The following is a 144,179-nucleotide window of genomic DNA, read 5'->3' on the forward strand; positions in this document are numbered from 1 at the left end:
GTTTTTGGCTGATACCTCCTGGATGTTGTTCAGGTGCTGTACTTACAGTATTATAGACCTTATTGTAGAGAGAGAAAACTCCACTGGAAGCAGCCATGCAACAGGCTCCGTAGGTTCATGCATGACTCCTCATTTTGTACAGGTTGAGGGAAAAGAAGAATTTCCTATAAATCAATCCACAGATTTCAAAAAGGCGATTCTTGTACATCATAGATAATGATATGTTGGCACACTGTTCACTGAAGTAGGAGCCTTTAAAGTAGTGTGCTATTTTTTTTGTTTATTGAATCGAGAATTGGTTTTGATCCGAGAGTTGATGAATGCTGAATAAAATCGTGACGCCAAGAATCAAAATCAAATTTCCATTTCCACAAAGATTTCCATCGCTTATTTTGTATGACTGCTCATTTGCACAAGATGTCCCAATGTTCACAAAGAAGCCACATCAGCTTGCAGGTTTAAAATCTTTAAAAAGTTTTAAGCAAATTTTCCATGGAAATGCTGAACTTTTGAGGTGATCTGCTTTGAATGAGTAAAGATACAGACGCTACAGAAGAAAATGCAAATAATTAAGACTGTGTAAAACCTTTTGTAAGAGTCACTTCCAAATGCGTTTTGCTCTATCTGAAATAAACGAAAGAGAAATGGACGTCACGGCACACTCAAGGCACAGAAGCAGACGTATCTGTTCATCTTTGCTGTAGATGCAGGAGAGCAGGCCTTATAATCCATACCTCCAGTCTGCACTCTCCTCTCCTCAGACAAAAAAAGTGCCTCAGGGGACGACCATCTCAAAAGGGCAGTGACCAAACAAGACGTTCCACAGTATGTATCTCTCTACTGATGTTACTATAGCAACCCAGTCTTCTGCAGAGTGTGTGCATCTGCATCTTTATGTCCTTGTAGTTGTGTGAGGGGTGTAAACATGCTATGTGCCCTTCTGTCTATGGAGGCCTACATGGGTTTGTACAGTGTTTGCACCGACTGCATGTGTGTGTGTGTGTGCGTGTGTGCATGTGTGTGTGTGTGTGTGTGCGCATGTGTGTGGGGTTATAGCTGTCCTGAATCCTGGTGCTACTATTGAAGGTGCTGTTTGAATGAACATCTCACAGCCGTCACAGCAGAAGTTACTGCTCACTGCTACTCTGTCAGTGAGAATGGGACCGGTGAGGGGTGTGTGTGTGTGTGTGTGTGTGTGTGTGTGTGTGTGTGTGTGTGTGTGTGTGTGTGTGTGTGACTGTGACTGTGACATTCCTACTGCAGGTGAATCCTGTAACGCTCGGAAGAAAAAGGGAGAATATGAGAAATGGGAGCACACTGCTGAGATGGGCTTGCAGAACCATGGAACCTATTGACTTCTCAATAGTTTATATGTAGATTTGAATATAGTGTAAAATATAAAGTGTGAACATGTATTCCAAGAAAAAAACTCAGAGATTATAAAGTCATACTTTTTTGAGGAAAAACACAGATATTCTCTGAGATTAAAAGTACTAAAAAAACTCTGAGAAATTTGCCAGATTATAAAGTAATACATTACAATACGAGTAAAATCGTGGTGATGAAAAATAGTGCTGTTTGTTAAGGAACCACATCGCTTCACTTTGCAAGAACGGAATCAACCTCATCACACCGCAGACGGCAACGATAAAACACTGTGGTAATGTGAGCCGCCGAGTGAGAAATGTGTCATATTGTTGTGAACTCTCCATCCATCCCTCCATTATTATCCACTCATCCGGGGTCAGGTCGCTGGAGCAGCATGTTCCAGAGGTGCCTCTTCACTATACTCTCACTTCACTATAATCAGAGGGTCAACACAAGCAGTTATGTTATGAGCTCTTTTTGTGATGTTTTCCTTTCACACTGACAGTCGGACGTGGTCCCTTAAAATCATCCATCAGCTTGTAGCTATGGTAACGCAGTGTGCTCGGAATAATGTCTCCTCAGCGGCTGCGTTAGCCTGTGCTGAAATACACGTCTTTGTGTAGTCAACGACAGAAGTTGTTCGTCTCTACTTTCTTGGAACTTGTACAATATTAGTATTTATTTATGTTCATCAAACAACACGGAAAGAACATGAAAGTAAACGTTATGTATCTTTAAAGACCTTCCATTCTTACCATAATAACACTACTTTAAGAGCGACAAAATTCAGACAGCTGGCGCTTCCAGGAGGTTTATTTATTTTTTCTCATAAATGTATGATTTTATGATCTCGTAAATTTGTTTTTTCTCTCTAGTAACTATAAACTTAAATCTCAGAAAACTGCCACTTTTTTACCCTCATAAATCTACGACTTTAATCTTGAAAAGTTTCTTCTCGGAGTATTACACCCTCCCCGCTCTGTAATTCTTTTTAGTTTTACCTACAATGACCCGAATACGCCTTTGTAGAAATGTACTAATTAGAGAACAGAATTTAAAGATGCTCGAGATCGTGTACAACCGTTTTAACCTTTTAACACCAATAAGGCCCTCCTTGCTTTTTTTTTGCACAAAAGCATTCAGAAGCAGGTTATCGTCAAAACAGTTTGCCTTTTTAGCTTCAGACAAATCTCTAACAGGACCACGGTGCTAAATAATTAGCATCAACTGACGGAGTCTTCCACCCGATTGTTCAATCAGACTAAAAAGAGCTACTGCAAACTCGAGAAACTAGCCTTTTTCAAAATCAAAATCTGTGCAGAATGATGCAGAACGGCGTTTCAAACACACTATGGCCTTTTGATTGGAAGAATATTAAGAGACATGTTTAGAGCAACTACTTTCTTTGACTTAAAAACATCACATTCTGTCTCCACTTGTTCTATATTTCCTGGACAATCTATGACAAGGTGAATATATTAAATCACAATTATTACTACTACGTCAGACCACAAGAATCACTGAAGATGAATCCTTGTCACTAAAAAGATGTATCTAATTTCAAGGCGACTGGTCATGTCAAATACGCTCATGCAGTGCAGCTCCACTAGTTCAAATATTTGAAAACGTGACTGGTGGCGAAGGAAACAGAGACAGACAGAGGTTGTTGGATGAAGAGGAGTGAGTTGACATTTGTGTATATATGAAAATTATCTCTGCTGTAATTGCTTTCTCGCTTGTGCATGTAGAACATGCGTCTTCGTGCTGGACTTGGTTTATAAAGTCATCCATCACTGTCCTTGTGTCATCACACAGTTTGAAGCACATATTACATTTCAAAATGAGCATTTGGTGAAGATAGATGCACGTTGTGTTCGATAGATACAATTTCCTCATTCATGTGTCAAGATGGATACTCTATGTGTGTGTGTGTGTGTGTGTCCTCAGTCTATTTACTGTGAATATGATGGAGCATTTAGCATCCAAAAAGCCAGATACTTCCCCTCAGGAGTTGGTGAGGGCCTAAAACAGAGTTACTATGGTGCTTAACTGGGTCAGGTGGACAGAGTTAGCCATAGGGGAGAGATGGGGACTTGGATTCGGGACTTGCACTGAACACACAGTGTCTTGAGACTTGACTTGGACTTGGACAAAAAATGACTTGTGAGCACCTCTGGTTTGAGAGGCTGGAGGATGTGTTACAGTAGAGTAGAAGTTGTGTAACTGTGTAAAAAAAAAACTCAGTGTAATTACACAGTAGGTTTATTACTGTATGACTAATAATGTTTCCAATATTTTCCTGAAACCCTGAGTAACATTCTATAACCATTTTTGGGGACAAAATACTTGTTATTAAGAAAGTTTTAATTGTGTTTTTTGTATTTATTTTTTGACTCTTTTTTGACTCTGATTAAAGTGATCATATATCAAAAACTAATACATGTATGTATACTGTATGATAATATATACAGGAGTGATGATGCAGTATATGCTTTAAATTCCTTAGATATAGCTGTGCTGTGTTCTAAGCAGAATGGACGGCATGATAGAACATTCATTACAACCATAAGAGACTTGACTTGGACTCCAGCTCAAAGACTTGAGACCTGACTTGGACTTGTGACCAAAGACTTGAGACTGGAATTGAACTTGTGACCAAAGACTTGAGACTAGCCTTGTGACCCAAGACTTGAAACTTGACTTGAACTGGTAACTAAAGACTAGAGACTTGACTTAGACTTGTGACATAAGACTTGGGACCAAAGACTTGAAACTTGACTTAGACTTCTGACCAATGACTTGAGACTTTACTTGGACTTATGACCAAATACTGTAGACTTGACTTGGACTCCAGCTCAAAGACTTGAGACTTGACTTGGACTCCAGCTCAAAGACTTGAGACCTGACTTGGACTTGTGACCAAAGATTTTTGACTTGAACTTGTGACCAAAGACTTGAGACTTGAATTGAACTTGTGACCAAAGACTTGAGACTTGAATTGGACTTGTGACCAAAGACTTGAGACTAGACTTGTGACCCAAGACTTGAAACTTGACTTGAACTGTTAACCAAAGACTAGAGACTTGACTTAGACTTGTGACCAAAGACTTGAGACCTGACTTGGATTTTAATGTGTGTTTGTGAATTGACTTGACCTTCCTGTGGTACTCAAACCTTTATTCTAAGAAAGATGTTTGCCTGTATGCCATCACAATTCATGTATGTCTGCACCAAAATTTGCTGCAGCTACACCGCAATGGTTAAAAAAAAAGCATTTGAACATTTTCACATCCGTCTCTCGTGGCTCATCTCCACAGGAAATCAACAGAGTGCAGCTAGACCGTTGCCTTGCTCAGTGTGTTGTGTCTGTGTGTGGGTTCATGTAGGGCCATGCCCTCTGCAGCCTGTTCATGTCTCTGCAGCAGAGCGATGACTCAGCCATCGCTGTGGAACAAGGTTTCTATACAGTCATCATCTTTAGAGCATTAAAAGCTTATTGACTCTGTCTAGACTCAGATGAAAACAGACGGGATCAAGGGCCCATCTGAGGATTAGATGAACATTTTGTCACATAAGATCTTTCGAAAACCCACTGTATTGCTTTTTTGTGTTTTCCCTTTTTTGTATTTCTGTCCCTAATTAAACTTTCCCGTCTGTGCAATAACATAACGGCAGCGCTGTTGGGTGATAACCTGTGTCTTATTGTCATGCATGTTGTGTGATAAGGTCCCTGTGGCAGTTTCTCAGCCCCATAAATAGAAGCAGCTCTTGGCAGGTACAGTAAAGCGGGCAGGAGGCTGCTGAATGCAGACTGAGGCGAGGCAGAGAGAATTCTGACAGAGCACCAAGGACTTTGGATTTGAAGGAAGCTGTGAGAGAAAGAAGATTTGGACGGATGCTCAATCATTGAGGACGATATATATAGTAGTTTTCATTTTGGGATATAATTACTAAAACTGTTTTTGTTTTTTTCTCAGATTGCTTCTTTTGTGGATTTAATGCCAAGATGTGTGAATCATTTTAAAGAACCAGTGCAAAAAACGACTTTACTGATTTACTTTTCCTCTAAGTTTTGAGATCAGTCATTGGCTGAGCTGAACGCAAGCAAACACAAAGTGAAGCCTCCTTCTAAATTGAGTTACCATTTTACCCGTATTTCCAGAAAATCTTCGATGGGTTTCCATCCACTACTGTTATGTACATTAGGAGCTGGATGCATTGAGAGAAACAGTGCGGTGATCTAAAGTCACTGGAATACATCCTCATGCAAATCCCTCCAAAGAATTCTCAAGATATTTCAGTCCGGACCAAAGTGAAGGACCGACTGACGGACCAACATTGCCATCTCTGAAATTATTTTGTCTCTATGCCCCGTTTCCTCTAAAATGGCTAAAACTCTGAACTGTCACATCCAAGTTATTAAAACATGACCAACACTACATGAAATTATCAAATGGTTTTGTTTCATTAATGTAAATTGTTGACCACTGTGTGTCAGTAGTGACACACCCCAGATTCAGCTGGTAAATCTGAAGAAATCTGAAATTTTCTGTCAGAAAAGACACTGCATTAGACTCATTCTATATACATATTTATCAACCACAACTTTATTTTCAAGCGTTTATCCCTTCCTCCCCTCATTCCACCGCCCGCTGTTGTTAAAGTTCCATCACACAAGGAGCCCCGGCAACAACAACAGCATCAACACAGCCAAATTCCTTCTGTTCATAACCTGTCTTTGACTCCGAGTTTTGAAAGCATCAGTTGCAGAAAGCCGAAGACATCAAACACTGAACAAATTCTATTATTTCCACGACAAAAATTCCAATCGCCTCCCCTGAATTTACATTACCTCGACAACTAAACATCCCCTCGTCTCATTTTCCCTCTCTTCCTCCTTTGTTTGTAAGTGTATCAACTTTAATTCTCTTTGGTATGGTGACTTTTGGCAGAAAATTAAACTTCATTTTTTCCTCTCTCTTCCTCTTTGTCTCTCTCCCTGCCCCTCTCTTTTTCCATCCTCTTGCTGGTATCGAAATGCGAGCAGCGTGAAATTAAAGCCAATGCATTTCTGACTCTCAAATAAATGTGCCCCCCTGATGAGGTTGGACTTGGTCCAAGGCTCTGCGAAGAAAAACTATTTCTACACTTATTTTCCTTCACGGTGGAATTAAGCACTGCTTATTATTGTTCTGCATACATGACTCTTTCTTCTGGGAATTTCGCCTGCCATGCTGAAGACAGCTGGCTGCATTTTTCTGTTCTGTCAGTGTTTTGGAGGATGCTTGTTTTGCCGTGTACTTTTAAAGGCCTTGCTGTGGCCTAAAAACGGGCATTCATGGGTCAGGTGACAAGGAAGCACGAGTGTGAAAGCTGGCATCGAGGAGGCAAAGCAGAGGCATCAGGAGACACTGGAGAGCGGCCTCAACTCCAAGGACATCCGGTAGGCCATCCAGACCATCTGAGCATGTGTGAGCCCTCGTTGCCAGATGAGCTCAACACCTTCAATGCTCGCTTTAATCTCCTCAACAAAGAGTCAGCTGTCAACTGTGAACGGCTCCAGAGGACCGGCCATTGTCAGTACCCAGATGTGAGAGGAACCCTGCTGAGAGTGAATGCGAGTAAAGCTGTCACGGCCCGATAACATCCCCGGCCACGTTCTAAGATGAGGTAGGAACACTGTCTCAGGAGAGTGTTCCTACAGCAGTTATCATCTCTGTGTGTAGTCTGAATGACATGACCTTTCACCCATGCTTTGAGAAAGTGGTTCGCCAGCACATCTTAAAAACAACATCCCCAACCAGCCCGGACCCTCGCCAGCGGATCCACAGAGGATGCCATCTAATCACAGCCCTCCTCTGCAGTCTTCACACATCAGAATGCTGCATGTTGATTCAGCTCAGCATTCAACGCAATCACCCCAAAGACACTGCTTGGCCCGGTTACCATTCTTGGCTTGGGTACCACACCTAACCGGATACCCCAGTCAGTCACATCCTCCACTCTGAACGCCAGAGCCGTTGGTACCCATCATTGGTGACGAGAGGCACCTGCGCAGAGATCAAGCGATCCTAACAGACAACAGCCACCCCAGCGACAGCTTTTTCACCCTGCTGCTGTCTGGCAAGAGATACAGAAGTATCAGCTGCCAAACCAGACTTCAGAGAAGCTTCTTTCCTTAGGCTTTAAGCGACATCCTCTGCACACCACCATAAATAAATGACTCCTCTCATAAACCTCAACTTTACACGTTGCAATGCATCTGTGAATTTTACTTGGAACTATTCTTACTACTACTTATTGCCAATTGTTTAGATTTGTTCTGTGTGCGGAGCTTTGAGGGGGCTACAGCTGCAATCCTTGATTATAATGATAATAAAGCTGAACCTTTATCCATGAGTCCTGGTATTATTAAATAAGCTCAGCAGATAAAGTGGTGATAGAAAGAAAGCAGAAGAAAGGTAAGAGAGTGAGTTGTCTTACATGGAAACAGGACCCATTCTGCAGGAATCCTCCTTAGTCATCAAGAAATGTAGTAAAAAATCAGTGATCAGGTACGATAGGTTCTCTCTGTGTGTAGACATTGACAGGAACTAGCTTCCTTCCAGCTTAGACATGACTGTTTTCTACAAAGTCGCACAAATTTAAAATCCTCCTCTCAGCCACACAGGTGTCTTCAGTTGTCCTGATTAGGCAGCAACACAGTGAGGGAAGATGTCAATCAAACACAATCTGCACATGTCCTGAGGAGAGGTCCAAAAACACCTGTGTGGTGGTCCACGGTTTCCTTTTTGTCTGCTTACCAAGCACCACCACGGCATTCTCGACAATCACAAAGCTAAAGGCAAACACCAAACACAAATTTAATTTAATTATACCAAAAGAAAATCCCAATTACCTCTCCTGAGTTTACATAATCTCAATATAAACCAAGATGATGTAATGCACAGATGTATATTGTCTAGTTGAAGCTAATTTGCAGCCTCTTTTTTTTTTTGGTTGGGCTTTTAAATTCAGGTTACAACAACTAAACAAACAAATGGATCAAATAGATTTGGTACAAAATCAACAGAGCAGATAAAACAGACTGTGTGCATGTGCAAAAGTTGCTCTGTGTCTTATGGGATGGAAAGCTGTTTTGAAAAGAGAGGTTACCGACATGGAGCTTTTTTTTTTTTTTTTTACTTTAACCTTTAATTATTCAGGAAAGCTTGACTGAGAGAGAAGCTCTCGTTTGCAGGACCAGACAATACGCCATTCATGCTACACCTCTCTCACGTACATAGACTTTGAATTGGCCCAGCTACACGTCCACTTCCTGCGCCAGCTCAGGAAGTACAACCTGCCTCAGGAGCTGCTGATCCTGTTCTACTCCACCATCATCCAGTCTGTTCTCTGCTCCTCTATCACTGTGTGGTTTGGATCGGCCACCAAACAGGACAGAATCAGACTGCAACGGATTGTCAGGTCTGCAGAGAGAATCATTGGTTCCAGCCTGCCCTCCATCCTGGACTTGTACACCTCCAGAGTCAGGAAACAGGCAGGAAAGATCACCGCAGACCCGTCACACACAAGCTCCTCCCCTCCGGTAGGCGCTACAGAGTACTGTACGCCAAAACCACCAGACACAGGAACAGCTTCTTTCCACTCTGATGAACAATTAATCAGTCATACTGCACTACTACCTCTGTTTGCACTATTACCTTAATTCCATTGACACTGTTGTTGCATTGTTGTATAGGGTTATGTTCATATATACAGTATATATACACTTTTTGAATATATATTTATATTGTACATAGTCGTTGAATGTTTATGCTTACATCTTTCCTGTTTATTGTAAATTCTGTGTACGTAGAAAGCAACGAAAAGTCAAATTCCTTGTATGCGTAAGAGTACATGGCCAATAAAGTTGATTCTGATTCTGAAGTATGTAAGAAGAAATGAGGTTTGTGATTTTACCATTTTAATGTGTCAGAAAGCACTTTTCATATTGCCAACTGCATGACTAAACAAATAGCATTAGGCAATAGCAACAGGCTTTAGCTATTGACCAGCTTTGATAGTCTCACAGCACCTTCCAAAGCAGCAGCTCAATGATGTTATACAGTATCGTGGTTCACAGGTGGCCAAAAGGGAGCTGAAAGAATTACTCTGTCTCATAAAATATTGATTATTAAAATGTAGAATTCTAGCATCTTAAGATTTTGAAAAGTAAAGAAGGAGAGAGTTTAGATTTATAGCCTGTACTTAAATTCATTACTCTATTCCTTATAGCCCCCAGAGGTATCCTTATTGTTCAATTGGCAAATAACTGTCTTTGAACTTTTATCCTTCTCCAGTCATTCAGAAAGATTGCCCATGGATCATCATACTCGGGAGCTGAGAGCCAGGGCCATATTTAAAAACCGGAGTTTATTTCCCCTTTAATCTTTGATGATTATAACTCACGCAGCAGCGCTCCAGCACTCCGGTGGTGATTATTCATTCACCGGCCCATTTCTCTCTTGGCTGAGGTTCCTCCCAGTCCAGTCATATTAATCAAGCGCCACTTTAATTGACTGATTAAGTCATGTTTCCAGAAGCCAAAATGGCTGACTGACTCGTTAAACCGTGACACATACTCTGGTTGCAAAATGGCTGACTGCAATCCAATTTCCCTGACTTTTATGGGCACTATCTTTTATGGGGACTATTTTTTTCCTCTCTTTCTTTCTTCAAATGCTTTTGAGCCCAGGAGACAGCTAGACACTCCTCTGTAGGACCTCACATTCACACGTTTGCAAATCATGCTCCCTTTGAAATAAATAATAGTCCACATTTTCATAAAAACATTGCTGTTTTGCCTACAGATTGACATTATGAAAAAAAAAACACTCTTAACCTGCAGTCTTTTCATAAAAGCTTTGCCTTTTTAAAATGGGTATGGTAAAAACAATTATGTTTTACATATTTTTGCAATCCCCAAAGGGTGTTTTCAAATTTCAAATTTGTTTGCTGTTGAATTGTTTTGACCTAAGTTCAGTTCCTTTTCACAAAGAAAAAAATTTAAGTAAACCAAAATGCATCACTCAAAGCGATGAGCGAATGTTCACTCAGCTCATTGGGGCATGAAAGTAAACACAGGAAGAACGAAGGTCTCATTTGCCCAAATGCAGCGGTGGGCCGTCAGGGCCAGCAAAGCCTTCTCTGCTGGCCTAAACAGAATCACAAAGTTATAGCTACTATATAATTCAATTTTTTTCATAAATACACAACATGTATTATAATTTATAAAAATATTTTTTCCATTAGCTTATTTTCTCATTGCACAGCCACTGTCGTCCTCTGTTGCTCTGCTTGCAGCCTGCAGCGCTGCTTCCAGCACAGCTTGTTTTAAGTAGAGCTCTTATCCAATCAGATTTCACCTCTACGCTGTCTCTAGGTAAGAAGAGAGGCCCGAGGCCTTCAGACTCACAAGTGAATCCCTTTGCAGATTAAAGTAAACGGGGACGATATTGTTGCTTGTCATAGTGTTCAACCAATCAGATCTTTAGTTTGACATGTTGGGCGTATTCTTTGACGTGCCAGAGTATTCTAGCTGGCCTACGAGTACGTCAGCATTAACGTGCAGCTGGCTCAGCATTAATGTGCGCCATGATTGGTCAGTGGGCTAGCGTGACTGTTTTGAAGCTGAAGCAGCTAGCAGAAATTAGTATTAGTACTAACAGCTCAAGTTGAAAGATATGTAAGAAGTTATGACATTTTCAGCATTTTGCTTGGTGTAGATTTTTTTTTTTTTCTTCCTAGCTTTGTTTTTTTTTAACACTCAATGGCTGAAGGAGGAGAAACGAATTTCTCAAGAAGGACATTTCAGGAAAAGCTGGACATTGTATCTAAGGGTCAGTCAACCCCCACAGCTAGCAGCCCTGACCCAGCATGGAAAAGGATTTGTACAAAGTATTTCTGGCTAAGAATGCGTTTTATTTGCAACTTCTTGGTGTTTGGAGCTGTTTGGAGCTACGCTAAGCTAACCAAGGCAGCTACACCACACCATAGCACAACAGGACACTCACAAGTTATGGTGCTTTTGAAAACCTTTGCTGAGACCCGAGTGTCTCTACAACTCAACGAACACGTTCGGAGGAGGACCTCTGGCTGGAACTGAACTGAACCGATGTTCTGTACAACCACGGTATTAAACTCTTTGTTAACAAAGAAAGGAGGATGGACTTTGTCTTTAAGTGAACAGCAGCTTTGGTAAGTGAACTGCTTTGTTTCCGTCTGCTTTGCTTTGCATCGTACCGTATTTGTCTAACTTATTATTTTATTTAATGACCCAGTGTGTAAGAATTAGTGGCATCTCGTGGTGCATTGCAGATTGCAACCACCTAAATACCCCTCTGCTTCCCCCTCCCTTTTCAAGCGTGTTGGAGAACTACGGTGGCCTACAGGTAAAGGAAAGTTATCTTTAGGATTTTAGTACAACTAGGAGCCAATCTTATCAATACTCTGCTTTTCTCCATGACCAAATAATTGCTTTTAAAAACATAATTAGAATTTAAAAAACAAATACATTCGGAACAGCATTAGAATTTATATTTAAAATAAATCTAAATATTGTTTCTAAAGCAGCAACAGTTATGTTTACAACAACAAAGTCACTATAATAAGTCATTAATATCTCACTGGAAACAAATATAAAATATACAATATTTATCTTTAACAATGTTCTGCTGTTGGTGCAAAGTTAAAAGCTCCAAGTTCAAGTCTGTTTGGAATTGGCCAGAAGCAGGTGCATGGTGTCTTATGTTACGGCGTAAGTGGTCATTCTGCTGTCCATGCGTGACAAGAAGGAGGCTGGAAATGATCCTATCAAGAAAAAGGGGGCCGTGGACCTAGTAGACTCTCCACATAAAATGTTCATCCATCAGATTTACTCTTATTAATGTACTAATGAACAAACTGATTGTGAATTACTGACATGTGAGGCATCCAGCAACAGTAAATCTATGATTCATTTAAAAGGCCAGAACTATAAAACTCAAAATGACCTGGCTTCTATGGCAAAATTAGCGGTAGAATGAGGATGAATTTGTCATATGGGTCCCAGGCTGAAAAATAAGGCCTGCATTAGAGAGAAAATGTGATATCGGTTGGCTGCCAAGTGTCTGTGCAAGAACCTGCTGGGGCCAATTCATTTATATTAGGATGCCCTATTGGCAGCAATAGCAAGACTTTGTCTGAGGGAAAATGCAGTGACCTGGGACATCTATCTGCACACATTCTTACTCATGCACTCATGAATATACACACTTACACACAGGAGACAGGAAAAGGCCAAAATTACGATACGGCCCTGAAGTGATTAAGTTGTTTTTTTTGCTTTGTCTTCTGAAATGTTGTTGTCTGCAACCGAGTCCTCAGAAAAAATGTTGGCATTGCAAGTTTCTGCGAAAAACACAGGACACGGTGAATGTTGACGTTTTTTAACCAAAAATAGGTTGCCATATCAGCCGCATGTCACGCTTGCAGAAACACACAATGCCACGTGGGTAGTTGTGAAACAATCGGTTAGGTTTTGGCAACAGAGCTACTTGTTCAAGGTCGTAATGTAAATGACTCAACATATACGTTTGGTTTCACGTGGGACATTGTAGACTTTTACACTCTTTATACTCGTTAGTAAAAATTTAGTTTTCAATTATGAAAATCATCGGCTTTTCAACAACATTGTGTGTGTGTGTGTGTGTGTGTGTGTGTGTGTGTGTGTGTGTGTGTGTGTGCATATTATATCTTTTACTTTTCAAAAATGTGCCAATTTCTTTTTGTTAGCATTAGCTAGCTAGTTGCTCGCAAATAAGCTTGCTGGCTAAATTTCAAGAGCAGCGCTCATGTTGGCAGGCTCAGTCTGTTACAGGTGAACACTGTCAGTTTAAGAGTGATTCATGCTTTTCACAACACTGTTTACGTGCCGTGTTGTTTTCTCTCTGCTCTCTCTCTCTCTCTCTCTCTCTCTCTCTCTCTCTATCCCACCCTCAGTCTCCATTCAGGTGCCGCCCTTCTCCCGGCCCAGCGGCTGGGCTCAATCGCCGATTAGTGCCACGGTGGTCGAGAGGCTGGAAGATCCAGACAGTCAAGCCCCGGTGGTCCGAGTATCAGCGTACGAGCTGTGTGTGTTGGTATGGTGCCTCCGCTCAAGCCGTGTGTACCGTGGTTGTTAGCCTGACCCATTAGTGTTCCTACTACTGTGGTGTTGTGTTAAACTATTATTATGTGTCTCTCATGCACACATGAACATACACACTTACACGCAAGATGTAGGCCATAACAGGCCAGGTGACATCTCGCCGCCAAACACACACGCACACATTCATTCACAGGACAACAAATGGAACTACACACACAAACTCACGCGGCCTCGTTGCATCTCACTGAAATACTGAACCCCACACCGACCGACGGTGAACGAGTCAGTCGACCAGTCGACCAGCCAACTACAGCAAACAAATAGCACCCGGCTGACCGATGCACCTCCGGCAATTGTGGGCTACATCAGAGAGCAGCATTAGCCAGTGCTGCTAATGAGCTATTACAGCAGTGACCTTTGGGACAAACTCATTACCAGGTGAAAATAGACGGCGGACCCGAGCTAGATTCATTATCATAATTATCGGCGCCACCTTTATTGCAGCTTGCTGGGGTTGCTGGTCGACGTGCATGCTTGTGTGTGTGTGTGTGTGTGTGTGTGTGTGTGTGTGTGTGTGTGTGTGTGTGTGTGTGTGAGTGAGTGTGTGTGTGAATGAAAGTGAAAGACAGAGAACATTACAAGCAGTTATAGACCATTTCAGCACTGTGTAAAATGATCTCCTCGTCTATGCGATAGCTCGGAACCTTTTGTCTAGAAATCGCTTATATTTTACCGGCTGTAATGAGGCGGTGTGTACTTTCAAATAACATTTGGACTCCATCCATTTTGCCCACGTAGAATATGGAATTCATCTTTTTTGTGTGTGTGTGTGTGTGTGTGTGTGTGTGTGTGTGTGGGGGGGGGTGTTCATTTGAACCATTACAGGCTGAAGCTCCAGCTCTAAATCTGGTGAATAGGCTCATTACAAACCCTGTCTCAGTTTGCTCACACAAGTTTGAGGATGGACGGCCACTTCAGGGTTTTCCAGCTGTTCCATCTGTTCGCCGGAATCCATCAAACGCCTATCTATCAATCTGCTCCCCCACCGCTCCCTCTCTTGTTCGACTTGCTGCGGGAAGTTCACAAACTCGAGCATCCCGGGCTTCTGCTTCTCAGCGAGGCGGAGGTAGGAGTAGATTAGCAGCACTGTGCGCAGTGTAATGTAATACTGACTTTCCACAGCAGTGATGCGACTTGACGGATTACTTACCCGGAAGCAACGACTGCTGTTCTGCTCAGTGCAAAGCTGTTGGTTTGTTTTACCTGCCACATCGAGATCCGTTTCAGATCAAGACACCGAAAAGTGTCGACTTTTAATCCATTTCTAACATTGCAGACTCGTTTTAGGAGAATAAATGATAAGCGACAGCTTTGGTTTTGGACAGCTAGCTCCAGCACAATCAGTGAAAAGGTTTGCTAGCTAACTTAGATACCGACAGGAGAGGTTTCACACAAGGAACGACAAAACGGAGGAGGGACGACAATATGGGAACTGCGGTAAATTAAAGCAGGGGAGAGAAACAGTGAGAAAAAAGGAAGCAAGAAGGGTTAAAGAGAAGGAGGAAGGGATGAAAAGAGGGAGGGAAGTAAAATGATGAAAAGGAAGGAGGGATATGCGGAAGAGGAAAAAGTAATCAAGATAAAGGAGGGTAGAGGTAATGAAGAGCAGCTGGATGGGAGGGATGGAAATCAGTGAAGTCAAAAAGAAGGCAGAGAGGAGGGGGGAGTACGGAGGGAAGGGAAGACAGATAAGGACTGAAGACAAGGGAGGGGAGGAAGGAGGGACGAAAAGAGGAGGTGATTGGCACAGAGGAGGAAGGAAGGGAGAAATGACAGAGGAAGGGAGGGATGGATGAAGAGCAGGATGGTTGAAAGAGCGAGTGGATGAAGAGAGGGAGGCCGTGACGGGGAGCCATTAATAATTTATGATAGCCTCAGCTTTTCAAAGCAGCCCAGCGGTCCCGCTCGCTGCTTTCCCCTGACGTTTAATTTGTCTGAAAATCAGCAAGCGTGGAGTCTGATTATCGTCTCCGTCTGCCAACGCCTCGGCTTCAATCTCCCTGACACCGAGGTGAGATCACAAGCTGTGTGTTAGCACGTCAGCCTGGAATCCTTTAGGTCAAAAACGGTCCTCGCCTAGAAGCTCCATCCCCACAGACACACAAAGTGTCCCTGTGTAAAGAATCTCTGAACCTCTCAGAGCTACCCGAGATTAAATGCCCAAATACAGAGCTGAGGTCGTCTATATCGTTCCATTTATAAGCCCATTATATTGACTGGGGAAAGTGCAGGGCGTGCAGTAAAGTGCCCTTGTCCGAGCTCACTCAGTATAGTTTTAGAGGCTATCTGACGGAATGACTTGGACTGCCACAGTAAAGTGGCTCCTCTCTCGGTGCGTCACTGGCGCCAAAATGGCTGTTCATGGTTTGAACGCCAGGCAAGACACAGCAGTTAGTGTGGAAAAGTGTCATAATAAAAATGAAGCATGCCTCATATTAGAAACGCTTCAGCACATATTTTAAGCTGGTCCAAGTAAAAGGAAAACTTTCCCCGCTGCCTTAACAAACTGAGTTAACTTAACATAAGACAAATCATTAAACCAAGTGATTTAACAAACTTGACTTGAGACAAGTCCTTAAATGACGGGAGGCCGCTGTTTGATTCCTGTTTTCTACGGACAACGGTGCAAAAATATTATTGTAAAAATGTTCTAATAAAAATTCAGCTTCCCTCATATTAGAAAATGCTTTTGCACTTTAAAAAAACATTTTAAGCTGGTTCAAACTGTAAAAAGAATAAGTTAAGTTATTAAAGGAACAACACGTTTCCATGTATGTTTGATTTAGACTACGAAACAGAGGGGTCTCTGGAGAGTTTCAACTCACAGTGCATGCTGGGATTTCTCTTAATATTCTGGTCACGTTTCATCGAGTTTACAGAGACTTCAAATCAGAAGTATTTGTGTTTATAAATTCAGAAATAGGTCTCACAACAACAACTATAAATTAATCAAATTTGAGTTGATTCTCTCCATTTCTAACCTTCACAGCCGTAACTTGTCTATTTTAGCATAGTTTTTTTTCCGTCAAGCTCATTTGACAAATTACAGAAGATCGGTTTCTTGGCGTCTACAATGCACAAAGCGAGTGGTGTGCAGAGAAAATTGTGCAGAGAAAAACAATGGGCAAAAAGGATCATGCACACTTAGTTTCGCCACTGCATGAGAAGAAAAGCTGAACTTTTATTATTTTTTATATTGAGCCTGAATACAATCATACGTCATATAATCCAGATTATGATCTCAGGAGCCAGGCAGTGCCAAACAAAAAGTGACGAAAAGAACCACAGAAAGAAACATTCAAGTATACAAACAGAATTATTTTTATTGGTTTCAACAGTTCAACAGTGAGCGAGGAAACAGATGCACAAGTGGAAACGCCAATGCTGCCACCTAGTGGTGTAATTGAGTTGCTGCAATGCAGCAATGTAAAGGGGGAATCCATGTCAAAATCATTTGACAAAATATGTGAAACAATATAATGGAAACGCTGCCTGTACAATGTCTTCAGACAGTAAATAAATACTGAAGACACTAGAGAGGCATTGTAAATACAAAAAAAACACATACAATACTTTTTGCATGTCAGTGCAAATAAATCAATTCCTTGTTGTTGGTGCATTTTGGGAGGATGGACTCAAGCAGCCGTGACGGAGACTTTGTGGAAGCTCCTGGAAACGACTCGGTTGCCGTGTGACAAAGTGGCCATGAGCAGTTTAGTGCCGGCCGAAGAGGCCATGATGGTCACCGTCTTCTCTATCTTCTGGCCTGGCTGCAGGAGAACCAGTCTGGGAGGGAGTGAGTGAGTGAGTGAGTGAGTGAGTGAGTGAGTGAGAGAGAGAAAAGAAAATCTTTCTTAATCTTTCCACATTTCAGCTCTCACAAAGACCCACATGGAGAACAGCCACTAAACAGTCTGGAGATCCTTTTTTTTTTTTTGGAGTCGGTAATAATATTGGAACAATAATTAAAAGGAGCAATTGGCGAGATATTTGATGCTCCACAGCACAAACAATCATAATATATCTGTGTGTGTGTGTGTGTGTGTGTGTGTGTGTGTGTGTGTGTGTGTGTGTGTGTGTGTGTGTGTGTGTGTGTGGGCGATGAGTGTTAATTAATACTATCAATTATTCAACGAATCCCTTGCTGGGTGCAGAGATCTTTCTGGCACCCAGAACTAACGTTCTGCCCTTTCTCAAGCCAAAAAAAAAAAAAAAAAGCAAATGCCAAAGCCGATTTATTGTTCCAGTATTTAGCACGGTGATGTATTACCTCTTACAGTAACTAGATGCTTCTGCTGAATCTTTTCTCTAATTAGCGAGCTTATTCCTCTCCGGGGTGAAACGTTTGTCCGTGGCGATAAAAAGCCACCGTGACTCCAGGGGACCGACGTAAAAGATGGGTTTTGAACTTTTAAAACTGCCGTAGATAAAGTTTGTCTAGTTAAAGCAATTAAAGAGGCAAAGGAAGGAAACAGGGGAATAAGTCACACCACAAAGGGACAAAAGTTGCATCAAATGAAATGAAAAATGCTTAATGCTACAATTGTTTTAATAGAAGAGTGCTTTCCATTCTTTGACTATGAGGTGATTCTTGTCTGATACGGAGTTGTTGTTGTTTTGTTACATTTAAATAAACTTCAAGGCCATTTAGCACTGAACAGAATTATTCGTTCAACACTGCTATCAGATCGGTACTCAGTATCGGCCCAGGTATCGCTATCGATATCTCATGTGGCATATATCTATATCCCGTAAAGATCCCCTGTTCCCCCTAAAAAAAGACCAAAATGGGTCTATGTGGGTCCCTCAGGGTTAATGACAGAAGAAACCGAGATCTTCACCAAACTCAAACCAGCCAGTGTGCTTCAATACGAGTCCAGAAAAGTTAAACATGCAGCCCAATCTGAGGACGCGTGTGCAGAGAGTCCAGTGGAATGTATTTGCTCTTAAATAAACAGGAACGTTACAAACATGTCAGAGCATGTCACAGAAGAGAGGATCAATGCATGAACATATTCGTAAAATCAACCGCCTAGGGTGACGGTGTCTGACAGGACTGCGCGAACGACCGCATTTGGTTGCAACAATGCTACGGTGTGGCAGCGGAAACATAGCCGACAGCATTCCCAGGCGGCACAGACAAAGGAAAGATGTGCACAACATCACTGGAATGTGACCGTTCCACAATTTGTTTTATGTATTGTTTTGTCCCACAGAGCCATCCTGGCGACAGTATCACTTGAGGAAGATGATTTATTGTTTTATTGTTGAGGGTCCAACTTTAAGCAGACCTACCTGGCTTCCTGTTTGCCCTGTAACAGGCCCGATCCAACCACAGTCAGCACGGCTCCATCCAGAGTTTTGGTGAAAGTGTTGATGAAGGACACCTGGGCTGTGTGCTGCTCCTTCATCTGGATGCTGTCCCCGCCTTTAATCTGTGGAGAGGCCACAGTTACAGACAACTAAATCCTGGTCACATGACAAAGAGCTCTGGCGCTCAACACTTATACTCTTTGGTCCACATTGTGCCGAGTGGAGGTCATTAGAATACAAATGAAAACGTATGCAAGACGGTTTTAAATCAGCGCAGACTGTATTTCGTTGTCCTCATGTGAAGTTCTTGTTTTTTTTGTTTCCACAGGATGAGAAAGCATTCAGCGGAGAGAGGACACTATTGTTTTGGACGACAGGAACCTAGTGGGGCCGGTGCTCTGCTAAAAAAAACCAATCAGACTGCAGAGAGGTTTTTCACGGTTTACATTCCATGCAGATGTGCGCACGATATGAATGGATTACCATGGCTCAATGTAGAGGCTAGATTCAAATGTTGTCGTCTGATTTTCATGCAAAATGGCATTTGTCATTTTGTGATTTTTTTTCCCAAATTGTATGATGAGAGCTGTCATCTATGGAGCTTCTTCTGCCTGGAATGTGCTCCACATCAACATCAGACTGATCAAAAGCAGATTTTCTTTCAAAAAGTCACCGAAACAAAAACAGGATTAGAAAGATTTCAATTTTTTTTTTCAAGGAAGACTTGAGAAATACATTGTGGAAGCTAATGGGGATCCCAATTAAGAATAAGAATATATTTATCCTCCATGCCTTTTATCCTTACACCAGTGCCAATGCAGTGCAACGGGGTGCCCAGTGCACTGATGAGAGCTTAAAGCTCTGCTAACTGGGGAAATGACTCGACTTTAATGGAGACCAGTGGTGTTTTGAACACCACAAACACTGATCCTAATATATTTCTATGATATATATTTGGAATAACAAAGCATTGATAGGCCACCAAATAAAAACCCATGTATTTGACTTGGCAGAAGACTTTTGATCGGGGATTCTAATGTCTTTGACCACATTTCACGCAAGAAAAACCTTGTTTCAATAACATCTGTGAGTGTTCGAGTAAATTGACTTTCATTTTAAGCCGCACAACCTAAGTATGAATCTGTCATGAGATGCTGATTGCCAATTACTCGTTATGGAAGTACAAATCAATAATACTGACCACAAGTCAGCTGAGTTTGATCCAGATGTGTTATTAGCTCGGCAACACGTGACCATTTTTGCTCATCATCCATCTAAAGTAGAATTTAAATATTGTGCTCCTAAGGAAAATATCTGAGGCCGCTTGTCAGCGCCATCGTAGGTACAAATGAATTTTTTAAAATTACGGAGACAGAGAAGGAGGGTAATAATCCAAGAAAAAACTAAAAAGTCGTCAATTTCTGAGAAAAAAAAAAAAATTCTCTGAGATTGAAGTTGTGAATTTATTGAATTGAATATTCTGAGATTACAATGTCATAAATTTGAGTCACAAATTGATTAAATACTGACATATATTTCAAATTCTGTGCATCTTATATGATGTCATATAAACATCATGATACGATTTAGAGAGTGTGAAAAGCAAACCGATAAGCAAAGAGGTGATTGATGCCCAAATGCTTCTCCGACATGAATTTCTGCCTTTGCTCTGTCGTTTGAATAACTTCACCTTATCGAGCACGGCTGACAGGAGACGGAAGATACCGATACAGAGGACAGAAAAGACAACAGCGCATCATTTATTTGGGAGGCTGGATGCTGCCGTACCTCTATGGTTATCTGCGGCAAGCTTATGTTGAACTCCTGCGTGGCCAGGAACCGTTCTTCCGTCCTCACGTCGTTGATCACCACCGCCACGTTCACAATGTCGTCGCCTGCCAGGACCGACTCGTACTCGGAGGGAGGGATGGTGTGGTGGAGCCTCAGAACTGCAGAAAACCTTAAATTGTAAATGGAATCATATCAAACGCGGTGCCAGAGGCCGCACGCGCCGCCTCACCTTCGCCCGGCCGTATGCGCACTTCTTTCCGTGTTGTCCAGAAGCTCTGCTCCGGGTTGCTGTTGAAGTCCTTTATCTGAGCGTTGAGGTGCTCCCTCAGGAGCCTTGGGCTGCTCGACTGGTTTGTGACCGTCACACACATGGAGATGCTCTCACCCACTGACGGCACCCCAACTATGCTTAGGGACACCTCCAAACCGGGTGACATTCCTCCTGGAGACGTAGAGCCTTGTGTTGTTCGTTTAGAGCCTGCGAAGAAGGGAAGCATAAACTAAACATAAACTAAGCATGTTAAGGCTTATTAGCAAATACATATTTAGTAGCTCGGCAAGGGCTCCATAATCTCCATGGCCCATTTAGCACATTGACTATTGTCAATACTATAAAAAAAAAACGGGAGTGTAACAACGTATTTTGCACGCTTGAGGAAGTTTTGTTGAATTTTGCCATTTCCACACAACTTTTCTAATGTAATGCACAAGCGGTGAAAATCTGTGAATGGAAACAGGGCTTATGTCGGTGGCAAACACCTACAGCAAATGCGCCCTGTGGCCTTTGTAACAGTACGAGTAGAGTGAAAGCTTACCCTCTCTTTTCTATGGACTGGACTGATATGCTGCTGTGTGAACGAGAGGGATTTTGTCATTAAACAAAAAGCAACAGTATCAAAGCTCGCTGCTTATTAGCATAAAAAAACGTTTGTTCTCCACAGGGTGGAGGGCGAAGACGCTTCTATCACAACTACTGACCACTCACTCTTCATGTGCAGCACAGCGCCTGCTGGTTGCTTTCCTGAAAGAAAAACTTTATCACACATGTGGAGAACAAAGACTGAGAACGGCCTCCTTCCACTGTCTCTACGAGACGTCATGCTGACTCGTTATACGAATACACACCATGCTGCTTCTGCTTCTTGCTCTTATAAGTCCCGGTCAGATTCACTGGCGCGTCTGAGCCGATGCTCTTGGTGTATATCAGCTGTCCCACCCCCTCCGTGTCCAGCTCCCTGCCCACCTCCTTCCCCCCTTGCAGGATCAGCTTTACCACGTTGGCGTCGACAGAGGCATAGATGAAGGACGCGTCGTAAGGGGCGCCGAGGCAGCACCGCCGGATGGCGACCACCGGGCAAGGGCCACACCGGTATACCCCTGCGGAGAAGGTGTGTTGCGTTTATTGTTACATACTAATTAGTTACCATTCGATTTATTCATGTGACGCTCAGTTCTGATCAGGTACGTCTGACAAGGTAAAAAACTATCCAGATGACAGCCTCTGAACCCCCCCCCCCCCGCAGCGACCCACCTGCACTCTTCCCCTGGGGGGTCGGGTCCACCACCTGCCAGCCGTCAAACTCCGCACCGAGGTCCGGCCTCCTCATCCAGCACTCCACCCACACATGGAAGTTCCTGCGAAGAGGACACACAGGTATGGATGCACAAACATTTACACACACACACACACACACACACACACACACACACACACACACACACACACACACACACACACACACACACACACACACACACGAATGCACAGGGGGATAACATGATCACAGGCAAACACACTAAGGGGACTTTTTAACAGGTGAAAGATCAATGTGTATGTTTGTGGTTTGAGAGCGAGAGACACCAACCAAATGCTGTCCTTTGACAGGTCGAGCTTTTCCCCGGCGCTCGAGTAATATTCTTGAATTTTCGGGTTGCCATGGGCTGCGTTGAAAACTGTCACCACCCTGGAGGGAATCCCCAACACTCTCATCACTGCAACGAAAAGAGTTCAGTCTTCAGCACTAGATGGACCAGGATTTAGAAAATCAGCCTGTTTGGCAAAAGTATGATGATGATATTGTAAAAGATCTATTAACACACACCAACAGACGTGAGTGTGAAAATATGTTTGTTCCTACGGAATCTAAGTGAACCGTCCGTCCCTTTAATGAAAGAAAATATGCGATTTATTAACATTCACGCACTGTATAAATTCAGCTGGCAAGACATGTATCAAACAAAAGACATAATCAGGCAAATAATGCATAACAAGAATCGTTCTGCCGCAATGACACGTCAGTGTGGGCAGTCCACTTGGACAAAGACCCTCAGGATCCCGAAGATATACTGGAAAAGCCCTCCCCCCCCCAAGACCAGCGGGGGGATTTTGGGGCAATTGCTGTCATCATATTTTGCTTCTAATTTAATGGTCAGAGTGAGAACCGCCAACGAGGCGCTGCAGCGGGCCAGCTGCTCAGCGAAATTTTCCCATTTAATCACAGGAGGACACAACCACTTCACAGAACAACAGCAGGTAATTGCGGTTTAAATGATTACAGATGGGGGGGGGGGGGGTTAAAGACGACCCACAGACGTGCTCCACAAGGGATTCAAATCGCTGACCAGCTCAAGTAATGGAAAATCAGTCCATCTCCATCCCCCAACCTTTGCCTTTTGGAACTAATTAACACTGAACTGATTTCTGAACGAGAAAATATTGAATGGGATGAAACCGGTAAATAACAGACCAATGCGAGAATCTATTGTTTAAAACACGTTTAGGCGGCTTTAGCTTATCCCTCAAACCTTTGACAGCATTCTGGGCCAATTCAACGGCAATGAGGTGTGGGGCAACTGCTCCGCATTGGAGACAGCTCAGCAACACTTGAATGTCACCCGTGAGTTTTGCATGGATACACCTTTGTGTCCTAATTATTCAAAGTACCTGTGCAGAGGACAGATGCAAAGACCCAGCACTGTCCATAGCGCACGGGCCTCCTGTTGGACGAGACCCAGCGGTGCAGGATGTCGGCGCTGCCGCTCCACTCTGTGGGCTTGACCCCATCGTTGTAGCCGTCCTGCCACTTCCCCTCCAAAATCCCCAGGCCATCGTTACGGTTCACCTTGGACCGGGGGGGGGGGACACATCACTGAGCGTTCTCTCAGAGCGTTTACATATTTATCGCACATACAGCGAGTGTTGTCCCTCACCATAGCGCATATCACTCTGCTGAGGTAGACGGGGTCTGACCGGTGAATGTAGTCTTTGTTTCCGTCCCTGACGTGCTGTGGGCTGACCTGCAGGAGCGTCAGACACGCCTCCAGGACCCCAGGCTCATACTACACACATGGAAACAGAAACATAGCCGTGCTGTCAGCTTACCTACAACAAAAAAAAAAAAAATGCTGCGATTATGCATGATCCATTCGCGACATTTCAAGCGTTGCATACCTGACCAAAGGACCAGGGCCTATTGATGTTTAGATGGGGGGTGCCCATGTACACCACCCCATAATCGCTCTTGATATACTCTTGTATTTGGACATCCAGTGGAATGTAAACTGGATCATCTGAAAGGCAATAGCAGGGGCGTGCATTAACTTTTTATAACAAGGCAATAACAGCGGTAATAACAGGGAGGAGCATTCATCAGGCTGCATCCCTCCGGTTCTGAAAAGTGAAGCCAATGCAAACGTGTCTTAACTCTGGTTGTATGGAAGTCTATGAGAAAATCTCTTGATTTATTACCTTAGTAAACCTTGTTAACATGAGTTTATGATCTCAATTTCTAGTTTCAAGTCTTCTTCAATACAGCATGATGCTCATTCAGTAAATCACGGTTCCATTTAGGCTAAAACAGACTATAAAGCAGGGTGTGCTTTAGGGCGGGGCTACCTTGTGATTGACAGGTCGTTACTGCTTCCAGAGCCGTACGCAGCATCTCTACATCACTCCTCCACAGTCCAAATATGGTCACTTCCATATACGTCCACTTCTTATATACAGCCTATGGCATTAACACATGGACCCACCTTTCAGCCAAGGGTTGCAGAGCAGCACAAATGCTCCAACCCTATAGCTCCTCCTGCTCTGTCTGGCCTTTATGTGCACCACAAGGCGATACAGAGCCACTGAGGATCGAACGGGGGAGCAGATGTGGATCCCGGCCGACTGAGGATGCACGTCGCCTGGGTAGATTTTGGCTGACCAGCTGTGGGGGTCGTATCGCTCTTCAGAGAACTGGACTGGGATCCTCTCTGACTGACTACCTGCGTGGGGAAAAGACAACACTTGCGGTTTACTTAAACGCACGCTCTCATGTACCTTGCCTCTCAGCGTGCTACTCTAGCAAAATACTAAGTCTTGAGTAGGTAACCTCAGCTCATCCATCCAGGATCCGCGTTGGTTCGATTGTTTGCTTATTGGATTGAATCCAAAGTGGCAGAAACGAGAAAACCAGTCCTGTTTTCGGTTGGTCCTCCCGGCTGCTCTGAGAGCGGGCAGCTGCTCGGAGATGGACCTTCAGTTAGTCGGCTGTACTAACTGGAATTCAGTCAGCGCAAACCCTAGTGCTGGGAGTCAGATTCAGGACCAGTTACACAGGTAAGACACACCTATGTTATGTTTGCTTACATAAGGCAGGATTTGCCACTATGTTGCTGGTCACGGCAGACCAAGTGAGGCTGTAGCAGCAACACCCCTGACTGTATTGGATTGAGCAAGGGTGCTTTCCAACGCTTATGAATGGAACTTTTCTTTTGTAGAAGAAGAACTGTGTTACCTAGCGAAACCTCCAGGACCAGGCTCTCCCTGTGAGAGTTCCACGTCTGGCTGCTAAACATCAGAGTCACTTTGAAAGGTTTCCCTCGCCGCACCACCAGGTGCTTTTTGCTGAGCCCCTCTGTCTCATGGGAATTGTGGTTCTCGTCAGACTCGAAGTTGACAAACTTCAGTTGGCACTGGCTATTGGCAGTGCCTGTGGGGAAAAAAGAGACTTTTTACAAATACCCAATTAATCTTCAGAGGAAAAACACTTTTATATTTTATATTTTCGGATATAGTTTTTTCACATTGTTCAAAAACTGCACTGCCTCTCTGTCACATACCTTTGCTAGACCATCCTCACCATCTGTCACAAATGATTTACACTCACACTTTACAGCCTGTCTTTGTGAATGTATTAGCACCTCAGTGACTAAAATACTTGTGAAGTCAACCACTTGTTTCAACAAAGTAGTAAAAACAGATTCTTCGGTAGAATATCCTGTCAGAAAGATGTCCATTTGACTTACTAAATAATGCTTGCATGCGATTAATTTGAGCCTTGCCAAGTCAGAAATCTTAAATGATACATTTATGTATCTTGTAAAAAAAATTGCATCAATACATCAAACGAAACTTCATTCAATTTTAAGGAAACTCAAAAGCGTTCAACACGCCTTTCTCTTAAAGTAAAGCATGATTTGCAGAGTGAACTCACCCCGAATATGTTTAGTCTGTTGAGTGCAATCCATGGTCTGACAGCAGGAGTTGTCAGCGACTGAAGGTATGACAAGAAGGCTCCACCTTCCCACTGATAAGCATCTCACGGTCCCTTTTTTTTTTTTTTCCCTTGTGGAAATCTACCATAGTATGACAATTTAAAAAAAAGAGTAATCTTTAACCGTGAGAACTTTCAAAACAACCTGTGGGGCCACAGTTGGCATGCGGAGCTTAGTTGGCCCACACCCATTTATCAGGAAACACGCCATTCACACCTTTCTCTGGAAAGATGTGGCCAGTGACACCTAGGATCCACATACACTCGGATGAACACGGATCTTAACCTGATGTTGGCGATCCATCCAAAATGTGTTCGTTGTCCAACCGTGCCCACTTCAAATGTGATGTTCTGGGTAAATCTGTAACGTTTAAACAGGCAGAAGCCAAAGCCCGACAGTATATTGGTTTCCGTTCATGGCCAGAGTGCCAACTTAAAAGATGACTATGCAAACGTAAGACGTAAACCTGTAAGTTTAACATTAGGCAGTAATGGTAAAATATTGGTTTCTGTGCCAAGAGGTTGAGTTAGAGATCTATTCACAACATATGCTCAAGCCACATTGTAGCGTATTTTTTAAAAATTAACTGTGAGCCCTTTTAAAATGATCTGTGGGGCAACAGTTGGCATGCAGAGCTTAGTTGGGCCACACCCATTTATCAGGAAACACACCATTCACACCTTTCTCTGGAAAGATGTGGCCAGTGACACCTAAGATCCACCTACACTATGATGAACACTCTCACTCTCACTCTCACCTTGAGGCTTTCCACATTCTTAACATTGTTGTCTTATCTTCTGCACACATAGTCCAAAGCTGCGGGTCAAACCCCTGCAACAATCTTTTTAACAATTATGAATACACTATTGTGAACTGGAGAGCACCAGCATGTGAAGGGTGGACTCTGGGACTTTGGGAAATATGTAAATGTTTGAAATTTCATGCAGACAGCTGAAAACAGGTATCGTATTGATTAACCAATTAAAATGTAACATATCGTTTAAGGTTTTTAAAAGGTGACTGGAAGTACAACATTCACCTCACTGAACAGAACGAGATTTGAATTACTTAGGAATTAGTTGCCAAAGCTAGCTCTATGATATAACCCCAAAAAATATACAGTGGCTGTAACAGAAACTTCTGCACCATGTAAATCAATCCAAAAACGGCCTTGTATTGACTACAGCCTCTGCGTGAGGTCAACTGTTTGCTCCATGATGCCCACTGACTGGCTCTCTCTGCGCTGTGTTTGGTGAAGGGCTCCCTCTAGCTGCAGAGGTGAGAAGGTATTTACGTGTACGTGATGAATAATGATGGATGAGTCATTGACATCTAAATGTGCTTTTTTTCTGGTTACTTCTGGCAGTGAATACCTCAGCCTGAGCCCTCATTTATTTTTCCAATAATGATAACTATGAAATAACATGTAGGAAATTTACACAAATACATAACTTGTTTGCGTAATGAAACAGTATTGAGACTAACTGCAGGAATGAGGAGCAGCAAAGACGACGTGTTCAATGTGACTGACGTCAGTAAGCTCACTATGAACACACTCCAGCGTTTCTTCCTACAGCCTGGTGCTTCCTTTACAGACTATTAAATTAAATTGAGCCGTAAAAAAAACATTTTGTGTTCACATTGCTTACAGGTGTGGCACACCGCTGTGTGAATGTCTGTCACGGTGTTTAATTACAATCAACGTTCTGAAGTTGTGACAAATGAACATGAATGATTAAATGGGATATTATGTTTTTTGGGGTTAGATTCTCTTTTGTGCAGCGGAAAGACAAGATGTGGCGCAAATAAGTCAAATCAAAATAGTTTTTTAATTTTTGTCAAAGAAAATATGATACAAAAGGGCATATCAGGGCCCATTAATAATTCACAAGTACAAATCCGTGTTGCTGTTTTTTTACCCACTATGTAGCGTCACAATTGTAAAAAAAAAAATTCAAAAAAAACAAAAACAAAACTGAATGATTGTTAAATTGCTGGATAAGATAGTTTCCCTTAAAAGCACTTTGAACAGCGACTGAAACAGGGTTGGAGTCGACTCACTTTCCTTCTGTTCAACCACAGAAAGTCGACAGCGTTCGTCAGCTGATTGCAAACCTTTTTACATCCAGCAGTGACTTCAACGCATGACAGTTATGTCAGTTATGGATACATGTAACCCCCTTAATCACGAACCAGGAAGTATAAAGAGTGTCATCGTCTGCATAGAGAGGAGGTCGGATCCTAAAACAATCAGACTTTCACCCCGGAGGCCGCTGTTCCTGTCCCGTGTGAAACCAAAAGTCAACATTGATTTGTTTGTCACTTCTTATTTGTTACCTAAACCGGACCAAGTTGTTTCCTGTGAAGCTTAGTTGATTTTGTAAAACAAAAGGAAACATTGCCGAACATTCGTAGAACGCCAAAAGAGAAGAAGAACTTTTCGTAAGTTATCGTACGTCGCAATATTGTTAATGTTGTGTAGCTTTGATCAAATAACATTTTATAAGGAGCCCTGACTTATTTCTGAAAATTATACATGCTTTCATTCCCAGTTTGTTGTTTTGAAGTGAAAGTGATTTGATTTCAACCCTGGTGCAAATCTTAACTTTTTTTTTTTTTTTTTTAAACAAAAAGACACAAAACACCTGAAAACATTGCATTCTTTCAACACGTCCACGCACACACAAACAAAATCCTGATTTCAGTTTTCATTAATAATTATAGTTTTACCTCGACAAGGCGATGCATTTGTCCCGCAGAGAACAGAAACACGACACGAACCGCCGACACGAACCGCCGTCGATCGGTTCAGCTGCCGATAGAAGTTAAAACGCAGAGAAAGACCAAACGTACGACACATTCCGAGGGTTACAAGAGACGGATTCCGTCTTAGAGGCCCGGGACACCTGTCGGCTGAACATTTCCTCAGAAGCGGGTATTCTGCGCTGGGTTTGACGGTTTCCACTGACAATAGAGGAAGTAAAAGATGACTGGAGCTAGAAGGTGTTCCCCACATGCACAACCTCAGATCAGCCATGCTGCCTGCAACACGGAGATCTCCACCGTCGAAACCGACGTGACAGAAGGAATGAAGAATTATGAAGTTATGGACAGTTCGGTGAAAACGGCAAACTGTAGTCCTGAAGTATGCATCACTAGCCAACGTGAAGGTTGCGCATGCACAACGGGTAAGAATGGATTCTCTAAGAAGGAACAAAAAACATTGCAAAATATAAAAAAGGTGCTACTGATGAGACGTTCATTTACAAACAAAACACTTCTAAAGGACACATTTATCAATTCATGATTCCCCAAATAAACATATGGGTGTGAAGTCGCTCCCTGCCAGACAATAAATGTAAAATTCTGTACCATTTTTTCTATCAACCCCCTCTGACACTCTTTTTTTTTTTTTTTTTTTAAATAAATATGAAATTCAACAAAAACAATTACATGCACCCACACGCATATCAAACCTCAATACTTCAGGAATGCAAAAAAAACAACCAAACAAACAAACATTTTAACTTACATAACTTAGAACGAGCAATAAAGTTTGACGCAGACATTTCTAGCTATGACGACGCGTGACGCCGAGCAGTTCCTCCACCTCTCGAGTGCATGACGTGAAAACGCTTCTCGTTTCAGATGAAAAAAAAAATTCGATGCACGTGGAAGTACCGTCCGTCGAGACGTAGCCTCATCATCGTAGACAAACAAGCAGGAATCGACCCTTCTGTGGGCTGAGATACGATGTGTCCCAGCTACAGGTGGTTGATTTAAGGCATGAACAGTAACTCTCTGAACTGGTCTGAAGTGCATATGCTGAACAAATAACTCCTCTCCAGAGTCCATCACCTCCACCTCAGCCCCTCGCCGCTGCTCTACGCCGACTAGACGGAGTAAAAGCAAAGGCGCAGCTGTGCTTTGATTCACAAGGAGCGATGAACAAACCAGACGGAATAAATTTTTTTTCCTTTTCTTTTTTTCTTCTTTTTTTTTTAGAAAAACATGCATTGAAGATTGTACGGTGTGCGAGGATCCATCGAGGTCCTTTAACTGTGCGCCAGGGCTCGGGGACACCACATGCCGATAACAGCCGGGTGGTTTTACGGGAGCATTAGTCTGCAGGCATCCGGTGAACTTCTCTCACTTTGACCCTAAAATAACAACAACAAACACAACAACAAAAAACGCACTTTCTTCAAGAATTTTCTAAACCTGCACAAAACCTACATCATCAACCTACACAACAAAATGCATCTAAAGCGGTTTCTCTCTCTCTCTCTCTCTCTCTCTCTCACACACACACCTTGGTTTAAGACTCCGCTCCTCTCTGAACACCTGAGACTATGGCTAAACGCCGAGCTAACTAACAGAGAACAACACATCCCGCGTTGGTCCTTAATCACTAGTATAACTGCAGCAGACTATCATCACACCAACAAAACCTATCTGGACCTTTTCCTTCAAACCACATCACTAGTCTCACCGTGGAGTCTCTAAAAAAATGGCTTTCGAGGCACCACTCGGGGAAACGAGACTTCTTCTCCAGACGACCGGAGGAAATGCGTCTTTTGAAGAAAGAAAAAAAATAAAAAACATGAATATTGAAAAAGTCACGGTAAACCCTTCAGGTTACCATTTATTTGAAGCTCCACCGCCTCAGTCCACGGAACTCCGATAAATATATACAGCCCCGTAAAAACATCCGTCAGTGGGGGTTTTTGGAGGGAAATTCAAAAATGAACCTTCAGCTATTCGTCACATGAATCCACTCCAGGAGCCTGTGGAACAGAAGCAACGCCGGTCATCAGGTTGGGGAAGTGACACCTTCAGTGACCTTCAGAGACGTCGCAGAAACCAGTCTGTCAGGATTCCAGTGTTTGAGATAAAACTAATTATCAATGGAGAAACGTTTGTGCTTGTAATGGCCTCTTACAATTGTGGGGTAGAAAACAAAAACGTATTGATGTGAAACTGCACCTCAGCTACAAGACGCTTTGGGAACAGCCCGCACTGAAACTTCCCGTCTCAAAAACGCTGGTTTCACCAAACCAGCTTCGGCGGCGGGACGCAAACTTCTCCCCTTCAGACCGAGATGAGAAAAACCAGCCGCGTGAATCGGATGTTCACCGATCTGTGTGAAGGAAACCAGCCCTACGAGTCCACACTCCACACACAGACACCTGCACAATCCACCTGGATTAAAGATCATCAAGAACGACGACAAAAAACATAAGACAACGCACATACAAGTTATCAAAATAACATTCATATAAATAATTTAAATAGCTATACTAAAGCTAAAGTCTTTGCCTAGAGTTTAAATGGCCAAAGATAAGGGATGATAATGTGCTGTACAATTTGGAGAACAGATTTTGGAATTAAGGTGGTATTTTGAGGATGACACGCAAAATCATTTTCCCCCCACAATTAAAACATTAAGTTTGGATTTTCGACAGATATTTGCCCTTAAAATGTCGATGTCCAGCCCTCTTCTGGAAGCCCCGGGGAACTGAGGACGAGTCCTACGCGCTCCTCCTGCAGCTAATCGTCCCCCAAAACCTGCGACAGGTCGCCAAAGTCACAGTCGAACAGTTCACTGATGCCTTCGTGGTCCTCCAGTCCAAAGTGGTAGTCGTGACTGTGGGGGGGGGACAGGTTGATGAAACCGTCCAGCGGGAGAGGAATGCCATCCGCATTCAGGAAGTCCGAGGAGGAGAGGGGCGAGAGGTCGAAATCGGGCATGTCTCCCAAACCGGAGAACGGGTCGCCTCCCAGGAGCGATTCTGTTGCAGAAAGTGAAATATTAATAATACTGGAATCACAGTAACGTTTGTTTGATCAATAACTAATCAACCACACACAGAACGAGCATCGAGCATTTTATGTTTGTACGCAACGCAATTCGACAAGTCCCAGCAGGAGAAGCTCAGGTGGAGTTGATAATGTAAACAACGGCCGCATGCCATTCAAGGTGCAGCAGTTCCCAGGTACGCATTCCTGAGAAACTTAAATTAAAAGCAACCATTGTTCACGGCCTGTGGCTTTCCTGCTCCGTGGCTTCAACACGCCCTTCGTTACGTCACGCCTGCCTTTTTGTGACGTGAATCACTTGTGAAGTGCTGAGGTGACCGGGAAACCTGTTGCTGAAAGTGACTTTGAAAATCAAAACAACTAAACCCATGAAAAAAAAAAAAAAAAAAAAAAAGTTGCGCACAACGCTGAAAATAACGTAGCGTAGGAATCAGCGCTGGGGTTAGCGTGCTAGGCTAACTAGCTTCCCCTTCTTAATACACACTCCACAGCGCGATGCTTCATCCCAAATGTTCAACCACCAACTTGTACATGACCAACACCGTGTGCTAATGTTTACAATGTTTTTGTTGGCCTGCACCTGAACCCATCTGGGGTTGAGTGGACTATGGAATGTAAACATTATTAAAGTATTCATATAGGTACATACATGAAATTTGACCTCTGCATTTAGCCCAGCCTATGCGTTTTAGGACCCTGGGAACAATTTGAGGTTAAGGATGTCGATCAAGGACCTCGATCAAGGCTACTCCTACATGCAGACAGTAGGAGCCGGGAATCGAACCGCCAACCTTGTGGTAGATTCTCGACTCTCAACACTTTCCTGTTTTCAGGGTGTTAAGCAGCAGAGTGACTTGAGCGGTTTCTATTGATACTTTTCCACCAACGGACCTGAATTCAAGCCCTCCATGAAAACGACACTTTTTTTTTTTACAGCTACCGCTCAAGACTTTCAGTAAATTCAATAAATGAACATTCATTTACTGAGAAGCGTGAACACTCACCTGCGTCGCCACCTAACCCCAGCGATGAGGGGTCCTGCTGGGAGGCTGCCGTCACCGTGGACGACGTGGACGCTGGCGACAACGACCCCTCGTCTGGCAACGCTGTAGAGGCTCTGGCTTGCGACTGGTCTGTGGGTTGTGTGGGAGGCGGGACCAGGGATGGGTCGGCATCGGGCTTGGAGGGACTGCTTCCTGTCACGGGGCTGCAGACGCCGGAGCTGTCCTCTGGACAGAGGAAGACGTCGATCGGACCACGTGTGCTCTTCAGCGACACCTGGTAACCCTGAGAGACGAAGAGAAGGCGTTGGTTTTTTTGTTGGTTTTTTTTGCATTCGTAGAAATCCTGAGGCCCTTTAAAAACATGCCTCAAAACATTCCAAGGCCCGTTACCTTGCTGGGTTCTGAAACTTGCATCTGAGTCTCTGGTGGAGCTCTGATCACCATGACCAGCTGGTCCGGGGAATCGAAGGACTTCTTTAAGTCCTGGCAGCGGACGTAGCCCAGCGTGATGAACACAACGGTGAAGGAATACAATACAGCAGCATGGGGGGAGGGGGGGTCATTCCAAGACTGCAACGCAAAAACACTTCGCTTGCTAAATTTAAATAGTCACTTAAAGTGGTCGAAAGGATATTTCTTGTTCTGCGGGTCCTCTGTGAGCAGTCGGAGCTGCAGGTTGCATTTGGATATGAGCTCGTCCAGCTGCTCCTCAGCGTCTGTGAGGTCACACACCTCTCGCTGCAACTCCTTATGGCGGGAAACCAACGCCGCGTCAACTCGATTACCACTGCAGAGGAAGACAGCAGGTAGATATTAAGAGAGGGGGGGGAAAGAAGACGTTTATGGACTCCACTTTTTTTTTTTTTTTTTACATGCTTGTATTTGCGCTTGTAGTGTTTCAGTGTTTATGTTTCAAACACCAGTTCGATGTAGTCGTGTTCTCTATTCACACTCACAGCCATTGGATGTTGTTCTTGGACTTCTTGGAGATGAGCTGAATTCCCTCCAGCACATTGGTGATGTCATAAATGCGTCTCTTCTGGACGTCCAAGACCTGCGAGGCCCAGTTCAGGTCCACCACGCCGTCAGCCGACTGGGACAACAGGTTCAGAAAGCGCTTGGTGGTCAGGTTCAAGGAGGTGTCGTAGCGGGACTTCTCCGTCGTGGTTCGGGGAACTGGAAAGAAAGGGAGCAGACGGCGGTTAAAAAAAATAAAAAAAATCTGCTTTCAACCACAACATACTTTTTTTTAAAGCCTTTACAGTTTTCTATTTCACACTAAACGTCCAAGGAATTAACTCCATTATAGGATGTTAATACAGTTATTATTCTTCTAACATTATACCTTGTTTTTATCCCATTTCAGGAAGACATACGAGACATGAATTTATAGTGAAAATACAATGACTACAACAAGTGTTTAGTCAATTAAGAACTACAAACATGTGACCCTTTAACACTCCACATAGATGTTCTGCTTTGTTTGTCTTGCATGTAGTGAAGCGTGACCCCCATGAGCCACCATATGTTTTGAACCACAACGACTGATTTTTAAATAACCGCCGTGTTCTTCCTGTACGAATCTTTTGTCACTGGAACGGACCAGTAGTTCTGAGCATTTCTGATACTAGTCAGCCTGGTGAAGACAAAGACGGGCCGGCTTTGTTTTTTAGGACAATGACGACAGTAGCAAAGGTCAGAGTTTCTATGGATTGAATGGATGTAGTGCTCACGTGCAGCTGACGTATTGCTTCTGAAAAAATCAGTGGATCAAGCTGAAAGTGTGTGTGTGTGTGTGTGTGTGTGTGTGTGTGTGTGTACCTCTGGGAGGAGCAGGCGTGGAGGGTGGTGCTTGTCCTATGGTCGGTCGAGTTGTGCTGACGTACTGATGGTCACTGTCCAGGTCCAACTTCCTCTTTACCTGAAGAGATACGAATGGGTGTAATGATGATGCAATTGCTAGTATTAAGAACAGGGAAGTGAAAGCAGAATGTCTTGGAGCAACGGGTGGATGGACTTCTACAGCTTTGTCATGTGTGCAGAAGCACGTTCAACATCATATATTGAAGCACATCTCCTCGTCCCCGCCCCCCCCCCCTCTCTCTCTCTCCTTACCGGAGGTCTCCCCAGAGCTGGTCGTCTCTTGTCCTGGACCCCCACGTCGGCTGGGCCCTGCGGCGTGGCGAACAGCAGGATCTCCCCCGTGCTGGTGGGGACGGCGGCCGGGTGGAGTCCCTCATCGCCGGGGCTGGTGATGATCACTATCTGGTGGTTCTCGCTCAGGTCGATGCTCCCAGAGTTCAGCAGAGTCTCAAAGTCAGCCAACAGATCCTCCGATGTCTGCCCTGTTATCAGAGTCTCTGACATTGCGGTGGGTCACCGGGGGTAACCCCCTTCACTGGACTTCAGGGGCGAGCTGAGGCGCTGCAGTTTAAGTATCAACACCCACTTGGATTTGCTGAAGTCCGTGAATTTAAGGAACAATGATGAAACCTTTTGAAAGTTTGCTCGCAGGCGTTTACAGGCAGCTTGGACATTTCTTTAAAAAGTGACCCTTTCCCTATTGTCCATCTTATTGCTTATAAAATAAAATAAAAAATAAAAATGCATTATAAAACAACAATATCACTTAAATGTAAATGATGAACCTATTGGAAGCTAACTGCTGAAAAAACAATATTGGGCTGGTGGTGAAACGGCAGCACAGGATGTTCTGCCAAACAGGAAATTTGGCAAATAAAAGACTATTGCTAAACACCAAAACATCCCAGCTCGGAGCCTCGGGGCTCAGCCGCTGGTACGTTAGCAAAGAAAGAGTCGCGAACTCGGCCGTGGCTGCAGTAAACGCTGCGGGTTAGCGAGCTAGCAAGCTAATCTTTTGTTTTCATCTCCCCTGTCAGTAACGTGACAGTACAGCCGCGAGGCCTGGCCACACTGCCCTTAACACAGCGACCAGCCCTGCTAACACGGCTAGCTCGTGTCCTCACAACAAAGGCCGACACAAGTTAACAAACAAGCCGCCAAACTAGCTGTTTAAGTCAATACAACATTATAACGTATCGTTACGCCTCAGACGGGGGTCTGTTAAATGGCTATTACAACTTTATAGCAGCATTCCAGGAGTGAGCTATCGAAATAAAATATCTGCGAAGCAAAACACATCAACAGAAGTCCAAACGCATTTTTGGGAGTACACGTGATGAAGCGACAGTTAGCTCAGCGGAGTATAACGCGATATCGTTACATGTGAAAATATAGGGCGGATTAGCATGCTAGCTGAGTTATTAGCCGAAATTCTTTATCCCCCTCGTTTTGTTGGGGCACGCAGGAAGCAGTCTGACAAAACTGGAAATGTAAGGAATAAACCGGTGAAATAAAAGCGTTTCTTTAAAACAGCAGCCGCCGGTCCGTCGGTTGCTCACACCGGGCACGGTCCATTTATAAAAGCGCCGTTCCGACCCCGTTAACGGCTGTTATTGTTGTTATTGTCCCAGCTGATCTACATCGAAACAAGACTGGGACAGTTTTCGCGCGAAATCTTTTTTGCCGCGAAACCGGCACGTGCTTCAATGCGACGGTTACCATTGGTCTAAAAGCAGCACTTTCCGTGGGGCGGGACAGACGCTCTCTGATTGGTGGAAACTGTTGTCCGTCATTTTATCGAGCGGAGATTCATCGATACGAAGGTGCGTTCAAGTCCCACGAAAAAAAACGTACTACCGTGACGTTAGTTTTGTTATCTTAACGCAGCATTACTAACACTCCATATCGCGTAAAATGTTTCCCAATAACACTATTGCGCGTGACATTACTCAAAACTCAAGTGTGTCACGCCCTATTTTAGTGATACGTGAGAAAATGTTATTTGGAGTGACGCAAAAACCTGAAACCGTGATGTCTTGATGGCCTCAGACAAACAAACAAGCTCTACCTGCTGCCGGTACATATGTCCTAAACCCCCGTCTGTCCTTTGGGAACATTTATTAGGAAAACGTTTGCCTCCAAATACTTCGTCTTTGAGTGTTTCCTGTGATCGAGGGGAGCGCACCTCAACAGGCAGCCCCTGCTAGTCGAGCGTCTATCGCGCAGAAAGAGGAGCTGCAAGATGGCGCAAGCAATATTTGAAGTGCTTGAAGGTAGGCATAATTTGTTAATAACCACGTAATTACAGCTAGAATGAAACGTGAGTGCGTTTTAAACAACGCCAATACAACAGGAGCGTTTCGATGTGAATGCAAGTGACTTTAAAACGATATGAATGCGTCTAGTTTAGTTACAACAATGCAAACATCCCAGAGGGGGAGTGACTGACTGTAAACAAACACACCGATTTATTGTTGCTCAGACAACTTCCGACAGTGAGTCGTTTTAATTATACTGCACCCACGCGATACAATGACGTGTTCCCCTCTTCTTAATCAGACTGCATTTGACATTTTTGCAGGAGGCCTTTTTGATGACACTGTATTGTTGCTATAGTAGGCCTTCTATCAGGGCTAATACTGTGACTGTGTTAGTCGATAATGATTTTATAGCGACCCATATTAGTTTGCTGAAGTATTTATTATTATTATTAGATCTGTGTTTCCTTAAAGACATCATAAGGTCAATAAGGAAACACAACATAAAGATGCTCCTCTTGATTTAAAGCATGCACTATTCTTTCATGTTATATCAGAACCAGACTGTTGAAACATGTACATTAACAAGACACAAGTCTTCCCTTCCATCTTCATATTTTCACAGCATTACGTATCTAGAATACAATGGAGCTTTTTTTGTGCAGCATGGGACCTTTTACGTGATTCTCCACCCTCCTCTTCCTCCTCAGGCATGGACAACCAGACAGTGTTGGCGGTCCAGTCTCTGCTGGACGGCCAAGGTGGAGTTCCTGACCCGAACAATCAGAACGTCTCCGGGACGTCCGCTATACAGTCGATGGGTATGTACAGCAGATACAGCAAATGACAGCTGAGTTCAAACCAAACAGACAACTATAGAATGAAGAATACAAAAAAATAAAAGGATTATTTTTTTTTATACACTTATATTTGGATTCATTTATTTACTCGGCTAGTCACATGCGGCAATTAATACTTGTTCACTTACAGCGCTTACCTTTATCTCCCTGATGTTATGGCATTGCAACTTAAGGGTTTGTGTCACATATAAAAAATGTTGCTACTAATGTATAGAACAATCCCTTCATAATTGAGCTTGGTTGTGGCGGAAGAGTTTGGTTCTCCCGTGTGACCATGGGAGCTGTGCTGCAGTTGGGGGGGTATCAGATCCTGGTACGGGTCTCACAAGGCAAACTGGTCCCGGATGAGCGGCAATATTAGAGAGTGATCCTGGCTGTGTTGTTTCTACGCTGCCTCGCTTTGATGATGCAGTAGTCATTGAGGCTTTTTTTTTTTTTTCCTGATCCAGATGATGACATGCTGGAGATTATCGCCTCAGCATTCCTCAAACGTTCTTGTATTTGTCCTCCGTACAGACGACGAGGACGTGTTCCTGTGTGGGAAGTGTAAGAAACAGTTCAATTCTCTGCCGGCCTTCATGACGCACAAGAGGGAGCAGTGCCAGTCCAGCGTCCCCTCCCTGTCCACAGTGTCCTTGGCCTCCACCAACGCCTACACACCGGTCCCCTCGATCAGCTCTGGACCACAGACCCCGGCCAACAGACAGGTGAGGAGGGTAGTGAGGGTGTTTTAATGTGGGTGATTGATAAAAGTGAGTTTGAGCAACGTCAACTTAATGGGGAATCAGTATAGGTAAAGTCATATGTTGTTAGTTTAACTGTAAACGTTCAGTAACCTGACATAGATGAATGCGTATGTGGAGACAAAGGAGGAAGGCATCTTAGAAATATGTTTGAATTTACATAAAGCAGTGAGAGCAGGACTGTTAGAAGAAAAAAGAAGAATTACTCGACACATTGCTAAAACCATACAGTAACATTAATTGTGCTACGACAAATATTTATCATTCCCCACTCAGATGACAGTATTTAGCAAATTGGTAAGAACCATACATTTCTACACCAACATGCGTGCTTTCTCACTTGTGTGTGTTCCTATTACTCTCCTGTTTGCGTAACACTCCCCCACTTACACATCAGGTATCCACCTACATCACAGTGCCCCCCTCCCCTCTGACACACACTCTGGTCCAGGGCAACGTGCTGGTCAGCGACGATGTCCTCATGTCGGCTATCTCAGCCTTCACCTCCATCGACCAGCCTATGGCCGCCATGCAGACGCCTGTGCAGGTAATACGGCGCAACGTGACACGTTCCATTTGAAGCCACTAAAATGACCAAACGTGTGAGGCGATGCAGAGCAAGTTCCCGACAGCTGAAAATGTCCATTTTGTACAATATACATAGAATATGTACGTATATCTTTTGCTGCACTATTATCTAATCTATGTGCTTCCCTTGCTGTATTGCAGAGTAACCTGAGCATGCATGCAGCTGGTGTATCATACCTGCAGCATCACCACCACCACCATCACCATCATCATCACCATCACCAGCAACAGCAACAGCAACAGCAACAGCAACAACAACAACAGCAGCAACAGCAACAGCAGCAACAGCAACAGCAACAGCAACAGCAGCAGCAGCAGCATTCCTCCCTCCCCCTGCCCCCCGGGCAAACACCGGCCCACCCCCTGCCAGCTGGACAGCCCGCCCAGCAGCCGCTCTCCTCGCAGGTCCCAGCGAGTCACAGCAACTCAGTGGTCCAGGTCTACAGCGCACTGCCCCATATGGGTGGGGGCGGTGGCTCAGAGATCCACACCCTCGGCCTGCAGCCTTTCCATCCTGTACAAGTGAGTAGAAAACTTTTTGCGCCACTTAATTCCAGACTTTCTGGTTCGAAGACGAAGCGCTGAGCCCGTTGCGTCTCCCTCAGGTGCCAAGTCAGTGCGTGGAGAGCCAGCCGTACACGACCCCTCCCGTCTACAGCCCCGGGAAGCAGGGCGCCAAAACAAAGACCTGCAGCATCACCACCAACCTGACGGAGCTGGGCGACTTCGAAAAGGTCATCATCCCCAAACGGTCCAGGAGCAGCAAAAAAAGCTCGGATGGAGCCACAGGTGTGTGAGGGGAAGTCGCAAGTTTGACTTTTCTGAAAGGAAGTTTTGGACCGAATATTATTTACAAAAACAAAAAAAAATGTCATGAAGAAAAATGATTTGAAACATTTAGATTAGATCTAATACATTATAAATACTACTACTGCTACTGCAGTCACAGCTTCCACACATTCATGCATATTACTATTGTTAAATGAGTTAAAAAAAAAAAAAAAAAAGTATTAATTGATTAACGAAACTGTTCATGACTACCTAATGACCATGAATATGAAATGTACAAAGATGATCGTAAGATAAATATTAATTCACTCAATTTCACTCCTTTAGCAGAGCAGCTGAAAGGAAAAGTTCCAAAGCTGAAGTGTAATTTCTGCGACAAAATCTTCTCGAAAAACTTCGATCTCCAGCAGCACATTAGAAGGTGAGTTACTACCCATCTGAAAAATAGACCTCCACCCAGAAAGAAAGGTTCTCCGTTCCCTCCTAGTAACCTGTTCTCTCTTTCTACAGTCACACAGGAGAGAAACCGTTTCAGTGCATCGTCTGTGGCCGAGCTTTTGCCCAAAAGTCCAACGTGAAGAAACACATGCAGACACACAAGGTTCTGATTAGTTTGTGATAATACCTCTTTAGTGTGTAACCCCCCCCCCAGACAAACTCATCCTCACAAGTCATCACAATTTGGTAAATACCATATGCATGACATTCTGGTTAAACGTAAACTTACAAATTCTTACCAACAAATACCAACCCTCCTAAGAATTTAGGCAACGCTCGCCCAAAAATGTACCAATTGACCGTTCGCTAAGCCCCGCCCCCATTATTTACCTGTCACGCTTTCTGTTCTAGCCACGGCACAAATGCAGTTTACAACAATGACGGATTCACCTTGCATAATTCATAGCCATGTTTTAAACAATATGTCCTTAACAGAGGTGGACAAATGCAGGCTGCTCGTTTCTAGCCGATTTTATCAAGTCTAGGTAGTTTGCTAATCAAGCTAACGTTAGCTCCAAGAGTTGATTAAAAACACAGCCAAGCACACAAGCTGACTGATTAAAAAGAGAACCGTGTTCTATATTCACTTGATGGCTACATACATAATATCGTGATAAAACAAAAGTGGGGCTAAAGCCGTTTAAGCCTCTCTTAGAAAGTAACGCTTTGCTACTTCTGTATCGCAAGCTAGTTAGCCTAAAATGCTAACGTTTACGGCGTATGTTAGAGGCCACAAACACAATGTTTAATCCATTCCTTACACTTTTTCTGTTATATCTTCGGCTTTGAAAGCTCTCTGTATACTCCATGTACACCTGGAGAAATCTAAAGGTTGACAGACCTGTCGTTGCTGAGCTATGATTGGACAATGACTGTCTGGGGGGGAAGGGTTTAGCATAAAACAGTTAATTACCATGATGGTAAAACGTATCGTAATTGATTACTATTTTCATGAGATGTGAATGAGCATAGTGCCAACAACACAGTAAGAACAACAACTCTTTATCTTAAAGGTGTGGCCTATGGGTGTGGCCAGCACGGTGTCCAGATTACCAATCACAGTAAAGGTGGTACCAGTGTCGTCCAATGAGGAGGAGGCGGGCGGGGAGCAGCAGCTGCTGCTGCAGCAGCAGCAAGGTGAACCAGAGGAGGAGGAGGAGTCACAGCAGCAGAACTGTCAAACACACACAGAGGAAGAGGTAGTTCAAACAGGTAACATCTCTCTATGTTGATGAACACATACTGATTATTAGGTTCACCGTGTTAAAACTATACATTAGCCTGCAGTAAATGCTGCCTTTGTGTCCTACGTGATTGCTGGATCTAATTATAAAAGTAATGACGGCTACCGATCAGATTTACAGCTGCAGCCCTTACAGCGAGATACTATGCCTGATTACAGAAGCTCCGGTGGAATTGGAGGAGAGTGCGGCTGAGGCTCCGGCTGATCCGGAGTGCGGCCGAGGGGAGGCCACGCAGAACGGCCATCCTCAGGGACAGATGCAGGTGCAGTCCAACCAGGACCAGCAGTGCCAAGCTCAGACCAAACAAATAGTTGTAATAGACAGCTCCTACCAGTGCCAGTTCTGCGCCAGCAAGTTTAAGACCTACTTCCAGCTCAAGTCTCACCTGACTCAGCACAAAGGGGAGCAGGTGAGTCCATATGTTCGCTTCCTTCTTTGTCTTCTTTTACTTCTTACACGGCAAGATTTAATAACCACGCTCACTCACCCCGCAGGTTTACAAGTGTGTGTTGAAGTCCTGCTCCCAGACCTTCCATAAGTTGGATCAGTTCCTGGAGCACATCAGGACGCACCAGGAGCAGCTGACCTACCGCTGCCACCTCTGCAGCAAGGTGTTCCCCTCGCTGTTCGAGCTGGGAGTCCACCAGTACTCCCACTGCTTCTGCCCGCAGCAGAGCACACGCAAGGAAACCAGCATCTACAGGTCGGCGCCATCGCTCTCAGTATAGTGAAGTATAGCAGAATAGAAGGACGAACGCTGGCGTCTCAAAGTTATTTATATTTTTGTATTGGTTTATTTGATAAGGGACAGTGCACATTAATAAAAACATTTCTGTAAATGCGCCAGAGTTAGCCAAGAGGCCCAAGAGGCAGATGTTACAAAATAAACCTAAAAACAGAATATAAGATTAAATTTAAAAGGTTATAAGTTAAGTTGGTTGGTACATCATTCTTATCCCTAACAACCCCCCCCCCCCCCCCCCCCCCTTTTTTTTATTCTTGCATTTCACCTCAGGTGTGTCAAGTGTCAAAGCCGATATTCTACCCAGGAGGCACTGGAGCAGCATCTATTGACTGCCTCGCACAACTTTCCCTGCCCCCACTGTCAAAAGGTACGATGTCTCCCATGCTTGATATCTTCTGGACTTTTTTTTACCTTTTCATGTCACATTCTAAGACCCCGGCGCCGCGTCTGATCCGTTCTGTTGCTGGCCGTCAGGTTTTCCCGTGCGAGAGGTACTTCAGACGCCACCTCCCCACTCACGGCATCGGAGGGAGGTTCAAGTGTCAGATCTGCAAGAAAGCCTTCAAGACGGAGCACTACCTCAAACTGCACACACGCATTCACTCAGGTCTGAAAGACTTTCAGAGAGCATTCTTTGTCCCTCTGACACGTGTTTGTATGAAGACCGTAAGCCAAGCCGTGGGTCCATTGTGTTGTGTTCTGTAGCCGAGGGCTGATGTGTTGATAGTCTTGCTGTCTCCTTGCTGTATGTTCTCTATTGATGACAGAAGGAATAAACTATTGTTAAAATAAGGAAGTGCTCAATAAAACCTGAATAATGCGTAAAGAGTAAACTACCGATTAACTGACGTGTCTCTGGCTAAAATGTTAGCATCTGAACGCGTTGGAAGGCTGTGCAAATGCGAGACGTTTGCCAGAGGAAGCACTTCCGTTACATTCGCCCCCCGATTGTAAATCGCTTCATTCAGAAGTCATTCATGAAAGTAAAGGGGAGAGTTTGATGCTGATCCCGTTTTCCAGGTGAAAAGCCATACAAATGCTCCCTCTGTGAGGCGACGTTCAACAGGAAGGACAAAGTGAAGCGACACATGCTCATCCATGAACCCTTCAAGAAATACAAGTGTCCGTTTAGGTGAGGCTCTCCGATGGAAACGAGACCTATCAGCTTATTTAACTTCCCTCGTTCCTCCTTAATGCTTTTCATCATTCAAGCCTTTTCAACTTTTACGTCTACCCTTCTTCTCCTTTTCCTCCTCATTTGTGCTTTTCTGTCCTTTTTGTTCTTTTGATTCTTTTCTATTAGACTGTCTTACAAGTTATTTCATTTAATGCAATGTGTCTGTTTGTTTGTCATCAGGACACATGTGGGCTGCACCAAAGAATTCAACAGGCCAGACAAACTCAAGGCCCACATCCTGTCACATTCTGGTGAGTGAATATCACCAGTAATCACTCTCATCTGAACACAGATGACGGGACATTGCTTGTGATATTGTTGTGAAGTTGTAGAAATAATAAAACCTCCTTTCCCACTTGATGTGTACAAAAATGAGTGATCAGATTGAATACATTACATATTGGTGGTCTCCCAGATGTGGAAATATTGCTGTTGGATGATCGACTTTTTTGTAGTCATACCTGAGACGACTAGAAATCATGTCTGCAGGACCAATAGATTACATAAAGAGATAGAAATATCATCTTTAGGTGTAGAAGTTAGAAGCTGCATACAGTACATGTTTGCATAAGACATGAATGAAACGAGGTAAACCCTTTATTAGTATCAAAATGACATTATTTAATTGATTCTCATGAACTCCTCTTCCCTCCAGGTATCAAACCCTACAAGTGTCTTTTTTGTCAGAAGGCGTTCAGCCGCAGGGCTCACATGCTGGAGCATCAGCAGTCCCACACAGACAACTACCGCTTCAGATGCTCCACCTGCAACAAGGGCTTCACCAGACAGAGCTACTACAGAGATCACAAATGTCCTGCAGCAGGAAACGGGGCGGGAAGTGAAGGCGGGACCAGAGAGGCGGAGGAAGACGACGAGGCGGAGGGAGCGGCAGAGGAGAAGGACGGAGAGGACGACGGGAGAAGAAGCGGCTTCTTGAGAATAGAAAATATGCCGGGCGGTGATGACGAGGAGAATGACCACAGCTCAAAGGGCAGCCAAGAGCAGCTGGAAACACACGAGCAGCAGGAGGAGGAGGAGGAGGAGGAGGATGAAGATGAAGAGGGGAGGAGGGCTGACGAGGGTTGTCAGGCTGCAATGACTATCACCAGCATTGAAGGACAGGAGGAGGAAGAGGAGGAGGATGAGGAGGAGGACGATGATGATGAGGAGGAGGAGGATGAGGAGGATGACGGGATGGAACATGGTGTTATGGTACTGGATCAGATTCAGAGCAATGACCAAAACTGTTTGCAGCAGCAATGTTTGTAGTTTTAAGCTCGATCTCAGTTGGGACGTTTCCCGGACATGGACCAGACTAACTAAGATATCCATCATTTGTTTTGTTTTAAGTCTGGGAAATGATTATTTGTTTTATATTAAAACGTTAAATTACACACACTGCTTTTACTGTAAAGTAAGTCGGCCTACAGTTTGTTACCTGGTGTCTATATTGCCAAAAATAACCAGTGGACCATTTCCATGTACCGTGTAATTATTACGCAAGATGAGCCACAGTGTTTATTTCAAATGTCATAATGTCAAAAGTAACGGAAACATTTTCTCTCATTCTATGTAGCAAAGAGTAAATTATTTTAAGGTTACCCGTGTCTCAAAGTTTATTTGTGTCCATATAAAGGTTCTGGCATTGTGAGTGAAAGTCCTTCCTCCGATATCTTGAACCGATACGATGATCAGACACTCAGTTTGTTACTGAACCAACTTTCCCTCAGCTTTCCTTGTTTACATGTGATTTCTTAAACTTCCAAGGATTCTACCATCCATCATGTAGGTGATGTCACTGGACCAATTCCAGCTGCTGGAATAACCCAGGTTTTGTAAATAATAATGAAAACATGATGAAATAACCAAATGCTGGACGTGCAAACAGCCTAAATGTGTTCTATTATTATGTGTATGTTAGTGGTTTGATATTGTACACATGCATTATAGGTCTAATTCCTATTAGGGTTAGACAAACTTTGTTCATCCAACAAAGAAAAAAGTCAGTCCTCCTTTTGACAGAAGTGAAGTTCTAGTCAACGTAGGGATTTCATGTGAGTACAGTGTAGAGCAATAACTGGGTTATTGCTATTTAAAGGTAATATATATTATATTTATGCCAAAGAATGTATTATATCAAAATACAGTTGAAGACCTAACCTACGAGTGTGAACGTGTATAGAATAGACTAAATAGTCTGAAGAATAATATTACATTGAAAATGTACGGCTTGGTCAAACACAATACTCCTGGCTGGGCTCCGGACACCGGTGCTCAGGCGGACCGGACTTTCAGAGTCGGGGCTCCGGGGAACAGGATGCTGGCCTGGCGGCAGGAACAGGAGGTCGCTGTGGCTCGGAAGCGGCAGCTCGACACCGGAGGACAGGCAGCTCGACGGTGTGATGTCCCGTGGATCGAGAGCCAGAAGCAGAAGACGGTACTCGGGTTAAAGCTGGTTCGGGATTCAAGACGGAACCTCCAGTTCCAGCCGCCTCCGAGTCGCAGCGACCTCGAGTTCCCGCCGCCGGGCTAGCATCCTGTTCCCCGGAGGCCCGACTCCGAGTCCGGTCCGCCTGAGCACCTGTGTCCGGAGCAAGTTCGGCAGTTCAGCCGTACAGTACTTAAACAAATATACTTAGTTACATTCCACCACTGATCGTAATATTTACTCTTACCACTCGCAGCTTATCAAAACCATACAATTTAGTTTTTAACTACACACACTGACAGATCCTTGTATTCATTCAAGGCACAAACACATTTTTGATTTAATTTATTAAGGTGACAATTTCTATATTACACATCTTTCATGTACATCAGCAATTAAACAGGAAAAAGAAAATATATTGTTACCATAAACCTCTTAAACCTTTCTTTTACAAAAGAAAAATTTGTTATTGACACCATTTACAAGTTGTTTTCATATACAGGAGAGTGACAGTGGTTTAGTTGCACATGGAGGATTCTGGGGAAACAACATAAAAGCGGTGAAATATGATATTCACACGTTTGCTTAACTTCTATATCCCTGGGATTTTAATTTGTGATCGACCCAGAACAAGATTAAAACAATACTCTGCAAAAATGTAAATAGGCAACTTCACCTATCATCTTTTAATCACGATACATTCGTCATATTACACTGATTTTGTCTCAGTAGTTGTTATCCCAGCTGAAGTCACAACTAGCCATCGAAAAAAAAGGCCGCGTGTCATCAGCTCAAGTCTTTTAGCTTTTCCACGCCGGTGCAGTTTCTTCAATAGAACTTATCAAACTCCTCGTGGTCTTACTTCTCCACAGCAGGGCCAATAAGGACCGACCAGGACCAGAGTCCAGAGTATCAATGTGACCATAAAGCCCACATGGTCAATAATCTCTTGTGAGCATCAAGTTGGTAAAAAGGATACCCGATGCCTGAAGGAGGAAATAAGGCAACCTGAGGGCTAATGACAAACATCTCACCACACGTGTGGAAAACAAAGAGCCTAGAGTTAGGAACAACCAGGACTGGACACCCCACAAGCCGAAGAAGAGAGAGTGGAGGGATATCTTTTTTTTTAAAGTGCTGTGCTTTGTCAGGTCAACAACTCCTGCATGTTCCTCAGTAACCACACCTGTCTTTTCAGTGTGTGTAATTATGCAATTTAAAAGGATACTTCAAAATGAGCAACCATCCACCTGGTGTTTTATTTTTACAAGGATGACTCATATTCAAATTATTCATATCTTGAACACATCTTCGAAATTAAAAGCATAGCCATGTGTATAATGTCACCGTGTTTCAGACATCATAAACCGCTGGCTCTAGAGAGGGCCTTACGTGTTTTTTTTTTAACGGTACCTGAAGGCCACCGTAGTTTTCCGACACGCTTGATAAGGGAGGGGTATTCACAGTTGGTTGTAATCTGCTACCTCACCACTAGATGCTGCTAAATCCTAAACACTGCTCCTTTAAGTGTACACAATAAAAAATGGGGGGAGTTTAACACCTGCATCTTTTTTTTCCCCCAGTAATTTCTAAAAATGTTATTTATTTCTCTTAATGTATTTTGTTGTTGACAGGGGCAACAAGAGTTACAATGAGGTTATCACTAACACCTTCCTTCAAATGCTACATGTGTATGAGGAGCTACTTGCACTATATCTTCTGAAAAGTATGCATTCAAAATGTCATTAAAGATATTACCCAAACACAACTATTGCTTTTGGTTTGACTTGCATTTTGGTGTTTTTCACTTGTTTTTTTTGAAGGTTTCTTTTTTAAGTCAAGTACTCAATACACTGAAGTCCTCTTAAAATACGTACTTCAACCCCATTGGATTTCCTCAGGATCCTGTTTTTCACAAGACCCCCCCCCCCCCCATGAAAGTGTGTTTGAAGCTTATACAAAGAGGAATAACTTTATTCTCCCATTCCCCATCACAGTTTACAAACTCTGTCCCTATAAAACTAGGGTCAGTTTAAGTTCTGTTGAAGTCCTCCACATTTCCCACCACTAGAATGAATGGAGGCTACAATACTTTGAAAATTATTGAGTGATTCACACATCAAATACAACAGAACCAGGAACAGAAAAGGGGCTTCTCTCGTTACGTATATATCAGGCATTTCGACCCAAATCTCTTTGCAGAACCAAGATTGTCTGTTATTTAAGCATTAATTTGGGGAGCACGCTGTAAATATCATTACGGCGTAGCTGTCGTTTACTATTCTCACATACCGTCCACTAAAGATCCACTTTAGCCATGAGTAGAGAAGCTTGAGGATAGGATGGAGAATGACAATGATGATGCTTAAAAACAAGTGGATGAAAAAAAAAAAAAAAAATCTTAGAGCAACAAAATTTGCTTTTTTTAGTAAAAAAAAAAATCAACCCCGTTTTTTGGAAAAAGCGCACCCTCTCAATCATGCCTTACATTTACCAGTTGCTTTAATGCAGAGAAACTTAAAAAGAAGAAATCAGGTCGTCAAAGACACTTTGACGAGACACTCCTGTTAGAACCCGTGACCCTTCCAGTTGAACACTGGTGGTCTTTATTCCTTCGCACTCCTTCACCCGCTATTGGAACCTCTCCTGGTTTCCCCTCACTCCTGTCCGAAGCCTTCCGTCTCCTCGATGGCAAACATCAGCTTCTCCTTCATTTGCTCGTAGCTCTTGTAGGGGGGCAAGTCCAGTCTGTTGAAGCTAGGAGGGTTGAAACGCATTGGTTCAGCCTGGTATTGGACTCATTCTCCTCTGGCGGTGTTTGTGTATATTGGTGTATGTTCTGGTATAGTTTGCGTGAACTCACCACGTGTGACTTCTGGGGAGCCAGTTTTCTTTCCCCACCTTCTCGATACAGAACTTCTGGGGACCGTTGCTTCCTGTAAAGTGGAGCGCAGGTCAGTCGGAGCGAGAGTAATCGCGGACAACTCAACGCTACCGTCGCGAGACAGTGACAAGGAACTGGGACAAAAACCAATCTGTTCACACGGATGCATAGCTTTACAATCTCAGTGAGAAACTAATAGAACAAGGTAGAAACACTAGAAGTACTGAATAAACAGAAGACAGCAACAAAAGACACAAATGAAGAATAGGTTCAGAAAAAGACATAACCATCCGCACTCTGGTCTCGATGCATATTTCATGGGTATAAATTGATGTAATTATTACCCATAAGGTCGGCGAAGCCTCCTACAGGCAGGCGACAGGTACCGGTGACAAACTGCAGCAGCCTCATCCTCTTCTCATTGTCCATCTCCTTTATGAACTGCAGAACAAAGTGGCGTCATTCAACAGGGTCATCAATAAAAGGACTATGAAATATTTTTCTTTGTTTTTGTTTTTTGCAAAAAACAACAAAAAGGTGACTTTTATTTGTGCTGCAAAACACAGTTCACACATTTAAATCTTAGTTGGGTTTCTTCTTGGACTTGTTGGGTACAGATTCACAAACAAGTATCCCCACAAACGACTGATTGACTTTTAATTGCAATGATTTGAAAACATCCTACCACCCAAAAAATTAAACCGTCAATGTGCAATTACATAAGCTGATAATAATGAGTCATTATCATAAAATAATAAGGCTAACAACACAGACCTATCAGGTCATTAAACGTATATTTCTCATTTCCTTTATGTCTCTGGACGTTAAAGTAAAAGGTTTAAAAGGCGACGGCTTCAGATGCACACCGACCTGCCAGAACCACAAGATCTGTTTGCTGCTTCGAGCGTAGTGTCTGTAGATGGTGTTTCTTTGCCAGTCTGCAAGGTCGATCTCCTGCATACCACACAGCATCACCTGCAACGGGACACAAGTTATTAACATCAAAAGATTAAGTTAATTTTTTATACATTTTAATCAGCTCTCAATCAGATCTTTCTACAACGCAAATTCAATTTACAGCACCGTATGTGCAGAGCTCTCTTTCCCATAACACATCATGTGTCCCATAAATGACCATCCATACCTCGAGCTCTTTAGCATCAAAGTACTGCAGGTACTGCTGAGGGAGGACCTCGTTGAAGCCTTCAAAGAAAGCCTGCGTCTGCTCCTCCACTCCTCTGGACATCCTCCACTCTGCTACCAGCCTGCAGGGGGCGACAGAGGCAAACAGTCACACGTTACACTCCACCTCGTCAAACGATACAGAAGCACTACGTGCTGCATTATAGCCTGAGGATTCACAGAGTGAAACCAACCCGACATGTAATCTACTGCGTGAGTTATTGTGTGGACCAATCAAAATGACAGAATCATATCAACAATGCACCTGATGTACTCCTCCTTGTTCTCCTCGGTGACCAGGAGGTCTCCTCCTCCCGTTTTCAGCTCATGGGTGGAGATTTCTCCCAGGATTTCTTTGTCAACGGAGAAGAACATCTCCAGACCACACTCCTCGATGTCGTTGTCCCTGAAGAGCAGCACCGACAATTACAGCAGCACTGTAACGCACGTCATCGCTTCGTACAACGTCCCACACTACAAACTGGGTGTTTGACAGCGATAACTTCATTTTTGTGTTGAAGTTGAAGCCCTCACTGAAACTATCTGTATTTACTATGCCAGTCTTGCTATTGCTCGTTTTCTGTTTGAAAAGTATGCTGTGAAGTTGAGTCTCTGTTTAAAAAAAAAGATATATAAGTAGTTTTAAATTTCCTCACCGTGGGACTAATAAGGGATTATCTCATGGGGGGGGGGCACTGCAGCTACTAAACATACTGTTTTTCATTGAACTATGGGCTTTATTTCAGGCGTGTTTCCATCCTCTTCATCTGAAATTCATCAGCAGTGACTTTTCTACAAATAGACTTGGTTGTAGAGTCTGAATCACATGGTAGACTTGACTCAAACACACTCAAAAGGCTCAAAACTTGACCTGGATAAACCACGGTGAGACATCAAGAAATGAGAGCATCCACAAACACAACACATACATACATTTAGGGAAGATTAAAAACTATATGTCAGATACCTAAGTTAACTTTTAAGTCAAGCATGAAACACAAAACCATTTTGGAACCTGAGATACGCAACAACGTGAACACACGTACTATCTAATACCGGCAGTTATTTCACGATTAACCGCAGAATAAGGTCTATCTGGTTGAACTTGCCGCAAAAACACTGCTGTCCACGTGGCTCTCTGTACTCACTTGATCCACATGAGGGAGTTGTAGAACTCCGGGTCTATTGACTCCAGGTCTTTGAGGGCCAGCGGCTTGTTCAGCATGCGCTTGTAAAATGGCAGTGAGAAACCAGTGTCGATGAACTTGCCGTGGAAAAGAGCCTGAGGGGACGGAAACACACACACACACACACACACACACACACACACACACACACACACACACACACACACACACACACACACACACACACACACACACACACACACACACACACACACACACACACACACCGCTTACTTGTTGTACTCTGTATAGCCCATACCTACTCTTAAGATGATCTTTCTTGCCATACCATGTGACATAAATAAACACATTTAAAAAAAAAAAAAAAGAAGACAAACCATGGCGATGAAGCGTCCTATGAACTTGAAATACTTGAGGTGGTCAGGGTTGATGTAGGAGGCGGGGTTGATCTGGAGACAGTAGTTATCTTTCCCGGCGTATTCAAACAGGCAGTACATGGGGTTCAAAACTTCATGGGACAACAGGAAGAACCACTCCCTGAAAGAGAGGACAGCACAGAGGTGAGGAAAAGTACCACATAGCTAACAGCTGATAGGGAGAGTTCCCTTCAGTGCAGACTTACAGAAACAGTAGGAACACAATTCAGAGAAAGCGTGTTACAACATTTCAGAAATAACCCTCTCAGAGAAGTAAGGAGACTTTTGCTGTAGAGGATTTGTTTGTTTTTTTTAAAACTTGCCTGGCAACGCCTCCGTAGTCGAGGCCTTCTTCTCCTGGGAAGATGATCCATAGCCTCCTTCGCAGATCTTGAGCGTTGAAGCTCATGATCTAAAATACAGACAACGTATCGATCATTGGCCGGATAAGAGTTTGGCTTCATCGCCGAAGTAATCATCTGTGTAATAGAAGCACACTCCGCTGCGCTTCTATTACACAGATTTATCATTTCCACTATAAAAGTGTAACGAACAAGGCAACATCACTTTAGCTAGAGGTAGAGCAGGTGAGGCGCGTCTTCTAAACATCAGTGCTCTGTGTGACTGCGGTGCTGGGGCGCTGTACCTGTGTGAAGGAGTCCTCAAACAAGGTTTTCCTGGTTACGGTGATCTTGATGTGTTGAGGCATCGCCAGTTGCTGGAGGAAAAGGGGAAAGCATCACCGGGCATTCAGTCATCGTGTGCGCTTTCAGCTGTGACATGACATGTGACCTACTGTTACTGCACAGTGTACAGGCACCATACTGGGACTGGATCGGGCAATTAGGCGCAACAATGTCAAGACTCAAAGTGTCCTTCAATGTAACATCCAACAGCTCAAAATAGCTCCTTCTAAATAACGCAGGAAAGCTTTGTTTATACTGCGAGCATGACCGGATACCTTTATACTCTAAGCGCTGCATTATTCTCCCAAACACCAGAGGGCGTTAAAACAAAAACGAACTGTGAAGAATCAAAGAGACAACGAGTGTAACCCAGAGATAAGCCCATAGACTGTAGGTGTTACGGTATTTCTTTACTTAGTATATATTTCTACTCAGTATATTGTATTCATGCATGAGTAATTTTGCTCTGAACTTTGTTTAACTTCACCGTGTCTCTGTTGTGCAGGAGAAGAATTCTCCCTTGCCTGTTCACAAAGATAACTAACTGTGTTGTATGAGAATGTTCCAGCGTCAAGGCCGTCGGGCCGCTTGTTTTGGCTGCTGGCCGTTTGTTTTTCATTGTTGTTCCCATCAGTCTGAGACCAAAAGACTGAGACCAAAAGACTGAGACCAAAAGTCTGAGACCAAAAGTCTGAGACCAAAAGTCTGAGACCAAAAGTCTGAGACCAAAAGACTGAGACCAAAAGTCTGAGACCAAAAGACTGAGACCAAAAGACTGAGACCAAAAGACTGAGACCAAAAGTCTGAGACCAAAAGTCTGAGACCAAAAGACTGAGACCAAAAGTCTGAGACCAAAAGACTGAGACCAAAAGTCTGAGACCAAAAGACTGAGACCAAAAGTCTGAGACCAAAAGTCTGAGACCAAAAGACTGAGACCAAAAGTCTGAGACCAAAAGACTGAGACCAAAAGTCTGAGACCAAAAGACTGAGACCAAAAGTCTGAGACCAAAAGACTGAGACCAAAAGTCTGAGACCAAAAGACTGAGACCAAAAGTCTGAGACCAAAAGACTGAGACCAAAAGTCTGAGACCAACATGTCTGTATCATTGGCCACCGGCCCCCACCTTTGCTCATCCTGTATAAAGAAAGCTTGTTCACTTTGTTCTTGGTTCTTCCTCACTGAGACTGAACACATTCTGCTGTGATGATTGAACCTTCTTTGCACAGAGAATGAATACAAGGCTGAGGAGAGACTGTAATTATCTGAAAACTCATATTCATGAGATGAGACGACTTTTTTCATTACGGGGCTTGTACAAAGGCAATAAAGTAAAGTATTAAAAGCATTAGAAAGAAACCTAGGTTGAATATCCTGCAAACTATTTGATTTGGCTGCAAAATATTTACTGAAATGTAGATTTTTTAAGACCTCTCGTTTCTACAGCGTTAGAAAGACGGATTGGCCTTCACCGTATAATCCCGACATGTAAACAGGGTGAACCGTCACGTGATCGCACCGGCTTCACTACGGCGAGAATGAACTAAACTTAAATAAGCTACTGACGCTCATGGTACTTTTCCCGATGGACGGAGCTAGAAGAGAAACATTCACTCAAGCAGATCTTTACTGAATCGAGCAGTAATCCGGTCAAACTGTGTACTGCTCCAACTCTCACCTGGCACCAGAATCTGAAGTACTGTACTTTGGCTTTGAAGTCTCGGACGTAGGTGATCTGAGGTCCGTTTTCACTGTGAAGGTAAAGAAGCACAGGCAGACTCTTAATGTGTTTTAATACATTAACGCATGATAAATTGTGATCTTAACTTGTTTAACGCTCAATCTGTGATTTTTGATCCCAGGTGCTTAAACGGAGTGTGAAAACAAATATATTCAGGCACGCAGTATGAGAAAAATAAAAGTGATTTTTGAACATTAAAGCATGTAAACATGTTCCAGTAGAAAACCATGATAGAAGAGCATAACAAGTCTCCTTTAAGTTCCTGTCATTTCATATCGTCACATTCGTATTCCCATTCACCAAACTGGTTTTTCCACCGCCGGAACCAAAGCCAAGAAACAACTCTCAAGTTATGTTATGCTCACAAGTAATTGCCATGACTCAACTGAGGTGTTACATCCGTGAGAATGACAGACAGAATGACGAGGTGACTAGGTGACCCATCAGTCACGTCAGGATAACCCGTCACAAGTTCTAAAAATAGCGAGAGTTCAGCGACAGTGACTCACTGAGTAAACAGAACTACCTCGTAGAACAGAGCTACCTGTTGCTGTTTGTTCACGAATGTGTCAAACACAAGGGATATACTTTAGCTTGATGGACAGTTGGAAAAGAAATGACCATCCCAATTAGCATCAAGTCAATATTTTCGTCTTAACACAAAGCTTCATATTAGGCTCCGACGCGTTGGTTTGCTCTGACTGAAACACACATCAGTCAGTTATTTCTGGCATGCAGAAGTGCTGGAAAGACGACAGGCGGAGTGGTTTTGACGGTCACCTCTTGCAAAATGTATCCAAGACACAGAATAGTTAAAAGGAGCTACTAGTATGTTACACTGTGTTTTTTTTAAAATCACCCAAAAGTGAAGATTCCACCCATAATCCATCCCAGTTATCTAGTGACACCTCTGAACTTTCGTTCTTCGTTTCAACCTCTTGCTGCACTTCTATTGGTTGTAGCTCTATCTAATTGGGTTGAGAGGCCTTTTGGTCATCAAGGTTACTTGATGCCTCTCGAAGCGACAAAGTAATACCGTTATGTGACTCTCAAGCTTTTTGAGGAAGTAGAAAACCAATCGGTGGAGGACGTACAGTGAGGATTTTCCAGTGCGAGGGTCGATGTAGGTGGTCGTTCTCCTGTTGTGGTCTACAAAGTAGGGAATACCGTCTACGGTGAACCTCATCTCCCAGCCCTCTGGGAGAGGCTTGTCATTCATCAAACTGAAAAAAAAAAAAAATGTAGATAAGACATTTAAGTCGTCAAGTTTAGTGACAACTTGTTTCAGGAGAAGCTAAAATGATACAGCAAACAAAAGCAACGTCATATGAAAGTATCAGAAAGGACAACGGTGGAACACGTAAACTGACCCCTGTGTTCGTGGGTCCTCCCACTGTGTTGCTCGCGTAGGGTGATGTACAAAATAAACTCTGCCATTGGAGTCCGTTCTCTTCTCTGAAAAGACACGGTGACATATTGATTATTTTACTTATATGCACTGGAAAAAAAAAAAAAGACCATTTTGGGTGCACACAAAAACCTTAAACTTCCTTTCAAAGTTCTTTAACTTATTCACTTGAAGACATTGGGGGTTTGGATGGACATTAGGATTTCCTCCAGGTCAACTGTAGTAGCCTTGATCAATGTGCTCTAGCCTCTATACAAAATCAAGCTGGCAAGCAAACCCAGAAGTAGCTCAAGGTCCACTTTCAGTCGAAAGGTCCCAGCAGAGGAGAATGAAATTGTGTAACAGACAGATTAGTCAGCAGATCTGCAGACTTGTTGGTCGAAAGAAAAGCGACAAACAGCGGAGCGTCTTTTTGTGCTCGTTCATTTGTAGCTTGAGCACAAAGCCATGCAAATTCACATTAAAAGTACAGTATTGAAAGCGTTATGTTTAGCCATCTTGTAGATGACATCACACTCTGGTTTACGTGTGAAGCGGGCCAACTTGTCTTAAAGGAAGTCCGCTACAACCGTGTTGCTATCGGAGCTCACAGTTGAAAACTACTTATCTTATAAGTTAATAAGTTATTGATTAAGTTAATCAAAAGTAATGGGGAGTGCTTTGACACACACATTAGTACTTTCAAATAAACCCAGTTAAAGTCTACACTGCTAGATGAACGGTTAATGTTCACCGTCGCAGGTTAAATGAGGTCTCCGAAGCCTGGGAAAGCCGAAAAAACAGATCTTACCCCATCCGTGTGGCAGAGGCCCGAGAGGATCAAACTCCTTATTCTGAGCGGCTGACACCGGGTCTTGTAGCTACACAGCAAAGAACCAGAATAATTTGTATGGATCAGAAAGCAATCAACGGACAACTACAGTGTTGTGTGATTCGATGCACAAACAAAAGAATGGAGTAACTTTGGTTATCAGCTCCAACCAAGTGACATCTTGTAGCCAGTTTCTAGTTTGACATCAACCATAACGTCACAAATACACACATGTTGCTGCAGACAAGGTCAATACTTTAACTCAATTCTAACTTTGTGAACAGAAACTGGCTTTCAGTGTGCATTGAAACCAGTACATGTCTTGAAACATCGGCATTACGCAAAGCTTTCTAACTTGCAAAACTTATTCTCAGCAACAGTTTCAAACACGTAACCCCACGAACTCATGCAGATGACGCATTGCCGTTTCATCACAGGAGAAACCAGAGGGCTGGTTTGCAGCGATAGCCGCCATTTCCGCCACACAGTATCGCACGACGAAGAGGAAGCCTCACCCCGAATATGAACCTCTGGTTGAACTGCTGCATGGCTCCCTGTAGCTGGCTGCGCTGGTGCTGCCACTGCTCGTAGTTACGCACCGTCTCCATTGTGGGGCGCTGCCACGTGGTGGTTCGCGTCATGTGATCGACAAAGTAGACCCGCCCCATCTGGTCGACGCGGCGCTCCCAGCTACGGACAAATGAAATGAAGGGATGACAGAGGGAGGGAAGTTAAGAGTGAGTACGACCAAATGCATTGTGGGTATCCTTGACAAAAAAAAAAAAAATCGCATACTTTTTCTTTTTTACGTTTTAGCACCTACAGCAGCTGCCCTTACATAGGACGTACTGTTGCATTCAATGAGGAGATAGTCCTTCTTCATAACGTGGCACGTTAAACGTCGACTCTCTTACTCACATATCTGCTGCTCAAAGGATTGTGGGTCAGACTAGTCAGAGAAGCAGACTGCAAAATGTGATATGGAAAGCTATGTAATAATTCTATGTAATACAACGTCCGAGTATATTTATGGTAGTTTGGGTGTTGGAAAGCACAGTTAGATACACATTGGACCAGACTATTTAGTATGCCAGAAAAATATTTAGTACGTCCCAATACATTGGTATGCCAAAAATACCAGGATGCCCGACTGCATCCGCTCGCATTTTGCATTTTTATACATGCCGACATGCTTTCTCTGGCTACTCCGACCCACAATCCTCTGCGGAGCGGGTACGCGAGCAAGAGGGTCAAAGTTCAAAGTGCCAATGTTATGAAGTGGTATGTGGCAATTAAATGCTGAATGCAACAGCGCGTTCTTTGTGAGGGCGGCTGCAGTGTGGACTAAAAGAATAAAAGTGTGCGATGTGGAACAACAGCTCACGTTCGTTAACTAGCGCTCTGCTTCCCTGGCTTTCACAGGCGCATCGCTACATTTGTTGGCGTACTGCTGCAACCAACTGTAGCATGTATCCATCATCATCATCATCATCATCATCATCATCATCAGTTCGGATGATGACGAGGTTTGGCTAACAAAACTGCTCGTTTAGATGAATTGTGTAGAAAATGTCCAAGTTGGTGGAACACAGGGACAGTGGACAGCAGCTACTGTAATTAACAGTGCATGTAAATAACATAGCCGGTATCCAGTAACCCTCTATTTTAAGATGGAGAGAACCTCTCATTTGACCTACAAAGTAGATTCTATTCTATAAATAGAATCCAATAAACTTCAAAAACGAAAGAACCATCTGTGTTTAAGAAAAGACAGATCAAAAGGGAAGGACTTTTTTTTTCTTTTTCTTTTTTTTACCCAGGGGGCAGCGGTTCAGGGCGCTCCCACGACGTTCTCTTTTCCACGTGATCGACAAAATACAGCCTGCCGTTGTGGTCCACCCTCTGCTCCCATCTAGGTGAAACAAAGGCAATAAAAGAGAGGACATTGGGTAACGGTGCACGGCCCCAGCCATTTAGGTGACATATGGATTCATAACAGCTTTCACAACATGAGTCACCCGACGACAGAGGCGGACAAATAGCCGGCGGAGGTCACGATGCCGTCACAATGACGACAGTGAAACGGCTCAACTAGGGTATTCAAGGAATTACAGTCTGAATGGAAACAAAAAGGGAGACAAAATGAAAGCAGCGATGGCCGTGTGAGTTAGTCACAACCACATAATGATCAGACACACCTGTGTGGTTTTCACATGTCACTCTTTCTTATTAATAATGATATGCTTGTCTCTTGCGCTTGCTCCCATACATGGTGTGTTGTTTTTCTGTTTTAGAACTCTCCTTATGGATTTCAGGGAAGGTTTGATGTCATATCTAAAACCAAACCAACCAGTATTCCCACAATCGTCACGTCATTTGTGGGAACCGTCTGAGTGCTGATTGGTGCGATGATTGTCTGACTGCTGGCTGTGCAACAACCTGCCTGTCGGGGAAGATTCACACATCCTCGTGTTCTTAAAGCAGAGGGACGCCGTTTGTTTTTGGGAAAAAATTGTATGATAACCTATCAGCATATTTTAATTCAAGTGGGTACCCAAGGGTAGGCAGTTTTCTGGAAAAGGCAAAAAAAAAAAAAATTTGAAAATCCTGCCTCTCTTCTCTCTGTCTTAAGCCCCTCCCACCAGATGAGCAAGGGCACAGTAACCTGTACAAGAGCCAGTCACTTCAAACATCATTTCTATTGTGATTCTGATGCCGTTATATTATATATATTATATTTTTTCTTTGAGAATGTTCTCTTTTCAAATTTCAGTTTCAGAGATGGAGAGAAAATTGGCTAAACTGCAGAGATAGAGAGAAAATGATACTAGCTGCTGTAGCCACACACCAGCCGCAGCTGTGAGAAGAAAGCTCAACCATTAGCAACATGTTCTCTCCTCTCTGAGACACTTTGTCGATACTGTCAGACTCTCTTTTTTGTTAAGTCGGTCTTCCTTTATTGGGGTTGTGATTGGACAAAATCTCTCGTCATGGGCTAGATTTTCTAAAGGCTGAAAACTGAGCCAAGAGGAGGTGCAGAAGTCTAGATTTCTCTCGCTTGATCTTACAAAAGGGATATTAAGGAATTTTTGCCCTATGATGCTAAAAACATACCGTCTACCCCACCTTTAATGTGCCCACACGTCTATTTATCCAAACAGTGCCTCAGGATTTAACTTTGCCGCGTTGCTGCATCATTGTTGGGGTGAAGTAAATGTTATCCCAGAGTTTGAGACACGACTTTTGGCTCAAGGATGACCCACTTTCTTTGCAACACACTAATCCTCGGCTGAGTGCTTAATTGATTTTTTCCTGTTTCTGTAACTTGCTCTCCCATCTTTGTCTCAATTCATTACACAACGCAGCAAAACACATAATCAGTTGTTTGGATTGGGCACTATAACACTACTACCGCTTAGCATGACTTTAGGAGATCAGATAATACTGCTAACTCTCATATTTATGACAACTTAAACTTGACGGTTGGGTCAAAAAATTAAATAAATATCGTTCTGATTATTCTTTAATAAAACAACCTCCCACAGTTCTTCTGGAAAGATTGCTTACCCGGGGGGCAACGGCCCGGCGTTGGCGGCGGGGACCCTTGGAGTGACAGCGGTGACAGCAGGGGGGGCAGCAGGGGGGGCAGCAGGGGGGGCAGCAGGGGTGACAGCACAGGGGACAGCAGGGGGGACGCTGCTGGTCGGCTGTCTGGTTGCCGTGGCTCCAGAGCTGGAGGCTGACGCGGCGTTCCTGTCGGAGCCCGCCAACGGACTCGATTCTGGGGCTGTCGAGGGTCCCGAGGCCGGGGTTCGCACCGGCGTGTCAGAACCCGACTGGCCGTCGCTGCCGTCAGCTGGTGCAGAGCCGTTGCTGGAAGGCGCTGAGGGACGAATCAGACGTCACAGAGTTAAACCTCAAGATCCTTAGACTAGGGGAGCAGAAACACCGGTAGATGTAATGAAAGACACATTTTTCTCCTTTTTGACCCTCCTCCAGTAAATGGCTGACCTGGCGAAGAGGTGGGTCTGCGTGGGGTTGGAGGTGGAGGTCTGGAGGGCCTGGGTGGTCGGAGGGGCTTCGATGACACCGAGGGAGACCCCGAGTTGCTCGCAGACCTCCGGCCACTGGGAGAAGACCTGTGCTCTACGCCGTCCACCGCTGGGGAGCTGTCTCGACTCCCCCTGTGAAGAAGAAGAAGAAGAAGAAGAAGGTTTGACGGAGATAAATAAAGCAGAAACCAGAAATGTGACACGAGTGAAACTCGACTGAAGATGGAAACGGCTGCTGTACCTTACGGCATGATCCCCGTTGGGTTGCGAATTCCCATTTGATGTACCTGAAGCGAAAAACACAGGACATAAATGAAGCAGAAAGCAGCTGTTCACACATAACAAAAAACAGACAAAGTAAAACACTGAACCGACAAAAACATTCATAAATCTGTTGAGTTCGCATTTTTTTTTAGCTCAACAAGCACAGTGAAATAACACTTAAAATGACAAATAAACCTTAAAAAAAAAACAGGCTTAAACAGGCTTTTGATGTAAACTCTCCCGTGACTCACTGTGATGGTCGGACTCGGCCGCGGCGAACGCCTCCGAGTCGACGGTCATGCCGTCCAGGCAGACGGACAGGTCTCCCACCACATCCGACTGGTCTCGGTCTGCACACAGCTGCAAGCTCTGCACCACCTCAGAGACTGCATTGAGACGACGACAACAGGAGACGGGTCAACTGAAAACGTATCGCTCGATCGCTGCAGAGTTGGATTCTCTCTCCGAACTTCGTCAAAGTCAAACCGGCAGTTTAAAAAACTAAAACTTGTTAACTTCAAACGATCAGCTGCCTATAAACGTCATGTCCTGGCAACTTGGGGATCGCAGAAAAAAAATGTATCGTATATTTTTAGTAATAATACCAGTAGTCTTTTACACCGTTAGATCTGCTGGTCCTGTTCAGGCTGAACGTTGTTCTTGCTCGTGTTCACATCTACAAGTGATGTTTAATTACAGATGTGGTGATCGGTGTGTATTTTCCTGCTCTGTCATGGAACACCAATCAGCTGTTTGGCATGGGATTTGTATCTAGAGTTCTCCATCATTAGCGCTGCTGGACGGCCTCCATGCATATAAGATGACCAGGAATAGATTCTTTATGAGAAACAAAACCAAAGCTGTGAAAAAGTCAGATACCACATGTGTTAAATGCGTTGAAATACTTTCTGTATCTTTAAAAGAGGCCTAAATAGCGTCAAGCCTTTCCATTACGGTAAAACTTTATAGTTTCTTCTTCTTTGTCATCAAGGCTTACCACAAAAGACACAGATAGGTCTCCTCCAAAACCTCTGGTGTGCACAAAGTGATGTATTTGACATTTCTGGAAACAGCATTTCAAACAGCCGTTTGAACACTGAGCTACCGTTTCTGTTTGATGGTGTCATCTTCACAATGTCCCTCCCCCTGAGCTCAAACAGAGGCTGCTTGTAGTCTAGCTTGTGTCCTGTGCCATTGATCTCAGCTTAAGTAGGGAAGAGCCGGTACAGGTTTGGTTGGTGTAAACAGCTGCACACACCGATAGTTGAAACTGGGCCACGCTCATCCAGGAGGATTTAGAAAAAGTCAGCAAATTTGGTTGAAAATGTATTTCTAAAACAATGCTTGTGTACAGATGACGCAGACTCTTAAAAGAATAGTTGAAGTAACAACTCGTGTGTGTGTGTGTGTGTGTGTGTGTGTGTGTGTGTGTGTGTGTGTGTGTGTGTGCGTCATACACCCACTTTTCATGTCGTTGGACTTGAGCGTGTCACTGACGTCCAGCGTGGCCATGCCCAGCAACACGTCGGACTTCAGGGTCTGGTGGCTCCACACGCGAAACACCAGCTTGCTGAACGGAGTCACAATCCTGTTGAAACAAAGGAAGCATTGATACTTTCGGATGACGGACGTCCACGGAAGGATCCGATTTCAGAAGGTCCTCAACTTCGCCGACCGTTTTCATCGATGTTTCAAAACGGGAACGGCGGCAGAATCCGAGTCACGGCTCCGACCACCCGACGTGTGCGTCCAATTTTTACGGGCATTTCCTTTAAGTTATATTGTGAAACTAAGCGGCGATTCAAAGTTAACTTCAGCAGGTTTCTCAGACGCATTAGTCCTTTTCGGCAGGCGACGCACCACTGTGTTGACCATCCATCAGCCAACTGTGGCTGTGAGAGCGGCTAAAGTCTTTATCTGGATGTGAAAGCAACCCACAGACAATGACGTTCAGAGGCTATTCAGGGACAACCAGTGTCCATGACCATCACTATGACAGTTGTTCAGCTAGCAACCGCAGGGGGAAAAAATAAATAAACACCTGCGGGCACAGGTCCGATTACATCCCATAGTAAACACTTGTTATGTAATAACTAGACCCCCCCCCCCCTCCCCCCCTGTGTGTGGGTGCAAGAGAAACTGTAGAACTCTATATTAAGAAGGTTACTCAGCACAAGATCCTTGACAAGCTAAAAGGAAGAGGACGCGCGTGTGTGTGTGTGTGTGTGTGTGTGTGTGTGTGTGTGTGTGTGTGTGTGTGTGTGTGTGTGTGTGTGTGTGTGAGAGAGAGAGAATATGCTGGACTGCAGGGAGTCACAAGGTGTGCTAAATGTACAGTATAGGTTTAGAACCAGGACTGTGGACACGCTCCCTCACCACTGTGTGACATATTCATAGTAAGTGAGACAGGAGATAGCATATCTTTATATATCTTAAAAACTGCACACACACGCACTATTATCCTGAACTCGCAGAGTAACACTAGAGAGGAAAAAGTCCCGGTGACTCATTCGAAAAACAGAAGTGCTGCAGGCAAAAGCCTCTAGATCAGGATCATATGTTACACCAGCAATCTTATGCAAGAATAATCTTTTTTTTTTTGTATGGTTTGGAGAACCTCCTCAAAGTCCAGACAGTTTTCTGATCTGAATGATGATTCGCTACGGCAAATACTACAGTCAGCAGTATTTCTTTTTTTCCACGATAATGCTTCTTCCTCAAAGAAAACCACCCAAATAAAAACACCGGTTTCACTAATGGTTTAACTCAACGAGCCGATAATACACCAGCACCGCCAATGGACGCGTTGGTACGTTTGAGCTGAGCCTCACCCAGCTGCACAGACGGCCATCGCCAAGCGCCGTTTGCCTGTCTAGGTTTCCTTTACGAGCTTCCAAGGAAATGTGAAGCGCGACAGCATTCCTGGTGAGCAGGTTGAAGTTATAACAGCACTACAAATCCTTAAAAAAAAAAAACTTCAATACTTCTTGTCAATAGTAGAAATGTTGTCATTCAAAAAGTGCAATATCAGGACTTAAACAAAAGAAATGAAGCTTTCGTTTATAACAGTTAGGGTTGTTTTGAGCTGCCTGGAATACCAGCCTGGTGACATTAAACACACCAGGGTGAATTATAATTAGGGTAAGATGTCTATCAAAGCTGACTAAATTGCCTCCAGGATGTTTCCTGTGACCAATCAAACATTAGAATTCCCTCGGTGTGTCCTGTGTGGCATATCCCAGCATGCAGACAGCACAACGTTTGCATCTTTAACACTATTTGACACTATTTGACACGGGTCTGACTGGAGTAAAGCCTCTTTCGATGAGTTGCGACAGAATACTAAAAATTGTGATTATCATAAAGGCGATCGCGTCAAACGGGGCCCGGCGAGAGTTTGACTCACACAGTGAGCGGCTGCTTCCATTTGGGGCTGTGGGTGTTGTTGCACTTCTCCGTTTTCTTGGACTGGCCGTCGACCGTCACCTCCACGTAAGGACTGGGACCGAACCAGTTCTTCCTGTTCTCTTTGAGCTTTGCCGATAGCACTGGAAGAGGGAGAGGGAAAAGGTGCCAGCGGACAGTCGAGTCATGTTGGCGCACAAAGAAAGAGGAAATGGAAAACAATAACTCGGCAACAGCACACAGAAAAAGGGGAACGTGACTGCGACGAAGTCCGTTTAAAGTTCTTACAGTAGCGGCAGACATTTTGACTTGTTACAGTAGAAAAAGCACAGGCGTTACTACATAACACTAACAATGGCTACGTCCTATTCAGTCCCAGTAAGCCCTGACAGATGAAAGTGAACCAGCACACAATAGCAGGACACTGAAATTAGTACAATAGAAATTGAGAAACGGAGGAAGCTCTGTTCTTTTTTTGGAGACTTACCGATGATTTGTAGCTGTGCCTTCATAGGGTAACCGTTGGAAGTGCCCGTCTTGGTGACTCCACTTGCCATGACATAGGGCTGGGGTGAAGGCCTGCAGGGCAGACAGCGCGTCGTTAGGGTGGCGACTAATCACCTCACACGGCTGCAGATTTGCAGCATACAGACGAGGTCGTTTAGATAACCAGCAACATGAAAGACAAGAACTGAAAGGGCTACACCGAATATTGAGAAGCTTCCTTCATAACGTTGACATTTTGAATTCTAAATTAACATTTGAATGCTGTTTTTTTTCCCCCCCATGTCTATTCATTCTGTCTTAACGCGATGTTGCTGCACAGTTGCAGAGAAAGATCAGGTGACACTATATTATTAGTATGATACTATTTGTAGAGTCTCAGTGGTAGCTGCGTAGGATTTATTCTGACTTGTGTGATCCAAACTCTTCCGATGATTCCAGAGCGTTGTAAAACAAAGTTGGACGTCATCATTTCCAATTTTTTTTGGGGATCTAACAAAATATTCAGCTTCAATCCATATTGTTTTTAATGTTTAGCCTTTCAAAAACCACATTTTCACTGCAGTCAAAACAGTTTGTTCTCCTTCACATACTAAGGGAGAAAGAATCCTGTATTAACAGGGCGGTCTAGCAGCAATCTAACAGCACCATGAATTCAGCAAGGCCGAGATCCTCCTTGTGGCACAATTCATTTTATTTAAGTATGATTTTGTTGGTTTTGAAACAAAAGGGAACATAATACACTCTTTCCAAATTATTACTTTCATAGTAATTTACAACAATCAGCTAAAATAATGAAAATAAATCATCCGTTTTATTATCATTTAAAAGTATATAAAAACGTTTTGAAATTAAAACCCATAAAAAGTCCAATCCAAAAAATATACTCTTGCTCTGCTTATATGTAGATGTCAGTAGGAGCGCCACCACTAGTCACAGGAGCGCCACCACTAGTCACAGGAGCACCACCACTAGTCACAAGAGTACCACCACTAGTCACAGGAGTACCACCACTAGTCACAAGAGTACCACCACTAGTCACAAGAGTACCACCACTAGTCACAAGAGCGCCACCACTAGTCACAGGAGTGCCACCACTAGTCACAAGAGTACCACCACTAGTCACAGGAGCACCACCACTAGTCACAGGAGCGCCACCACTAGTCACAGGAGTGCCACCACTAGTCACAAGAGCACCACCACTAGTCACAAGAGCACCACCACTAGTCACAGGAGCGCCACCACTAGTCACAGGAGTGCCACCACTAGTCACAAGAGTACCACCACTAGTCACAGGAGCGCCACCACTAGTCACAGGAGTACCACCACTAGTCACAGGAGCACCACCACTAGTCACAGGAGCACCACCACTAGTCACAGGAGCGCCACCACTAGTCACAGGAGCGCCACCACTAGTCACAAGAGCACCACCACTAGTCACAGGAGTACCACCACTAGTCACAGGAGCGCCACCACTAGTCACAGGAGCGCCACCACTAGTCACAGGAGCACCACCACTAGTCACAGGGGCGCCACCACTAGTCACAGGAGTACCACCACTAGTCACAGGAGCACCACCACTAGTCACAGGAGCACCACCACTAGTGACAGGAGCGCCACCACTAGTCACAGGAGTGCCACCACTAGTCACAGGAGTACCACCACTAGTCACAGGAGTGCCACCACTAGTCACAGGAGTGCCACCACTAGTCACAGGAGTACCACCACTAGTCACAGGAGTGCCACCACTAGTCACAAGAGCACCACCACTAGTCACAGGAGCACCACCACTAGTCACAGGAGCACCACCACTAGTCACAGGAGCACCACCACTAGTGACAGGAGCGCCACCACTAGTCACAGGAGTGCCACCACTAGTCACAGGAGTACCACCACTAGTCACAGGAGTGCCACCACTAGTCACAGGAGTGCCACCACTAGTCACAGGAGTACCACCACTAGTCACAGGAGTGCCACCACTAGTCACAAGAGCACCACCACTAGTCACAGGAGCACCACCACTAGTCACAGGAGTAGTTGACTACATGTGATTTAATATTCATGTATCCATGTACACAGCAAGAATCAACTTTTTGATTCATCTGTGGCTTGTTTGATGCAATACAGTTGGTAATATGGTTTAATCAAAGTCATTTTTGTGTGTGCAGAAAATCCTATCTTAACAACAATGGGTGTTCTCAGGAAATGTGGCTCCGCCCGCTCAGCTCAGCAGCTTCTTGACGGGTGTCGAACGAGTGCCGCTCGCTTGCCGCTGTTGTGACACCTGACTGACGCTTGCCAATGATTAGCCACTCACTGACTAGCCACTCACTGACTAGTCACTGACATGCCACAGTCCTGACACCTGACTGACGCTCGCCATAGACTAGCCACACACTTGCCACTGTCAGTAGTCGCACTCGCTGTCTCTCCATGAATTACATACCACAATTTTTTTTAAACATAGCTTTTTTTTTTTAGGGTGATGACTGTGACGACAGACATTCAAAGCTTAATTTGAACACTTCTATAGAGGATTGATTGCACGTTTTAGACCAATATCCACACAGAAGGGCCGGCCAGCAGGTTTCAACCCGAAAACTCTCCTTGTTGCATCTAAACGACCTCATGTGCATGTCCAACATGTGCACTTGTTTCACAAAAGTGTCCGCCAAATGAATGTAATGTTATAACGCTCTCATCTGGAGCATCACACTTAATAGATGGAGAGGCTACTATTATAAAAACGTCTTCCTGGAATCTATCCTCAACACTAAAACGGTATTTACATCAACTGTTGACATTTGCATTCAGTATACCAAGATAAGAAGAACAGACTGGCTATGCACTGAAAATATAGATCAACTCGCATGAAGTGAAACAAGCCTGTTAACAGTTTCCTTTCATGTGAAACACATAAGACGTTGCATCATTACAGAAGGCAATAAAAGGTGACAAAGGTCAGGCCTGCACACTGTGAACTACTTCCTGTATAAACCAGCCAGCACTGCATTTCACACTTCAGAGAGACTCCAAAATACAGCCTGTGTCTTTGCTCCTGCTCTGTACCTGAGAGCCAAAATACATTGCAAACAAAAAAAAAAATATACAACTGTAAATGCCAGAATGCACAAGGATTACACCTTCATGCTGTCCTGCATGCTATCAACATTTTAGGAACATTCTTTTAAACTAGTAGCTGGAGAGAAAAAAGTCTTGAGCCTCAACAGGAGTCAGGTCCCGTGATCTTTCCTAGGACCTGGTCAGCGCGTCACTGAATGATGCATGTTCCTCACTCCAGTGTGCACATGGCAGAGCAGAAGAAAGTGAGGAGCTCCTGGGTAAACTTTCACTCTGGCTACTGCTTTAGGCTCCGTCAATAATTCATTGCAACTGCTGACTTTGCAGCCTCGCGAGCCGGCCGACTGCGTTTTGAAGACAAGGGTATTCGCTGAATATTAAGCTCGACAGTGGCCTGCCTTGACTTGGATTTTTTTTTTTTAACCAGCTAAATAACGTCATCCACAGGCCAGTAGACTGTGTCCAGGGATTCTGTGGTGATTTGACATTGAAGTTGAGCTCAAATGACACCATTTCCTTGTCCGAGGAGCTCCGAGTGTCGTCTCCAAGAGGATGTTTTACACTTGAACTGCACACTTTGAACAACATCACCTGAACAATGGCGCATACCCCCCCCCCCCCCTCCCCAAACAAACCTTCCTGATGACCGACTTTATCACAAGGGACAAACAGGCTCTTGTATTATGATGCTTCAAGGAAACAGCAGTTAAGAGCCCCGTGTGATAATATTCCCCGTCCATACACGAGTGCAATAACACGTTTTCAAATAAGGAAATTCATGGATTGACCTAAAGTACACCATGACAACAGGCATTTTATGTCATCTAATGATCACAAATTAGGTCTTGGATGGAAAAAAGAAGAAGAAAAAGAAGCAGGTCACGAGATGTTGGGATATGTTGTCAAGGATTATTCATAGTAAAAACATTTCCAATAGCAAGGGTCAACCAGCAGCCACCTATTCAGCCACTGGATGACTAAACATGTGATAGTGCGGGTTAACAGCACCAGACACAAACAAACACAAACACAACGACCCACGCCAAGTTAACGCCTAATACCGACAATAACATCTTTGTCTCTTCAACTTCTTTCCTTTTCGCTGTAAATTCAGCCATTGTGCTGTATCAGCAACATATTTCTGACAGCTGGATCCCTCGGCTCGCGCGAGAATGAGTTCCATCACTTGTATGTAGTTTCTGTTGTTGCTTCGCAGCCGTTTGCATAGAATGGACTATATTGAGTGACGGCTGCTGTATTTACTTCCCAAGACTTGTTTTGTGTGCTTTGACAGAATGTAGCGTCAATGTCACCGTAGCGCGCGCGACACCAGCAAACTACCGGGTATTTAATGGAGTTAGGCGTGCTCTTCTCTCCGCATTAGAACACGTAGCTCAGCGAGAAACAACTCCAATACGTTTAATGCAGACTCAACGAGTAGCCAGCGTGTTTACTGGTCATTGTCAGCAATTGCCTATTTGTAATCATGAACGTTAACCCTCTAAAGTTCCTTTTCGGTACGCTAGACTAACGAATGTTAGTTCACATTACATAACGTTAATATAATCCAATTCGGAACGGATACCGAGCTAACGCTAACTCAGTTAGCCGTCCAGAGAGGAACAGTGTGTCCAGGTTAGCTCACTGCACTGACGCTGAACAGTGTGTTTGTGTACGGCGGCTGTGTGGTCACGGGAGCTGCCGAGTACATGTTGAATGTCAGCTGGTCACCAGTTGTGACAGTCTGCTGCCATCACAGCCCGGCTAACTGCTAGCCTACTAGCTCGTGTCATCATCATGGCTGGCTGGAAATCCCAAAGTCTCACGGCTATGGAAAAACAACCCAAATAGCACCGGTGAGAGACGTAGTCTTCTGGTAATCACTCACCCGAATCCGAGAGAAGGTTGTTAAACCAAACGGGAAACGCCGCAGTGAACTCCGAGCCCTCGGTCTGCGGTATGTTTAGGTTTCAGTCGGCGCTTCACTTCAAGGAAGAATAAACTTCCACCATCTTCGTAAACTCACGTCACGTGATCGAAACAAGGTGGGGCGCACGCTGCTACCCCCTGTGCGCTGTGATTGGACCGGAGTTGGGACAGGATGGGCCAATGGACGCTCGGTAAACACGATGATGCATTCGGGGTCCCTGTTGAAGTATTCTGAAAATCTGAATGATTTTAGGTCCGAGGTATTTTTTTCAATTGCCATGGACGCACATTTCGTTGTGGTCTTCAAGTGAACGAAATACAATAAAGAATTAGCGTCTAAATCGGACTAAACCCCAAATAAATGTTTGCTTTATCAGTGAACATATCATTTGTAGTATCTGGGGAAACAAATATTGCTGATCTTTCCATTGCATCCTGTTGAAAGATTTACAGCGCGAAACAATTTTTTTTAGGATAACCTGACCTATAATTCTTCACTAGAAAAATGAACTTAATGCAACCTCACCAAACTAACTTCATATGCGCTCGCTCAGTCCATTATCTTTACAATCATTGCTGACTTAAAATGGGAAAAAAAAGTAACTGCTATACTTACACGTAAAGGCAGCGTGAACTAAGATATACCTATACTCTATGATTCTGTATTAAACGTGCTATAACACTGGCTAATGTGATTGACATGATACATTCCTGGTATTCTCTCCTGTTTTTAGAATTTGCTATTCATTGTATTGTTAGACACTGTGGTCCAACTGCCACCGACTACAAACAGTAGATGGCATTGTTGTACTTCACAGCAAAATGACCATAGGCTGCTGCTGCTGCTGCTGCTGCTGCTGCAGACAATAATTCCATCATTAGTTTATCTTCAATCGGGACATTGGCAGCTTCATTCAATCAGTCGTTTTTATTAATGACCACACGAGCGCGTTCGGTGGCGTTAGGTTTCGGTCCATCACGGTGGGTAAGCTCATTACAGAAGTCAAAACAAAGACGTCAACATCACATTAGACACATGACTACCAACAGTCATTATTTATACATAACCACAGGACGAAATTGCTTGCTTGAAACAGCTTGCTAAATTATCTAATTATTATATATATTTTGTGTTTCATAACCGACAAAAATATGACATTACATTACAACTGAACACAGTGTTTTGCTGGAATGAAACCCAGGAAGTGATATCACTTTGATTTGCTTTTTGATGTGATGCACATAACGGCTGCTTTTTCATGTTTTTATAATTGTAATTATTTTATTATTCCTATTCTCATTCCTATTCTTCTTCTTATTATTATTATTGCTGTTGTTTTTATTCTTCTTGTAAGCATTGGTTTTAGTATTATTATTATTGATCATATGTAATGCTCTTACGTCCTTACTTTACGGATACTGTGACACAGCTGATCTTTCAAAATACCTTGATTAGGATTTTTTGTGTTTTCATTGTGGGGTAGAATAAAACAAATCCAGCACACATAAACGTCTAATGTCTCGAGCCTCTTGTTAATATAATGCCTGGACCAGCTGTTTTTTGAAACAACGACTGAGCCTCAAGTGTCAAAATATTACACGACCGTTTTCTAGGTCAGACTAACGGAGACGACCCAGATAAGACAGGAAGTTATTCCTCTCCGTCAGAATAAAGGCTTCTAATTTGTCGGAAAAAAATATGAAATATAATGCAGTATATACAGGTCATGTTATATTATTCTTTCCTTAAATCACCAATAATGTTCTCTCTTGCCTTCAACCAGGATTGTGAATCTAACCCATACTGGTGCGGTATCAAGTCTACTAAGCCTCTTTTATTCTGGCTTCCTCAGTGGCTGAACATGCTTCTGGTTAATTGTGAAGACTTTGAATTGGACAATATAATATAATATATGTTTTCTTTTTCTTTTTTTTTAAATGCATTTGCAGTGTCATGAGTATGATCTGACTAAAGTAGAACATGTTTTTCTATTGGTCACTAGCTGTGCTCCAAAAGCTGACTTCGTGTGCTCAATAAATACTTACGCAGCAGCAGCAGCTTACTTCTAAAGTTGGGTCTTTATTGGCGTGCTTTACTTTGAAAGTGATAACAGGAAGACATGCATTTGCCACTGTGCCCAGCTAGACGGCTGTGGCTGAGCAGTCGAGGTTGGTCAGTGTTGTCAGATGGGCAGCATGAGACCCCTCTCTGCGCGGATCATGCGAGCATGGGAATATTCGGAGGAAAAGACAGTTTGACGGCTCCCTCAAAGAAAAGGTAAGCATCGAGTCTCTGCTGTCTCTCTTTAACAAAAACAAAAAAAATCAGGCTGCAGGAAGAATCCAGGCGTCACTTATTGCAGTGGTTTTATGAGGCTTCACTTGAATGTGGGCGCGTGAAATGTGTCCATAAGTTCATTATGAAAGAGAACTACGGCTATGCAAGAGTCAAACATAATAATGGCACTATTAGAAAACATGTATACTTATATAAAACAACTTTTCTATAATGCTTCTAATAATGTTCATGCAGAAAATGATTTATGGGGATTGTAAAGTGTATACGTATAGAACAAAACTACCATAAGAAGACTATAGGAATAGTATATGACTGTGTTTATTATCACAAACCACATTAAGGTCACCATAACCATTGACTGCACACTAAAAGTTCTCACAGTAATATTAAAGGAATATTACTTTTTTTTCTGCACAGGGTCGCAAAGTGTATCATTGAGGATGAATGCAGGTTGAGGGAAGGTCGCACCCTGAGTTGGCTTGTTGCCTGCCTCTACAGTTGCAATTCTAAGTATATGAATAGAAATAGAATAGAGTTGAATAGAGAGTGTCGCTGTGATTATCTCCACTAATGTGAAACACAGCAGATGGAAGACGAGTCCCATGGTCAGCATGCAGGATGGGGGGGGGGGGGATTAATGAAGTGACAGTAAAGATGGGCGGTATTGCAGCGATTTGTGGTTGTTTACTGGAAGCTGGCAGTGTTTCCTGTCATGAGCGGAGATCTCTTGGACCCAATTGAGCTTTAAGCAGCTTTTAATACAGCAGCTTTTAAATGCAGAGGTAACCTGCAGGTGCAGTATATCTGTACTTACTTATAAATATAACCTAAATATAAATGACTGAAGGTTTTCAGCTCTCATTACAACCAAAAAAAAAAAGAGAAAAAGAAGCTGAAACATGTCTCTCTTACAGAATTATGCAGTTTGCAAATGAAACAGAACGGTAGAGTTGGATTTCCTGTGGCTGATATTCAGCCTGCATCCAAAGCACCACCAACGCAGAGGGAAACAATGCAGGTATACCACGGCAGTGTAGACACACACAGGGCTACCTTTCACTGCTCCCAGCAACAGCAGGCCCCACAAGTGCTGTGTTATTTTCTCCCAGGATTTGCATTTCTCATTCACTTTTGAATGCACATTTGCATGTAAACCCTACTGACTTGCAGGAGGTGCTCCCTTGGATCCTCATAGAAAGCAGATCTGTATACTGTGTGTGTATGCATATATATATATACATATATATATATATATATATGTATATATATATATATATATATATGTATATGTATATATATATATATATATATATATATATATATATATATATATCCCACTATATATATGCAATCCTACTTGTCACTGTAATAAAGTGACTCTCTCTTATATTATTGTCATACCATCCTAGGCCTCTGCTATATTTCCCTGCTTGCTTTGCGTGGGATTCTGCCTGTAATCGCTTCCATTTCTGCGAGGCGCCTTCAGGAACACGCTTTATCCCTCCCTGCCTATAAAATGTGGCCAAGTTGTAACCCTGGCTCCCAGGACATCGATCTGAGACCAGCTCCTCTGTTAGCTTCTGAATTCCTGGACCCTTTACTCGGTCTGACCCTCGCGTCTGTCCGTGGGAAACTTTCACCCCAGACCGGAGCCCCAGCGGGTCTTGGACTGGAACAGCCTGCTCTTGCCAGGCAGCTAACAGTGTATTAATATGTTTTTTGGCAGCTACTTTGGTCCCCAACCCCCAACTCACTCTCCAGTCAACCCCCCCTTCCCTTTCATAACACAACCCACCCCCCCATCCAAGTACCTGAAAAAACTTGTGCTTATTTTAGACTCGGGGGGGGGGGGGGGGGGGGATAACTGACACGTCAGGGTTGCACACAAATAATTGCAGGGTGGTTTGTAGTTAAGAGTGGCAAAGATTTTCCTATCATTTGATTTATGAACAATATCAACTCCCTCTGTTGTGTTTGTTTTCATGCAATAAAGCTGTAGAAAACGTTGACGCTCCGTTGAGGCTGCTTCTACAATGAGAGCCCCCTCGTTGATGGCGACGATTGAACTGCGTCTTCATTTTTACAGGGAGGAAATATGAGGGTTTCTCTTGTGACTAAGTCGAGAAAGCGACGGAGCAAGACGGGGTTTAGGTCATTCTTTTGGGGAAAGACCTCTGTGAGATGACATGAGAGGCTTGATTTAAAAAAAGAAGAATGAGAGCAGATGCTTTGGTGATGAACGCGGTGTCAGACTGACCATATCTGAGAACTGTGTCAGGGTGTGCTGCTCCTACACTGACTGATAGGTGGGGGGGGGGGACCTTTGTATCTTGGTCTCTCTCACCATGGCCCACAGGCAACGGCGGTCAGCTGACTGGTGGGAGAACTTTTGCTCTTGCTCGGATGGAGGACTTGAGGGGATGTCGGCGTGATCGTATCGTGGTTCCACCATGGTGTGTCGAGGGAGCGATGCCTCTATTCTCCGTTCTGTGCGGGCCCCTGCTGCTTTTGTTGCCCCCGGGGACAAGAACTACACAAAGACACGGCCTGGCATAGCTCCAAAGCTGGAGGAGCTATATTTGGGTCCAGCTATGGGAAAACCACCAAGTCCGTAATCACTCATACACGGACAGCTCGGTTTTATGTTGTAAACCCGGGTGCTTGCTGGTGTGCTGGCTCTCGAGGGGTGATACAGGACCAGACAGGGTGAAGAGCACCACGGTCCACACAAAGCACTGGACTTTAACCGATGGGGTTAAAAAGATGTGCACCCGTTCACGGATACAGAACCCCAGAATCGAACGATATATATATATATATATATATATATATATATATATATATATAAAACATTGACCTCTAGTGAGGAACCTACAAAGAAGTATTTGCTAACTCTAAAGGTTCACAGTAATTTTTAACTCATTGCATTTAACATGAATTAATGGCTCTCATTCATCTAATTTCCAGCTCGTTTCAGTCGTTACATAACATACAATACTGTGGTAGACTGGTGTACAGGAGTGATACAAATATGAAACTGTAACAAGTGACAGGTATATGTAAATTATCGTCATCGGTGGAATTGGGCTCTGATCGTGAAGTGCTGTCGGAGCGTGATCATGTGACATTGCTTGAGTCCAGCTGCGAGATAAGGGCTGTTGGTCAGACTTAGAAAAGTTTGAGATGTCACCTTGGGGAACTTGCGATGGGACATTTTTTTCCCGGTTTGTTGACATTTTATAGACCAAATGCTTAATTGATTGATTGAGGAAACAAGAAAAGTGTACCCTCACAGCTAACTAGGTCTCCTACATGAGTAGATGCACTCCGTTGTAGTCAGCACTCGGTTCAGTTTGTCATTTGCTGAGCAATAGTTATAAATAGATATATAGAATATAAACACATACAATAGTGTTATAGGCTTTCGAATCAAGAGAGGAACAAACGGTGAGTAGCGTAAACGAGAGTCCAAACTGAAGCAGGGCTTGATCACTTGCGGCCCTTAACGGCCGGTTTATGTGTAGTGAGGTCAGCAATCAGTGACAAAACAGTCAGTAAGATATGTTGTTAATAAAATAATGTTTTTTAAAAAAGTGTGAATCGCCGCAACCACAAGAGGTCCTTGAGCATACAGTAATAAATGAGCACGACAAATATCAGGCTGATGGACCCATCGGTATGAGAGATTAGCATGGACAGACAGACACAGAGACGCGCACACACACACACACACACACACGCAGAGCCAAATACATAATCTCCCGGCGGATATTACAATTGATTATGAAAATAATCATAAATTGCAGCCCTACTTCAGATAGTTCTGTAATAATGAACGTCCTCATCTTTCGATTGTCTAACAGAGACTGTGTGTGTTCACATTAAAAGGCTGTGTCCCCCTCACTACGAAAGTCCCTTCCATGTCCCTTTGTGTTCGTGTAACAATGGCTTATTTTTAACCTGTTGGGCTGTTTAGACGTGCAGAGGCGGGAGAGGAGGGAGGAAGTGGTTGCAGGACGCCGGAGGAAGATCCTCCTCAACCTTCATCCTTCCTCCACCTCCCCTGGCATACAAGCATACATTCATGCATACACACAAGGCTTGGGGTTTGTTGCTCTGTGGATCCCCTGCTGGGATGAAAAATAAATAGGAATAATGTGTGACGTGCACCAGCAGACACGCACTCTTTTCTCCCCGGATTGCCTCGAGAGTAATTGTCTGACAGCAGCTTATTAGAGGGAACTTGAGAAAGCCGAAGGGGGGAATTCAGCCCTGAATTCATCACAACTGAAACTTCCACTGAAGATGCAGCTTAAATGAGCTGCTGAATGTGTCTTTGAACACCGAGAAATGGAAGTGATCTGAAATAGCTGTTGTGCATGGCGTAAGGTTAAACCACCCTTTTAGAGCATCCCTAGGTGAGATCAATTCATAATGGCGGAAACTAATTAGGCACATAAATGAACAGTTCCTCCAAAATCAAGAATACATGTTTCCTGTTACCTGTAGTGCTATTTATCAGTCTAGATTGTTTTCGGTGGGAGTTGCAGAGTGTTAGAGATGTCGTTAGAGATGTCTGCCTTCTCTCCAGTAGAATGGGACTAGATGGAACTCGGCTTGTGTTGCTCCAAAAAAAAGCACCGAAAAAAACATCCAAAACAATCTAGAGTGACAAATAGCACTGCAGGTACAGAGTGTTGCACTTAACTTTTTAAACTAAGATATTTACATTAAAAACACATGTGATACCTTTATGAAATACCAATAGTCGTTAACGATTAGCCCAGTGGTTCCCAAAATATTTTGGCTGACCTCTTCCGATGAATCAGTGTCTATTGAGAGTTGTTAATAGTTAGTTACATCAAAACTTCTCAGACGATTTATAGAACAGTTTGAGGCCCAAAGAGGTAGAATTATCCAATAGTTCACAAAAAAGCAAAGATTCACTTCAAAGCACACAAAAATGATAACACAACTTTGTACCAGAACATTGTTTTCACTTCTTTGCCACCTCATTAATCATCTTGTGACAGATTTATCTTGTGACCCTTTTTAGGGGGCCTGACCCCTGTGTTGGGAACCACCAGACTAAACTATCTGTATATAGAGTAAATAAACTGTAATGTCATATAGAAGAATATAACAGTGGGACCTTTTATTTTTAGCAGAACCAGAATGCATACTTTTGATACTTTAAGAACATTTCGCTGATAATGCAATACTTTGAATTCAGGTCTTGCATTCTTGTAGGGTATTGGTACTTTCCTTTGATGCTGTGAATGCTCATTTCAACACTGACAGTATACATTGTAGTTTGAAGAGCTTAGTGGATGGAACACACGATATACAGAAAATTCATTCTAAAAATTGATTTATCGTCAATTTTAGATGTTGGCAATTGTGTTGTGTTTTCAATTTCTATAATTCTGGTTCTAGCTTCCCAAATGTGAATATTTGCTGGTTTTATTTAAATAAATCCCATTGGAATCAATATCAGCAATTACAATAATTGTTAATTGCAGCCCTAGTTTGTGGTTTGGGTTCTGCGGCAGGTTTAGAACATTGTTTCTTATTCTTGGTCAGCACTGGAGTGATTGGCTGTGTGTTTTGCTCCCGTTGGTTCTCCCTGGTGTTGTCTTTCTGCTATTTTATCACAAGCCAAACACACTCCCATCTGCAGCACAACGCTCAATTGTTCCTTTAAATTTGTTTTTGTTTCCTTAAATAGTACGTAATTTGATAATGAAATGTTCAGTAGCAGCAGAAAAATCCCAGTCAGCTATTTGCTCTCAAGGCTCCTAAGTTATGTTTCATGTAAGTTTCTAGTCCAGGCTTTTGTTCTGTGCTCCCTGAAGCATATGTTTCATCCGTGTGTCTGTATTTTCTCAAAATTACTTCGATACTTTGCCAAAAGCAACTGCATCCAATTACGCCATTTTTTGAGGGGAATTTGCACGTCCCTGCAGCTGATATCAAAGTCCCTCTTCCCATACAAAACATTACCTCGGGTAATAATGACCTCTGGGGTCGGGACAAACGTCACAGCAGCATCTGCGGTCCGTTTTACTGGGTGCAATGGCCAAAGGAGCTAAATCTGGTGTAACAAAACAGCAATGTTTGGATTTCCCATCAGCCCATGATCCCATGAGAGCGGAATGACTCTCACAGTGAGGTTTGGGGATGTGGAGTGACATAAATGTACACTGAGAGTCCTCGTGAGTTTTCTTTTTTCCATTGTGGTGGATACTAACCAGACATAGAGACATTAGATCATTTTAGCATCTACAGTGGAGTTTGATCAAATATCTTTCAACAGGTTTTTGTGTCAGCTCGTCAGATTTATTCTGTGCAGAAATTCAACATCACACTGTAAGAAATCCACTGCAGAGGATGCAGAGTTCACTTATGCTTCTAAATAGAAAATGACAATTTCTTGGATGTTTTCCAAAGGGATTGTGGGAAATGTAGGACGTCACTGATTGATTTAGAGGGGCGGGAACAGGTTGGGAGAAATTGGGTGGACAACAAATGACAGCAGTTCATCAGTAAGTAACTTAATGGATGGAATATTACAATATCTAACCATTTCAACAAAACTTGTTGTTTTAACAAAGAGCTTTTTCTAAATGAATGATATTGTCCTCCCACTTTGTTGTGTGTTGCTGGGAGTCTCTGGTCTGTGTCAGACTACGTCCCAGTGAGCCAAATCCTAAGAAATAAAAAAAATGTAGAAAAAAAAAAAATAGGGTTACAATAATACCGCTGACATTGACTTTATCGTCAGGCATTATATGGACTTTTGGCTCAGGAGATGCGCGTTTAATTTCCTCAGTTGAGGTTTGTCTGTCTTGGAATGCTTGAAGGAAAAGATCCTGAGGCTCAGACGCACGTCTTTGTATAATTTGTGTCTGGTGTCCCTCCTTGATCCAATCAAAACCTCCTCTTTACATTCAATATATATTTAATCCCTTGTTAATTTAGTCATAATTTCCACCTCTTTGCCTTTAAACCCTTGTGACTAGGCAGTTTAGCCTAAAGTGACAGGAAGCTGTTTGAATGTTTGGTCACCTCTGGGTAGCATTTTTGAGTTCGTTCAGTGCGCTCCCTGAAAACGAATAGGACCGTTTCATCACTGTGATTGTTGTGTGCTTTGTTGCCCGGTGCGTGATTTCTGCAGACAAAAGACACATTAATTTGAAACATCATCTTGCAGCTTGGTCCTGAGCATCGGTTTCAGCAATGGCCAGCAGCTTGGACAGCAGATTCACGGCATTATATGGTCTGATGTGGATTTTTTATATATATTTTTTATTTTGCTGTATGGCTTTCTCCTGATGTGATATTAGGAGTTTAAGTTTTCCCACACATGGTGTACTTGTGGCTCAACATTGTTTCCGCAGCTGTTACCAGACAAGCATTCCAGTTCGGCAATGACTCAGACCATCCAAAAATCACACTGGCGAGAACTCCACCAATTTAACATTTTGATAATATTGTTTGACTCACGATGGAGAGCGTAAAAGTTTTTATCTCAACAACAGAATGTGACTTCATGCAGCTCCCTCGGAAGCCACGGAAGGCTTTATAATACTTGTTATATCTGCAGTACAAGACCTGCAAACAGACTTTGATGTGTAAAATCAGGGAGTCAGGGACACACAGAGACACAAACACGAGACGACTGAGATAAACGCTGACAGACGACCGTGTAGGAGAGAAAAGACAGAGGAGAAAGGGACAGGTTGAGAGGAAAGACTGTCCAAGAACAGCAAAGAGAGAGGACAACGAGAGATAACACGAGAGAGGAGAAAGGACAATAGAGTGGTAGGGTAGATGTGCACGTGTGTGTGTGTGTGTGTGTGTGTGTGTGTGTGTGTGTGTGTGTGACCCGAGTTTAAACTTCTCTTTTCCTCATGTCCCCCTACGGGGAAGAATGTCTGAACAGAAAAAATATGTTGTTTATCCAGACGATGAAAATAAGTTCAGACACAAATCAAACACACACTGTATTTTATTGACATTAAAAGCTCAAATATGAGCTTAATTCAAACTGTTTACAAGACATGATTCCATTTCCCTGTGATTTTTGCATCTCTGCACCTTCCTCAGCTTATATTGTCAGAGTGCTCGTTGTTTCATCTGCTTCTGATGCTCTCGATCACCTCCATTGCTGACCAGAGGTGATGACCTTGGACAAAATAATGGACAGAGGACGTGACAAATGCAGCAACCTTTCAGCTTGTATTGTTCCCAGAAAACAAAAGACGAACCAAACTACTTGGCTGCAGTTCACATGATATCATTTGCGCCGTGTTCATTGGTTCCAATGGCACACTGTGAGTACTGCCAAGGTATTTCAGTGTGTGTGTGTGTGTGTGTGTGTGTGTGTGTGTGTGTGTGTGTGAGAGTGAGTGTGTGTGTGTGTGTGTGTGTGTGTGTGTGTGTCCTTGGATTTACAGTTCACTTAGATGTCCGGATGGGGAACAATACATCGCCAGAGGCAACTTTGTACATAACAGATAGAAGGGCATTCATTGTTTGGTTGTTATTGAATGGTGTTTTAATTATAAATTAATCTCTGTTTTCATCACAGTCCAGCTCATGTCCTCTGACTTTTTAAGTTTAGACTGGACCGTCAGGCATCTTTTTTTTTTTTTACTTGTTTCATGATTTTCATTCAGGTTTAGTGTTTCCCGCTTTTATTCTGAAGTTAGCTCCTCTTGTTTTACTTCCTGCCTCTGTTTGTTTTCCTGCCTTTGAGATTGTCTGCCCCACCCTCATTAGTTTCACCTGTCTCTCGTCAGCCCTGTAGTCACCTGTGCTCCTGCTCACCTGTTCTCACCAGAACTCAGTCCCTATTCATATCCTCGGTTCTTTGTCGGTTTGTCTTCAGTTATGTTTGGAGTTTTGGGCCTGTACTTGTTTCCTGCCTGTTCTGTTGGACTTTTTAAAACTCATTTAATTTTTTCTGCTGCTTCCTCCTCGTCTTTGTCTGCGTTTGGGTCTATCCCCCGTTGCCTGCTCTCCAAAGTGTTCAGGACCAAAGATGGGGGCAGATTTACAGGACAATTATATCTCTTACTTTAGATGTTACTGCATTAGCAAAGGTCTTGATACTTTTTGATTTTTCTGCTTGCTGTTTTTCAAATTACAAATTCCGAGGTCCGACAGGCATAGTGTTTTGATCAAACTCCATGTAGCGATGCAACGTATCCTCATACAACGGTTCGTATGATATCCTACGGAAAGTGACTCCTCGTCTTTTTCTTTTTGGCGCTTTCCTACGAAAGCTAACCTACATGCAACACATGCAACTGGTATTTTCTAAGTTCCATCTTCACAGGAAACTCGGTTAGGTTTAGGCAACAAAACCACTTGGTTAGGTTTAGGAATAGACCGTCGTTTGCTGAAGTACGCAAATTACGTGACAAAAACATTGATGTTGGCTGAAAGATTGCCGTTTGTTGGACCCATCCACCTCCCCTCGAGCCCGGTATGTGTTTTAGCGGTCTTTAAACTTCCTCGTTCAAGATTACGTGGATAACATGCGAAAACATTTCGTGGGATATCTACGAATTATGGCGCATTCTTTTTTGTAAGTATTGCTACGAGGGATGAGGTTGGGGTTGGATGGGTGGGTCAAACACAGGACTGTCAGCCAGTAAACTGGTGTCTTTGTCCAATGTGAAACTAAAAGTCCTACGTTTTTAAATTCCGTAGCCGACGTATGAAGTACATGAGAAACAAAGTTCTTTTAAAACAAACCATGGTATTTTCTTTCCTTAACCCAACCAAGTAGTTTTGCTCCTTAAACTTAAAATTGTTTACTGTGATAAACGTGAACGTAATGCGGTTGTTAAGCGGCCATGGTCATTTCAGAATATTACTGTGAAATCACGTTGGCTGTGTTGTCTTTTATTAGAAGGAAACAGTTTAGAGAGAATGATTTAAGTGCTGGTGTACATTGTTGTTGTCACTGAGAGTTCAGAGGACAGACATTACAAACTGCCCTGTAGGCAAAGTGCTTTTAGGTGGTATATGAAGAGCATTGTTTGCTTTGTGTGTGTGAGAGACGGAGAGACACAGAGGCCAAATCTGAAATGTCTACTCGTGACACTCCTTGTAATAAAGATTTTCTCAGGCCAAAGGGCATTAAGTAATATCTCACATCTACCAAGAAGAGTAACAACAACTTGACTTCTGTCAGGTACAGAGTTTATATAACATAAATAAATGGTTACGTGAGACTTGGCGGAGAAGTCTGTGCTCTTGAAGAATCCAAACTAATCCCCAGAATAAACACTGAAACTGTGTTCAGAAAGCAGAGATATGTACACAAAAATGAGATGTTAGCAGAGTCAACAATACCAAAACCTTATTTGGGGGTTGGCGTAGGAAGCCGCAGCACCGAGCAGTGTTAACGGAACAGTTTGCTATTTTGGGAAATAAGCTCATTCGCTTTTTTGTTTGCTAGAGAGTTAGATGAGAGGATGCGATACCACTCTCATGTCTGACCTTTTAAATATGAAGCTTCAGCCAGCAGCCGGTTAGCTTAGCTTTGCACACAAAGACTGGAAATAGGAGGAAACATCTGTTCTGGCTCAGTCCAAAGATAAGAAATACGCACCAAACGGCACATGCTAAGCTAACGTTAAGCTAAGCACATAAAGACCTACAGCCTCTGGTACAGAAGTGAAATACTTCTCATTTTGGTAAGATAGCAAAAAGCAGTACCTGTCTGGTAATGATATAATTGGCTAATTTATCTAAACTGTTCAAAAAGTATGACAAATAATTGTGACATGACGTGACTCATTGGTTTGTAGACTGTGGTTGTGAAGCCGGAATTTTGGTCGACGCCATATTAGTTTTTGGCCGACACGATCTTACTTTTTTGCTACCAGAAGTGCCAGGAGAGGGTGGAGCTAAGTACAACCGAATACTGAGTACACAAAATGTAAAAATATTACTATTATCTTTCATGAACTGAAAACACACTGTGAAAGGGTAACAGTTGTAAGATGAAAACACAGACAACTCCCAGACCGGACAACGCCGTGGTGGTGGCCTGTCAATCACAAGGTAGCCCCAACTCAAAGCATAACCTGTTTTATTATCTATTTTATTTTAAATGAGACCATAATTTACTAAATGAACATCATGAATTGAAGAAAACTTGAAATCATAGACCATAGATTCATGTTTACAATGTTTACTGAGGTAATAAATTAAGAGAGAAGTCATTTTCCCTTAGACTTCTATACAATCTGACTTCTTTATACAACCAGAGGGGTGGCTCCCTGCCGGCCATTAGAAAGCGTGCAATATTAGATTGTGTATTGTGGAGGGACCTATTTTCTCTGTAATTTGTGCAAATTACAGTATCAAAACGTGAGTCCAACAGTTACTGAGAGGTTATACATTTAAAATTCTTCAACGCTGAGAACTTATGTACTGCAGATGTTTTAATGATTACCTTTGCGTCTTGGGTTGACTCAAAACAGCTGACTTCTGTACAACCTTTGCGCATCACTCCCTCTGGATACGAGTCATTGCACAAAATCACTGAGAATGTAATGAATTCTGCTTTGAATGCTCCCTTAAACATAATTTATTAAGATGCTTCAGTTGAATCTGGGCTATGTCTGTCCCCCCCCCCCCCCCCCCCCCTCAGACACGCATCTCTTGCGCTATGTGAGCAAGTAGATGGAAAGAAAAGGGAAAGTCCAAATAAAGATTGGATGATTATTTTTGTACTATTCAGAGCACTGGTTCCCGAAACCCTCACACTCCTGACGCAGACAAGTTTCTCTCTACTTTCTTTCTCCGTCTCTTTCCCGCCCTCTCAACTGTCAAGATGTTTTTGTTACTCTACCCTGGAAGAGGAGCTTTTTGGCATGAATTTCTGTTACTGCTTATAGCATTGAAACTGGCGCTTTTTCTCTTGAAATAAATTAAATATCTGTCACAGTTATTGCGCTAAAACATTTTGACCTGCAAGTTCGACAATATCAAATCACTTAAATATTCAAACCCATGAATAATTGGTAACACTTTATAATAACTACACACTATGAAGCATTAGTTAAGTATGAGTAAACACTTAATTCATCATTTATAAAGCATTGTTCCTACATTAACACTCATTAGTATGCAATTTATAACAGTTATAAATGTTTTATTCTTGTTTATTAAGCTCGTCTATTATGTGTTTGGCGATTGTGTTTTCATACTTTATAAATGATGGATTTCCCATTTCATAGATAGTCCTCACTTTAGATGAGGTCACACAAAATACTTAATTAATGACTAGTAACTACCTGAATTAATCATGAATTGCACTATTAATACGCGTTTATAAGGCATTTATTAACATAGTCCCTAACCATTACTGCATATCTAAATCATTATATATATATATATATATATATATATATATATATATATATATAAATGCATGAATAATGCACATTTAAATAAGTTCTTAATCATTTACTAACACTTTATAGAGGATGTTATTAATCATCTACAACTCCTTAATAATTAGTTTGTAATATATATAATACTTCATTTACAAATGGGAAATCCATCATTTATAAAGTATGAAAACATAATCACCAAACACATTATAGACGAGCTTATTAATGAAGAATAAAACATTTATAACTGTTGTTGTGAATTGAATACTAATGAGTGTTAATGTAGGAACAATGCTTTATAAATGATGAATTAAGTGTTTACTCATACTTAACTAATGCTTCGTAGCGTGTAGTTATTATAAAGTGTTACCGAATAATTTTTATTGTGTGACAATTCTCAACGTGCGTCATTTGATACATTTGTCTGTAATTCACTTGATATGTTTGGTATCTTTAAATTGATTTTACGGTTCTCTTAAAAAACGATGAAGATTGTTGTTTGGTTTGAATATTGAACATAAATGTGATATCATGGGGGAAAGAAATGCACAGGGCACAATTCTGCATTCCACCATTTTATTGCATTTACAACGAAATGAAAGGACACAGCTGAAGTTATTACGTGGTGTCCTGCTGGCCTTGAGGTGTAGCCAGTTTCCTCCCTCGTAGATAATTAAAGCCCATCATGTTTCCCCAGCAAAGAGACACTTTATGACTGCCTCTGTCACCTCTCTCGCTCTCACAACTTCTTATGCTAGCACTCACTTTACCCTTGTTTGGCTCATTAGAGAGGACTCGCTAAGGGGAACTTGCTGCCCTTTTCACCTCAAAATAATAACAAACACATCTGTTTTCTCTGACCCTGAGTGGCGAGCATGAACTTCCTGTCTTGATAGATGAGAAAATACACACACCGTGAACGAACATACATACGCACACTTGTGAGACCACAAGCTCACACAAACCATTTCAATTTAAATCACAACAGGACTTTTTTTATTATTTTAGGGACTCTCAATCAAAAAAGCTGCCATTAGGTTTACGGATTTTTGTGTAATTATAATACATTCGCTAAACTAAGACAAAGACTAAGCATGTTTTTACTGTCGTTGTGTTAGCATACTGACATTAGCATGCGGACTTGTCTCGTTGGTGTAATGCTCCATATGTAGAATACTTGAAGAACCACAGTTCTGGAACAAATAACGGCTTCTGGTGTGAAAAAAATGTCTAATAATTGCATTGTCCTTATTCCCGTTTCATCTTTCAGAAACATGTGGAAGACCCTGACGCTCTCACTGATAGTTGCACTGGCGTTGTGCACAGAGGTGAGTGCAATCATGTGTGCGTGTCTGCGTACGCGTAGATGCTTTTGACACACTAAACGTGAACACTATGCAGGTTTTTACATACAGAATTATTTCTTTCCGGTACCTTCCCACCATTACATGACATTTTAGCCAGGCATTTTCACCCAATATATCTAAATGTTTATCGAGTACATGTTTTCCTAAAACCCCACTTGCTGTGTATCTCAGTCAACCTTTTTCTTCCTTTTTCATTTTCCCATCACAACTTTACCCAGGTGTCCCAGTGTGAGGATGTGGGGTCCACTATGGAGAAGGCGGTTGACGAGCAGCAGGAGAACTTCAGCAACATATCCGGACTAGGAAAGTCCCGACACGAGATCCTGGCCGCTCAGTTCGAGTGCTACCTGAAGATCATCCGCGATCCACCGCGTACAGAAGAAGGTGAGAAAACTCAATGTTCTCAATGTTCTTTAGATGTCCTGGTATCACATATTATTTCTGGCGAATGGCAGGTAAATGCTGAAGCACTTTTAATAAAATCACTCTCTCTGCAAATTGAATCACTTAATATCAGTAAAGTACATTAATAAAACATTTAAAGACAGGATATATTTTAAAACTACTCCGTTTTCATTGTGCTTCGATTGCCTTGCCTTTAATTCCATGGGCTCCAGACTGAAATATCTCAATAACTATGGGATGGATTGCCTTTTTAATTTTAGACAGGCATTCATTGGTCCCCAGAGGATGAATCCTACTGACTTTGGTGATCCCCTGACTTTAATTCTATTGGTGGATTGCCATGAAATGTGGTACAGCGATGTCCCCCTCGAGAGCCACGGGGCGGCCGTGGCTCATCGGGTAGAGAGGGTCGTCAGGCAACCGCAAGGTCGGCGGTTCTACAAGTCCTGTGCCGAAGTGTCCCTGAGCAAGACACTAAACCCCTAACCGCTCCCCGAGAGCTTCTCAGCAGCCCACTACAATAAATGTACCTAATGTATATGACAACTATAATACAATTTAAATTTTAAGATGCTTTGTAATTGCTTCATTTCAAAATGTTTACTGACTCATACGTTCACACGTATTTATTCAAAATAGTATCTTCTGTACTTTTACTAACAAAGAGGAGGTGTAGATAAATGCATCACTGGCTGTTCTACCTATTAGTAGTTTAGAATGTTTGCACACACTAAGAGAGAGAGAGAGAGAGAGAGAGAGAGAGAGAGAGAGAGGAAGTGAGTCTGAAAGAAAGGAAACGTGTCCTTTGTTTCTTTCCCAGCGCCTGTTGCTCCCGCTCAGTACTTCACTGCCTTTTGAAATGCTATTTTGTGATCCCTTTCCCAGAATGCCACAGTACAACCTGGTACCGTCAGGTTTCCGTCGATTGTTGACAAGCTTTGTGCGGGCCGGCTGACGCCGCAGACTCATTACACAGCTGTCGTAGTTGATATGTTAAGTGATGATTATTTCTTTATCATTCTTAAAGGTTTACTAAGACGAGCTGAAATTCAGTCTGGATGGAGTCCAAAATACCCTTGTTTATGAAAAAAGAGCAGGGAAAGTAAATAGGAAAAAGAACATGAATGTGCGATGGTCAAAAAACAGAAATGCAACAGCGAATGTTACGGTACCGCTTCAATGTGGATCTTTATATCTATTACCGTTAACTTACTGTTTTACAAGGCTGTCCTACACAGAGCATCCTGTTCTTTGGCCTGCTTCGTTAACAGGCACAACCGAGACCGTGATTGGTTGCAGCGCGTCATCAGATGTCGGCTGCTCAGTAGCGTAACGTTAATGTTGATGTAGCCTCTATGTTAGTGTGTGTTTGTGTGTGTGTGTGTGTGTGTGTGTGTGTGTGTGTGTGCTAGAGCGTGGATGTTTGGAAAGGCTCTCCCTGTGGGATGGAAGTGGGGTTACTGCATATTGTATATTTATACAGTATTTATATCTGTTTTTCATGACTGTTTTGTGTACTTTTTACAACATACAAAGTATAATGCGATTTATGGAATCGGCATTTAGCGGCAGGGATGGAGACACTGTTAAATAAACACAGTGTTTAGAGCAAAGACGGTCTTTTGGAAACATGAGGTGCCTCGCTCGCGCATACATCACTTTGAAACTGGAGGCGGGAGAAGGTTACACAGCGCTCGCTCTCATCTCATCTCATATTTAAGTCTCATTTGAAAAGCCGATGCATACACACGCATGTCTGATGTCTGGTTCGAATGTCATGTCCTCTGCAGGTCATTTCTGTAACCGTACGTGGGACGGCTGGCTGTGCTGGGGGGACACAGCTCCAGGGACTGCCATGCAGATGTGTCCGGAATATTTTTTCGACTTTGACGCTGCTGGTGAGGCGTTAAGGCACACGCACATATGCAAGCACAGCTGTTCATTTTGTGTGTCTTACATGATGCGTACTTTTTACTTTTACATAAAGTGTCTTCACTTAAACTTGTCACTTGAATTTTTAGTTTTTTTGCTTTCTGTTTATTAACGGCCTCTCGTGAAATACGTCAGCTTTTCATTGTCTGTTTGGCACCTCAGTCAAACCATGAATAATGTTACCGTTTGTGTAAATTATAATGTTTCAACAGAGAAGGTGACCAAAGTGTGTAAACCTGATGGACAGTGGTTCCACCACCCAGAGAGCAACAGAGTCTGGACTAACTACACCCAGTGTCAGGCCTACACTAAAGACAAACTCAAGGTAAAACACAGTGTGTATGAGAGGACCAGCAGAGGTCTACCGGTGTTTGGAAAAGTTCTAAACTTTTGACCAAATTAGGTGAATGTCACCAAAAAAAAAACAGGCTTGCAGCCTGTGGACTGATGCACATAACCATGAATAACGTATGTAAGCATGTTTATTTGTAACAGGGACAATGCACAAAGAACATTAACCTTCTATAAAATAAGGAGCGATGTAATGCACCTCCTGCAGGGAGGTAGAATATTAAAATAGTAAGAAGAAGTTAGACATCAAAAGAAAATGATACATTAAAAGAGTACAAAATACTAAAATAAAATAAAAGTGCACAAAGACATTCACAATTGTGAATGATCTTAACGATCAAGCTAACATTTGAGTGCACAATTGAATTTTCAAAAATGTAACCTATTATATTTAGAGAGTATACAACAGTGGTGATTTTGAAAAGTTGTGTTTTTATATCTTGAAGTTTTAGGTGCAGCACAATGTGCTTAATGTTCCTGGACTACTTTTACAACATTCTTTGACTTGCCCTATAGAGTGAACTGTGAGAGGACGAAATGCAACATTACACCTATTTTTTATTTTTTTATTTATTTTGGCATGGTGTGGTAAATGTAATCTGAACACACTACAGGAAACAACACCAGAAGGGTTTATGACAGACGTTGACATCTGATAGTCAGAAGTTATTTCCCGCTTGGACAGCTGAGCACAACAGCGTGAGCCGAGGGTGAACTGCACTTCTCGACTTCGCTGCCTTGTGTGTTCTGAACTGGATCTCTGATGTGAACGTAAACGTACTGTGAATCTTCTTCCTCCGCTTTTTGATGCGGGATCAATCTTTTATAAGTCACCTCACAGTCTACAGTCTATACTGACATAAACAGGCGACTTCTTCAGGATTTGTTCCACGTGGAGGAGGGCGAAGCTCACAGCCCTGGTCTTTGTAAAGGTTGTCCTCCGCGACTCTCATTCATTTGCCAACAGTCTGATTGTGTTCATTCAGGAAACGTTTTCTTTTTCTGAATTTCCCCCAAAAGGCTCATATACAGATGTTTTCCTTTGCATCATACAGGCTTCAAAGAGAACAACTGAGAACAAAACAAACTGTTTACTATGCCAGTTTACTTCTTAAATTTAGAATAAAGCCATTTTTAGTAAGTGAATTTCATGTATGTATATATCACTAATAAACCACTTTTCCTCCCTGCAGTTTGCCATCAGTCTCTACTACCTGGCCGTGGTGGGTCACAGCCTGTCTATCGTCTCCCTGGTCATCTGTCTGATCATCTTCTCCTACTTCAAGTGAGTCAGGACTTTCCTCGTGTCACGTCTGACTCTCAACACCTCGACAGTCGTCAGATTCCTCTTTTTCTTTTCCTATTTCAGTGTCCAGCTTGTGGCTTAGAAACCGCCATGAGCTGCTTGTATGTAGACCAATAAAAGGAGACAAAATAGGTGAACTGGTACGGTGAGAGGTTTTAGTGTCAATCTAATGAATGTAACGGTGGAGAAAAAAAGTAAATCGTTTAAATTGTGGGGATAGTTTGGCAAGAAAATGCTTATAATAATGCAATTTCAGTCCGACAATGTTTGTAAGAGCCTGTAAAAATCTAAAGGCGAGGACACACTTTCTCTTGTCTGCGTCTCTCTTTCAGGAGTCTCAGCTGCCAGAGAATCTCCCTCCACAAGAACATGTTTCTCTCCTTCATCTTGAACTCCATCGTTACGATAGTGTGGCTCTCGCTCACTGTGGCCAACACCCAAGTCATAAACGCCAGCAACCCCGTGAGTCCCCGGGAAAGTCTCGGCGTGCCTCATTCGTCCATTCTAGTCCAAAATCTTAGTGCGGCACTCAAAACTGCGGGCTTGGTTTCCTGTCCCCTGTCAGGTGAGCTGTAAGGTCCTGGCGGTGCTTAATATGTACACGTCTACCTCCAACTACTTGTGGATGCTGTGCGAGGGCATCTACCTCCACACGCTCATCATCGTGGCCGTGTTTGTCGGGGAACAGCAGCTCTTCTGGTACTACGTCCTGGGATGGGGTGAGTTTTCCCCAACTATTTCCTTTTGAGTTTCAGCGCTTCCATCATCTGGTCATATGCATGTGAAACAACAACTGCACTGTGTGCATTTACTGTACACTGCGGAGGAGGACCTGGGAGATTCAAGGTCTACAGAGACAGCATTTAAGCATCACACTGCACGAGGATGCGCTGCCAGCAGATTGCAAGACAAATATGAAGGAATTGCATGAATGCAATACACTACAGTCGCAATTTGTGGCCGATTATGGCTATCATTCACTAGCAAGATGCTAATTATGCTACCTCTTTGTCGCTTACGAGCAACACTCCAACTGAAGAGTTACTGCTACCGACAGTTTCAAGGTTAACAGCGCTGTTAAGTCCTCCAAATTCAAGTGCCAAAACATGCATTTACTCACCTGAATATAACGAGAGCTTCTGCAATTTGTGACTTCTTCTGTTGCACTTAAACAACTTCATATTTACGGCGTCATTCAATACATAAATGTAACCTTGAAGGCTGGATGTGCCTGCGCTTAGATAAGTGGGCTTTTTATTTCAGCTCTCATGCAGGCATCCAGCTCTCATGCATTAGTAATGGATTCTTTTATGTCTCTCAAGCTCACGTCTTTCTAGATCTGTACGGTATAGGGTGCCTGTAACGAGCGTGTCCTCCGCGTCATCTTTACTTTGAACTCGCTGTTGTCGGTACAGGAGCTGAAAGCTTTCGGACTTCAGCTTTCTATAAAGGGCCAGTGTCATTTAGCGGGAAATGGAATGGCAGAAATGGAATATTAATAAGTATGTTCTCTTTAGTGTATAATCACCTGAAAATAAGATGTGTTGTGTTTCGTTAGCTTAGGTCAGGGGTCACTAATAGGCGGACCGCGGTCCGGATCCCGACCCAGACGGCGTTGTATCCGGACCCTGGACCTAAAACCGATAGATAATTGAGAATTATTATATTTTGACAGAGCGCCTATATTTTAACCGGCGCAGCTTTTCTAGCCTTTACGGCACACGGTCAGTGGTCCAGGAAACAAACCGACCAATTACATGCGTTGTAAATCACATCACGTGATGCAGCTCAGCCAATCAAATATGGGTATTCTGACACGTTTCCTGACTCCAGTGAGATGGAGACACACAGGGCTGAGACGAGGAAAGAGAACGAAGAGTAGGAGAATAATTACGTGAGTCAGAGAAGTTGTTTCACATGATGTTCTCCAAAGAGAGGAAAGTGGTCAGAGAGACCAGAGAGACCAGAGTCTTTAATCAACAATGAACAGACTCTTGTAGGTTCATTCTTCCCACAGACAGTTTAAAACCAGTGTGTCTCATATGTTCAGAGACCGTGACGATTAATAAGAGGAAATGGTGCATAGTTACGAAATCATTTCACCTCAGGTTGATAGCAGACCACCTCAAGGTGTCACTCAGACAGAACCAGAACATTCTGATGTAGCATTTCAAAATGAAAGCCCTTCAAAATCGCATGCATGAGCCAACTTCAAATCACTTATTGTCTCATGCATGAGATTTTGAAGAGCTTTAATCAGAATGTCCTGGTTCTCTCTGAGTGACACCTTGAGGTGGTCTGCTATTAACCTGAGGTGAAATGATTTTGCACCATTTCTTCTAAAATCCTTCTTCTAAAAATTGTCTCATGAATGCGATTCAATGTTATAAATTGTTTGTTTAATTTGCATAAGGACTGGATAACCTCCTGTAAAACTGCAAATTGTTGTATTTAGACTTGGTTTTCTGTATGGGCTTAAAAAATGACATGGAACAGTTCATTTGAGCGTTTTGCAGCTGCTGTTTTGTTACTTTCTAACACAGCCAGGCTAGCTGTTTTCCCGTGTCTTTATGCTAAGCTAAGCTAACCGTTCTCTAGAGATTCAGGACGTCGGTCTGATATTCCTGTCTGTGTTTCTCTCTCTGTCCCAAGGTTTCCCCTTTGTTCCTGCCATCACGTATGCCGTGGCTCGCGGGCTCTTCTTTGACGACAAGTAAGATGTAGCGCTTTTTGCTGTTCTTCTGTCGTCACGGCCGCGAAGCCCAAGTCCAGATCAAGGCCATGAATGTAGCAGTATGCAGTCTACTGTAACATAGCTAAGCTTGCTGCTCTCTCTCTCTCTCTCTCTCTCTCTCTCTCTCTCTCTCTCTCTCTCTCTCTCCTTCCTGTGACCTTCTTCTGCTCCGCTTGAGAGGACTTGTAACATATTGCTTTGTCTCATCAAGTGGTCTTTGCGTGAGCCATTTTATTTGCTGAGTCCACCACTAATGATGAACGATTCGAGCTTTGATTTAGGCCTCAGGCTTATTTATGTCGGCGTACATGTAAAATCTCACTGGATCGGTGTCCGAAATTTCAGTTTGTCTCGCTGTTTGTGTTTGTTTCAGGTGCTGGATCAGCTCTCAATCACACCTGCTCTATATTATTCACGGGCCCATTCAAGCTGCACTACTTGTGAGTAATTAATAAAAGTATACATTTCAATACATCATGTAGGCTTGCTATGAACAGATTTAATCTTGCTCTAACTGCTTTTCAAAAAACCTCAAACTCATAATGCAAACACACGCTGGCACAGGTGCAAATACAGTCAATTCAATTACACTGGCGGCAGTCAAGACCACGTCCTAAACCGAGATCAAGTCATGACCAAGACCAGACCAGTGCGAGTCCCAAAACTGCACATGACCCACTGGCGATAAAATGTGGAACTGGCAAACCATAGGCACTCTGAAAGATCCACATTCCCAAAAAAACCATCAAATATCTCAAATAAAAATGCGAGACGAGACCTTCAAAAGGTGGTCTTGAGACCAAGATCTGGAGTGCTACAACACCGCAGTTAGTTATCAGTCAGTTTCTAATATACTGGCTTGATTGGCAGCTCCGTTCAACGGAATGAAATGACCAAACAGTGCTGATATTAATATGCCACCGAGATACGAAAGCAGTTTTTGACTTAAACCCTTTAGCACCGGTTAAACACTGAGGTACAACAGACTGAACATACACGCATCATTAACTTGTGAGGCTCTACCTTTGTGTGGTTCAACATAACTGTTGCGAGGAAATTGACAACAAAAACGTATCAAAATTATTTTGCGCTTTCTCCATTTATATGAAAACAGGAATTGAGGTTAACTTCCATGAGCATGTTATTGAAAGGTGTCGTTATAGTGCCACCCTCAGGCCGGTCATTGCCATGCTTTAGAAAAAAATGCAAAGGTGGTCCCTTCCATTGAAGTTGGGTCGAGTCAAATACTCTATATTAGTAAAATCATGACCGATTTCTATCTCTGTCTCTCCCATTTCCATTTCACGTAATTATCAACCTATCCAGGTGAATTTCTTCTTTCTCCTGAACATCGTCCGGGTCCTCGTCACCAAGTTGAAAGGGACCCACTGCGCCGAGTCCACAACCTACATGAAGGCGGTGAGAGCCACCCTCATCCTCATCCCTCTGCTGGGAGTCCAGTACATCATTTTCCCCTGGAGGCCGGAGGGACGCATCAGCCAGGCCGTCTATGATTTCTTCGTACACATCGTGTCCCACTTCCAGGTATAGTCATCAAAAAGCTGCATGTTAAGGGTTCCCACAGCAGGCTGATGCTCGCCACACAGGATGGATTCAAGTTATCTATAACCAATTCTACATGAATGATTTGCTTAGTTTTTCCACGTGAACACATGTGTTCCAAACACATTTGGTGTTTTGGCATGAGAGATTTGTATTGAAAGCCATTCAACTCCATTTTCACTTTAATTTAGCAACAACATCAAACTAAAGAGCTATTTCATCAGTTTACACAACACCGCAAAGCACGGTAGAGCCACTCTCTGCTCTTGAATTGGAATAAACAAGTGCTATTCTGCCTCTTGCTTTTGGAAGTAGGACCTTCAGCTGCTTTGTGTATCGATATTAGAATAAACAGGTTTCTAATTCAAGTTCACAGCGGCTAGAGAAAAGCAAGGTATCCCTCATTTGGTCCGTGCTTTTCGCATAAAACACGAGGATTCATTTGCATTTATTATCTACAGGATAATCTCACTGTGACATCTGTTCCTGTATGAATATTTAATCAATGTCCTATTGCTTTGCAGGGACTCCTGGTGGCAATTATATTCTGTTTCTGCAACGCTGAGGTACATGCAAACTATCATATTTTATGCATCACAGGTATTTTAAACTGCCGGGACTCCGTTGTTATGGCTCCAGACAATGTAAACTGTTGTGTCATATATGATACAAAGATTCTGCATAGAGACAGAGCACAGTGACGAACCACACCCACCGGCGGGGGAAACAATCAGCCCCACAATATGCAACCAAAGGCGAACAAAATGCCTGTAGCTAGCTAAAAGCATGTCAAAGGGTTATTTTAGCACCCTATGTTTACCATATTTAAACTGATGAACACACTTTATGTGACAAACACTTTTTATTTTTTTTAAATGATGACGGGGACAGGTTAGCTTTTAGCAAGCTACTGCTAGCTAAGGCCCTTGCAAAGTGATCCACATCCACACTATGACACAAGTTGCATACTGTCAAAATGCTTTAGCTTAGCTAACAGAAATATAGCTTCAAACTGACATTCAGACTAAATGCTTGCTGGACACGTAACGTTAGGCATACCGAGCGTTCCTGCTGATGCCTCGTGTCCCTAATGCCCGTTTCCTTGTTTTCTTTTGAGTTCAGCAGCTTATAAAAATGTACTTCTGGGTTCTTGATGAATTGCTTTCCCTTCTGGTGTGGTCAGAACTTAATTGCGCCCTGTCTCTAAGTAACCTCAAGCTATTTCAAACTAGACTAAACTTAAACTCTGTTGACGTCCCAGGCCCAGACAGCGCTGCAGAGGAAGTGGGCCCAGTGGAAGTCCGCCTGCGGTAAAACCGGCTGGGGGGAAACACCCACCACCAACAACCACTTCAACTACCACAACAACTCCTCCATTACCGAAACCAGCCGAGTCACCAGCTGCTCGGAGGGGCCTGACGCCGTACCTTCTGAACCAAAAGAAAGCAGCCACTTCCTGTCCCAGGAGAGAGCCAACGGGCAGCAGAAGGAGTGCAGCAACGGCGAAGTGGACATGCTCAACAAGATGGAGACCACCGACATTTGACCGGGAGGAAAGCGCGGAGGTGACGGTTGGTGTGCCAAAACAACACACACACACACACACACACACACACACACACATACAAACATACACGCTCGCTTATATGTGCACACAGAAAGACAGAAGACAAAAAAAACAAAAACAGATAGGCCAGGTGAATTTTCAAAATAAAGGATAACTGATTGGGCATTTGTGAACTAAAAGCTCCAGTTTCTGGACTCTGTATGAACTGATGAGAAAAAGATAATTTATATTGTGGTGTCATCCTGTAATCCTAGTCTAGTAGGCCTAATGGTTTTTGCATACATGTGTTCTGTCGCTGGAATAAAGTCCACTTATGTATTTTTCCATTTTGATATATCAAATGCAGAGCTGTGTAATCTGTTGTCTTATGAAGCCTCGGAATGCTCCACCCCGTAGACCACTGTGACCTGATGAATGTCATAGCCCAGTGATGTTTTCTATATGTTCTTTATTTTACATGCTTTTATCTCGGAAAGATAGCGTAATCATCGCTGACCTTCAAAAGGAAAAAAAGCCAGCATCCCCCTTTTAACCTGCCTGTCAGAAAACAAAAACCACACCAAGCCGAAGACGAGTAATATTGTGTAAACAGGGTGAAACGACAAAAGCGACACAATCATGAGGATTTTAATTTCCCCACAACAAGTAACAGAAATAGGATATACATTTTCGACATAGGATACTTCATTTTGTAGAGCATGTCGGACTTATCTGCCCTAGAAAGTCAAAACCCAGTAAATACCAGAATCTGACTTTTTGACTTGTGTTTTGCCATTAAACATGTATTATACTATCTAGAAATGTATTATTTCTGCTAAAACAGGGTGTAACATACAAAACTGAGCTAAAATCCAAACTGTAGTTAGACAAGAGCTGGCTCTTGTCTAGAAGTCGTCGTAACGGAAAGACAGCCAACACAACCGCTAAAGCAAGATGGCTACATCAAGTTCAAGCTAGCTGGTGAAGTAGCCACAGCTAGCATTAGCATTAGCTAAGACTAAAACTAAATCTATTCTCTGACTTTTCCAGTCAGGACGGAGAAAAAAAAAATGAATGCTAACGTTAACCCAGCAAAATTCATGTTAATGGTTGCCTTCCCAGTACAGCAGAGTAGCATTAGCTATCATCTCAGCATTGAACTTGTATTGAATTCATGTGATTTTATGAGGTTCAGTTACTTTTGAATTACGTTATGTTAAAATATTATGTTATCCCAACATTAGCGCTGTAAAATAAGTTTCCTCGAGGTGATGGTCACTCACTATGTGTGCTAACACAAATCTTCAGGTTGCCAAAATGACGAATTTATGTTTATGGCAAATAAACAGACCTCATTTGAACACGGAATGTACTACGTTGAAAGGGCTTCTGATGCTGAGCTTACGATAGTGGCAATCCGTATGTAGCTATGAAATCTCACCATGACATTCTGGCTACATGACCGCTTAACACGTATGTATGGTATAGTGGGAAGCTAATTTTGAGGCTCAACTGATTCAAACTGATTTACTTCCTGGAACTAAATGATGTGCCGAACACTATGGGTCACAACTATCCTGATTCAAACCGGGAGCAGAGCTTTTAGGGCAGGAGAATCACTGGTGCAGATAATGATAATGGAGCTGTGGAGTGCTGCAGTAATCTCAGTCACTCTCCTCACTTATTACTCCATTGAAAACACTGGGTTTTGGGGGATTTTTGGCGAAAGGTAGCACACAATCAACAGACATACAGACACTTTGGTGTGTGAAATAATGCATTTGGAGAGCGTGTGCACATGTGTTTTAGCAAATAGACCCTCCAACTTTGTTACAATTGGTGTAGAAAGAAATGTTACTTATTTAATATCCCACAATCCTCACTTTCTATTATGGCATTTATTGTAATACGATGGGAAATCTTAATGTGATATAAAGCTTTTATACCCAGAACATTTAGGATGAAAACAAAGATGAGACACGTTTCTGTCTTAGATTTGCAGACGGAACAAGACTATTTCAAATTTGTATATAAATGTTTTTCCATCTTTTATTAAACCCACTTCCGTCTGCACGAGAATGAGACTATTTAAAAGATTTTCCATGTCTTTATTATTATAGTGTTCCTGTTGCTTTGTAATGTTCTGTGTTATTATTGTGACTATTAAAAAGGTCGGTTTCACTATTCGTAATGGAATGTAATATTGTTACAATATATTTTTTTGCAAATACAATTCCCTGCCACTTCACTTTTAATTTAATCGTTTTTCCATTGCTTGTGTACCGTGCTGTATGTACACTGGCAGGCTGGCAGTACCAGCAGCTTTTTCAGTTTCCACCGGAATACTGAGCAAGTCTAAATGTTTGAAAGTGAGCTTGCAGCAAATGCATTTTGGTATTCTTCCAGGAGGCATCCGCACAACATACTGGGAATACAAATGTCCCAGTGTGGATACAGCAGGCTACACAACTAAAGAATGTCGGATCTCTGCACAGGGACGCCACCCTGTACCCGTTTTGCCAATGCTGCCCTGTCGAGAAAACGTCTGTCTTGGGACATATTTGTAAAGAAATTTGAAAAACATTCCAATAAAACGACAAAAGAAAAGTTCAATTCAAGCATATTATTGTATATACATTTTTAACACTGCCATTTACGTGTGGAAATAAAGTTGTTTGAACATAAACATGTGGTATTCAGTGAGATGAATTTCTGGGTGTGATTATTTAATCTGTGCCACAGTCTGGTTTTTCAGGGTTGATACATGTCTTTGTTAAAATACTGTACTGCAATTATCAGGTATTTCCACTGCTGCTTTATATACTACTACTCCACTATTACAGAGTGAATTATTCTTTTTACATCATGCTTAATTTGCAGATATATTTTCATAAAAAATAAATTAACAACTTGTAAAACGTGATGGCTTGTTATAGAGTAAAACTAATTAACAAATTATTAATATGTTAAAATGAAATCCGCCTTGACTTTCTGGTAATGGACATTTTATATCGCTTTAAAAGTACAGCAAAGAGTATGAGCGCTGTGAGTGCGGAGTGCTGCGTTGTAGTTTGTGTTACAGATGTGGCTGATGTTTTTCGACAAACAGCTGCAGTCTATTGACTTTTGCTTTACACATTAACACGCACAATTGTGTAATATGTTGATATGCTATAAAAGAACGAGGTCCCACCGAGATTTGAACTCGGATCGCTGGATTCAAAGTCCAGAGTGCTAACCATTACACCATGGGACCAGATGGTACTGGCGGCACGGCTCGTCGGTATATCATACTGAATATGCGCACACTGAAGCGTTACTGCTGCTACTTAAATCACAGTTTACACGTTGTACACCTGGTTAAGCTCTTGAATTGAGCTGGGACACAACGACGCAGCTGTACATTTGACATTAGCTAACGTTAGCTTAGCTCATTAGCTAATATGCGTAAACTAAGGTGAGGTTCTCTTTAAACATCCATAGCCCAACCGCCGCGCGGGGCGTCATCTGTTCAGAGAAGCGGAAATCCTCTGATCTTATACAGCGCATAACGCTAAGATGTAGAAGGTTTACTGGGTAATGTCCAGGTCATGTGGCCATTAATGTATCCGAAACTTTTAATGTAAGTAAAGAGTGTAACAGCACGTCGGGATGAGTCACTCTCCCTTAACTTGCGTTTCTGTAGTCTCATAGTAAGTAATTATTTTGAGAAAGTTTCTCATTGAAATGACTTACAGGATTTTTATTTGTTCAGCCATCTCTATAGGCTGTAATGGGGTGTGAGCTATCTCGATACCTTTTGTATCTTTGGTTCCACATGGAGTTGTAGTAACTAAAATGCCACGTGGGGGCAGCAGATGATCTATCTATCCATCCATCCATCCATCTATACATCTATCCATCTATCAATCTATATCCATTATTTGAACAAAACCTCGTCTTCTATTAGGGTTGTGATTTAGTTATGGTCATGTTTTCTGGTCTGCTGTGATGGATGATGGACACATCCAATTTCCACCGCTCTTATTTCTAGTGCTCAGCCTCTCTCTCTCTCTCTCTCACCCTCTCTCTCTCTCTCTCTCTCTCTCTCTCTCTCTCTCTCTCTCTCTCTCTGGCTGCAAGCCTGGCCCATACATCTCCATCCATCCGTAGCTCATCAGAGAGGTGCTGTGAGGATACGTTAACTTGATGTCCCAGAGCTTAGTCCACCAGCGGTACCAGCTTAATGCGCGCACACACACACACACACACACACACACACACACACACACACACACACACACACACACACACATACACACACACACACTCATCCCTATAGCTTTCCCAATCCCTATTCCACGTGAGCATTCACATACACACACGCAAGGGATCGTTGGTAAATCAATTTGGTGCTGGACCTTGGATACAGAAATGTGACTGAAATCAATCCAGTGTTATGTAAGACCGTCTGATTGTATATATAGTGTCGAACCTACCAAGGAAAGACCTACTTCCATATGCTGGAAGTAGGTCACCCACTTAGAATGAAATTAATATCATGGGATTATTTGCTTTCGACTCCCTGCTAAGTGATTTTATAATTTCACACATTTCTACCTTTAAAAATAAAATCACAACGATTCTATATTGTGAGAGTGGTTCAGACGTAATCATGAAAGGCCACAGGGAATGAAGAATGAATTGTTTTCTTACTAAAACAGTGGAATTCCTGTTGCTTGTTTCCTTGATAGGTGGTATGAAGAATCTAAAAGGGGGAAAAAAAGGGTGAGTACAAGTGTGGCTATACCACATAGATACACACAATACACGCTGTGCAGGCGTAGTCACAGCGAGATGAAATGGATTTTATGTCATGCTCCAGTAAACGTACCTTTTAGTTTTCATGCTACATATTGATAGATGTTGTACTTCTGCTGCCGTGACACTGTGTGGATCAATACATGTGATCCGATCTTATCCCTTGCTCAATCAGGTGATAAGGCATTTCTATATTTAGCTCCGGATCACTGGCACGAGGGGCTTCCAAACAAAACACAGGTCACTGGATCACTGGGAGTCAGCAGATTCCCCTTTGGTCCAGTTTAAGATGTCCTTCACTCAAATCAGTTGACACATGAGTGTGAGATAAGAGAAAATAAATCCTCTCACCCTGAAGAGACCCAAATCACTTCCAAGTGAGCCAGATTAGCTTTTTTTTTGTTTTGAAAAATAACATTATTAGCATATATAAATTTGAACACTAGATTCATGTAGATTAGACAACATGACACATTTCTGTGGTATTAAATACTGTATAAAGAGCCTCAATTGAAAATCCAAAACATCAGAACATATTTGGTAAAAGTGTATAAGTGAATACATTTTTGTTGTAAAAAATGTATTTAAAAAAAGCAACATTTTAGGAACATGTATGACTTCCAGAGCTAGAAAATTCAGTACAAGAACGTCATCGAGTGCACTCTTATAGAAACAGACGTCCTTTTTTCAACTCTTTTAAATCATAGAGCCGAACATTAAGATAATAATGTTAAGATAATAATGTTAAGATAATAATGTTCGGCCCGACCGCTTTTGCTGGAGACAATTACAGTGAAAGGGGAAGCGAAGAGAGAGAGGCAACATGGCATGTGATTTTAAACAATCGTGCACATTAGATCAGTCTATAAACGCTTTTTAATAATCGTATTATGAGAATCATTTCACTACATTCTCTTCTTAACACATTTTGCCGAAATGGCATATAAAGGTTCCACCTACTCGGTTGTCTTAATTGTAGGTGATTTAAACTAGCTGCTTTGTGTCAGTGAATATACAGAATATACAGTAATAATTCATCAGAATTAGCATAAAACAACATGCGCTATCGCTTTGATATTGTTTGTTTCCATTTGTTTTTGGAACGGGACACAGAGCGTAACGAGTGAAATATTAGCTTTAGCTTGTTTTATTGACTCCTCCAGTCTTTTTTTTTTATCAGCTTACACTTTTCTCCAATATGAATGAAAGAAGACAGCATCAGTGGAGTGCACAGGGGGGGGGGGGGCATTCAAAAAAAGGGAGTCCTCTGCAGCACACACAGGGTCAGGGTACCTCAGGAGCATGGGCCTCTCAAATGTCACACTGGGCAAGCATAAAGAGTGGAAGTATCCCGTCGGGGTGGTGGCTTTATTCTGGGTTGATGAAAAGGTTACAAAAATGTCACGTAGAACAAAAAGGACGGACTAATAGCCGAACATGTTTCTACACGTGTAGAGGCAGAATGCATTGAAATATGTAGCCCTCATCTGAACTTGAAATATTTTTGGAGATTACCTTAAATAACCCCCATTTGTGTATCCAGGTGCGCTTGACACATTTTCTTCCAACTGTTACGTAACTGTGCAGCCTCTCTCACGACGACAACACGCTCTTCTGTGTTCCAAGTGAAATAGTCAAAGCTGGCGTGCATTTTATCCACCACCAACGAGAGGCACATGACCAAGAATGTGTTTATAAAATCAGCTGTCATCAACTGTTTTGTCTTTTATTAACGGAGTTGGTTGTTGGCTTTTCGCCAAGCTCTGGAGATGGCAATGTCGGTTGGGCCGGATCACCACTTTGATCCAGATTGAAACAACTATTGCATGCATTGCCTTGGCATTTTGCACAGATATTCTTAGTCCCCAGAAGATGTAGCATATTGCCTTTGGAGATCCCCTGATTTTTGTTTCTCTCGAGCCAGGTATGCGTTTGAGGTTTTAAGTGAAACCTCAGGAAGTTTTGTAAAAACTTCAGTGATGCCGTAATTTTCAATTTAGCACCAGCATCATGTCAAAGTTTTAATTTGTCCAAAACTTTAGTTTGTGTCCAAATACCTGCAAACGTAGTGACATTCCCTCCATCGTCAGCCGTACTTGTTGTGTGTTGTAGTGCTAGCTAGCTAATGCTACCATGCTAACGTGCTAGGTTAAGATAACCTGCGAAACATTAACATGCTAGCATTGTTGTTGTGAGCATGCTAGCTAGCTTAGTTTACTTAGCATTTAGCTATTTTTTCATGTTTCTATTTCACATCCTCAGTATCTTCTCTTAGTTTTGGCAATTTAAAGGTCCTTGACTAATACATTGTGTCACATTGTGTTGCCGTCGAAATTACCGAAATACGGACAGACAAAAACCTTGTCAAATAACCAAATCTGTTAACCTTGTGCGGTTTTCAAAAGGCCAACTAATCCGTGTGATATGAATCACCCAATGCGTTCTTGAATGAGTTATATCCCTTCTTACTACACTGTGAATATAAATACATTCATATATAAACATATCAAGCCTAAAGAATCATTCCCTGGCCGTGTGGTGAACCTGTGTTTTTTAAGAGCACCCCCAATGTACCACGCATGTTATTGGTGTCTTCTTCTCTGCACACAGTTGGCTGGCTGTCACCAGTGGATCCCGCAGGCTCACTTCAACCTGGCAGAAATGGCAGCGATAGTGTTTACGCAAACGAGCGCAGCCCCAGATTAGCACCTTTGGACCCCCCCCGCCCCCTTTCTCAGCCTCGCTCTCGTAAGCGCCCTTGATCTCATTTTGACACCTCTCTCACTCTCTCTCACTCTAGCGGGGCAGGATGTGGTCGACCCACATCAGATGATTTTTTGGCATTGACACACCACCGGTTTTCTCATTTCCTCTCATTCACGTGTTTTCTTTGTGACGAAAATCCTGTACATGCGTCCTGATATACAGTATCACCGTCGAGGGGGACTGGCCTTTTTTCTCCAGATCTCCTCCTCCTGGGTCTTTGTTCCCGCCATCATCTCGCTCTCCTGCCTCCCTCTCCCTCCACGCTGGTTGACACGCAAAGCTCCTTCACCGCAGCTCTGCCACATGTGATCTTGTCATTCTGTATCTTCGCTTCACGCCTGCCTGGCTGTGGAGAGAGTCACCCTGTCCGACCTCCACAGAGGAGACAGTAGTCAATTTAAAGCAAACAAAAGCGGCATCCTCGGCTCTGGCAGGCTGGGTTGGGGTTGACTATCGTTGGGAAAATGAACCTGCTACCCGAATGAGATCATGACTTCAGATTTTGTGGATTTTGTGGATTTTGTAGATTTTGCGGGCAAGAGAGGCGGTGGATGGGACAAAGAAAAACTGATCTGTCCCCCATGAGGACGCTGTTTGTTCTTTGTGTGAAACAAGAAGCCAACGTTGATTTATTTCTCACATAACTTGCGTACTTCAGTAATGACAATTCCAAAGTTATCTTAACCTAAATGACAATCTTTTCCCTAAACGTTTTGCGTAAACCTAACTTAGTATTTCACGATCTTTTTCCTAAACCTAACAAGCACTTGTGTTGCCTAAACCTAGCTACGTATTTCAGGACGTATTCCACAACGACGTTTGTGGCCAAAACCTAACCAAGTATTTCACAATCGTCTCCGAAACCGTACAAAGTATTTTTGTTGCCTAAACCAAACTGCGATTTCTCCCATGAAGACTGAAGTTTATTTTGAAAAGACTGTATGTGTAGGAAATTGTCTCGCGTTGCTAGACTTTCGTGGGAAACTCACAAGAAATTAGGAATAACTTTTCGTAGGATATCATACGAACCATCGGATGAGGATACAGAGTAATTAGGACGTGTGGCGCGGCCACCATTCATTCTTCAAGTGGTAAAGTAGCTAATGCGCATGTGTGGAACGGGTCCCGCAATCGGGTGGAAGTACAACCAAGTCTTAACAGAACTCACAGGCACTGTGTCAACAACGTTCACAAATGTCACTGATAATTGAGAAGAGAAATGAAAATGCACGCTTACAGGCAAAATCATAAATGTTTGAGATAAATGACATATTTATGAACACCAGAACACCATAGTGTGCTATATATGGAGGTACATTTTTGTTCCAGGATAACGACAATAAGAATTCCATGATGAATTATGACTAAGAGCTCCACAAATTGTAAGTTGTTAGCCTGAATTGGATCCAAAATAGACGATAAGTCTATTAGAATTTCAAGTCTTGAGTTTATTTCCCCTTCCTTTCTCTACACTACCGCAATCTTCGCTGAACGCACCACATGGTCGTTTTATCTAATGGCCTAATTAAAGCGTAATATTGGAAACACAACAGTTCCCAACATTTCCCAATAGAAACTCCTATCACCCCTGTGTTTCATTTGTCCCAGGACCGTCCTCGGTTCCTGCCCGAATGCTTGCTGCCACACAGCTGTCCTGCATGTCTGCCCTGTTTTGTTCCGACTGCCTCATCGTTGACCTTCTGCACTGTAATCCCTGTGTAGAATGAAACACTTTGTAAGGATTATTATTAACCTCTGACAATCTGATTTGTGTGTTGTGGTCAGGCCTGGAAATTAACACCTGCCATATAACATCAGCAGTTAGCTGGCAAACGTAGTTGCTTCTGAAGCAAACTGTAACACCTCTGTAATTTATGTTTGTGTTAATTAAAGGACCATGGAGCTCTTAAGCAGACTTGAGTTGAGTGTTGGCATTAAATAAGTTGCTTATCAGGTTGCTTGTCCTGAAATATTAACATTAGTTGCGAATGTGTTAATAAAACACTGAGGATAAAGTTGTATTTTCCCAGTTGTGCTTGAACCTTCCACTTTTAGCTTGACTTTCTTGCAGATTGGATTTTTTTTCTCCCTTTATAATAAAACTGTGGACATGTCATTAATGACAATAACTATCCTGACTCACCAAAAATCAAATTCAATTAATTTTGCTCAAGATTTGGTTACATTTATGTCCGTGCAACAAATAGGATATAATAAACTAAACATGTTATAGATTAATTCTGTATTGTAATAAATATGTTACAATATGCAAAATGCAATGAAATCAATTCATTAAAATTGTGAATATTTTTCAACAACAGCTGAAAACCTATTAATGCAATAACTATCAATTTATATTTAAATTAATTATATTCATTTAATTTATAATCATAGTCATTTTTATTATTTGTTTTTCTTGACTAATTCTCTCATTTTCATTATTCTCAATGATCTCCATATCATTTTTATTTAACTTAAATATTTTAGCATCTACTTTATTTCGTTATCTATTTGTTGTCTATTTGCCTTTGTTTGAATGTGTTGCATTTTAATTTCTATTTTCTGCAAACGCTTTGAGCTACATCTGTTGTATGAAAAGATCTCTATAAATATAATTATTATTAATAATAAACTGAACTGAACTGATGGATAGGATGCGTATAATTAAGTATAATTGATGATGTTAAACATTATATGACTGTAAAAGGAAATATTGTGTGTGTGTGGGGGGGGGGGGGTTAAACCCTTTTATTCAATACCAGACAGGAAGTCAGTAACAGGCATTGAGAGGGCAGAGAGGGGGGGCAGGGCGGGGGGGGGCAGCATGCAACAAAGGTCCCTGACCGGATTAAATGGTCAGCGTCTCTTAAACCTCTTGGCCAGCAGGACAGCCCTACAGCGAGACCTCTCCTGTGGGGGTGGGAGATTTCAGACGCTGTTTAAGGATCACTTCACTAAGTTACAGGTAGTCACTTTACAGGATTACGTTTCACGCATGTGTCTTATGGGAGCATTGCGTTATCCTCAGTTTCACAAAGCTTACATGCGTTAGATTGTAACCACATGTAATTTTATCAAACAATTAAAAAAGCGTAATACAGGAAAAATGTTAACCATATAAAGAAAGTGTGTGTTTATGAGCTACCTGCTTTAAGGCCCAGAGATTTATTTTTGGGTCCTGAGACACACAATTCTTACAGACAGCTGCAGAACACACGGCGGCTTCTTCCATCTAGATATTATATATCTATCTATATAGATGCTAAAAACCCAGGAAACAAAACGTACAAAAAAAAAAAGAGCTTGTGAGTAGAGTAACGGCCCACAGGCCAAGAACATAAATGCAACTGTGGTTTGTTCCCCCCCCCAAAAAAATATGCTTCAATGGGGCTTTTGACATTTCTCTCACTCCACTAAAAGCTGATATTCTGCAGGAGAAACATTGTTGTTTATTGAAAAAGCTACCGTCTTTGACGCGGAACCTTTTAGACCAACTTTTGATTGAACACCATTAAACAAATACACACAAATCAGTGTCCATGCTGCTACTTTTTTTTTTTTTAAAGGTCAACTCCGCGTGTCGACATTTTGCCCATGCGGCATCATTATGCGTCCTCACACTCCATGAGCCACTTACCAATGGGAGGCTCGCTCCAAAAAAGAGCAACTATTCAAACACCGCGCAACACAAACACCGCCTATTCATTCCTGCGGAGCAGAAAGAGCTCTAAATCTGTCTGAAGCTGTGTTTTTGCTCCCAGACTCCCTCCAGGTGGGACACCTCTGATAAAACCCACAGACTGCACACTGTACCGAGGAGAACTCCCACAGACAGGCTCATACTGTAAGCGAGGACTGTGTGTGTGTGTGTGTGTGTGTGTGTGTGTGTGTGTGTGCGAGGAGGCGAGACGGTCAGACAAATTAAACTGAGACATAAGGAAAAGCATCTATGGCAAGAAAATACATGAACACACATTTAAATGCTTCACTTTAATGAAGTGGTGTGACGTTGACGAAATCTATAATTATTACCAAATAAACTTGCGGCGAGACACCTTCCGACTCGGACGATGTGTGTCGAGGGCTTCGCAGAGGCAGCTGAGGTTGGCAGGCAGATGTCGCAGAGGTGAGTTTGAAACATGGATGAAGGCTCAGGAGGCCCTCAGGAGGCCTTTCGTGTCTCTGGGAAAAGAAAAGGGAAGCCGATCAATGTTGCCCTTCTCTACCTTGTATCCATGACGTCGTCAGCGCGCACCACCGGCCTGCTAATTGCAGCAGTGAGGGGTTGGTGGTATACGTGTTTCTGTGCAAAATAATAGGCCGCTGGGCATGAGGGCGAAGACAAGAGAGTTCCAGATTTCTTTTTCTTAGCAGTCATTCATGAGTGCGGTGTGGACGTATATATTGCATGAAGTGCTCACAGATAAACACCTCTGGGTTTAATTAGGCGCACATATATCACTTTCTCACTAGCGAGGACCGCACCGTCGAATATAAGCGTTTTACAGATTCGTGAAAGGGAAAAGCGAGGCGTGAACTTCACGTTCTGCTTAGCCGGATGCGTTTTGGGGAGCTTCAATTTTGGGAATCCACGACAATCCCCCTCGGGACCCTTACGTAAAGAAGGAGGAGAGAGGAAGAGGAAGTGGCTGTGTTGAGGAGCGGCTCCTGGATTTCTGCTAGGAAGCTCCAATTATGTTAAAGTACAGAAAAACAGCCGTAGAGCTTTGAATCAAACATGCATCAAGGCTCAGTTTCATCAAGTTCGTCAAATTTTCTATTACACATGAGCTTTTCTTGCTGTCACATGCCAAAACATGACTCCCCTTACAACCACAAATTGCAGGTTTTTTTACACTTTATTTTTAGTGTGGGTTAAACAAACGAGACATAATGTGTTAATTAGCGAGCTTTAGAGGGGCTAATAGTCGGAAACCTAAGCCAAACCAGAGATCGAGTGGTATAAACATTCTCAGCCAAGAAAACGAGTAAGCAGTTTCCCAAAATTCAGACTTCACCTTTGACCCTGTGCGTTAAGAACATAATTGTTTTGGGCCGACAGAAAAGGAAAATATACAGTTTCCTCTGCCACTCGATTGAGCAGAACCTCTGGATCCCCTCACAGCAAGACACCTCTTTTACAAAGTGTGATCGTTCCTTTTTTGAAATAAGGGAAAGTCTCAACCTCTCTCTTTCTTTCCCAAAGTCTAAAATGATTTCAGATCACAGCATCTCAAAACAGCCTCACAGGGCTTCTTGCCGTAACAGTTCATCCTGGGATTCCTCCTGTCTGATTGGCTTAGAAAGTCTTGGGCTGTAATCCGTTCGAGGTTAGGTCAGGCTAAGTGGTTTTCTCACAGAGGAACAGTGTTAATGGTCTCATTTTTAGCACTTTAACAGTTGAGTGACCACACACTGGACTTCATGCTCTTTATTTGTAAGGGGTCCACCTACGAGTCTGTGGTGACTGAAAGCCTCAAGAGGAATGTCAGAACTTCTACCAAGATTAAAGATTTTCTATTTCCACGCGTCCATGTTACAAGAAGACAGTGTTTTCCTGCCGGCTGGAAAAGCCTCTGGAGCAGCATGTATAGCAGACCATCGTGAGACATTAACTTTCCACTGAAACCCAGACTAATGAGGCCTATTTGAGGCTGGCAGCTTCTTAAGACAGGGTGGGTGAACCCATGCAACCGTCCAAAGATTAGACTGCGAACTAATTACTGACAAGACCGTAAGTCTTGTTTCACCATTTATAATAAAAAAAAAAGAAACATTGGCCGCTGCCAAATTAAATACACTGAAGTATTAGAGGTTTGGAAAACTTTTTTGCTTTTGAATGTTGTAAGCACTGCAATCGGAGCGTGATTTTTCTTTTGTTTCATGTGAAATGTTGTCAGACCCCCCCCCCCTCAGGAATACACTGTTAGCTCTGCAGTAGTTTGCGTTGCGCTGTTCGCTGCAAGCCGTCGTCATGCTGAAAGCCGTTTGGCAGCAGTTGAAATACTCCCAATCTCCTATTTAGCATCTTTAAATCAATACATAAAAGAGTTAAGTGTGTGGTTAAGCTGGCGGTTAAGTACATACATGGGTGGTTGAGTAAATAAGTATACCACACAAGTACCTATGGCGTCAGTAAATAGTGTATGCACAGCGTGAAGATGCAATAATTACACAGGGACCCGGGAGAAGTTCAGCTCAGGTTAATTCCAAGCGTGCTTATCCCAGCAGTCTGACTTCTCGGTGACAACAGCGTCTCCTCCCACTCTCGGGCCTCCTCTGCACGCTAGCGTGCAACAAATACAGCGAGCGGCGCCGCTCAAACATTTACCTCGAGGCAGGTCAGGGAGCTAACAGCGCCGTCCAGGGAGCCCTGCTTCTATCCTCTCCTCGCGAGTCACATTGTGAGACCTCACGTTTAAAAATGGAAGCTAAAGGAATGTGCGTCGCACGTTTAGACGCTGCTTTTACCGAAACTTGAGAATTTAGAGATCGACTTAAACATTTATTCGCAGATTAACCAAGTTGCCCCCTCGCTCCCCCCCCAACCCCCACACACACCAATCCCGTCGCTCACGCACGCACGCACGCACGCACACACACACACAAACATACAACCCCCCCCCCCCCCCCCCCCGAGCATGAAAGATTTAACCTGGGCATGTCAGGGAGCTTATTGCTTTGCTCGAAGAGCTCCAACAATACCGCTCTCCTTCTTCTACCTCACAGCTTTTTTTAAAAAAAACTTCACGTTTAAAAAATTAATAGCTTGCATTGCGTAACAGCCTTGTGGCTCTATAGCGGCGGCAGAACTTCATCCGCGGTGTAAATGTGAAGCCGGGACGTTAAAGGTCAAAGTGCTGCAAATGCTGAATGTTTTTAAAATAACATGTAAAATATTTTTTTTAAAAAAAGAGAGAAAATCGGGAACATTGTATCAGTGTGTTTGTTCGAGGGTGTATGCTTTGTGTCATTTTTGTTGTTGTTGTTGTTGTTGTTGTTGTTGTTGCTAAAGGTATGCATCCGTGTGGAGTGTGTCCATGTTTGTGTGTGTCTCTTTGTGTCCGGTATCCAGTTGCAGGCTTAAGTCAGGAGGGGTTTGGCACACCAGTGTGTAATTGTCTATGTATAACTGTGGCTCCGAGGCATTATGGTCCGGGTTGCCAGAACAAGTTTATTCTTCGAAAAGCACCAAGCGCAAAGCAGAAATACACAAACATAGGAATACAAACATATACGCTTGACTTCTGGGAACACGTATATAGTTTTTCTTTCGACTTTGCTGGTGAAAAATACACAACTCTTAATCCTCCCTGTTTCTCTCTCTCTCTCTCTCTTTCTCTCCCTCTAGGGAAATTATTCAGGATAATGTAGGAAACAGTTAAGCTTACAGAGAAGTGCACCTGTTGTCTTGGAAGGAGAAGAAAACATCACCACAGTTTGTGCTTTGCTCATGCAACTTTTTTTTGCTGTCGCATGAGCAAAAGGACCGAGGAAATAACTGCAGCAATGTGCAGCCACACACAGACGTCCTCAGTGTTACTGATTGGTGATAATAAGTGTGTCCTTTGCACCTCTGAATGTCATATGCGCAACGCTTTCTACAGCTTACAATACATTTGTGACAGATTTAAGAGTCAGGCTTGAGCTTGTTGGATCCAATACTGGGTCAAAAAATATTTCACTTTTGGTAAATCACCCAACAGTAATGTTAAAAACAGACAGACGCGGCTGGGGCAATACTAGTTATCCAAATTGTTGTTGTTTCAGCTATGATAATGAGATCTCCAGATTATGTAAGGGTCTTTATTACTGCAGTGACCGAAACTGCCTTCAAACATTTTAAAAGTCACGGGTGCTCATGTGACGGATTCAGTTTATTTGTTCAAGGTGCTGTATGTACAGGATTCAGAGCACTCGTATAGCAGCAAACAAGTATCTGCTGTGTAACAGAGATAGCGGAACAAGAGAGCGGTGCAGGGGTGACGCAGTTTTGAAGGAACTCGAGCCCTCGACAAAAATCCACTGGAATTTTGCATTGGAATTTGGGTTATTGCAGAAAATAAGCTCTGTTGCAAATACAAGTTTCTTATTAGAAATGATTGTATTATTACACGTTTTGTTCAGCAAGATAATCTTGACTATTGAACACCGACTTTTATGATTTTCGAAGCGTGAATGCAGTCGTATACATGAACTACACCACGGGCGCGTAAGCGTGAGTTCACACATCGAGGCCGTGAAGGTGGACTAGTCAGCGTGATGACGTTTAGTAGTCTCATTCAGCCACTCAAGACACGTTAAAAGCTTCAAGATCGAAATAATGTCTTAAACTAGACTCAACCACACACTCTATGTCAGGCAGCAAACCAAAAAACTATTCAGAAAACCCTCTGACTTCGAGACAAGGGAACCGGAAGTGCAAAAAATGCTGATTTCCAAGTTTTAGGTCTAATAGATGACCACTCTGCGTCGACCGAAGCAGAGAATAAAGTCAATTTCTCAGCTCAGTTGGACTCAATCAACTTCAGTTATTAAGATACATTTAGATCCGCTCAATTCAATCCAACCCGATATGGTATAGAACCGAATGCGATACAGCCGCATTAATACTCTCGACATCAACAGCTGCTGGTAAGCAATGCATATCAGCAGTATATCACAGATGCCCCTTTCAATAGCAATTGGCTTTCTTATCCTTGTGTATGCTCTTGCAGTCACATGCTCCCTGCTCTCTGTAAACCCCCCCTCCCCCCCTCCCCCGAGCTTAGCATGTGGTTCAGGATGTAGTGATCTGTGTCACATGCGTCCGCTCACGTATGCGCTCGTGTGCGTGACAAACAGATGAAAAGTTGTGCACTGAGACCATCGAAGCTCCTGTTGACATCACAAATCATTGAAGTCGTCAAGAAATAGCTTTGCATTTACAGATCTTAGCAAATTGTGGATCTGTGGTGTAATTTGTGTGCTTTGGGACACACTGATAAAAAAGTAAATACACAGAATTTACAAGTAAGATAGAGACAAAAGCCTAAATGTGAGTGACATGTCAAAGTGATGTTTTCCAGTGGATTCTGGGCAAGAAAAATAGACAAGAAAAGAGAATAGAGAAGATCACAGAATAAAGACGGATAAAGAAAGTGTTGACACCACACAGCCCGCAGTGGAAGGTAATGCTGGCCAATGTAAGCCACAATGTCAACAAAAAATGAAATAACCAACAATGGTGGGTTGAGGATGGACTGGTTGAAGGGAGAAAGGCTCCGTTCTGTCCTTTGAAACCTGCTGCCAGTTTCCAGCCGTGGGGAACTACATAAAAACAGAAATCTTAGCGGTAGGAAATTGCCAGTATTGAGTGAAAGTGTATGATTTCATAGTTCACTGAAATTGAATGAAAAAAAAGGACCAAAAAATGCCAAGAAAAAAAAAAAAAAAAATCTAAAATAGGGGCCAAGAAATGCACTCGAAGTCCGCTCACCCCGCTGGGCAGCTGTGCGTTATAAAAAGACAATCCTCATCTTTTATCCATGAAGTTTATAATATCGCAGCAGTTGTTGAGCTCCTTCTGGCGGGGGGTCCTCATGAGAACGTGTGTCGTTTGCGCACCTGGGCCTCAACCTACCGGCACTGTACCGTCACGTGAGGATCAATTCTGGGTTGTGACGCAACGCCGGCGGAGCATTACATGACACCGTTCTATGAAACACGGCACCGGGACGAGGGATGTTTTCAGGGGAGGATGCGTGGAAAATAAAGGGGGGGGGGGGGGGAATGAAGCGCAGAAGGGCGCACCAATTAGACTGGAATTTCAACTGCTTTCAGAAGTCAAATACCTCCCGTCTCTTTGTTGTGGGAGGGGAATCTTCACTGTTTGCAAACACAGACGGATTCACTTGAAGCTGTGATTCGGGCCTCTTCTTTGCCACTTGTGACGGATCCCAGTAGGGCAGAGGTCACGAGGGAGCGGAGGGAGAGGGAGGGCCGGAGTGAAAAACAGCAAGAAGAGAGCAGACCCTGCCCTGACATTTTTTTCTTTTACCGTCTACCCAAATGAGAAGAAAAAAAACGGTGAGAAATGAAACGTTAAGCTCAGACGTGAGGCGACACACCGCAGACTGGAAACTATTTGATAATTGATTAAATGATCAATGTGACATATTTGAATCCTGCGTCCTCATTACTACCACAGCCGTGTTTCTCTGCAACGAGGACGACAGAAAGCACGGCGGGCGGCAAGGAGTGGAGCAAGGAAGGAGGACAAAAGGAGAGGGGGGGTTTGGTGTTGTGCAACAGCTCGACATTGATCAGGACTCTCGACTGATGACGCGGCAGTCCATTGTCTCATCTGTCTGCAGCGTGCAGCCTCTCCCTCTCTCCCTCTCGCCCTCTCTCCCTCTCTTTTCTCTCTTTTCTGTCTTTTCTCTCTTTTCTGTCTTTTCTGTCTTTTCTCTCTTTTCTGTCTTTTCTGTCTTTTCTCTCTTTTCTGTCTTTTCTCTCTTTTCTCTCTTTTCTCTCCTCCGAGTCAACTGGCTCCAGGAAACTTTTTCTTTTCCATTTCGTCGCCATATTTTTCCGATACACAATCAATGCAAAATCTGTCAATAATCTGTGTGCTGTTCTAGCGGAATCTAAAGAACTTCCACAAGCTTTTCTTTAAAAATGTTAGGAATGGAGTGCATGTGTCTGGTTGTATGTACTGTCTGATGCAGAGCTTTTTTTGGATTACGGTGGATTGAAATTCAGTATCTGCTGCTAATATCTATAATAGTAAAAGTATGATTTAAAAGGTACTTTGCAGTTTCCCATTCTTTATGCTACTTTATATTTCTGCTCCACAACACTTTTTACTCCTCTGCATTGATGTGAAAGCTCTAGTCAAATTAAAAACTCTGTAAAATAATAATACACTTCTCACATGGGTTATTGGTATCACCCCTTGAGGCACAAAGAGGTGGAAAAAAAAAAGACTTGTAGTTTTTGTACATCGTTGTATTAAAACGTTTACTTAGACAAAGGTAGCTGTGTATTATACTGTATTATAGGAGCATAGTGTTTCTCACAATGAAGGAAGACAAATATTCCTTCACTTTTAAAAGAAAGAAAATTTCTATATAATCTTCAGTTTCTTCTTTTGACAAAAAAAATAACCCCCGAAAAGTTATTTTCCTCCCTTCAGAGCTCGGGACGCTGACAGAGGTTATTTTTGCTGACACTTGCTGCTCACAGGTTGTGTGTTGTGAGCTGATTAATGACTGCGTAGCTTTGTGCAGTGGGCTGCATTCCGTCTGGCTGGAGGTGTCGGCGCAGGGTGTCTGTCCTCTATCCGGCCCGGCCACTTCACATTAAAAGCTTCCTGAAGAGCTGAAACGAGTGGAAATAATCCATCAAATATATTTCCCCCTCGGCCAAGTGGATATAACACACCATGTATTGGATTTCACTTTGGACCAGCACGATCTTAGAATTCAAGATGCTTAGTAGAATCATAGGGTCCCTCTTTGGTTCCTGATAAAAACCTTTTTAAAGAGGGTTCTAACTCTCAGAGGGTTCGACCCAGAACCCAACATAAAGAGTTATGCCTAGAACCAAAGGATCCAGCCAGACTTCTACTGAGAACCCTTGTATGGTGTAATGGTTCCACCCAGAACCCTCTCTGGAGGTTCTATCCAGAACATTTCCATCTTCTAAGGATGCAAACAAGAACCCCCCCCCCCCCCCATAGTTACATTGAACAGTCGGCACAGGTGATACATTTTAAGCTGAGCCACTTCTTCTGGGAAATATCAAACCCCAACACAATGACCCTGGCATTTTAAAAAACAGAAGAAAAAGAATCCAATTGAAAAGTGTTTTGAGGTGAAACAGACTAGCCTCAGATATAAAAAAATGTTTCTGTGGCTCAAAACATTCCAATCTTGGGTTCTGTGTTTATGTTTAAAATGGACTGCAGAGTCAGTGGGATCTTGGTGGTCAAAGGTTTTTTAGTTTTATTGTACCATCAGTCTCAGGATTTAGAACTTCCTTTATGTGGCTGGTAAGGATTCGGAGCGCCGTACACAAAAAAGGGAGGCAGATTGTGTGAAAGGTGGGTCACTCCTTTGTCTTCGTAACATGGTGAAGTGCAACGACGGGCTGCGCAGCTGCGTGTCTGCGGTAGGGTGCCTCTGCTTCTGCAAAGTGCTCTCTTATATGCTGTCTGTGTGACATTCCTACTATATCCACATTCTTGGAACCTGCCCAGCACATTTTGTACCTGTTTGACGTACTCCTCCCCTGCAGAAACACGTACGGGACGAAGGAACCGAATGAGTAGAACAATATGTTCAAAGAATTACATGATGTTCCAGAGTCCCCCACCCTGTGACCCTGCATAAATTAAACACAGAAGAAAATACATGACGACATTCAGAACTTTTGGTTCTACTCTCCTAATTGGCTGTGGTCACGTCTAGCTCGCAAATCACAAACTAGCTTTTGACTGAGCTTCCTGGTTGGATGAAGGGACACAGTTGTGCAATCCACAGTTTGTTGTTTCATTCAGTTTTGTGTAAATGTCATCTTTTACAAAATGTGCACGCAGTCCCTGCTGGAAGACTCGTCATTCTGTCAAATGGTTTGGTCTTTTTCCTCAGCGATCAAACTCCCTCATGTCGGACTGGAAAGAATGCGGCAAATTTGTTGTGAATATGGTTCGAGTTTATTGATGTTGGAGGCCCGACGATGACATTGTTGAGGAGCTGGAGGTTGAGGCAGAGTTGAGGGGCACACACACACACACACACACGTTTAGAAGGGAGAGGGGAAAAGCTCGGTCGTGACTGAGGCAGCTCCCTCCCCGGACCGTGCGATGCTCTGAGTGGCTCAAGTCTGCCGAAATATCCCGGAGAAACTTGAGGCCGACGTGGTTAATGCTACCAATCTTCTCCCCGCACACTGGGAAAGTCGATCAAAGAGCGACTGCTGTAGCATTTCCCGTATTGGTTTGTGCTGTTGCGCCGCTCCTTGTGCTTTTATTTCATTTCTTTTTTTTTTTTTTTTGACTGCAGCTGAAAAATCAAGTGTGAGGACTGCATTCATCCAAGCAAAGGTCCAGTCATGTGTGAGAGCCAGTGGGCCAGGGCTCGGGGCCCGCCTGCGACTATTTGCTTTTCCAGCTGTTTCCTAGACTCACCCCGTGAGCGGGAGAGAAAGTGGTGTGTACGTGCATGTGTGTTCGGAGGTGGGGAGTGGTGGTGGTGGTGGTGGTGGGGGGGGGGGGGGGAGTGAGATGGAGAGATTCCCGAGCTCTAGGAAGGAAGACAGTGAGGAAGAGACAGCTACAGAGAAAGTGTTTGTGTGTGTTGAATTTAAGTGAGAGTGTCTCCTGTTCCTATTACGCTGTAGTGTGTCTGCACAGTGGAAACACCCTCAGGACAAGCCAGGTACCTCATACAGTATATACACTCTCTCACACACACACACAGAGGGAGATGAAGTCCTTTGTGCGCATGCCCCCCCCCCCCCCCCACGCAAACACGCCCATATGCCTGGCTGCCCCTCATATAGACTGATCCGCCTCTCAGACACAAAGCCACAAGGGATGGCCTAGATTCCAGCACATGCACACACAGGCCGGCTGCAAAGGAAAGCTATCACGCGCACACACACACACACACACACACACACACACAGCCTACACATTTGAATGTGGAGTACTTAAGCCGTGGAGCGTGAACATGCAGTCACAGTTTTATTTCTTGTATTCAGTCTACAACAATTTAGAAAGTCAACACACTGATTTATGCTCCGTTGTAAAGGCATCCTTGTGTTGGATGGTCGTTAAACCTGGAGGCTTTGAAGAAACGATGTGGGGGGGGGGGGGGGCGGTCAGGTGTGGGCTGTACAGAACCATGCTGTTTGGAATGTGATGGGTGCACTTGTCGGAGCTACAAAAAGGTCTCAAACAGTTCTTGGTCAAACCACATATTTGCCATTGACGATAACAAACACGCCATGTTATATTTAACCGTTTAGCTTTGACATTTATATTTAGGCACTTGGCCAACAGTCGTGGAAGATTAGCATCATAGTGATTGCAGCAGTTACATTAGCCTCAAGGAAGTTAGCTAACTTCACAAGAGAGCCCTCACAATATTCCTGTAATGGATGTAATGTAAACTGTACTGTAATATAGTAGACTATAATACGAAATAGTACAGTACAGTATTGTACAGTTTATAGTACAGTACAGTATAGAGTATAGTATAGTAAGGCGTATAGAATAGTATAGAGTATAGTGGAGTCTTGTAGCCTACAGTATAGTATAGTAAAGAGTGTAGTATAGTAAAGCATATAATGTATTGTATAGTGTTGTAGCTTATAGTATAGTATTGTTTTGTACAGGTCTGTATAAATGTATATAGTATAGCACCAACTGTCCTGTATAACAGTATAACAGTATAGTATAGCACAGAGTATAGAGCTATATAGTATGGTGTAGTAATATATAATCAGAGTATTAATATATAAATAATATAATATTATGAATAATGTATAGTATAGCACAAATATAGTAGTGCATAAATGTATAATGTATTGTAGAATGGCATATATAAATATATATATATATAAATATATATATATATATATATATATATATAGAGAGAGAGAGAGAGAGCAGGAGGAGAGAGAGATAGAGACAGGGAGAGATAGAGAGAGAGAGATAGAGAGAGAGAGAGAGAGAGGGAGAGAGCTGTGTGTTACAGCAACAAAGTAGATAGTCCATGCAACCAACTGTGATCTTGTTGATGTAACTGTAACAACATCAAACAACATTCACACTGCCTCCAAGTCCAGAGCTGAACTTCCATGAGGACAGTAGCTTTTTTTTTACCCCCAACATGTAACACGCCAAGCATCACACGGTGAGGACGGCTTTTTAAAAGCTTCCATTCACACAGCACAGAATGCAAGCTTTAAAATACCCTAATCCATTCACAGAGAACAAGGCTTCAAGTCACCTTTTTTTTCCTTTTCGTCAGGAAGGGGCTAATGTTGCCTGTCTCACTTGCAACATTGCACGAAACATACAGGCAAGCTATGGATTACTACCTGGAATGTTGTCAACATGGATCATATTGTAAGGTCATGGGTTGGATCCCTGTAACAGTAAATGGCCTTAAGTCCGCCACAGTCCAACTTCTCCTGGCTGGTGCTGGGCACTGCATAGCCCTTCCAGAGAAATGACAGGAGGTGGTTATAAGGAGAGAATCACTCCTAATTACAGAGCGGGTAATGTGGTGATTGAAGTGCTATAATAAAATCTCCCAGGGGTGACATCGTATAGCACCACAGGGCCCTATCATTCCCTCGGAATTCTTCCACCAAGAAGTCAAACTAGCCCCTCTCCTTATACAGACTATGGACACAGACCAGGTTAGTGGGTTAGTTTAATTGCTTTTCCCTACTCTTGGTATGTGTACACTATCAGTTACCACCAGTTTCCAGCACAGAGAGATCAGAAAGAGAGCGAAGAGGATGCTGGAACTTTCATATATTATGTATAGGTAAGTCATAAATTATTCATGGTGAGAAATGTGGAGTTACAAAGTACATGCAATGCTCAAAATTCAGCATTGTCAAAACACCAATTTGCTCACACAGATGCATTCTTGTGGGTCATTCCTCACCATCTCTATTGCCTCTATGCAGACAAGCAAACGCCCTGAACGTCACAGCATTCATAGTGTTGTTGTTGTTGTTGTTGCCATTATTGTACGCGATGATGTATTTCAATAATAAAATAATTAACTCATATTTTTTGACGAAATTGTTTACTACCGAGCAGGTCGTCTGTGACGTCACGACACACCCCTATATGGTAAGGAGACAGCTGTAGACTCGGCTCCAGACTGATACTGTTCTCGACCAATGGAAGCAGACGCTACTCCGGAGTGGAGAGCTGTGATTGGACACTGGAGGGATTATATATATGTATAGATATGCCTGACTGTTAAACCGCGGGGGCGGGACCATGGAGAAGCGCTGCCCGTCTATGTTATTACAGATCTAAAAAACTGGACTAACAGAGTGTCTGCTTACGTTGCCCTTCGCATGGACTAATGTAAGTTATTTCGCACTTTCCTTTACCTTTGGGGGCGTTCCGCGTAGTGAAAGGAGACGTAACGGTAGAATGGCATTGTAGTTTTTGCTCTTTCTCGTTTCGTTTCTGCCGAGAAGTGCTTTCAGGCCGAGTGGCACACGCGCTTCTCCAGGCAAGTGAAGTGGGCTGCTGGTAACGTAGCGTTAGCCGTTGTTGTTGCTGTCCAGCGGGCTGCAATGTTTTGACATGCCGCCAACAACCAACGGTGTACGTACGCAGCGAGCCTCTGCGTTTACTGTCATTGCAGCGAGGCCAGTTCACACAACAACATGTAACACAGTTATACACGTTGCCGCTTTTGCTAGCCAGTGTCCGAGCCGAGTTATCGCTGTGTACGCTCGTGCGGAGACAAAAAAGGGGGACGGCAAAAAAAAAAAAAAAGAAGCTTTTTAAAAAATGTGGCAATTGAACATGGCCGTGCACAGTGTACAGAACTAGTAACATGATTGTACAGACTTAAATCATAAATATATTTGATACCCCTCTTCAGTCGGATGTAGAACCTACCCACATGCAAAACACGGTATATACTGGCCCTGCTTTTAGTGCCACGTTTTCCTAGCGAAATAGCAACGCGTAGGTAGGGTACCGAGCAGCGTGAACACGAGCACACAACTTGGAAGTGTTGTTTGGATGAAGTGCATCACGTGCAACGTGCGTGCCGAACGTCCCAGAAGTCCCGACATGGTTCGCGAAAGGTCTGAAGTCCTGTTTTTTTTCAGAAGTGTTTACCTCGAGATTAAGCGAGGCAAAAATTGCCAGATTTATTGAATGACGTTTGGCGTAACAGTGTGCCCGTGCGCGAAATAACGGAACGTCATCATCGGGGGCTCAACACCCCCCCCCCCCCACGATTGACCGTTAGATAGCCCTGTCTAATCACTCCTCCTTCCCTCTCTGTTGACAGTTTTGTTTTAAACGGAGGAAAAGTTTTCCAGCGTGGGGAAACCGTTACAAGAAAAGAAAGAAAGCTGCCTTCAACTCCACAGGCTCGGACAATTTTGGCGACCTGGCTCCAATACTTGGGGGTCCCCTCTGCTACTGCACGAAGTGAAGGTTGATATGCCACATCTGGTAAGTGAGCATTCACGAGCGTGGCTTTTGTGTGTGTGTGTGTGTGTGTGTGTGTGTGTGTGTGTGTGTGTGTGTGTGTGTGTGTGACAGAAACGCACGAGACTCCGGCTAGCTTATAATGTTCTGAGCTAGCCGCAGCTTGTCTCTTTGTTTCCTCGCCATACCGCGTTTTACGTTCGGTCGAGGCCACATGCTCATTTCACGCCGCACATCCATTTCGCTTTTAAAAACGTGTTACACTGCAGCATCGTCCCGGTTTTGTTTTTGTGCGTGGTGGTGGTGGTGGTGTTGTAGCGGGCGGGTGCATCCCTCCACATTCCACGTGTGTGTGTGTGTGTGTGTGTGTGTGTGTGTGTGTGTATGCCTATCCCGTCTGCCTGGCTGCTGCTGCGCCAAGGGGCTAGTGCGCAACCCCCCCCCCCTCCTGCAAAACGCGATATGGAAAATCAACCTTACTGGAGGTTATTAACATCGCTTTAAATGAATATCACTTTCGAGTTTGTGTGCAGAGGTGACAGGCGGATGGATGTGGTTTCGTCCTGGAGGGTGTCTGATGTCGAGGAGGCTTGCTTCTGTTTGCAGACGGGTGGTGGTGGCTGGGTGGGGACAACGACAAAGGGACAGATCAGCGTGGAGCGGAGTGGAGTGGACCCAGACAGACTTCAGAAAGTGTTGTTGTGTGACTCTTTAGGGGCCATGGACAGTCCATGGACATGATGTTGAAAAAACGTGTTTCCATTTGATCCTCCACAGTGTAATGTCAGGTATTAGCAACTGTCAAAGCCGTCAAGAGTATAAAATCCAGTGTTTACAAAAAGGTATTGTGTTCGGTTTGATTGTTTGTACAGTTGACTCGTGGAATTTGTACGGATGTGCCATTCAGGATCTCATTTCTAATCACAACACTCATCGTGGAAGCGGTATTTGTGTTGTGGATTTTCAGCTTGAGGCTGAAGTTTTTGAACAAACCCATCAGTGCCTCTTTAAGTCAGATTATATATTTATTTGACTTTTATTGAAACAGTGGCATTATAGTGAAGTGTGGGCATAATGGATTTCTGTGAGTGTTTCCTCAGGCTGAGGGTGAATAGAAATTAAACTGCATGTCAATTATACTTTTGTGTGATGAGATTATTTCTTTTGTTTTCCCCACAATCTCTGGGATTTTATATTTGGACTTTTCTTTTTTTTTTTTTAGCATGTAAAAACACTAAAGCTGTTCTGTTTCTAGTGCTGAGCTGGACTGTTCCAGTCTCTCTTGTGTTTTTTTTGTAGCATTGAATATGATGAAAGCTATGCATCTTCCGTAGATTCGATGCAATGACAACTCTGAGATTGGATGAGGTTTTTGTGTATTTTTAGGGAAATCTGTTTGCCACATTGTGTTTCTGTCTCACTATTTGTTTGCTTGTGTTTGACACATTGTTATTTTATTACTGGGTTGCTGCTCGCCTACACTGTGAGTAAACGCACCCTGCAATAACGTGATTCACTGACCACTTACCTCCCACCGCTGTTGGCCCAAAACCCTTGAGAGTCATGTCTCTAGTAACACAGCCTTTGTGTTCCTCAGCGCCTTCCCGCTCCACGTTGCCAGCGCGAGAGATGTACATCATGCTCTGAAACTGCGGAGTCAGTCCACGGTTTATCACCGTTTTTTTTTTTTTTTGTTTTTTTTTATGAATCTGGAAAAGAGCTGGGAGGTGTGGCGTTTTGAGTCATGAGAGGGGCAATCGCTGTGTCACATTGTCGCGGCGATTCCCTCGATCCAAAGGTTCCCTCCCACCCACCGATTACCTCAGCGGTGTACAAAGGCTCTTTTTCTGTAATGAGGTGCTTAGCGGAGCACATTGTGCTCAGGAGGTTCGTACTCCGCTGAGTTACAGGCAGGTTGTAAAATGAGAACAGATGCACGGGGGCCTCAAGGTGCAGCACACTATTTTGAAACACAAGCTAGATCCAGACAATATGGAATGCATGTGTGTGTATACATGCACACACACACACACACACACACACACACACACACACACACGTTTGCACAAACCCTGTACCCACAGGTCTGCACACTTTGATGCAACGAGTTAAAGTTTTCCAGAGACTTTGTTCAGTTCACGGGGTTTAGAGTCAGTGCTGCTTCTTATTTGCTTTTAAAGATGTTTGAGCAGGGACGTCTCACTGCAACACAATCGCTCGGCTGATTATATCATGCTGGGGTAAAATTGATTTTGGGAGCAGACTTTAAAAGCAAAACGTGTTGTCTTACACAAGAGGACTCTTTGCCCTGATATGGATCGACAGTTTAGTTTTTTTTGTAAACTGAAAAGGAGACTAGAAGAGGTGGCAGCTAACGATTATTTTCACAATGGATTAACGGATTCATCTGGTGATCTCCACTCATTGATTATAAGTTTGGTTTTGAAAAACAGCTTGTTTTGTTTAACCGATCGTCAGTCCCGAAAACAACAACGACGGCAGAAACAGTTTACTGTCGCACAAGACAAAATCAATCAGCAGTTTGAGTTCAAACAGGAGAATCAAATCAATTGAGAATGAGCTAAGAACCTCACGTGTTTAAAAAAAAAAAAAAAAATCAAAGTTCTTGTTAATAATGATGCAAAACAATAATTAAATGATATGCCAATCCAGCACAACCACACATCTGTCCTGCTTACTGAATTGCATCATGAGTATATTAAAGGGAGAGCTATCCTGATATAAATAGTACGGTGGTTTCCTCTTTTGATGGTCGACACATTGCCTCACAGTATATATTATAATATTGCTTACTCATTATACAGAACATGCTTTTTTTCCTTGTTGGCCCATAATGCTGCTCAGCCTGTCCTTTTTTTAAGTATCGGGTGCAGGACGTGTAGAGCCTCTCTGTGGGAGCTGGACTTCAGCAGGTCTGGGCAGATGGGCGACACTCCGTCCGTCGGCGATGTGGAACGCCATTCGACGATTGATTCGAGGGCATGTTGGTGTCGGTCGGTGCTTTTTATTTATATCTGGCAAGCCGTGATGCTGGTTTGGCTAGGTGTTGTCCTGAATCAACACTGCTGTGGATGCGAGGGGGGGGGGGGGGGGGGGTTGCAAAGTTCAGACAAATATTTGGATACTGATTCCAGTTTAATCTGCACTGCTGTCAGATTTAGATGATCCCTCGTCCCAGGCTTAGCTGGAGGATGTTTTAATAAAGCAACTGGTAATGTGGAGGGATGTCCCGATCAAGTTTACATTTTTTTTTTTTTTGGCCCTGATCCTGATCTGAGTCCTTTTTTAATAATGATATGATGCTTCTATTCACTTCAACGATGAATGATAAAATATGTATCTGCCGGATGCAAAATAACAACTTCAGGTACTTATTGTTATTATTATTGTTGTTGGTATTATTACCATAAGACTGAAGCATGTTTAGCTGCTTTAGCATTAACTACTAAAAGAAAAATAACATCAGCTGTGAGTATTTAAAATAACTTCTTCTTAACATTAACATATAACACCGTTACAGCCCTGTGTGTAAGCCTAATTTATTGATATGTGGTGAATGCAGTATGAACTTGGAGAATGATGCACCTGAACGTGATTTGATCCAGTCGAGAGATGTCATTAGTGCTGCCGTACAACAACATGAGATGAAGTAGAAGTAGAGTGACAATAGCAGGACTCATTCGTCCATCTTTTTTTCTTTTTTTTTTCTTTTGTTACAAGCCGCTGCAGTATTTCTGCTCTGCACCTCTGCGTCCTCCCGTCATCCCGTCATTGTCTTTTGCTCTTGAATTTTCCCCATTGTCCGTTAAACCATGGCGTTCGTACGGCTCTGACCAGTTTCTCTTTTTTGCTTTTTTTTTCAAACAAAACACACCTCTCCGCTAGTAAAGACCTACCAGACAGACACCAGGTGTCCACAATGCCAAAATCTGTATTGCTTTTAATGAGCCGGCTGAAAGGTTGAATCCCCGTTGTGAAGAATAAACCTGTAATAGAGAGAAGAACATGTGTCTGCTTTGGGACACTACATGTAAGGGTTTTTATTCCAGTCTCCTCCACTCCTCCGCCCTCTTTAATATGGACGTGCTAAACGGGGGATAATGGATTCCTTATGAGAGGTAATTGTGCAGCTACAACATGAATACGATGGCGGCTCTGGTGTTGTGGCTGCTGTGTTTAGGTCTCGTGTGAAGCCCCCCGAAGGGCTCGGCGAGATGGATGTCAATAGCGGCTACCTTTACAAGTATCGCTGACCGCGTTGTCGGGTTCGGACGTCTGAGTGAACAACGCCATGGACCACAGAGGTCAGTGTTGCATGTTGTGGTAGATCAACACAAACACCTCTTGCGTTAGATGGCAAAAATGTTGGCAATTAAAATCGGCAGGAAGTCTATTTAATGCCATCGTGACCAAGATATGCCTTCAGGCACCGATCCGAGCGTCAGCCCTTCATACAAATGTTCATCAGCATCCATGTTACCTGTTGACTCAAGAAGTTTTTCTTTCAGCAGGACACACACGGGGCTTAACGTGAGCAAAGAACGGCTTAAATGCTTAACAAGAGACTAGAATCACCGTCGGCCTGTCTTTGCAGAGGTAGCTTGGGCTGCAGGTCTGGATTCAGGTGGCAGAAACTCATGCCAAGATCCCGAAAATGAAAAAAATGAAGACCCACATTGCCAGTTCCCTTGCCACCCCGGGTTTATTATTTGTGTCATTTTTTTACCGTTTTTAAATTGGCAGAATATTGTAATTCGCCCAACTGTGCTCCAGTAGGTGAAATGAAATGCGGCCCAGGCATTTTTAAAAGCTTCCGTAAAAGTCAGGAACGTTGGTCGGTCACCCTTTGTCTCCCAGCGAGACGTTTTGGGTGAAAACGGCATAAAATAACACCGGGTCATGGGGGGGAAAAAAGCGCTGAAATTTCACCATCAAACACCATTTCCCATGTCACGCCAACACAGGCCTTGAACAAGAAGCAATAAAAGTCTGCCCCCTATCTGAAAACCCACAGCTCAGTCATCGACTTTGATTTGGTTGAGCTGGAATCGGACTACCAAACTCCACGCTGAAGACATTCGCTTAAGCGGCCAAAAGTCTGTCGAAGCCTTCTGTGTTTCCATTGATTTAAAGTGAGGCTTTTTAATTAGATTGATGTGAGAGTTAACTTGGACGCCTTTTACTGCCACGCTAAAAGCACGACCGGCTCGTTAGTGCAGTCGCTCTTTAAACCTGGGACAGAGAGAGAGAGAGAGAGAGTGTGTGTGTGTGTGTGTGTGTGTGTGTGTGTGTGTGTGTGTGTGTGTGTGTGTGTGTGTGTGTGTGTGGGGTGGACCTGCAGCACTGCTGGTATTTAAAGAAGAGCGACAGACTGTCCTTGGCTCTAAACCGTCAGCCCAGTGTGAGAAGAACAGCCTGTGATTTGGAGTTGCACAAACAACATTTTTGCATTGTGGTTATCGAGTGAAGCTGCACCAGTTTTAATATTTTTTTAACAACGTTCCAAATAACTACGTGCAAACAGGAGACTCTGGAAAGTGTTGTTTCACATCTCTCAGCTCATTTCTTTGGTTTTACGGGCCGACGACCAGCCAGACGAAGGCTTCGCTTCGATCTCGCCGCTCTCATCGGCCTCCTTCCCAGCAGCAGCCATGCAGCTGTTTTCACTGTAGAGGCTCCTATAGACCAACTTTACATGAGTCAGGGGGGGGGGGGGTTTAACTTGTCATGTGGTTGTGATTGTTTTTATTTCGTACACCCTACCTTCAATTAGGCATGCCCTCCGAAACTCTGTGTTTTTACTCATTTAGGACCGGTTCCCATTTAGACCAGAGTCTAAATGTAGTTGTTTAGCTGCGAATGTATTTCAAATATTTTTGGAACTGCTGCTCAAGAAAGACAATTTGCTTACATAACAAATCTTTAATTATTTGTCTTTTTCTTTTCTCACAACATAATCAAAAAGAACGACTCAGAGTATCGATAAGGAACCGAACCGATGAGCAGAATCGATGTGTCGATGCCTGTCTCTACCCACTCTTATGAGAAATCATCAACAGTCCAACCCACCTTCTGCCACAGGCGTGAGATCGTCCGATCAGATTGAGAGGATAGAGATGGTGGAGCTAATGACTACGTCTTGTGACTGTCATCATTTGATGTTGTTCTCCAAAAAGGGGGCGGCAACATGTCTGCATAGAGCAGCGAATGGCAGAGTGAGAGGGAAACCTACATCACAAGCAAAATGCGATTCAGCTTGCGTCTCCCTTCTGCTCGCTCACTCTTCCTGCGTCTGTCTGTGGAGGCCCAGCGTAAGGGGCTTTCAGCGAGCTACCCCCCCCCCCCCCCCACCCCACCCCATTCCTCATTTTCTGTTTCCTGGCGCTACTGGAGCCCAGAGAAAGAGAGGCAAGCCCACAGAGGATGATTGGTTGTAACTCAACAGGCCCCCCACATCAGGCTCCGCCCATCCCGTCCTGTTTGTGGGGCAGTTAGTCATCCTAAAATGTTGTGGACACAGCGTGCACACACACAGCGTGCACACACACAGCGTGCACACACAGCGTGCACACACACGCTCCGAGTGCAGTTAAGACTGACATCCTTTTGTTACTAATGGCATAAATATTTTGTGCCTCACCCACCGTCTTCCACTTCTTCCTCCTCTTCTCCCCGCTTGCATTTTTTGGACGGGGTTAGGGTTAGCCGACAGGACGGAGCATGTTTTGGCCGAGAGCTAAAACACTTTCACTCTCGCTCTCTCCCACTTTGGCACAAAGCCAGTACTTGGACTTCAGAATTGGGGGGGGGGGGAAGAAAATGATATTAGACATTTAGTCATTGTACAAATGTCTCTTTTTTTAATCCCTTTGTCCACTTTTAAAAACTCAAAACTGTCTCTAAAATGGGTGAAGATGTGACAAAAGGGAGGAAGTCTGTAGTCCTGTTCGCACACCGTTCACCGTTTTGTCCTCTTCCTGTGTGTTTATAGTTCCATCATGCGCTGTAGTCGAGCTATACTTGATGGCTTTATGTCTGGTTTTTGATTTATAATTCCAGTCAGGTCTCGATAGAATTACTAACGTCTCTGAAAGGCTTCCTGAAACCTGCTTTCTTTGTCCTCTCTGTCAATCTATTTTGAATTAGGAGGAGACTCCCCATGCTTTTATGTATTTTACCTACCTTTGCATCCATCATTACAGATACAAAACGTATTGACACATCCATTTTGCACCTGAGTGTTCCCTCTCTTTCTCGTCTCTTTCCATCACTCAAGCTGTGTGTGTGTGTGTGTGTGTGTGTGTGGGGGGGGGGGGGGCGCTGTACCCTCCTGGGGGCTGTACCCTCCTGCTCCTCTCTGTGATTGTTTCTGTGCAGTATGTACAGTAGTGTTACATAAAGGTTGAGCTCTATAATCTCTCATTCATCTCATCTCATTCCACAGTCAAGGTGACGTTAAACTCTGCAACGTTGATTATATTGTAAGTCAATAATATTGATGGTACCGTTATTTCACGGCAAACAATAATTATATATATATATATATATATATATATATATATATATATATATAATTATTATCCATTTAAATTTAATTTAATATTTTCAGGACTGTCTTGATTGAAATATAATACATTTTGTGGCTTGAATATTTATTTGGAATCAAATGAAATTCTACTGAATTTGCCGGAGGACATGTTGCACATGTTGGTCTTGTTTTCTTAGTCTTTTTTTACCTCTCCTCAGGTGGTCAAAGGAAGTTTTATTTGCATTCTTGTCCAGAGTTGAATTAAAAACCCAGTGGCTTTAATGCAACCCAGCCTTTCCTGTTTGTTTTTTTTGTTTGGTTACTAAATTGGTCTTAAATCTAAATCCTGGCAGCAGTAAAGTCTTAATTTGCCTTTTAAACGAAGCTCTGTCTCGATCTACGTTCTGTCTCTGCCTCATTTCCTCCAGTTGCCCTTCTTCTTCCTCTCCTCCACCGCCAGCATTTCACGCTTGTTATTCGCTTTCCCTGCCCCCCCACTCCCACCCCTCCCCCTGTTTTTTCTTACTGCGTTTTTTCCCTTGTTATGGTTTTTACTGTGTTGTTCCGAACCTTTTTTTTTTTTTTTTTTTTTTTTTTTTTACTTCTGCTGTGCGCTGTGTATTATGTAGCGTTTAAGACTATTTGCTTTTGGCAGGAACTGGGAACTGTTTGGGTCAGATTTAGTTTTAGTGCTCCGCTGATCGTGGCTTGCATTTGCCCCAGGAGAAGGAGAACACACACTCGTACGTAGTCTCTCCAACTCTCTCTCCCCACACTCCACATGCACCCTGCACACTGCCCTGCCCTTCTGTCTGAATTATTGGGAAAATGACGCAACTTGAAGGGCCGTGAAAGTATTTAATACCATCTAGATGTGTGTGTGTGTGTGTGTGTGTGTGTGTGTGTGTGTGTGTGTGTGTGCGTGTGTGTTGTATTGAAAATGTTCGATATCAGTAGAGTCAGATTGATGTTGCTTGTTTCTTGCTGCTTGTTTTGTGTGACTGGTCTGCTGTTTTCATAGCTCCAGTTAGTAATTTAATGGAATAAAGGATTTTATTATAATCAAGAGCAACAATACAATATATTGCATTTTTACCAAAGCCTCCATGAGGCAAAAAACATTTTGAAATTATTTTAATCTTACAGAGAAAGTGGTTTGAAAACCTGCGTTTTTGTGCCTCTTTTTTTTTTTTTTTTTTTTTTCAGAAACCCAACGTTGACATATAATAAATAATGACGCATATTGTTCAAGTAGTAGGCTGTATCTTAGGTCATCTAATTAGTTGTTTTCTAGAGATGCACCAATTGCAAATTTCTTGGCCGATTCCAATTTCTTTTCCGAGTCAGAAGCCCACACACATACCTGCGCAGGGTTAGCGGGGGGGGGTCATTTCTCTGAAATGCTCTCCTTGCAGTCAGGCTGCCGGTGTGTGTCGTTGGCAGTCTCGTGACTCCAGCCGCATCCCACGGAAATAAACTGCCATCATTCAACTACTTATTAGCTGCAGCTGGCACTGTGCGCCATCATGACCGATCCTCTCCTGGCCCACGCAAAACGAAAAAAACAACAAAAAAAAACAGCTGCCACAGAGATTTTCATCTTTGTCAACATGGCTTCCATCCCGGAGGCAAGAGTAGATTTCATCTTGTTCCTGCACCCAGGGCCCCACAGGTAAGACCACAGGCCCTGCTATCAGCGAGCCTTTGGGCTATGACTGGTATTACTGGTTTACCGCTTAGGCCGCAAAGGCAATACAGTTTTATTAAGGTGTTTTCTCCGTGCACATTTGTTGTTCATTGAGAGATTCCACTGTGCACGCAGCACTGACATCAGGTAAAGAGATGAGTGACCGCGAGGCGAAGTATCAAGGGAGTAAAGTAGAAACACAGATCCAAGCAGAAACAGGAAAGGCTTTGGTTTAGGAATGAGTCTATCCCAAGCTTTTAGTCCGGTATAAGCGGTCGATCACTGCAAACGCTTTCCACTGTATTTGCAGTATATTAACAGTAATATTATGTGTCCGTTATAAAGGAGAAAAGTATAGCAGATTCATCTTAATCGTGTCAATAGTTGTAACACAGCGCTTTCACCTGGTATTTGTGTCCGGTCGTGTCTCTGTTGGACAGACTCGCTCATCTCTGTGGGTACTCCGGAGTTTTGACACCAGTTGATTCAACTCACTCCCAGCCTTTCCACAATTAGACCCGGGCAGTGAGTGCAGATGGCCTATTTACTGGGCTGGCTCTCACAACACTCACTTTTACTCATCCTCTCATTCATCCTTTGTTTGTGTGTGTGTGTGTGTGTGTGTGTGAGCCGTCAAAACAAGGTTGCAGCAGTCAGATGGAAGTGTATGCCGATGACACTTACAAGAAGTAATGTAGTTATCTTGATGTCAGCCATTGGTTTGTGGTCAATTTTACCCGTCTTGGTTTTTGGCAGCCAGAAGTGACACAAAAGGGTGGAGCAATGTACAACTGATTTTTTTATAACTCCCAGACAGTACAACGCTGTGGCAGCGACCTGTCAATCACAAGGTAGCCACGCCCTAAAGTAGACCTCATTGTGTATTCTGCTCTAAATGGGCCATCGTTTACTAAATGAACATCATGCTGCATTAAAGAAGACTTGACACTAGAGATTAAGATCATAAACTCACACAAATAACAATGTTTACTGAGGTAATAAATCAAGAGAGAAGTAGGATCATTTCCCAAAGACTTCTATACAGTCAAACTTTTTTGCAACCAGTGGAGTCGCCCCCTGATGGCCAGTAGAAAGAATGCAGCTTTAATCCACTTTTCAGAACTGGAAGTTGCCTCCTGCGTCGACGTTCGTGATCACATGCGTGGATTTGGCCGCCGCCGCTCTACTGTGCGAGTATACGTGCGTACTCTATGTCCATAACCTGCATATCACAGAAAATGTGTGTGTGCTTGACTTAATCCAGGCTGTGTGTGTGTGTGTGTGTGTGTGTGTGTGTGTGTGTGTGTGTGTGTGTGTGTGTGTGTGTGCTGAAAGCTGACACAGCTGTTTCACAGTAACCACACTGTGTTCTCCACACTATCTACAGTTTCACTTCGTGGCTCGCCTCCAGTCAACTCTTGCCACTTCCCTCCGTCATTGGTTTCTCTCCGTCTCACTTTCTCAGATGTCCTCTGTCCGTCCGTCCGTCCGTCCGTCCGTCCTCCCAATCCTGCGCCGCTTGGCCGTACGGCACGCAAAGTAGCTGTGCACTACAGCCACCGGGGTTAAATGTCACCGGTGTCAGACGTCTGGCCGTCAGGTGGGGTCACTGAAATAGTTAACCTAAGCCACAGTAAACACGCGAGCACCGTCAAACATAGCGAGACATATGTTCCGGGATTCATTTCAATAAATAGTTTGATTGTTGACAATGGTGAAAACATAAAGAGAAAAGCCTGTGGAGCTTGAGCTAAAGAGCATCATATTGGGTCAGTAGTGAAGTACTTGTGTCCCTTTTTTTTTTTTTTTAATTATGCACGGTTCTGAATTTTTACGACAATGCAGCAGGACAATGATACTCGACACGCAGCAAAAACAGCCAATGACTTTTTTTTTTTTTTTTCCTTCTATTGTGGCCAAACAGTGGAATGTTTTTCACCGGTCAAATTAGGTCGCCTGACCTCAGTACAGCGGAACATGTTTTTCACCAGACTGCAGACGAATCAAACCCGGGAGCTAAGATACCTGGCAGTGTCATTTTTGATGTACTATACAGACTACATTACATCATTACTTATTCAAAACTCATACAGCAAACATAAAGATGGCAACAAAAGGTTTGTCAAAAATGTCACGGCCCCATGTTCTTTCTTTATTCTTTTTCTTTCTTTTTCTAATGTAATGCACCACAAAAAGCCCAGAATTCCTTCGACCAAAAAAAACCCTCAGTGATACTCAGTCGGGGCAAGATAGAGGCTTTGAGCCGCCGTCATCCAGGCCGAGAGGCCCCTCCGCTGGCCGGGAGCCAGGGGCAGCAGGGAGGCGAGGTATTTTAATTCACCTTAGCCAGGGAAGGAAATTGTTTGCATCGGAGTGAGGCGAACGACGGGGGCAACTTTTTGCGACCGCGCAGATGCCGTCGGACAGAGCTGATCTCAACGGAGGGGAAGCTGAAACAGTCCGGGTTGTCTCGTAAAACCCGTGCGGTCCGAGAAGATGCAAAGCAACGGAGACTAAACGTGTGTCGGAGAATTCTTTTTTTGTGAATGGACTCTCTCATTTCGACACAAGGGGAAATTGTGAAGTGACGGCAGACACTTTTCTACTTTACTGTATTCTATCTGATTTATTTATTTCACTGCCGTTGCAGCGATGGTTGTGTTTTCCAAGTTTTTGAGAGAGGAGAATTCTAGTGGACAGGTTATTTGCTCAGAAAGGAATTACTGGCAGTCACCCTTCCAACATGTTCATATTCTTCTTAGACGCCTCCGAGGTGTTTCGTTCAAGTCAGCCATGAAACACTTTGAGTGTTTCAGTCCTCGTGTCAGTAATGCGTAGGGGTGAATAAATAAAAGTCCAATCTTTTATTTCGTAATGATTTGTATTGTGTGTTTTTATGCAAATCACCACTATAGATGACTGAGAATAAATATTCATATTAGAAATGGACTGAAGTTAGTTGAACAGAGTGAAAACTTTGTCTCGTTGGATTAAACAGATGTTGACAAACTGCATAATTTGCAAATGAAATCACAATATATTACGATGTTTGATATCGCAATACTCAGCATGTCGCAAATATCGCTACAACATGGTGACTTAAATATCCTAAATATCCTATCGTGGTGATTCTGGTGATTCCCACCCTTTGTAATGTGCTCAGGTACGTTTGGATATTGTCTCCAGGGATTGTCTTGTCGTCTGCGCAGTTAAATGTAAAAAAAAAAAAAAAAAAAAAAGGTTGTGTAATCTCATGTTTAATCAATTAACGTGTGCTAATGAATTAGTCATATTTTTTTCCCCCCGTCATGCTGCTTCTGCAACAGCTGTTATGTTGAGTTTGTGTCACGCTGACATCGGTCAGAACGAGTAATGCGACCGTGATTGGACATGAAGAGGTTTAGAAAATGGCATTTCCAGAGTTCTGCAGAACTCGAAGGGCGTTCTCGAAAGTAAAGCAGTGAGGTCAGACCTGTGAGTCATCGTTTATATCAACAATGTGCAACAATATGCACTGAACTGACTGAAGGTCTGGCTGTTCTGGGCTCACTGTTTGTGTGTGGGTTAGGTATGAAAAGAGAAGTATGCAGGAACTGCACACACCTCGCCACTTTACGATCCCGGAGTGTTCTGCTGCAGAGGAGCGTGTGGCCCTGGTGCCGACGGACGTTTTTAACGGCAATACTTTTTCATTGTGATGCACGCATGTGTACGATAACGGAATCTCACTTTATTGCATTCGTGGTGAGAAATGAAGAGAACTTAAGGAACAAAATGAAAAGCTTTTTCTTTTCCATCCAGGCTCCCTGCTGGCAGCTGTGACTGGATTCAGCATTCGTTACATAACGCTGTCATTCCATGAATATCTTGTAACTGAGGGGTTTCCCCCCCCCCCCCCCTTCACATTTGTCTTTGAATCAAAGATTCTGTACTTTTATTTTGACGAGTCAATAGGCATTAGATATGTCCCTGCTTGCTGTCTGTACTGGCTGTTAAGAGTGAGTTGTGGCCCTCGTCTGCGTGTTTCGTGAACATACTGTGTTTATGCATTTCCTCCGCCGTCGTCCCAACGACTTTATTTCTCTACGCTGCCTGGATCTCTCTGGATTCCAAGCTCGCTGAAAGCCCTCTGTGAATATTCTTCGGGGGTGCGAGTCAGTAACACCAGGACTCGTGACAGTGATACACACTTGTGGATCTAGTCCAATGCAATTAGCAGACACCCGGTGATGCACAGTTAGCACCTTTCTGTGCCCATCACCACACAGCCAAAAGTCTCCAGCTAGTGCGAATAGTAAACGGCTTCCTAAATCACTCCGTCTTCTTCACCTTAAACTGCTGGATGGATGGATGGATGGATGGATGGATGGATGGATGGATGGATAGATAGTAACTTTATTGATCCCGCGAGGGGAAATCATTTTGTTGCAGCAGCAATAGGTTACAGGAAATAATAACAGGGTAAAAATCTTACTATAATATAAAAAATGCACATGTCAATACACAGTATATACAATTACAATAACAGAGTAAAGATAGTAGATGCACACTATATACAATGAAATAGAATAATATTAAATCGACTGAATAAACAGTAGTGCAAAGAGTGTCCTCCTCTCCACCAGCTGGTCCAGATAGTCTTGTTTACAGCCGGTGATGGAGACGGCCTTCTGAACCAGTCTGTTGAGTCTGTTGAGTCTAGCTTTGGCTAGTGAGGAAAAGTGACGTACCTATGGCTAGGCTATGCTGCGATACACAATATATATGTTGATTATTTTTTTTTTCTCTGCGTATGATCACACCAGCTCGGCCCTTCTAGTAAACCGATTTCAGAGACAACACAGCTCATATGTGACATTTTAGGGGGCTTTTATTTTGAAATTCCACATCAGATGTCCTGATATTGTCCTGAGTGACACTGTGAGGGGGGAGTACTGTTGTTTTAAAGTCTTTTATTTTACTACCTATTCTACTTTGGGAAATGTATTCTTGGTTACTAAGTTTGACTAATTATTCACACAATTTAAATCCATTTCCCCCCCACCGAAATACAGTTCAGCAGTAGTTACAACAATTTATTTTCATATAATATTTATCCTTTCCTACCTTGGAACAAGCCACAACACATCGAGTATGTCCGATATATCGCCCGCCTCTAGTACTGACTGGACTCAGCTGTACAGCAGATGTCAGGAGCAGCGATTTGTTTGTCCGCCTAAGACAACACGCAGTTCCATTCCCTCCAACATATTTCCTGTGTGTACCAGTTTTGTGTAAATACGCGGCCGCGGAGAGAGTGGTTATGTTTTCCGAGGACGTATGCTAGTTTACACGGGGAGGAGAAAAACCAAGCAACAAACAACGGCCACAAACAGGCTAAACATAGATAATGATTTATACGCCTTAACCACCATCTCTCTCTCTCTCTCTCTCTCTCTCTCTCTCTCTTTGCTCACCATATGGTGACGGTTGGTTGTGTTTTTTACATTCTGCAGCTCTGTGTGTGTGTGTGTGTGTGTGTGTGTGGTGTAATTTGGTGAAAACCTTGAGTCTGGCTGGGAAACGCAGAGCGCTGAGCTTCATGGGATTACACACATAAATCCATGAATTCGGGCACATTTGCAGAAGAAGAAGAGCGACCCCCCCCATCCCCCGTTATTTACAGCGTTGTCGGTCACAGTAGAGTTAAAACTGCCACTCAGAATCAGATTCTGCTTTCACATGTGGTGATTCAGGCCGCCCGTTAAACAACAACAGCCACCCCCGTTTGACAGTCGCGTACTTTACGGCCTCACCAGAGACGCCATTCACAAACCGTCGCTTGTACTCCTGTTAGTTTTCTGTTGGTGAGGCTTTTGTTTTTTTTTCCCTCCTCTGTTTGCTTTCGAGTGTTCCAGAAATGTGAAGAAAAAAATCCTCCATGAGAGCGGTGGCGGACAGGACAACAGCTTTTTCAATTGAAGGAATGGCTTTTAAAGGTTATTCACTTAACTCGGTTAGCAGTAATACCAGTAATGAGACTTATTATTTACAGGAAATCCTCACGTAAAGAGGTCTCCAAAAACCAAAGAAAAACATTTTGAAAAGCTAACTCAATCAGCCACTTTCCCATCATGCTGCTGAGAGCCTCTCCCTAACGCCGTCCTGCTTATAACCGAGCTAACGGCATTGACTTGCATTATGGTGCGTTCAAGCTCTCCTCGGTACGACTGAGCATTTGGCAAAGGTAAATTATAACGCCATCATGATGTGTTCAAACGTAATCTTGTTTAATGTAGTTTTTGATGATACATTTGGGGAAAAAATGAAACATTTGTTTGGAGGATATTTTTTCACAACAATATAAAATAGATATTAGATATTGAATTATGACCCGGTTAACTTCCTAACACTAGCTCTAAGCAGCTTATAGTACATCATTAAAATGACTAATGCCAACATTGTTTTTAAATCAAAGCAAGTATTTAAATAATAATGCAATAATGTATTTCTTAATCATTTGAATTATGTATTTCATTTAATGTATTTAATTCACTGTAGATGACAATAACAAAGTAAAGGGATAACATTTTGAATTTTTGAAATGGTTGAAATAATTTTTCAGAAGAAAAAAAACTGTCTGGAGCTTTGCTGTTAATTATAGTTCTTTTAAAAGAAATTCAAAATCTGTAAAAACCCTTTTAAAAACTCTGAAATCGGCCGAGAAAATTGGAATTGGTGCATCCCTAAAATGTTCTGGGAAAGAGCCGCGGAGACAAGTCATGTGACACGACGTCATCCTTTAGATCGGCTCGCTCTTCACACATCGTGACGTAATCGTTGAGAGCGGCAGACCTCGGAGAACCTCCGTCGCACAAATATGACCTTATCTTTAGTTTGGAAAACTCTGGCTGGAACCACGTGCTGTGGAACCTTTGGACACGGGAAGAAAACTATTTTGGGAAAAAAAAAAAGATTTTAAAAGTTACTAGAAAAACCCCCAATTTTGAGCTACTTTCAAGTTTCTCCAACACCTTAACGGCTTTTATCCCCCATCTCCAGAAAATGAAAAGTTATTTTTCTTTAAACCCAACAAGTAAGGGTGCTGACGAGGACAAAGTAGGAGTTACCAAACCAGCCAAGGCTGAATGGTGTCGCTCAGCAGCTTTCTCTACAGGGGCCTCTCACACATACATGTGCTCGTAAACACACACACACACACACACACACACACACACACACACACACACACACTTATTCAGCGATGTCACACTGTTCTCAATCTGCAGGAAGCCCTCTAATCTAAGTGGTGTATCACAGTAAACAAGCATCTCACAAGTGTTCTGGAGAGGAAGAGGAGAGGGACATTTTGTATGAATGTAATACAGTGCTGTTTATAGCATTCCTCATACAATAGTCTGTACAACATTAGTAGCATAGTCCCTTGATAAACTGCGTTTCATACCTGTGTTATTTTTTTACTCGGCACCAAACAGTGTGTCCCTCTGGTTCTGTTCGTACGGTCAGAGGAATGATGTAGTTTAGATTGCTGCTTGGCGCTCTCACCACCATGACTACACGTACTAGTATGCATTGTGCAAGAGATTGTTCTGATCTCCTTTACCTACCCAAATCAGCCATTTTGGCTTCTCTATCCAATGTGGAAAGTCATATGGCTACTTGTAACGGGCAGACTTGCCCCTCAGTATTTTTAGAATCTCGACGCCCTTATGACTAATGGAACGCATGGGAATGAGGTTAAACATCGGTGTCCTTTCCTTTTCTTTCTGTGCTCCTCTTGTCCCCCCCCCCCCCCCCCCCCCCCCCCTTTTTTTTTTTGTTCCTTCCATTTTCTAATTCTAGAAGAACTTATCTTGTGTATCATTTGGACATGGAGTTTATGTCCTTCAATTTTTTTTTGTGTCAGACTGCCCCAATCGCTTCTTGGAACAGAGGGGTAAGCGTGTTGCGCACCGCGTCAGTGCCTATGTTCTCATTTAAGTTCAGCTATGTTTTTATGTACAGGATGTGCCGGAGCTGGTAACTAGAAGGGGAAGAGAGAGAGAGAGAGAGAGAGAGAGAGAGAGAGAGAGAGAGAGAGAGAGAGAGAGAGAGAGAGAGAGAGAGAGAGATGAGTCATTTTCTCTGTCAGACACTGTTGTTTTCCACCAAGCCCTGTTATTTTCGCTCATAATGATGCCAGGTAGTGGGTGGAAAGAGTCTTTTTTATTTTTTATTTTTCTTTCTCTTTTCACATTTGGTGTAATTTTATAATGGGTGCAGACTGTGGTTAAACTTGTCCCTACGTAACCTTCTTCTCCTATTTTCACATGGACCAAAAGCATGTGTTGTGAAATCACCTGGCAATAGATGAAATGCTTCAAAGAACAAAAAAAAGCGGCGTTCCTCTTGCTGGACAAAAAATGCCCAACTTGTCATAAGTGTTTTGTCATGTTTGCTGAGCTTATTTTCTGCAACGGTTCTGATAAAACAGAGCTTTTGTTTGAGTTTGTACCAACTGACTATAATGGATGGATGAGAGACTGCAGACAGAGCGGATTTTCCACATGCTAATACTTATTGAACAGGTGTATTGGTAAAGTTTTGGCTTTTCACTCGTGGAGGTTTTATTGCACTTAAAGTAACGTTAACGAGCATAGTTGTGTGTGTGTGCGTGTGTATACTTGCTCCACTTTATCCTTACGTAGCAAATCGTTGTTTGCTGCTTTATTAATGCTGGAGGAAGAAATCAGCCTTGATTGGTCTGTTTGAAACTGGAAGCACCCACAGTCTGGAGTGGATGTCATCTGAAGGTAGTTAAAGACGATTTTGGATTTTGACGCTGGATCTCTGCTGACCGACGGTAGCAGGCAGTGGAGATGCAGCGGTCAACCTCACAGGGTTCCATCCATTCATGCCATCAGGCGAGTGTTAGTCTCTACTGTTTACAGTACTGGTGATAAGCCCGCACGGGGCCGTTGAGTGGTCTTTGCATTAGCAGCATGCGCTAGTTTGTGTGCCAAAAACTGAAGAAAAGGACACCCTCCCGGCTCAAAGCAGACACTTTGCCGCTCGGGTTTCGGAGCCTAAGGTCATCGAAATCCATGTACTGATAAGGTGATAAGTTCCCCTGTCACAACAGGTGCTACAGCAGAGTGAGGGAGACCTCCACGGGCTGGACACACACACACACACACACACACACACACACACACACACACACACACACACACACACACACACACACACACACACACACACACACAGTCCAGGGGAGAGGTGTAATTCAAGCTCTAGGTTTTCCATTTTGTATTTTACATATTGGAAAAATTAACTTGGAAAGGTAACAATAACACCAGTGTTTTTTTGTACAGATGAGCCGTCGGCGTTCAAAAGAGAACAAATCATTTTCATGTCATTAATACGTTTCAGGTCACCGGACTCCATTAAAGCCATTCGTTACGTAATGACATTTAAAGAAGGAAACCGCCCAAACGTCTGAAGAACAGACTAAAGCCTCGGTTATACTCCCTTTAAGGACGGCCGCTCAACTGGTCCCAGACCTGTAGTGACACGTCTCCTCATAGGACGCTGTAAGATGTGTAATTTCACAGTAATCGGTCAATTCTGGTGTAACACCCGGAAAGTGACCTGTGTACGATCTCGTGGGAGGAGGGGAAGATTTCATTGAGGAGCCCTGCTGCTCTGTGCTTGACGGACAGACTGTGGCATTGAATATGCCAGCCTCGAAACCTCGTCTTTTTTTTTAAATACTTCTCCCTCAGTGAATAGGAAAGAATCGAGTAGTGTGAGATTAGTGGCAGCATGTATTAAACTGAATCAGAGGACAGATGGGATGGAGTTGAATTGGATAATAGGCGTTTGAATGGAAGCTTCTGTCTGTGTTTTGGATCTGAAGGATCTCTCTTCAAGGAGCCATTTGAACTCCGTTAATCTGCCCGTGAGAGTTTCTCCTTTTTTTTTTTTTTTTGATCACAGTGGCTGATCTCCGCCCTGGCCGCTGCACTGTAACCACGTCTTTCCCGCCTTGACTCCTCTGAGATTATGCTCCGGCCTCTCACAGTGGAAGCCATTGTAGAGGGTGGCATTCATCGCCCATTCATCCTTTTTTTTTTTTTTTTTTTTTTTATCTGTAGTACTACGTTTCTGTTAACAGTACACTGCTGCTATCAATTATTCCGGATTTCCAAGGCGCAAAGTACACACTTAAAGGACGGAGCATGACACAAACACCGTGAACGGCATTCTCTAGTGTGTGTGTACAGCCGAGTCAATCATTCTCTACGCAGCAAATGGCTTTTCTTGGCAAGTTACCATCGCCAGCTGATTCTGTGTTCTTTGATGCTCGTCCATCACACGAGGCACACACACACACACACACACACACACACACACACACACACACACACACACACACACACACACATCATGTCAAACAGCTTATATTACATAATACTTCTGCACCTACCTGTAAGGATACAGAGGTTGATAAAACATTTTTACAGACAAGCTGGCGTCTCATTTAGCTGATATTAAATCAGTCTTTCGTTCCTTCCATTTGTCACTTTATTCTCAGTGCTCGCTTCACATAGTTCTTCAAGGAAACATCATGGTTTTCTTGGATCGGTTTATAGGCTTTGGATCAGGATATAGTTACCTAACATTTCTTATTTCTCATCTTCCTTTTAAAGAAGTTGGATTACTGTTTGGCAGTTTTTTTAAACTTTTTTTTTAACTTTTTATTTCTTAAATTATCTTAGAAGAAAACTACAGACTGTGGTGCAAAAACGACCCGGGTGTCCACGTGCTGAGCTGTGGCGCCTTGCTTGGATCAGAGGCTTTAAATATTGAGGCCTTCGTGGTCACACGGCCGTGTTTTTGGCGCGACATCTTGACACTCGACTCTGACTTCTTCCTTGTGACAAAAACAAGAAGCACATGACATCATTGTACTCGCCCTCTGCAGTGCGCTGCCAACTGAACTGCGTCATCAAAATGACGTCTTGATGTTTATTTCAGCATTTGTTTGTGCTTGTGTAACGTATTTGCTTCTATTTGTAGCCACAGGTCAACATTTCTCAACAGGGACTATTATTTGTCCTTCATCGCAGCGCAATGCAGCTAATACTGGCAACTAAAAAAATCAAGTCTGGTTCTGCTTTCTCAACGGAAATGATGATGAAGAGCTGCTGGATTTAAATTTAAATTTTTTTTTAAAACTCTTCGGCTCTTCTCCCGCAGTAAGAGGCCCGTCTCCTTCAGAGCTCCTCTCCCCCTTTTTTTTTTTTTCCGCGACGGGCCAAGCCACATCAGGGAATGTGAAAGAGCCCGTTTTCAAGTCCAGACTCAAGACCCATCACTCCAGTTAGTTAAACCCTAACCCGCTCCCACCCTGAACCGTGGCCTTTATCGCAATCCGCTGGCTTTTATGAGGCGGTATACTCTCACCTCTGTTTATCTTGTTATCTGTGAGTTTGTTTTTTTTCTTGTTTCACTGTTGTAAAGGCTGCAGTGAGGACGCTGTTAAACACACTTTAAATTCCAGTGAACTTTGTGTGTGTGTGTTGTTGGAGGGGGCGGGGGGGTATTGATTTACACCTGCATACTTGGCAGCGTAGACAGCTGGGAGGAGTCCCGCTATTACTGCGGTGGAAGATAAACGGATACATGGCTTAATATTGCGGTTATAACTGCTCGACTAAAGGAGCTGGAGGCCCAGGATGACGGGAAACTTGAATCAGAAGAGAGGAACACACACACACACACACACACACACACACACACACACGTGTAAATAAATGTGTTTTTATTATTTATTTCGTGCGCATCTTTGTCTCCTCAAACCACCGCCTGCTTCCGTCGACACGTGGAAATGATACACAAAGGAATTCACCTTTCTGCCTCTTTTGAGAGGATGAAGGCAGCTATGAATTAGAGTTGCATACCAGGCAGGCTTATCCTGTTCTTTTGGCTGTTACCCCCACACACACACACACACACACACACGCACACACAGACACACACGCGCACACGCACACACACACACACGCACACAGACACACACACACACACACACACACACGCACACTAATCTTGCAACTTCGGAGAAAAACAGTGTTGGATTTCCCTTCAAAGTCCAGTTTAAAAAACTGAAAATCAAAGCAAGTCCTAATACAAAATGGAAACCAAAGCTTGCAGATATTGCTCAATAGAGACCACAGTGATATATATATATATATATATTTTTTTAGACCATGACGAGTGCTTCCTCCCTGTCGCTCTTAAAGGGGATTTAACCTTTCAGTTTCAACCACAGAATATTAAAGTGCATCACATCAGAGAACAATCCATTTTTTAAACATTAGGAATGTAAAATGCAACCTTAGGCAGCTCCTCAGTGTTTCTTATTATCACCATTTTAATCCACATTGTCAGTGGAAATATTTGAGCCTGCTTAACATCTGTCCCGTGCTAGCTGAAGTGAACACACACTCTAGAATAACAGGAAGCAGAAGATGCTCATGCGTTACCATTATACTTGATCAAGATAACAGTGTTGGGGCTGTCACATCTTCCAACATAGTGTTTTCATTTATTGAACAGTCTCCCACATGTAAACCTTTTTAACAATGTAGTTTCTAAACAGAATTTAGCAGCAGGAAGGAGAGGCTCTGTGCCGCTGCGGGCCTTCGTCTTAGCGGAGCAGCAGACTACAATCTCAGATATTTTAGGAATGCCGCACAAACCTCAGCTGATGGAGCAACAATGATTTGATACGACTGAAAGGAAACTATTTCCTGATGAGTTTTAGCTTTGGATGCTTAAAAAAAAAAGAAAAAAAAAAGAAGAGTTGTCCTGCCGGTAAAGTGAGAGAAAGTTCTGTCTGACCACATTAAGCACCTTACGTTGCACTGAGCTAATATGCGGTGATCGGCTGCGAGAAGAAACATAGAAATAGTCGTATTAGTAGTACTATAGTATATCTTTGTTTCTAGATCTTGGCACAAGGAGAGCAGGTATAGTTTGAGCTGCAAAAGCTTCAAAACCACTTGATACCGTGGTCGTATTTTGGTCGATACATTTTTCACTTTTTCAAAGGTATGAATTACAGATACCCAGCCCTAGTGTATGGAAATGATCCATGGCTCAATATTTAAAAAAGATACAGCCTCTTAAACATGAGCACATTGAAAGTAAAAGTGTTGAAAAGTCGATAAATGAACAGCTGTTTGGATAGAGCTTTTTACGTGCCAGTTTTTCTTGAATAAATCTTTAAATGTCTCACTCTCAGTCAAAAGCCACGTTGATGTATAATGTATAGTGCATTAGATCGCCTAAAAAAAAGCAACACCCGTAAGTTTCTACTGACTTGCGTGTCATGTCAGTTGTCATCATGTCAGGCTTTGGCATACTTTGAAAAACTAGCTTTGTAAAAAAAAACCTGCACCGTATACCCATTTAATATACAATACCCAGTATACTACAATGAATATTTAACAATATATGTTTCTTTTGGAGTTTCCTATCAGTCTGACCGTTGGCGTCGTTGATCACTGCATCTGGTTTGAATTCACACCATGATTTACTGCAGTAGGTCTTGGGACGAGCCGTCCAAATATGAACATTATTATCGAGGAAACGCTGCTTTAAGCCCCGTCAAATGGGACGGTTTGACTCTGAAGACCACACATTTACTGAAATGTTTATATTTAACCCGGGGGGGGGGGTTACATTTGGGAGTAGTTGAGTTCATCAAATCAGATTTGATCTTCAGCAGAAGAAGATGCACCAGATGTGTTCAGGTGGCGTTCGTCCATTTGCTTAATACGCCCAGAAGCATAACTCTCAATTGTGTCATCCTCCGCGTTCCCTTTTATCTTCCGTTTGTCTTGATTTACGATGGCTAATCTCAGGCTTCAGAAATTCACCTAAAGTTCATCGCCCTGTCGCGTTCCACCGTCGTGTGGCCGACACCCTTGGCTCAAGCCCCTTCTCACCAACCTGAAGGAGTCACCAGACCTGTTATCCACTTTACTGTTTAGCTCGCATGTCTCTGAAGGTGGATGGTGACCGTACCGACATTTGTGTGGTTGAAGATCTACCAGATTGCCACTTTAAGGCTTTTTTTCTTAAAGATTTTTTTTCTTTTTTTTCTCTTATTTGTGTGCGTGACTTCTTTATAGGACATAACTTTCTATTGCTATCGCTGGTGTTGGCAGGTTATTTGTCGGTAGCGATTGATCTAGCATGCGATTGGTTGTTCCAAAGCAGTGAGGCTCGGACTGAAGCCTTTGTGAACGTGTAGTGCTGGCAAACGCTGCTACACCGTCCTGCTAGAGGAAGTCTTATTTCCTGTATTGATGCAATTATACATGCTTGAAAGCTGCAATATTGTATCACTTATTATTGCTTTAAATCATATAGTCTACTCATATTGACTCCTGGTATGAGTGATCTGAAACCACAAAAGAAAAGTTTCATTTCCACAGAGAGTGT

The 144,179-nt window shown here is 43.0% G+C and overlaps 6 protein-coding genes and 1 non-coding gene across 13 annotated transcripts in view; 3 read left to right on the plus strand and 4 right to left on the minus strand.

Moving 5' to 3' along the window:
* Window positions 1-16,900: 16,900 nt before the first annotated feature.
* LOC137889351 (protein-glutamine gamma-glutamyltransferase 5-like) lies at window positions 16,901-26,251 on the minus strand. The gene is made up of 13 exons (XM_068733169.1): window positions 26,182-26,251; window positions 25,483-25,677; window positions 24,734-24,970; window positions 24,153-24,271; window positions 23,912-24,040; window positions 23,646-23,823; window positions 22,567-22,693; window positions 22,233-22,336; window positions 21,827-22,078; window positions 20,931-21,179; window positions 20,699-20,859; window positions 18,893-19,032; window positions 16,901-17,383 (listed from the first exon to the last, which is right to left on the minus strand). The coding sequence occupies exons 1-13, from the start codon at window positions 26,213-26,215 to the stop codon at window positions 17,233-17,235; spliced, it is 2,076 nt and encodes a 691-aa protein (XP_068589270.1). The 5' UTR covers window positions 26,216-26,251; the 3' UTR covers window positions 16,901-17,232.
* Window positions 26,252-28,072: 1,821 nt separating this feature from the next.
* Window positions 28,073-36,595, minus strand: e2f1 (E2F transcription factor 1). The gene is made up of 7 exons (XM_068733170.1): window positions 35,182-36,595; window positions 34,888-34,987; window positions 34,023-34,242; window positions 33,701-33,853; window positions 33,457-33,571; window positions 33,067-33,349; window positions 28,073-32,034 (listed from the first exon to the last, which is right to left on the minus strand). Exons 1-7 carry the CDS (start codon window positions 35,431-35,433, stop codon window positions 31,793-31,795), a joined length of 1,365 nt encoding a protein of 454 aa, XP_068589271.1. The 5' UTR covers window positions 35,434-36,595; the 3' UTR covers window positions 28,073-31,792.
* A 542-nt stretch (window positions 36,596-37,137) lies between these two features.
* znf341 (zinc finger protein 341) lies at window positions 37,138-45,432 on the plus strand. Of its 2 annotated transcripts, none has more exons than XM_068732520.1 (16): window positions 37,138-37,202; window positions 37,898-38,008; window positions 38,564-38,754; window positions 39,188-39,337; window positions 39,520-39,900; window positions 39,984-40,167; window positions 40,495-40,588; window positions 40,678-40,768; window positions 41,679-41,877; window positions 42,068-42,318; window positions 42,404-42,612; window positions 42,925-43,021; window positions 43,129-43,261; window positions 43,675-43,786; window positions 44,012-44,082; window positions 44,487-45,432. In XM_068732520.1, exons 1-16 carry the CDS (start codon window positions 37,172-37,174, stop codon window positions 45,098-45,100), a joined length of 2,919 nt encoding a protein of 972 aa, XP_068588621.1. In that variant the 5' UTR covers window positions 37,138-37,171; the 3' UTR covers window positions 45,101-45,432. The 2 variants fall into 2 exon arrangements, with proteins under 2 accessions (XP_068588621.1, XP_068588620.1); XM_068732519.1 differs by having other exon boundaries at window positions 37,160-37,202; window positions 40,498-40,588.
* A 1,157-nt stretch (window positions 45,433-46,589) lies between these two features.
* itchb (itchy E3 ubiquitin protein ligase b) lies at window positions 46,590-69,850 on the minus strand. The gene is made up of 24 exons (XM_068732521.1): window positions 69,728-69,850; window positions 64,742-64,833; window positions 64,256-64,397; window positions 62,313-62,437; window positions 61,101-61,235; window positions 60,827-60,872; window positions 60,545-60,717; window positions 60,101-60,416; window positions 58,350-58,445; window positions 57,049-57,223; window positions 56,513-56,582; window positions 55,685-55,769; window positions 55,409-55,537; window positions 54,252-54,324; window positions 52,536-52,607; window positions 52,213-52,301; window positions 51,851-52,010; window positions 51,474-51,607; window positions 50,591-50,731; window positions 50,288-50,408; window positions 50,014-50,118; window positions 49,488-49,584; window positions 49,123-49,195; window positions 46,590-49,016 (listed from the first exon to the last, which is right to left on the minus strand). Exons 2-24 carry the CDS (start codon window positions 64,809-64,811, stop codon window positions 48,917-48,919), a joined length of 2,727 nt encoding a protein of 908 aa, XP_068588622.1. The 5' UTR covers window positions 64,812-64,833; window positions 69,728-69,850; the 3' UTR covers window positions 46,590-48,916.
* A 2,071-nt stretch (window positions 69,851-71,921) lies between these two features.
* calcrl2 (calcitonin receptor-like 2) lies at window positions 71,922-98,376 on the plus strand. 5 transcript variants are annotated; one of them, XM_068732957.1, is made up of 14 exons: window positions 71,922-72,046; window positions 85,757-85,814; window positions 86,072-86,237; window positions 88,049-88,156; window positions 88,403-88,515; window positions 89,735-89,826; window positions 90,180-90,309; window positions 90,413-90,566; window positions 92,500-92,560; window positions 92,955-93,021; window positions 93,908-94,126; window positions 94,669-94,710; window positions 95,406-95,719; window positions 98,097-98,376. In XM_068732957.1, exons 1-13 carry the CDS (start codon window positions 71,997-71,999, stop codon window positions 95,688-95,690), a joined length of 1,545 nt encoding a protein of 514 aa, XP_068589058.1. In that variant the 5' UTR covers window positions 71,922-71,996; the 3' UTR covers window positions 95,691-95,719; window positions 98,097-98,376. The 5 variants fall into 5 exon arrangements, with proteins under 5 accessions (XP_068589058.1, XP_068589056.1, XP_068589057.1 ...); XM_068732955.1 differs by having other exon boundaries at window positions 95,406-95,715; XM_068732956.1 differs by having other exon boundaries at window positions 95,406-95,709.
* Window positions 98,377-98,874: 498 nt separating this feature from the next.
* trnaq-uug (transfer RNA glutamine (anticodon UUG)) lies at window positions 98,875-98,946 on the minus strand. Its single transcript has one exon. It is a non-coding gene; the product is annotated as a tRNA-Gln (tRNA).
* Window positions 98,947-119,271: 20,325 nt separating this feature from the next.
* The window catches only part of LOC137889411 (vitamin D3 receptor A-like), a 42,019-nt gene continuing 17,111 nt past the window's right edge, over window positions 119,272-144,179 (plus strand). The window contains exons 1-2 of one of the 2 annotated variants that reach the window (XM_068733261.1): window positions 119,272-119,358; window positions 120,305-120,471. The gene's annotated coding sequence lies outside the window, so the exon portion shown is untranslated. Of the gene's footprint in view, window positions 120,096-120,304; window positions 120,472-144,179 lie in introns of both variants that reach the window. The other variant, XM_068733262.1, reaches the window with a different exon arrangement.

Source organism: Cebidichthys violaceus, unplaced genomic scaffold (assembly GCF_023349555.1).
Source record: "Cebidichthys violaceus isolate CVI_PGR_0920_01 unplaced genomic scaffold, fCebVio1.0.p SCAF_6, whole genome shotgun sequence".
NCBI lineage: Eukaryota > Metazoa > Chordata > Actinopteri > Perciformes > Stichaeidae > Cebidichthys > Cebidichthys violaceus.

Bases quoted from the DNA above. Each gene is read 5' to 3' on its own strand.
- LOC137889351 (XM_068733169.1), bottom strand. From the start codon at position 26,215: ATGGATTGCACTCAACAGACTAAACATATTCGGG. The intron at 24,272-24,733 runs GTGGGTCCATGT...ATTGCCTTTCAG, and splicing joins CTGCAACCCTTGGCTGAAAG to ATGATCCAGTTTACATTCCA. The intron at 19,033-20,698 runs GTACGGCAGCAT...GCCTCTCCACAG, and splicing joins TGCCGCAGATAACCATAGAG to ATTAAAGGCGGGGACAGCAT.
- e2f1 (XM_068733170.1), bottom strand. From the start codon at position 35,433: ATGTCAGAGACTCTGATAACAGGGCAGACATCGGAGGATCTGTTGGCT. The intron at 33,572-33,700 runs ATATCCTTTCGA...TGTGTTCATCAC, and splicing joins GAGGACCCGCAGAACAAGAA to GCTGGGCTACGTCCGCTGCC. The intron at 32,035-33,066 runs GTGAGTGTTCAC...TTTCTGCAACAG, and splicing joins GGGGTTAGGTGGCGACGCAG to AATCGCTCCTGGGAGGCGAC.
- znf341 (XM_068732520.1), top strand. From the start codon at position 37,172: ATGGCGCAAGCAATATTTGAAGTGCTTGAAG. The intron at 38,755-39,187 runs GTGAGGAGGGTA...CTTACACATCAG, and splicing joins AGACCCCGGCCAACAGACAG to GTATCCACCTACATCACAGT. The intron at 41,878-42,067 runs GTAACATCTCTC...GCCTGATTACAG, and splicing joins GGAAGAGGTAGTTCAAACAG to AAGCTCCGGTGGAATTGGAG.
- itchb (XM_068732521.1), bottom strand. From the start codon at position 64,811: ATGGCAAGTGGAGTCACCAAGACGGGCACTTCCAACGGTTACCCTATG. The intron at 56,583-57,048 runs GTGAGGCTTCCT...TTTGCTGTGTAG, and splicing joins ACCAGAGGTTCATATTCGGG to CTACAAGACCCGGTGTCAGC. The intron at 49,585-50,013 runs GTCGGTGTGCAT...TTTGTTCTGCAG, and splicing joins AGATCTTGTGGTTCTGGCAG to TTCATAAAGGAGATGGACAA.
- calcrl2 (XM_068732953.1), top strand. From the start codon at position 71,997: ATGGGAATATTCGGAGGAAAAGACAGTTTGACGGCTCCCTCAAAGAAA. The intron at 89,827-90,179 runs GTGAGTCAGGAC...TCTCTCTTTCAG, and splicing joins ATCATCTTCTCCTACTTCAA to GAGTCTCAGCTGCCAGAGAA. The intron at 90,567-92,499 runs GTGAGTTTTCCC...CTCTGTCCCAAG, and splicing joins GTACTACGTCCTGGGATGGG to GTTTCCCCTTTGTTCCTGCC.